Here is a 144,179-nt window from a genome sequence, read left to right as displayed (position 1 = left end):
AGTTATCTAATACAAAACCCATTGGAAGGGTGGCACGAACATTTGGCCCGTGCGGTGGGGGGAGGGGAGTTCACTAGGATAGTCCACTGAGTTTTGTGGTAAAGATCGGTGTGTACATATAGGACATATAGGACAAAAAGGATAAAAATTATATACACCATACAGAAGGTAGATTACCAGAAGCAACAACAAAAGTTATAAAATAGTATATATTAAGGTGATTTTGATGAACTAGAATGCTAATTGTCCAAATATCAAGTGTAATGTAAGGCTGTGATAGAATGGCTTCGGACTAAAAATCCCACAATCTGTCTACTATAGGGAAGCCACTTAATATGTGGCATAGAAAGTCAGTGGTGTAACGAAACTTGAGGATGCCCCCCTGCAAGGTACATGGAGGGGGCCTCTATAGTATTGGCCCCTTATGGGGAGACACCCTGTCATGACCCTGAGGGGGCGAGACACAGTGCTCCCCCCTTTGCTAGGCAAATGGTAGAGCTGACAGGCACATCAGCTAAAAGTGAATGGTCATGCGGGGGACTGGGTGGGGGTATTTTCTAAAGTACAGTGGCAGTAATCGGAATAACGTTTATTGGCAACTCACCAAGAGTCCAGTCATTATTTTAGGCCCACATGACAGCCCACACTCACTCAGGAGCTCGAAGGCCAGGGGCCCTTCTGCCCATGCACAGTGACAGCTAGTTTGTAAGTACATGACTGCGAGCTGCTGAGGGGGCCGCCTGAAGCTCGGCCCGCCTCACACCACGGGGGCTGCGGGGCTATTGTTATGCCACTGCAAAAAGTAAAGTAAAAGATGGTTGGCTAGAATATACTTTTTGTTTCCCTTTATCCACAGCAAGAGGGGATGCAGTTATGAATAAAAAGCAGACATTTATGTATTATGGGGCCTTCTATTTTTAAAAAAGCAGAGAGGTAGGTGGTTGTCCTATTACAAATTGAATTCCACAATATTAAGGTTATCTCTTATTATGGTCCAATCACATATGATTCCACCACAATGCAAGACTTAGCCCAGCAATTAAATAATCTGAACAGCTACCATTTAATTACTTAAAATTTTATTTTTTTCAAGTTCTAACACTTGTTTCAAAATACACCACATATACAAAAGTGCCCAAAATTATATTAATCAAGTTTTTTAGTAAGTTGATCCTTGGTGCTACTAAAAATCAATAGCCATGTATACTCATATATATTTGGCAGATTCAAAACTGCATCCAAAATAGATTGCTTCCTAGCTTCCTAATTTACAAAATGTATCTGTTAATTATTCCCCAGCCTTCTTTTCTGGCCATTCATTAGTTCGAAGGCCTTCACGACCTCTAGTCTCCCTCCTCAGATTAGATACATGGAAAAAAGATTGTACAGAAATTATGGATTTATTTCCTAACAATCAAGACACAGTATATTAGGCAAACATTTGGGAGGCCTTGAAAGTGATAATTTGAGGGACTTTTATTTCTATAGACTCTCATTAGAGCAAAACAGAAAAAAGTAAACTTCAGAGACTGCAAATTGACTATGCTTAGGCAAAGCATTGAGTTCCTACACCTGTGACTCCTATAGATTACTGGAAGCTGAACGATCTGCACTCAGATATTTTTTGAGAAAAGAGATTGTAAATGAAAAAACATATTTAAACAAAGTCTATGTAGAAGGTGGAAAAACTGGCAACTTACTGGCTTGGTCGGCTACAGAAATATCCAGTCGCAGCCACAAAGCTGGCATTTAACAGCCTTATTTGAACAAAATGCAAAACGACAGACATACACATTCATAGTTCTTTTTGAATGACGATAAGGCTATCTTTGAAATCCATTCAGTCATGGACACATCAGAGTTTTTGAACCATTTGATTTTGCCTAGTGATTACCTGTAGAGAACGAAAAACTGGTAGTCCCCTTTATAGAAAATTAAGTCATGGAAGCAGTTAGCCAGTGGAAGGCCAAAGCAGAGGGAGGTCTGGGCGCTGAGTTATATAAACTACTCAATAAAGACCTAGCAATCACTTTAATCGCCCTTCAAAATTCAGTCTTCAAACAGGGCATATTTCGGTTTCTTTTATGAAAGGTATAATTGTTAGTTTCCTAAAACCTTGAAAGAATTCCTCTGATTTGGGGCAAAGTAAATTACAACTAGGTTTTGGAAGTAGCCCCTCAACTAATCCATAGAGATACAAATGTAGTTTTGCAGGTAGGTATCTTGCATCTAACACGTACTAATCGACAGAAGTTTCCAAACTTTCAAGTGCTATTCCGATTCCTGTAGCAGTCAATTTGTTGCATGCTAAGAAGGCCTTTGACCTGCTCAACTGGAAATTCTGTTTTGCGTCCTAGCTAAATTTGATATATTATACTAATTGAAAGGTTGATAGCGTCCCTGTAACAGATTTCCATGGCTCAGATTATAGTCAATAATTCATCCGCTGGTATAGCAACTCCCATGATAGGCACTAGGCAGGCCTGTCTGATGCCACTAGTGCTTTTTGAACTCGTTATTGAGCCCATGGCAATTTTTTATTTGCTCACTTAAAAGGATAGAATCACCAGTTACAGGGTCACCTGTTATCAAATTATGCGTAGATTACATTGCTTTATATTTCAAAGTAGAGGCTCTTAATATTTCACATGCATTAGAGGCTGCTCTAAAATTTAGGCTACCATAGGGGGGTAGTGCATCAATGAATCAAAAATTAAGGTATTATTGTTATATTGTAAAGAAATAAATCCTACCACTCAGTCTTAGAAGACATTATATATAATAGGAGCCACAAACAATATCCAGGGATCAGAGTTTCGGAAGACCCCAATGTACACTATGAGACAAACTTCACACCCTTAATTGGCAGAGTCAAACGTTTGCGTCATAGTTGTGAAAACTTACCAGTATCCATTATAGGGTCATTTTCTTCAGTTAAAATGCTCATAGTTCCCATTCCTCTTTTTTTCTTTCGGACTTTTCCTATTTATTTTATCCAATGCCTTCTTTATGGAAATAGACAAAATCATATCAGAGGTTACTTGAGCACATAAACAACCATACAGCAAACTAAATATTTTCAAGATAGCAAAAGAACGTGGCAGCCTAGTGCTTTCAGATCTACATGCCTACTATTTTCCGGAGTTTGTGCTCGATTGCACAAACGGAATGTTTAATGATTAAAACGAGAAAATTGCATCTGTTCCAGTTTTTATTAAATGCTCAAAATTACAAAAAAAAAAGGTGAGGTATAAATCGCTGGCTACTCCTCTTAAGAATGAAATAGAATATAGAAATTAGTTCAGGCTGTTTCTCTTCAAGCAGATATACAACTCATCAGAATCCTTTAGAACATGGGTACTCATAAACATTTTCCCAGGGGCCACACAGTATGGTGTGTGATGTGACCAAGGGCCGCACTGATGCCAGTAGGATGGCAGTCTAGAGGTGGAGGGTAGTGGTAGTAAGATGGATGTTGGGGAAGTGAAGCATATACATCTAGAGCCTCATTTATGAGGACCTTGCGCTACAGAAGCGTCACTTTTAGCAATGCTCTGGTGGCGCTGTGCCCTGCTCCATATCTACAAGGTGGTGTTAAGCCACTTTAAATAGCTTAACATGGCCTTGTAAATATAGGCCACCCTAATGCAGTTTTCTGCGGCAAAGGGGCGTGCAATTGGTGTTGCTGTGGGAGTACCCACACATCACCCATTGCTTTTTGATGGTTCCCCAGATTTACAAGAAATAGTAAACCTGAGCCAGCGCCAAAAACTACCACCACCCAATGGGATGGCGGAAGAGTGTCACAACAAGGAGAAATACTTTTATTTCTCTTTGTTTTTTGCTCCTATGTGTGCCGCATTCTGCAGCACACATAGAAGGAGCAAATCACCATTAATGATTGTTTATGTGCAGGAAGGCATCCCTTCCTGCAATAACCCCCACCATGCAGGCATCCTTGTGCCATGGTGCAAGGGTGGCTGCGTTGGCACTAGGCAGCTGAAACACAAGGATGCACAGTATTCTTGTAAATACGGTGCATCCCTGCGTTTTGTAAATGACACAGCTTGGTGCAGCAGTATTACTTGCGGCACCTCGCTGTGCTGTTTCCTACTAAATAAGGACCCTAGGGTCTGAATTGCATATTGTGAAACAAGAAACTTCGGTATAAATCCTAGCTTCTCCATTTAACCAAATTGTGTGATCCTAGTTAATTGCTTTGTTTCACTTTACCTCCCTTTTTCCTTTTGTCTTCTTTACCACATATGATGACCTTGAATTACATGACTTCAGGATGTGCACTGTACAAAACCTTCTGTGTCTGATTTACTAAACTATAATGTTTTTCATGTATAATAGAAACCCAGGCCTCCCAAAGAGTTCACATAACAACCAACTTGCCTCTTAGTTCAAAACTCACGTTGTCAGGGCGTTGGATGAATGAAGGTTTCTAAATTAATGTTTGAAACAAATGAAAAAACATATACTTCAAAGTGCACTAGTATAATCTTGGGTACTAAGGTGAAACAGTTCTGCATGTTAATGAAATGCACTTTTTGAATTTCCAAACAGACTTTATCATACTTTTATACTTTTGCTGCAAGATGGCCATTAATGAAGGTGTTTTTAAACTAAGAGGTGCAGCATACCCTAGTTACTTTCTTCCTTCAAATTCTATTTGCCTTTAAATAAATAATTGCCCGTTTATTTAAAATGTTTAGTGTTAGTGCTGAGTCGAGCAGGACAGTGCTGCTGTTGACCTGGGGGCTGCATGTAAAGGTCAGGAGGGCCACATGTGGCCCCCGGGCTGTACTCTGAGTATCACTGTTTTAGAACATATTAGAAGTAGTTAGCACACATTGAGTAAATTGGTGGGCAGAAGTAGGTGTCTTTACAATAAGTGATGTAATCTCAGGAAAATGTATACAAATGTGGCATTCCAGCTGTCACATAGGCCAGCCTTTGGATTGTACAAACCTACCTATGTGCAGCTATTTCATATGTTGAATCACTCCCTGTCCATGATATCACTGTATCTGAATCCATTGCTTCACTGCTTCACTCTACCAGTACAGTAAGTCGTAAAAATCATCCTTTGCTTTGATCAAATATCCCATTCAGGAAGAAATAGTATTGAAGGAATGATGGTCTAATAAGAACGAGTTCAATATGGATGAGCTGGACTGGAACAGCATTAGTAGATTCACCTGTTTGGTAGTTAGCGTTTCCAATTTTCATAGAATGATGTTCTTCGATTATGGATCCTACATTATTCACCAGAGTCCATGAATAAAACATATACGCAAATATCTTACTACATTGTCGGAGATGCCCAAATTACCAGCAGGATGATCTGCAACATATGTTATGGAAGTGCCCTACACTGTTGAGGGTGCAGTACCCTGTAGTCACTTTTGATTCACGGTGGGAGGAGGGCTTCGTAGGTACGATGGTTGGTGCTTTATCCTAGACAAGTGTGTGACTACAGGGAAATGTACCCTAGCCACAGCAATGGCGCACTAACCCGGTCTACCAATGTTCTATTACTAGGAAGACTTTAAGGTATGAAAGCTTTTGCCTCACAAATAACATTATTTGAGTGTGCTTAGTCAGGAAACACTTAGGCCCATATTTATACTTTTTTAGCGTCGCATTTGCGCCACTTTTTGACGCAAAAGTGGCGCAAACTTACAAAATACCATTGTATTTTGTAAGTTTGCGCCGCTTTTGCGTCAAGAAATTATGCAAATGCGGCGCTAAAAAAGTATAAATATGAGCCTTAGTGTAGCCCTGATGAAGGCCGTTTGACCCATTAGGCAAGAAAAGACTGAAACAAGTTGACTATTATAGTAGTATTAGAATGAGTAGATAAAAGATACATCATATATCAATAGCTATCTACTTCATCAATTATTTTTTAACCGTATCTGGGTAACCCAATCAATAAAGGAAAATTCCAAGGGATTACCCAAGATACTTTTTAGAACTGGATCCTTGTCTTTATCCAGAACTACATTATCAAGTACTCCCTGTATGAGGTTGAGTCCACCATGGTGGCATCATTCCAATCATGGTGTGGTTAGGTCACTGACGATGAAGCATGCCACCATACTGTAGGTGAGGTGACCTATCCAATTATATTGGATACCTGTACGAATTTGGAGAGGGTCACACAAGAAGATTTGCCCCCATTCCCTACCATCTTATATGCCTATATTTTCCTGCTTTAGCCATTTAGTGCCTGTAGCCTGTCCCTGAGTCACATGACGATGTAGTTGACAGTTAGGGTTTTGTGTATTCCTCCTATACAGCCACACATAATAGGGAGCTTTGGTGTGCCTTGATGGACCATCACTGGCAAGACAGGATGGAGGAGCTGGGCACAGCTCCACTTACACCTGAATAGGCTGTGTCCTGCCTCCACACAAAGGGCTGAATATCCACTGTAGTTAGACTGGAGGCAGGGAAGGCAGGATGCCTACTTCAAACGAAAACTTCTAGGAGCTTCTCCCCCACATCAAAGTCACAACTGGCTATAAATAATGGACCTCAGGCACCAACTCCTCAGTACAGTTTTGGACCTGTAAATACTCTGCCAGGAAGGACTGATATGCTCCTGAAGGACTGTCACTTACTGCTGCCCTGCTAGACTACTTTCTTGCTGGACTGTAGCTTTGTTGTGCTGACCAGTTGCCTGCTGCTTTCTTGCTCTGGGTGAGAAGGACTTGGCCTGCATCCCTTGAACCCAGAACCCCAGAGTGACTCCAAGGGATAGTTGTCTGGCTTCCTGATCTGGAGCCTCAGGGACACACCCTGCTTCCACCCATCCTGCACCTGGACTCTGCCATCTGTGAGTCTACCCTGCCAAATGGTGCCACCCCAGTCATGGACCCTTGGAAGTGGACCTAAGTTGCTCTGCCAGCCTCTGTAGATCCTACGGAATCAACACATCTCTATTGCTGCTCGGCCCAACCCCAAGCAGAACTGACATATCACCACAACTGCGTGAGTCGGAACCATCACCAAGACCCACAATACATTGCAGTTCATTGTCATATAAGGATTACTGATGCCCGATGGATGCTCGCCACAGGCTCTCACATCTCTCCCTATTGACGGGATCTGTTATGTAAATGCAGGATCTTGCACCGGAGTCTCACTGCATTTCAGAACTGATGCACTGCTCCGGCTGCACTATGCATCTTCAGTGCGGATCCTCACAATGCTCTGCAAAGCAAGATTTAAGGTACTCGCTTCAGCAGGCCTAACTGGAACCCTGTATCCAGCCCGCACTCCACTGCGGTCAGCCTGAATGTGTGACTTTTTCCCAGCCCAGCGCCACAGTTGGAACTTTACACCTTTTGGCGCTAATTTTACTAAAACCTTTAAAATTGAATGTCTATGGTTTTACTCATTGAATTTTTGTTGTTTTGGTCTTGTTTTATTTATCAGAAATTACTCTATGTTTCTTTTCACTGTGTTACTGTTTGAAATGTGGTTCAAATACTTTACTCGTTGCTTGATGTAAGCCTGACTACTCTGTGCCAAGCTACCCGAGGGTTACGCACAGGTTAATTTTGGGTTGCTTGTGACTTTACCTTGAGAAGAACTGTGGTTGCTGCACGAGAAGGGTTTCACCTCCCTCAACCACTAAACCAATTTCTTACAAAAACCTGTAAAGCAAGCTGTATGGTCGCATAATAATTTGAAAAAGCATTGTTGTTAGTGACCGTTTCAAAAAAGCTAACTTCCTAATTGAACTTAGAGCAGCATTAATTTTACCAAGATCCTTTCAATAATACGTTTACTACATTTTTGGTGTTTTTATTGAACAAGATGTAGTGTAAAAACTCATTTTTTAAAGGTACATAACAGTTAAGTTATGTAGTATGTTGTATGTACCTATATTGCTATCTTGGGTTTCTGAATACATTTTCCGACCACTTAGGGCCTGATTAGGTTCTTGACGGATGGAACACTCCATCACAAATGTGATGGATATTCCGTCCACCATATTACGAGTTCCATAGGATGTAATAGAATCGTAATTTGGTAGACGGAATATCCATCACATTTGTGACGGAGTAACCCCATCCGCCAAGATCGTATTCAGGCCCTTGGTATTCAACCTTGTAGTTTATAATATGTCCAGAACCCTTTGATGGCAATATAGAGCTAAAAAAAACTGGAAGTAAAAATCTAAAAATGACTGAAATCCCCCGGTTATGGTTAGCTCCATAAGCCGTAACTCACATAACAGCCGTATAAAACATAACCTGCATAACAAATGCAATGCTCATGACCAGGCCCTTGATGTTACAAATGCAATTTCAAGTGTCTTAAATGATTTTACAGGTCAGGTTACATATTGCATAAACCATAACAATTATAGTAGGTGAGGATAATATTTCCTGATTATAACTCACAGTCAGCCACTCTATAGCTCACAGACTTAGTACAGGGTGGGAATAGTTACTCCTGGGTGTAGTTCACAGCCTAGACAGGGCAGGAATATTCTCTTCCCAGGAGAGTTGCTCCCTGTCATATCTTACATCCACTCTAAAAGGGAGGATAGTCATGTCTGAGCTGACCTTTACAAGTGGCGATAGCTGCTCTTGGTTTAGCCCAGAGCTACTCTGCAGATGAGGATAGTTGCATCGAGGTACAATTTTCAGCCTTTCTAGAGATGGGAGATGGCAATTACACTAGCATATTGCCCACAGCCACCCTAATAGGTGGCAATAGCTCATAGACACTAGGTATAGTTCACAACAACAGTGGAAGTTGTGGCCAATTGCTCCTGGACATAGCCTACATCCACCATACAGGGCAGGGTAATTGATCTTTGGGTTAGCCCACAGCCACTCTAGTAGGTGGGTCACTTGCTCCTGGACATAACCCACAGACACTTTAGTAGGTGAGGATAGTCACCCCAGGCTCAACTTTCAGCCAGTTAGCAGTGTCGGACAGAATAGCCACCTCAAGGTTATAGGTAGTTTAAGTCTGCAGGGTGAGCACTAGAATCTAAGACTTAGGGCCTCATTACGAGTTTGGCAGTCCCTCAACCAGGACCAGGCAGTGGCGGTTGGACCGACGTATTACGAGTCAAGTGGGCCATTTTACGTGTCAAGAGGGCAGCACAAACCGCCACAGTGACGGACCTGCAACAGAAAGCCGGCAGAGCCTGTGTTTCCGCCAGACTAATTACGAGGTTGTACACTGCCAATGTGACTGTGACGGTCCAAACACCATGTCTCAGAAGGCGGAAATGGACAGTATAAAGGGAAACACTCACCTGCATGCAGCCTTACTCATCTGATGTTGTCATGGAGCCCATCGCACATGTCCTGCCACTTTTGATGGTTCTCAAAGGTGCACAAAACCAACGCTGCCACCAACTGTAAGTACACACACCTACCCGTACCAGAACCCTCAATAACAGATCGTAGTGCCGTTATCTACATCATAGGGAGGGCACGCCACAGGCACCAAGTACACGTCACATCCTATACACAGTCCAACAAATACTTCAAGATGGACAAATTCACAATCATAATACACCCCCTTTGGGCAACTCACTCACACTGCACCCCAACACTACACAAAAACAGATGGCCACATATCTCTGCCACAGGGGCAGTGAAGGCTACACAACATTCACCGACACATTAACAACACACAAACATCGCATATACAAAAACAACTTACACACTCACATTCCACACAGATCAGGGACTGCCATCACATACAACACACATATGTATAAATGTGTCATGGAACACAAACAACATCACCATTAAACAGCCCTGAAATGGACACACACACATCACAGCACAATAGAAGCACAATGGCATGCACAATACACATAGAGACAAATAGACAAAGAGTACTATGCACACAAATACTTGCACAGTTGGGATGGGGGCACGAAGGCTGCATGGGTCACATATCACTTTGCAACTGCCCATTAAGAAACATTTACACAGGACATGGCCCGACATGTGTCTCTAGGGCAAACAATACTAGACACAAATCCCATGCCATTCTGCACAATGTGGAAGTGCTAATCAACAAGCACATACACCTCCAATTACATTGGATATACTTTTACAGGAACTAGCTGCAAGGGGCGCACACCTACATGGACATATGCACAGTCAAATGCAAACAAAGTTGGCACAATTGAACAGACCCCATGTCTGCACTAACAAAACTCAAGCTGACACACATCAAATTGATACATAAGCCATATCAGGAGAGAAGTCTAACACCATACATGCTCACATTGTACAACACAAGAAGAAATACTCACCAAAACAAACACCACATAATGCAATGACACCAGCATTGCATTTACACACACACACACATATATTCTCAACATATACCCTCATCTTGAGGGACACCAGCACTGCCCAAAAAGTCAAACACTGCAAACAACAGCAAATGGAGCTGCAAGCAGAGACAAACACACACAATTGTAGGCACAAAACACAAGTTAATCAGGAAGAACAGTAAAGTAGAAAGGGCATTGCAGGACAAATGTATACCCAAGGAAAGAAACTGGTTGGGTTTATTCAACAGGAAATATCAAAGGCCATTGGCCAGTCCACAGGGATGTGCCCCAAAGTAGCACAGAAGTGTGCCAAACTTGACAGGGGGAGGAGGCTTGAGGGATTCGATTTTGGAGGGAGGGGGTTGGGCTTTGGAGGGGTGGTCTTCCTCTTGGGAGGGGTGGACATCTTCTTGGGAGAAGGTGTGGGTGCTGTTAGAGGGGGCAGGGGAGACCTTAGAGGTGGAAGGGACAGCCTGGGAGGTGGGTGTGGGCCTTTTGGGTTTGGTGCATGGGTGGAAGGAACAGGTCAAAGGTCAAGGTCTAACAAAAAACATTTTTAGAGACACAGAGACTGTCAGCAGAAGGGGGTCAGGATTTGGAGGGTGAGGGTGTGTTTGTCTGCTGTGTAGGTGTGGCTGTTGTGGGAGCATGCTTATGGGAGGTATGCTTGTGTTTGGTGGGTGAGTTAGTATGGGCTTTTGTGTGTCTTGTGGGGCTGGGAGACAGAGGTGCTGGGGGATGCAGTGGTGAAATCAAGAGATCATGATCACAAATACCATAACAAATGGTCAGTCACATACATGTCAGTTAGATTAAGCTATAACTTTCCCATATTGTCAATACTCCCCAATTGTGACAAAACAAGCCAATAACTACAGGGACATGGCTCAAGACATACAATTTCCAATTTGCAGACCAAACCACCACCGTGCTCAGGCCCTAAAATAACTAGGCATGCTTACTGACATCTTCGACGTGCCCTAGCAACCTGAATGAGATGTGAGCCACTATGATACACATCACACCTCTGTGGCTTCTGCAAGGTAAACTCTTTAGGCATGAATGGACAAACACATTCATACTCTATGAGGATGACTCTCTGCATACAGTCCCTACAGGGTACTGCCAGAGTACAAACTCCAATATCACTCATGGGTTACAATGAAAGGACTGACATGGTGAGCACAGAAAGTGTCTACCCTGTCTATGTATGGGCATCTGCAATACTCAATGCAGACTCATGCCACTTCAGGGGGTGGGGTTCTGTGGTATCTGTCTGTACCTCAGAGCGCGCTTTTGGGCACTTGTGTCCATGCTACAAAGATGGCATCCAAAAATCAAAGGCATGCATTCACCGGTTTCTGCCACGTGACTAAGCTACTGAGTCACGCATCATGGTCTCCCAGGAATCAACATACTGCACTGAGGGACCGTCATTTATGCAATAAGCAGGCACAGGGCAAATGTGACCTGTATGAAGGTAACAACAGTGCTGTGGGAGTAAGGAAGCAGTTAGGAGTTGGAAACTCACATTGACAATGATGCGAAGTGCACATCTGTTACAGATCAGTAACCCACCCTGTACCCATTCCCAGTCTGATCAAAGGAATGAGGCATATTGGGCAGTATTTTACAACAAAGCCTCATATAGGCCACATGACAGAATCTGCTGGTGTATAGGGAGTGGGCATAGTGCCACAGTTGCAAAGCCATAGAGAGTCCAACCCACCCATACTGAGAGATACATGTGACAAGCCCTGATCTCTGCAGGCCTGACCTCGGCAGGACCTGGTCTATGCAGGCTTACCCTACGTGACCCTCCATTCCCATCATCTCCATGCATAGCAGTACATCATGTAGTCATCAGCAAATTGGCATGCGGTGTGTGTGGCAACATGGAGGGAAGAGAGAGTGATGATATGTCTTACAAACAATAGTCTAGCAAGGGCAGATCTGCAAAGAAATCTCTCTGACAACTTACATATAGCTCACATTACTCACACATACAAGATGCATGCTCAGCCTTTGTTGTCATGCACATACATGTAGTTTCACATATGCAACATTCATGAGGAAAGAGATGTCAGTGGATGGCTGTAATGTCACCTCACCTAGTTATGTGCATCCAACACAAGGTGGATCATGGAACACAATGAATACACACACCACAATATGAATGAACTCAACATGTGGCACTGGCCACCAATACGTGCACATTGCCTCTCCCATTGATGCCACACAGACCATACCTGCAAGCACATGAGTATTCGATCTGCCACACATGAGCGCATTCTAGCCTGTGAGGAGGGAAAGGATGATGAAGTACAGATAAAACTGTGCACATGAGGTGCTTACCTGCTCCTCTGGTGCACCATAGAGTTGTCCATACAGGGTTAGGGCTTCGGTAACCTGCCTCTCCAACTCCTCTGTTGAAAAGACAGGGGCTCTATCACCTGCTGAATGTGACATGATTGCTCCTAGAGGCGGTACACAGCAGCTCAGTAGTGGAGGTCTTGCTGGCAGCTGTGTCAGGAGTCAAGTGAGTGAATGTGCACAACATGGCTGTCACGTTCGTCACGTACGTGGTCATCACTGTCGGACAACCATAGGCTTGCGACTGCCACTGGCAACAACGTTAGCATATGACTGTGTCCGCCACGATTGCAACCGGCTACTGCCATGATGACTTCTGCCGGCACTCAGAATATCCAGTGGAATGAGTCAGGCAAATGCTATTTTAGTTGCATGAAATGCAGGATTTGGTTATTAACACTGCATCACAACTCGGAAAATGTTTTTTGCAGAAAGACCTAAGCATCTTGTTTTGTCATGTAGGTCCTACTACTCAAACACCATTGTCGCATGTTGCAGGCACAGATGGCAATTCACAGTGGGGCACAGTCTACCCCCGTCAAAGGTCATTTTTGTGCTCGGGACATCCAATCACATTCCAAGGGACATTTGTAATGCACATTTTGGATTTACATCCAGATACATGTTGTGTGCACACGTGTGGCAAACAAAGGGGGTAACATGAACCTTGTGTCATTAACAGCTGCAATATGTACTGTTTGCCATGTCCATCTCTTATAAATTGTCTTGTCACATGTTAACCTTGATATGCATCATGTATGTTGCTGTGGGCACATTGAATAATGTCAGAACTCATTTCCTGTCATATTTAGGTACCAAGGAAGAGAGAGGATGCAACATCCACCGGTCTACTGTCCACTGCGAGACCTTCAGGCCATGGAAGAAAGACATATTATACTCTTGTATCATCTGAATCGGCAAACAATAGTGGATTTATGTCATCAGTGGGTGCCAGATCTGATGCCAGTTATGAGTAATCCAAAGAGCAAACCATTCATTATACAAGTCATGTCAGTGTTGCACTTCCTAGCCACAGGGCCCTTCCAACACGTGGTTTGTCCCAACCTATGTTCATTCTAGTGTTGAAGGATTTCCTCTCAGCAATGTTCAAACACCTGGACAGCTACATCCAGTTTCCCCGACGTGGGGATTTAGCCCATGTGAAGGCTGACTTTTATGGTTTTGCACACACACCACACGTGGTGGGTCTATTGACGGCCCACGTGTTGGTTTGGTCGCACCACATGCCAATTAACAAGTATACTGCAACCAAAAGAACTTCCATTCGATCAACGTCCAAGTTAAATGTTTGGGGACCTCTGCATTTCACATGTCTGTGCCCATTTCCCAGGTTCAGTCCATGATGCCCACACAGGCTGATGTCACAACTGTACCCAGAGGGGGCCCGGCTGGTTTGTAAGTCACACCTGTCCTGTTTGTGTGTGGGCAGTGTCTGGTGAGGATTTACTGATAAGAGGTACGCATAGTTGCACATATGTTCCATTCCTGAACAGGAGACTCAGCATATCCAAACCTTCGTTGGTTATTGATGCCACTGAGAAATCCAACTACGTCAGGGGAAGTCCACTTCAATGAGGCCCAGGGCTTTTGGGCTCCTGAAGGCCATATTTAGGTGTCTAGACCAGACTGATGGAGCCCTCCTCTACTCACCCGCGAAAGTGTGTAAGATCACTGTGGCCTGATGCATTCTCCACAACATTGCCCTGAGGGGGAACATCCCATACATCCAAGAGGAGGAGCAGCCTGTAGTGCCACCAAATGAGCCTCCTGAAATGCCAAGTGAGGATGACAGTGGTGAACAGGAAGGAGCTGGCTTGCATGAAGATCTCCACATTAACTACACTTTTCTTGAGTGTAAGTATGTCATGTGATGTAATGACTGTGACTGTACAAAGGACTGTAGTTGTCAGAATGTGTGGAGTTGAGTGTCTTTCCATTTCACTGGGAAGCTAATGTTCAGCAATATTGAGCCAAAGGGTGCTTGAAGAGGTAGCCTCTGACATATCCCCACCTTGGTGCAGTTGCTTTGTTTGTGTCAGTCTCAATGCAATGACATTTCCAGATGCCTACTATGTGATTTGAGTATTAGGTATGTTTTCAAATCTATGCTCCTTTTATTTTATCTATTTCCCTGACATCCTCATGTGGACATTTCATATTTGTGACATTTGCAGGTATCTGATGCTGTTCTGACATAGGAAGTGGACATGGTCTGTTTCAGGTAATGTGGGTTACAGATGTGACCTGTGACAAGCCAGCTTGGACAGGGTATGGGTGGGAGGGCTGAAATGCACATTGTACTTGTCTAGTGTGCCGTGGTGGGTCCATTGCTTCATGTGTGTGATCATATGGCCATGAAATATGTTGTCAGCAAGTGCAAGCCGGGCATTCACCTTTCATATAGGCTAAACACTCTTCTTCTATGACCTGTATGTAGCTGTAGGTATGTTTTTTCATCATTGCTTGACACAGTGCCTGTGCCACAACACTGATATATGTTTGTATCGCACCACCAGATGCATGGTCATTGGATTATGATGGAGCTGTGATCAGGGAGTGTTGTACTGCCATCTGTCTGTATCTTGGATTATGTGATGTTGGATTACTTCGTTTTGGTATGTGATACTGCTCAAGCTGGTGACACCATTCACTTCTCTTTTTGCCTATTCTACAGGACAATGTCAGACAAGGCCCTTCCTGTCTGTGGTCTGGGGGACTGTACTTCTGTATATCTACCTTGACACAATGCGAGTCAGCCATTCTTAGCTTTGACAGTCCGTACATATGGACAGCCTATGTGCTGTATATTGAAATAAAATGTTTAGTGTGACCAGACACTTGTACCACCAATGTGTTTGTGTGCATTGGTTGTAATCCTTAGCAGGATACTGTACCTGTAACACATCCCTCCTTGCACTAGTATCTTGTGTTTTCATCATTTGATTCACATGGTCTTCCATCTCTGCATAACAACAATTGAGACAGAAGCAAGCAGACACAAACTTTGTGATAAGTGGATTTAGTGAACATTTCTGTATAAACTTATATTTGGGCATGATGGAAAAGAAAAGTAAAGGGTAACTCCAAAGTTCAGTGTACTTCTCCCATAGGAAATAGAAGGTGGTTAAAGAACAGTCAACAATGTGAATATGTTGCATACAAAGGAGTTCCTTCTGGAAGAGGTCAGTTGCTGGCAATGGTCGGAGTCTGGCCATATACACCTCCTAAATTCTTTGCTGCATGTCCTCGCTTGCATGGGGGGGTGCAGCTACATAGGCAGGGGTGTCCGGGCGGGTTTATCCCCTGACAGGGCCTCCATTCCAGTGGCTGGCACCGATGACAATGGCCCTGGGGTTGCTGCACCAAAGGAAGGGGTAGAGTGTTACTGACAATCCCTGATCAGGGTACTATTAATGTCCATCAACAACCCTGTTAGTGATGCCAGGTTGGTATTGGTGGCCTCCCAGTGCTCACACTTATCTCCATGAATGTCCCTCTGCAGCTGTTTTATCTCCCAGAGTTCAGTAAGTACCTGCTCTATCACACCTTGGGACACTTGATAGACCCCCAAGACTTGGCTCATGGAGTCCTGGCCAGAAGGATCCACAGCAGCCTCACTCAGGTGGCCCGCAACATCCCTCCCACACACCCCACGCCCACAGGCCCATGACCTTGCCACAGGGTCTCCCCCTCCCACTAGTTCCAGGACCATCATTGTCCAGGGTGTTGTGCTGTGATTCCGGATCCTGGACTGGGGGCACAAGATGGTAGGCACTGCTTACGGACACATGTTGGTGTGGTGAATGGCTGCCTGTGATTTTGAGGAAACTGGGCTGGGAGGTCTTGATGTGGGCACAGTAAAAATCACTGTAGGGGTCGGACCAGGTTGCCCAGATGGGCCAGAACCGTCCTCCAAGTCCAGATATTCAGGAGAGTCATGATCACTGAGGGCTTCATCCAGAGGAATGGTGGCAGTCTCGTCTGTGGCCTCTGTGTGCCCAGTCACAGCTCGACCTGTTGATGTGAAAGATACAATGTTACTGGTGATGTTGTGACATCTACCTCCAAACAGTGACATTTTGCACAGCCAGTGTACACAGTTGATTTGCAGGTGATTCTATTGTGAAAGGTACTCATGCTATTGGTTGTATTGAGCTGACAGTTGCGAAGCACGCCAATTCCATTAAAGTGCAGCTGCTGCTGAATTTAGCAGTTCATTAGCACTTGGGAGGATGGGCAGAGATTTACATCTTGCCAGGAGTACAGGCAAAACAGTGGCTGAGCAGGATGTGGCTTTGACCATTTTGAGGCCTAGTTGAATGTTATGCAGACCGAACATGGAGTTTGTTGTACGTGTGACTGGAGTCATCATGTGATGAGTGCATTCTGAATGTGTCTGCAGCCAATACCATTCTGATGATCCATCTTAAGGCCTTGTTGATAATTTATGTTGCACACTGTGTGAGCTGTCCTTCTTGTCCTCACAAGTTTCAACTTGGCTTAGCAGATCAAGATAGAGCTAGGTGGCCAGCCACTTCTCTGAGTTGGGCTTGATCGGTATCTTGGTCCCTCCCTGGTGAGTAAACATGACTTGAAAGTGATCAGGCTAAGATATTTGGACCAGTGACCACTGTTCTGCTATTTAGAGTCATTTGAACAGTGCCTCTTGGCAGTTGCATTGAGGTCACTCCCCTAATTCCCAACAATAGACAAATGGCATCCTCCCTGGTGAGTAAACTTCCTTTGAAAGTTCACTAACAGATGCGTTGGGGCAAGTGTACACTGGGCTGGTGATTGGAGTTACCAAAACAGGGCCCACTGTGCTTTATATTCAGGTCACTCCAACTAGTTTCAAACACTAGAGAAATGTGATCCCCCAGGAGAGTTAACAAACAGGCGCACTTGGGCAGGTGTACACAGGGCTTAGCAGAAATGTCGCTTGAAAAATGTCATCCCCCCAGGTGAGTACACTTCTTTTGTGTGTCCCCAAACAAGAGTCTTTGAAGAAGAGGACACTGGCCTGGTGTTTGAAGTGAGAGTACAAGACCCTCCTGTGAGTTGCAGTCATGTAACTCCCTGTATTACACACACTGTACAAATGGTATCCCCCCAAGTGAGTACACTTCAATTGAGAGTTGAAACACAGGGGTCCTTTGACAAGACAACACTGTGTTGGTGTTTGGTTTTGTATGAACAGGGCCTCCTGGCATTGGTGGTCATGTAACTCCCTGTACTACACACACTGTAGAAATGCTACCTTCCCAGGTGAGTACACTTTAACAGAGAGTTGAGACACATGGGTCCTTGGACAAGAGAACACGTGCCAGTGTTTAATTTTCTAGGAGCAGGGCCTCCTGGCATTGGCAATCATGTAACTCCCTGTACTACAATACTGTGCAAATGGTATCCTCCCAGGTGAGTACACTTCCATTGGGAGTTGATAAATAAGGGTCTTTGTTGCAGAGGACACTGGGCTGGCTGATTGGAGTAAGCGTAACAGTGCCTCCTGGCCTTAGCAGTCATGTCAGTCCCTGTACAACATACAGTATAGAAGGGTTATCCTACCAGGTGAGTACACTTCAATTGGAAGTTGACAAACTCAGGTCTTTGTTGCAGAGGGCACTGTGCTGGTGAGTGGAGTAACAGTGAAGTTGGCACATGGTTGTCAAGACTTACGTGCTGCTTTACCCTGGAGGCCGCAGAGCGAGTGGCGTGGATCCTGTTCTTGAATGTTCGGCCTTGGCCCAAGTAGGGGCGACTCTTTCTGGTAGCCACGGTGCTGCAGGCAATGGGTACACCAAGAGCAGGCCGTGTCCCTCAGAAGTAGCGCCAGAGGGAAAAAAAACCCAGATAAGGGGAAAAAACCTCCACAAAGATATGTTCCTAAAACAGGAACAAAAAGGAAGAGATATCAACAAGAGCAAATACAGGAAAAAGTATTCCGAACTGTCGAGAACCAGCACAAGAATACGAGGAAGCAGGAGCGAAGACACCATCCAAACAGAAAGTGTTGCAGCGCAAGGAGAGAAAGAATCACAGCCCTTAAATACCAAAAAACAGGAAACGACCAACAGGAAGTAAAAGGACACCATCTTAGATAGGGAAAAGTACATAGAACAGAGTGGATTAGGAACCATAGAGAACAGGGAACAAGGAATGCTGGGAAGAGAAAGGTAACATGGGAAGGGGGAAAAACATAAACGAAGGTACAACCAGATGTCCCAGAAAAGAAGAAGAGAAAAAAAGAAAAAAGAGAAGAAAAGAACAGGCGAGTGGGGTCAGAAATGCCTGAAAATGCGGTGCACAGAAAAAGAGCGAGGCCCCATGCCCAATTTGGGGCCTCGGACAGCACACAGCAGACTAGGGGTGCGCTGCGTCTGGGAAACGTATGTTGCAGCCCGAGCCGAATGCTCGGCTCGTGCCGCGTGCAGCGGCATGACAAAGGTAGGCAATGAGCATGCATGACATAACATTTTGGTGACATTTTTCTTGTTGTGACTTACTAGACTCCACTCCCCCAGGCACTCCTGTCAAGCCCTCAGGATGCAGGATGGCCAAGACCTTTTCCTCCCAGGGAAACAGTTTAAAGGTGCACTGGGAGGGCCACTGCCATTCTTCTTAGCCTGCAGATGGTGCTGGGAGACCAGGGAATGGGCCTTGCCCCTGAGGTTATTCCACCTCTTCCTGATGTCGCCCATTGTGTGCAGGGTGGACCCTACAGCATTCACTCTGTTGACGATCCTCTCCCACATTTCCATTTACCTGCTGAGAGGAGTGTGCTGGACTTGGGCTCTAAATAATTGTGGCTCTTCTCTTATGATGTTATCCACCATGACTGTTAGGTCTTCATTGGTGAAACTGGGATTTTTGATATGTGCCATGGTGGAATTAAAAAAATTATATTGCAGGTGACAGAGACTTACTGAAGGGGTTAGTGCAAAAGGATGTGACTGGACAAAATTGTGTGTAGGGTGTTGTATGGAATGGTGAAAAAAGTGGTGCCTAGTATCTGTTCTGTGTGGTAAATACATTGCTCTTGCTTCTGTGTTTTGCATTGTAAATGCAAAGGATTGTGGTGTGTGAAGGGGTGTGTTTTATAGTGTGATTGGCAGGTGTGTCAAGTATGGCAATGTGCGCCAGCTATGTTGTTTTCAAATCCATTCTATGTGCTGTTGTGTATTACTTTGGTGACCCCAGAATGCCTGGGTTCGGACCGCCTTCAGCTGATTGCCATGGGTGCCCGCCACTGCAACTTTGGACTTGTAATACAGTCAGCGGTTGGTCACGGGGCTGTGGGTGCTGGAGTTCAAACAACCTATTTCCAGGTATATGCGCCCTTGCCGGTCTGCCTTTTTTGGATGGCAGTTGGCAGTCCTGCCTGTATAAGTCGTAATAGAGGGGGCTTGGGAGACCGCCAACATGGCGGTATTTTCGGGACCGCCAACATGATGGTCTGGTGGTCCAACCGCCAAACTTGTAATGAGGCCCTAAGCTATGCTCACCATGACTCCTGTAGAAATATATTTGCCGCTCATCCAGAGATGAGACCAATTTCTCTTGGATTCCTACCCTGTTTTCTCTCAGATGTGTATTCCAGGTCTCAGCAGTGCTGCAGATGATGGCAACCCAGTACTGGTTGCATAAAAATACACCTTGACACAAGGCTCTCTTATACCATATAAACAGATCTTCTATAGGCCTTGTCTATAATGCAGTACCCTTATAGGGCCACAGAATGTAGCAACTCCACCTCCGGTCAAGACAGAACATGGAAGGACTTTCTGAAATATTTGCTGCTCAATGTCGTGCACCATAGGACTCTGTCATAGGTTACCCTTGACGTCCGCGGCTAGCCACATACTATGACTGCTTCTTAATTTGACCTAATGACAGTCACAGAAAGGATGACCGTAATGCATTTTATCCTGGCAGATCTCTGATCATCAAATCCACCCATGCCTGCAAGGGTCCTTTAGATCACAGAATTAAAGCCTTCTGCAGCAACCACCATGGTGAATGATCACATACGAGAACACAATACAGGGATTTCAAACTGTGCATCTAGCTCTCACACAGTTTCATCCATCACAACAAGAATCGCTGCATCCCTTAAAATAATAACCACACCTTGAAAATTATAAGGAACTACACTGATACACTTCTCACACAGGATCAAAACAAGGACCACACCATTCCAGCCACACACTCTATATGGTGTAGCTACCCATGCAAACAAATGCTTCAGCCCCACATATGAGTGGTAAGTGCTGTATGAATTTCACAATCTAGCACACTTACATTAGAATTATTATTGTTATTACTCTTAATATATTATTACTTAGTGGTGTTAGTGTGCATTGTTATTCTTTGATGCTGTGCTCTTAAGTGTTGTTACTTGTTGATATAAATATTGTGACATTATAAGCACTGCATTTGGTGTGCGAAGGCAAGGCCCTGTAGGCAACCACAGCTGCCTGCGTCCTTCAGTTGTGCACACAGTGGGCTGGCTGCTTACAGGGCTCAAATCCGTGCCACGCTATAAAGTTGGTGCAATAGGTCACTTGTCTTCAATCGAAAGTTGAATGCAGCAGATCCAATCTATTGAAAAAAACACACACAGTTACAGTGAAGTGGTGGTTACGATTGTTAATAAGATCTTAACATATGTTTAAAAATGCCGCCGAGATTTAGTTCATAAAACATACTTAAAGTATAGTTATGGATATGAATTGGAACCAAGGGACTGTAATCCACAGCTCGCACAATAACCATTACAAAATGTAATTTGCACACCAAATGTAAATATTATGATCTCACAATATTATTGCCACTCAGTAACAAGAGCAAACTAAAATCAAAATAAACATTGTTGGAAAATGGCCCTTTCTGAAGGGTCACCCCAAACTTTTTGCCTTCGTCCTCCTGTTTTTCTGACCTCATTTTTGTTGGCTTTAAGACTCTGGGCACTTTACCACTGTTAACCAGTGCTAAAGTACACGTGTTCTCTCCCTAAATCATGGCTCATTGTTGATACCCAATTGATATATTTAGTTGACCTATAAGTCCCTAGTACAATTCACTGGATGTGCCCAGGGTCTGTAAACTAAATGCTACTAGCGGGACTGCAGCACTGATTGTGGCTCCCACCTAAATAGCCCCCTAACCATTTCTCAGGCCTGCTATTACAAGGCATGTGTGTGCAGTTTCACTCCCACTTCGAATTGGCATTTAAAACTTCTTGCCAAGCCTTAAACTCTCCTTTTTCCACATATGTCACCGCTGAGGTAGGCCCTACGTAACCCATAGGGAGGGTGCTATGTAAGTAAAGGCAGGATGTGTACTTATGTGGTTGACATGTCCTGGTAGGAGAAAACTCACAAATTTGTTTTCCCCTACTGTGAGGTCTGCTTCTCTCATGGGCCAGCATTAGAACTGCTCTTATAAACTTTTAAGTGGTAGATTCTGATCTGAAAGGAGTAGCCTTGTCATGTTTAGTATGGCCAGAATGGTAATAGAAAATCCTGCTTACTGGTGAAGTTGGATTTAATATTACTATTTTAGAAATGCCACTTTTAGAAAGTGGGCATTTCTCTGCACTCACTGCCTCCAATCCACATCTGGCCTGTGCTGGTTGACAGCTCCCCTTGTACATTCCACCCAGACAGCCATCAACACAGGACACTCAGGCACATCTGTATTCATCGGCATACTGTATGGGTCTCCCTGGGCAGGAAGGGTGGACAGGATCTCTCTTACACTTCAAAAGCCAGTGACCAGCCCTCACAGAAAGGACTGATAACCCCACCCCCACCCCCAGGGATCCTGGCAGACAACACTGGGATGAAAGGAGAACTTGTGCACTTCAAAACCACTCTTTGAAGTTTCTCCCACTTCAAAGGCACTTTTGGGCATATATACTAGGTCTCATACCCCACCAAATCAGACACTTCTGGATCTACACCTGGACTCTGTCAGAGGGACTGCCTGGCTGGCTGAAGGACTCATCTAGACTGCTTTGCTGAGAAGGACTGCGGCCCTGCTTGTTGCCCTGCAGTCTGCTGGCCTCTGACTCTGCTGGAAGAACTCTGCATTCCCCAAAAGTGCTCTCCAAGGGCTTGGATTGAGCATGCCTCCTGTTCTGAAGTCTCAGGGCCACAAAGACATCACCAAAAAGAAAAAACTACTCGTGCATCATAAAATCGATGCAACGCTTGCAGAAATTGGCGCAGTGCCTGCCTCGGGCTGAAAATTCACTGCACCACCTACTGGACCAATGCAGCTCCTGCTCCTTTTACCAGCACATCAAGGATTTTAATTGCATTGTCCCCGGGCATCACAATATCCCCACACCACAGTGAGGAACCAAGGCTGCACTCCTGGAAATCAACACATCACCTTCTAGCGTGGAAAGAAATGACACATAGTCTGTGCTGCGCCGGAAAATCCGACACAGCTCCTTATTTTACAATGCATCCCCTCCTCTGCGACCCTGTGCCTCATTTCTTTTTATGCATCCCAGATACTGTGTGTTACAAGGATACAAACCTCTGATTATCAAGGATTGAGACTCATTTGAACCTTTACTAAGTGGTATCTTGACTTGTGCATATCGGATTTATGTTGTTTTCATCTTATTTTATTCAGATAAATATCATCTATTTTTCTACACTGGTGTGGAGTACTTCTTGAGGTGTTTTCGCTGCGTTACTATATGAGTTATTGCACAAATACTTTACACGCTGCCTTCTAAGTCAACCCTGCCTGCTCTGTGCCAAGCTACCAGAGGATGAGCCCAGGATAATTTGGATTGTGTTGTGACTTACCCTGACTAGGATTATGGTCCCTACTTGGACAAGGGTGTATACCTCTGCCAACTAGAGACCCAATTTCTTACAGAAATTAAGTAACACAATCTCATATCCAGAAATAATACTAAATTCATAGTTGCCTAATGCGTAGAGTTAACGGCAATGCCATGTGTTATCTGATCAAACAGATCCTTTATGTCATTTGTAACTATATCTATTACATCAAGGGCAAAATCATTAGCATTCATGATTTTTTTAATCTTAAATGGTAACCATATCTATTATTTAGCTATAGCTATAATTATATATTTATTTATAAAATTAAGGTGATGCTATAATTAGGTGATGAAATGAGATAAAAACTAAAACAGAAAATTCAAAAAAAGTACTAAAATTCTCCAGTTATAGTTTAGTGAATTGACTATAGCTTAGGCTAATGTCATGCACTATTTATAACCTGATATATTACATCACTTATGAGCGGGTAAATTACTTCATTGATGGCATCATTGATGATATCTCAAAATACCTAATTCCCTTCTATTCTTAAATAAATGAGTTTCAATCGATTCACAGATGGTAAAATTAGTGCTAACCATCTGGGCACATTGTCCATGGTATATTTGTCATGGAGGGGAATTTGCCTTGATAGTTTCTTATCTTTTCCCCATAGTCTTTTCATGATTGTCAGTGTTTCACCATGTTTAGAAAATTAGAAAAGTATATCAGACAAATAAAACACCCCAAAAACTGCTAGGAATGGTACCATCTTACAATGAGAGCCTTAACTATGGCAAAGCTCTCTATGCTGGAGTGTCCTCCCAGCTGCTTTAAAGACTCCTGACTTTACAGAACATAGCAGCCAGACTCATCCTCAACCTCCCCAAGTGCCCAAGCATCACCCCACACCTCAGGATTCTCCACTGGCTCCCCGTCCAATAGAGATGCTGTTTTGCTTCACTAATGACTGAGCTGAAACACTCATGCACTGACAAAAATCTCTGGAATGCGTTTCTTAGTCTAAAGAAGACTTTTATTAATTCACTTTGCAAGGTTCGCAAAGGAAGATTGAAAGTACATGTTTAAAAATGGTCACAGCAATGAAATGAAAACATGTACAAATGATTCTCCACTGCAATATACACAGCAAATATACGTATCTATATTACAATGCAAAGCAAATAATTAATTTAAAAAATCCTCACCATGAGACAAGGGCAAATCTGCTTCATCCCCCTCTTATTCAGCATCAGATTGCCAGATTCCAGAATTGATAGGGGAGAGAGAGAGATCAATTATCCTCACGGGAAGGATGACACACCTCAGCATCTTGAGCATGTCTGAGATCTAAGTCACTCCCCAGTCCATCTGGTTTCCGCCTCTTATATATTTTGAACAAAGAAGAGAGGAGAATAAGTTTATTGTTCCAAAAATTCTGGTTACTTTAGGTCAGCTTTGAAAAGAACACGTCAGGAGTTGGACAAAATCCCACGGTGCTCTCAATCCCAAGGTGCTCTCTATCAAAACAAAACCGTTCCCTGCCGTCCGAGTACATTCTTATCAGCCTAAGCCCTTGGTGAGAAAGAACACACAAACACGCAGAATAAAAAACATAAGCACATTGTATAATGTGGAAAAATACTTGCAGCTTTTAATGTGGTGGTGGCCAATGCTAAAATAAAGCCAATAGGAAAAATTAAGTTGGTTGGCACTAATGTGACGGTGTGCTGCTAGGCTAAGTGCAATGTGGAGTCAGTGGTCAAAACACAAATATCACTACAGAGGCCAATTTAAAATCCTCACACTGGCATACAAGGCTCTCCACAACCTAGGGCTCTCCTATTCCAACCAGCCTCCTTCTGGGTAGCTGGGGAAAGGGAAGCCCTGGGGACAGTTACACAAAGAGAGTGGTGGAGCACATTTTATCCTTCACTGCGTCGGCTTCCTGGGAGATGGAAGCCCGGCAACTAATGAACTCCTGAGGAGGAAAATCCACACACACCCCACCAAGCCTTCCTGTTTTGTGTCCTCCTTGTACCATCCCTCTGAGCCTTGGCTGATGTAGGGATTCAAGAAGCTTGACAGACTGGAGTACTACACATGCAGAGACTCTCTCATGGGACTAAGCTTCTGCCATCCTTTATGTACCCCTATTGCCCATATTGGATGCTTTTCTGGTCCTTTGATTTCTAGTAGCCCGATCTAGCCATCAGTATGGGCCTCCTGGCCTTCCAGATGGCCCTAGGGCTTAGTGTGTGCCCACTCTGCTCCCTTATGTGGCCTTTCATATATTAATGGCAGCCACAGTATATTCTCTATGTTGTGGCATGCCAAAGAGAATCTGTACATCCCCTTCAAATGGGCAAAGGGGACCCAATGGTCCAGATATTTTTATTCTTTTACAGTTTTTACCCCTTCATGCCCACCAAATACATTTTTAAATACTAATTCTGGAAATCAGAAGAACAGATTCATACCAACTCACAAAAAAAACACTTTCTGACTTCTTGCCAAATTTGGTGGAATTCTGTTTGGCTGTTTTTTTCTGTATCAGAGAGCAACCTTTCCTATGGGAATTATAATGGGAAATCACACTTTTGGGACCCTACTTGTATTGGCTCCTGTTTGACAGATCGAAGCTCAACTTTCCATGAAGGAGCTAAGGTGGATGGAAAGTTTCATAGAGATTTGACAAACTGCACGAAATCTATTACAGAAAACCTGGCTTTACCATAATTATACAGTGGTGGCAACATCACTGTATAATATATTTATGTATTCTTGAATAGGTGGGTGCTTTTATTTCACAAATGCAGTGGTATAAACACCCATAGTTCAAGGGGTACTATGAAATATAGAAAATACTTCACAAGTCCCTGTGAAATATAGGTTTCACCAGCACAATGACAACTCTCGGGCCACTCTTCAGAGTTTTGCCACTGTTAGAACTACTAGGATTATACCGGAGGAAAGATGCCTCATAAAATGGAACTTGCAAAACTTTCTCTGTCAGCAACATTTTAATCTATTTAGCTACAACCAGCTTTTTAGTAATATCTGTGAATTATGCAATTTATACTGCAAATGCGGTAAATTTATAATTATGCGATAAATACTGCGGCCCTAGGTTCACACGAGTCCTTTGCCCTCATCATTTTTCATTGTTGTATGAACAATTTCTTCATAAAAGATAGTCATCTAAACACTCTAACTCCAATCAGTGCCCATTGTTTGTGCACATTGAAGAAAACAGCTTTTTTCAAGTTAACAGCTGATGCATAAATAAACATGATATAAAATTATATAAGGTGCAATATGGTCCTATATTGCCAACTCTGGGCTCTAATAGCATTTGCAAAGCATTCTGCTTTTGACCTGGTAGGTTATGATGTAATCAGAATGCCTCAATGGCATCATTCTATTCAAGCATAAACCGAAACGTGTAAACATATCTGTAAAATATGCTCAGAGACTGGGGAAGATTGTTTGAAAGGGTGGCTCCGGCAATTTATAGGGACTGCGGTTTATTGGTTTTAAGGGCATGATAGAAATTTCTATTGCACGGTTACAGATTATTTCTACAGAATGCAGGTTTTTGATAATCTAATGAACAGCAATATAGAAATGGAAATACATTCCAGGTGTACATCAGATTTAGTTATTGTTATCTGTTGATTAGTTTTTATACCCTTGTTTTATAGTTATTTATTCACTAGAATGTATATTTTTTCCACTTGACCTAAACAGTCCAATAAAAAAAAAAAAAACATTTACCCCAACGATTGAGAGATAAACTATATGTAAATGGGCACATAATTTATTGTTGTATCCGTGATGGCCCCTTCGACACCAAGAAAAGAAAAGAATAACAATGAGAAAAAATTACTTTTTATAAAGCACTTCTGGATTATATGGAGTTAAGTAAAAAAACAGTGTAGATAGTTGACTTCAAATCAGAGTAAGGAGAAGGTAGTCTTGCACAAAAAGGCATGCTTCACCCCAAAAATGAAAGAAGCTTGCATTTTAAGGCATGTGTAGCTTCATTTAGTTTTAGTCAAAACATGCCACAATTAAAAAAAAAACTTAGTTGCAATGCAGGTCTGAGTTTTTTTCCACAAGGGAATTCTGGCCCAGTACTTCTGTCCAGGTAAAATACATTTGAAATACACATTTACAATGAGGTACTTGGATGATTTCCCTAGAATGTTTTCAGGCATCTGTGACCAAACATAATACAGTTAAACAAAGCTGTTTCTAGGGTGAGGACTGAATATTGTGCATAGGAGAATGTTCAAGAAAACAAAGACAAATCTCTGTTGTATTAGTTAATTTCGTGTAGTCTAGTAAAGACAACATGGTACAGTTAAGAAAAACAATTGAACATGTAGATTTTAGTTTTTTCCACGATAATATTTACAAAAAGAAAGGAAAATAGTGAACCGTATACATCGACTTTGGTTTAGTACATTTGTTACATCTGAATCTCCTTTTGACCCTAGAGATACCTGTTGATCAAACTCCTCTCAAAAGACAATTCAGCTCCAGCACCCAATCTACTGTAGAGTATTTTCCTCATCCATTAATTCAGTGCTCTACGTGAAACTCAAGTCTGAAATAAACTAAAACTTCTTGCCTAAATATAATAATGACAAATTGCCCCAAAACAGCAGGATTATTTACAACATGGACTTGAAAATCTTGCGACATAGATATTAAATTCACTGCCTACAGGAATGCAATTGTGTTGTACTATTCTTCGCCTCAACATGTATTGAGTATGTAAACAAGTTTAGGGTATTACATAACTTACTAATATCTAAAAAGCAACAGAGCACTCTACCAGGGTGTGATACTATGGGAGTGAAGACAAATGGATATAACAGGGCACTCAGGTAGGGTCCACAGGGGCAGCTCCTTTGCAACGGTGAATGAGCATCACCCTCCTGGCTATGCCAGGAGCAGAAAGATAAAACAATATTTAATTATAATTTTATCTTTCAGCTGCTGACTCAGCCAGCACTGGCCAAACACACATGCACACTTAGGATTCTCCAGCCCAGCTGTGTTGAACAGCTGGACTGGAGAAACTGCTCAGACCAAAGGGCAGTGTCTGAACAGCAGTGCAAGCCACTCAGACCAATCCTGGTACTGCTTTCATGCTAGGTTTAGAGGGAAAGAAGCAATACGGATGGGAAGAATGTAGAAAATAGTACCTCAATCACAGGGAGAAGTGGATGGACAGCAGAAAGACACTAATCAAAGAAAATCAATCGGTACTTGGGTCAATGCTCAGAGTGAAAGTACAAGAAGCTGCATCGGCAAGCACTGGCCAAATATGACGCAGCAAATAAGAGTGAAAATGAAGCCAATGAATGGTATGCAATGTGAGAGTTCCAAGTCCCTTAGAGTAAACACTACCCATCGCACAGTGACAGAGCTTGTTGAGAGTATTTTGTGGCTAGGAGTGGAGTGACACTGTGTGGCGTGGACTGGAGATGCATGGTGTGTAGTGTAGCGGCTTTGTGTGGTGTGGAGCAAAATGGCATTGTGTGGTGTGGAGCTGAGTGACACTGTGTGGATTGAAGTGGAGTGGCACTGTATGGCCACTGTATGGCATGGAGTATGGTGGAGTGGCGTTGTGTGGAGTGGAAAGGCAATTTGTGGAGTGAAGTGGAGTGGCATTGTATGGCGTGTAGTGGTGTGGCATTGAGTGAAGTGGAGTGGCACTTAATGAAGTGGCATTGAGTAGAGTAGGGTGGCATTGTGCAGCGTGAAATGAAGTGGAACTGTGCGGAGTGGAGTGGCATTGTGTGGTCTGGAGTTGAGAGGAATTGCATTGGGTGGTGTGGAGTGGAGTGTCATTGTGTGGAGTGGAGTGGCATAGGGTGTCATGGAGTGGCAAAGTGAGGAATGAAGTGTAGTGGCATTGCATGACATTGGAGTGGACTGGTGTTGAGTGGAGTCGCATTGTGTGGCATGATATTGAGTGGAATGGCATTGTGTGGTATTGAAAGTTGCCCAAGAAACCACTGCATTGCCCTACAGCATTATAAGGCCTCCTCAGCGCTAGTGAGTGCTATATAAATTAAATTATAATACAATACGATACGTTACCAATTATCTCGACCTACAATCTATATAAACATCTTATGTGGTTGGGAAAAAGAGAGGGGAGGCTATGTAAATGCACTTATAAGATGATACAGTATGTTACAAATATATAAATCTACAATCTATGTAAACATATGATGCAGGGAAGAAGCAAGGGGGCGTGGGAAAGGAAGAAGCAAAACATACATGAACAATAAAAATAATAGTACCTGAATCACAGCTTGCAGTGGATGGACAAAGAAAGATACTAATCAAACTCAACCAATTGAAATTTGGTCCATGGTCTGAATGAAAGAACACAAAGAAGCATTGGCAGGTGCTAGTCAATTAGGAGGCAGAAAATAAGAGAGACAATGAAGCTACTGAATGGTAAGCAATAGGCAGGCTCCAAACCTCTTATATTAAACAAGAACCCTCGTAAAGCAACAGCGCATGCACTGTCGGCAGGGGAGACCTAAAAAAAGGGACACTTGCTTATATGTCAGTTAGTGGACTGTGCATGGGGAATTTTAGCTGAAAGAACCTGACACCCTGGGAAGGAAATCTAAACTACGGTGATCAGGGTAAAAATTTGTAGGCACCTGTAATGCCTGAACGGAAACTGGGATAAAACCCCTGAAGCAATCTATGGCCTTGGCACCGATCCCAGAACCCTTTCAACTTTTGAGGCAGATAGAATGTTGAATGGCACAAATGAATATCAATGAATCAGGACACTGACATTGCTAACGTACAGCACATACTTCAGGTCTACTTTGATCAACCAATGCAAATGAAATCATTTTTGTAAATTATTCAGGTACTGACTGAAATACAAGACATCTCACCTTGTACAGCAACAACCATTTCCACTGTATTATTGACTAGAACATGAAGTGAAATTGGTGAACATTTGTCATGATATCCTCAGTCTGAAAATGAAACTGTACAGAAGATAGGATATATGACAGACTTATTAAGCTTTCTTTCATGATTACCAGTTTTGCCTCATAATTGTTCCTAAAGCACAGGTCACACTTAAAAAATATAAATGCCACAATTTAAAGGTGGTGTGCATATGTTTGCAAAGAAAAACAATAACAATTGACCCATTGCAACAATAAATAACATTTAAATGGCATCAGAAATTAAACCAGACATTCCCCTACCATCTCTGGCACTAAGTGGACTTCTTTTTAGGTTAGTGTGTACAAAATACTGCCACTTTCAGGGAACATAGCCTGTGGCTGAAGTTGGCTGCCACACTGTCACTGTCACATGCTGTGGTGGGTGGGTGGGTGGATGCAAAATGTAAATGGCATTTGAGCAGACCAACGGATAAAGATGGCTCACGAAAGCCTCTGTATATGACGGCGGTGAGTGAGAGAGAGAGGGCAAGAGAGAGAGGCCGAGAGAGAGAGTGTGTTGGCTTTTAAAGGGACATTATAGTTAGGTGAAAATGCAGTTAAAACATACTATTTGTATTTAACCAAACCACTAAAATGCACAAGTTATAGCTATCTCAAGTAACTATAACTCATCCCCAAAAGAAACTATCACTCAAACCCCCACCATCGCAGTCTTGTCATCAAGGATGTCATTTTAAATGCTGCAGTAATTTTATCAATGATGTAATTGAACACGTCAGGAGTGATGGAATATGTGAGGTCATAAGCAGTGCATGGGAGGGCAAAAGTTATACAAGTTATAATTACTTTAGGGCGGACTTGAGATCTGTTTTCATGTCTGCACTGATGTAGGCAGGGAAACAGATCAACAGATTGCTCCCACCAGAGGGAGCAGCATAAATGGGCAGGAGGAATGCACCCACAGCAGCATGACGGGAGACCGCTGGTGCCACTGGAGCTCTGCGGCTCTCCCACAGCCCCCAATGTTGTGCATAGTGGGTGCTTTGGGTGGACACCAGAGCACCCACCTTCCATTAATGCACCCACCACAATTAATGGGTGCCCTGGGGATGGGAACCTCAGGACCAAAACAGGCTAGGGGAGTGGCCCTGGGGGATAAGGATCCTAGGGCCTAAAGATACTCGGGCCAAACTGTCCCTCTCCCCTTCAAAGTACCTACGACCGTGGGTATGGGGTCCCCAGGACCTTACGAAGTTTGGGGAAGGGGGCTACATGGCCCCCTTCTCTTTAAAAAGAAAATGGCCCTGGGGAGGGAATCCCCAAGGCCTAATGGCGCTCATGGAGGGGGGCTATATGGCCCCCTCCCATTTAAAATACTTAAGGCCCTGGGGGATGGGGTCCCCAGAGCATAATGACGCATGGGGAGGGAGGGCCACATGGGCCCTTCCCTTTAAAGAAAAAAGGTCAAGGGGGATGGGGCAGTTTAAACAGTTCACATTAAAAAGGCTGCATATTGGGGTGGCAGAACTACAGGATGAGGGGACTGAGTCCATCTACACCATCAGAAACTACGGACCCAATTCCCAGCTAGCTCACAGTGCCTCATCTGAACCCTCAACCTTACCAGGGTAACAGATGATTACAGCAACCTCGAGCATGGCAATCTGACTCCTGAAAATGTTGTGGAAACAGATCGTATCCCTTTTGTTGTTCACTCATGCATGCCCAGGGAAAACACAAGAGATATACGAATGATAGGGCCTGGTTTAGAGTTTGGCAGCCGAGTTACTCTATCACAAACATGACGGATATCCCATCCACTGAATTACGGTTCCCATAAGACATAATGGGATCGTGATACGGCGGACAGGATATTGTCACGTTTGTGATGGAGTAACTCCATCTACCAAACTCTAAATCAGATTCATAGTTTTCAAGCATTTACTGAAATAATCATATTCTTGCATATAGAGAATCAGCTTCGATAGTTAGGCAGATGAAACAAAGCATTGTAACTAGCATCACTAACATGGTAAAAAAGAATAAACAGTCCAACCATGTTAATCTTAGGTGTATTTCCTCCTACCTAGCTGTATCCATAAAATGCAGGTATACCATCTGCCTGTGGCCGATCTAATGGGATAGCCTAAGACTTCATGCCTGGTAAGCTGGACCAGGGTGTCAGTCTAGAGATGCATTGGCAATCCTTCTCTGCAAGGTGAAAAATCAGCCTCAGCAGGGCTACAAGTTAAACACAGAAAGCGTTTCAGAACCGTTGCGGCTGGAGTGCTCCTCTGACCTTTCGAGGTCAGTGTGTGCTTATATAGCTCAAAGCTACACTGTGCTAGAGGCACAGCTCTGATGCAATAATATATCCAGATGCTAGCTGTCTCCAAGTCGACAACACAAGCACTAGGATATCTTTTACTGTGTTCTTAGCCTTGAACAGAGTGTACAGATTATATTTCGATAAAGGCTAAGTAAACAAACAGCATGTACAGTGTATTCTTGGAATAATATTGTACAAGCATAAAGTGTGTAAAATATAATTGCTAAAATGTGATGGCAGCTAAAAATGTGTAAAATGTACCATATGAAACTAAGCTAAGCTGAAGCTAAAATGGAGAACCAACTTGGGCCCAAGAAGACCTAACGAGAGGTTCCTCAGGGCTTAATGAGGCTCAGGGAGGTGGGCCACATGGCCCTCCTCCCATTTAAAAAAAAAAGGTCCTGAGCAATGGGGTCGCCAGATCCTGATGAGGCTCGGGGGCATGTGTCCCCCCTCCCCTTCAGAGTATTTTAGACCCTGGGGGATGAAACTCAGGAGGGGGGGTGGCCCCTATCCCCTTTAAGACATGTGGCCCTGGGTGATGGGGTCTCCTAGGCCTAATAAAGCTCAGGGAGGGGGAGCACATGATCTCTTCCCTTTGAAATACTTAAGGCACCGGAGTATGGGGTTCCCAGGGTCTAATGAGGTTCTGGGAGGGGGGGCCTATGTGGCCCCCTCCCCTTAAAAAAAATGTGGCCTAGGGGGATGGGTCCCCAGGCCTAATGAGGCTCAAGGAAGGGGTATTGTGGTCCCCCTCCCATTTAAAAAAAAGTATGGCCCTAGGGATGGAATCCCCAGGGCCCAATATCGCTCAGGGAGGGAGGCATAAATGGGGCTAGGGGAGGGGGTCATATTGCCCCCCTCCACTTTGAAGGATTTATGGCCCTAAGGATGAGGTCCCCAGGGTCTAATGAGGCTCGGGGAGGGGGGCCACAATTTAAATGTCCTGTGTGTGTATTAACACCACCTGCAAAAATGAAAAAAAATATATGTCTGTCAGAAACACCATTGTGCTCTGGCTGGGCTGCAGTTTACTGTAAATGCAGTGCAGTTACACATGGAAAGGAAACATGCTTTCGTCATGAAGGAAATCCTATATGTATATAATCATAGGTCACCCCTAAAGTGTGTCTTGTAAGCCTACAGGGCAGGGTGAAAAGTAGGGCACACTACATATTGGGATTATTATGCTCTCGGGGCAATAAAACCCTAATTTTATTTCACCCTGTAGGCCTTGCTATGCTGTTACCTGACCATGTCTCGGTAGGACTGAATTCTTTATTTCCTTTCTCCTTATGGGGAGATGCTAGAAAAATGGTTAAAAATAATTTGCTTCTTAGTTTTGAAAATATGATGTAATGATAAAATCAAACTTTTGATAACTTTAGTAAAAAAACATGTTTTTGAAATGGGAATGTACTTAGCCGTATAAACATTAATATAGTTATGGACAATTCAAACTGTCTGCTGTGTAGACAGTTAAAAAGTAGTAGTATTGAAAGTCATGAGTTCATGCACCTCTATGACATGAGACCTAACCACAATTAAATCAGTGTTGTGATGATAAAGAGCAAGACTCAGAGTAAGAACAATATTGGTGATCAACTAGGCATTTACACACACAAAGTGAGCACCGTAAATTCCACATGGATTTGGCATGTGGAACTAAGAAGGCGTCAGTCGAGTGGCAGGTCAAATGAAATGGAAACTGGGTGAAAACCAACAGAATTGCAACTTTTTGGGTAATCCACAAAATTCAGACATTTAGGGTAGGTTGGCTACATGCATAGCAGCTACCCAGGAAGCATTACAGGCATACTTTGGGATACCTAAGGGCTCTGTATTTTTTTCTATCATGGCAAGCCATTACATTTTTGTTCAATAAATAATGAATGGTGCTTGAGCACTTCTATGCTCTGTGTTCAGCACCAGTATCCTGAGTAGTGTAGCAGGCCAACAAATTATACTGCTGTTTATTAAAAAAAACTGTGTGACATCAGTTGCTGGTGTTTTCTTATTGGTGAATAGGTGGCCGCGCCCTGCTTGTTCAGTCCTCATGTGAAGACTAGTGAGAAGTGAGGATGTTGTGATAGTAGTCTCATAATTTGCTGTTAATGTTCCTTTCTAGGAAAGAGTCTTTTGCCTTTGGCCTACCCCGGTGCCCTACTGACTGCAGAACAAGAGAGGTACTGGTAATAAGCACGAAGCATAAAATCCGAGAAGAAATTGGGCTATGTGGGCAACTGGGTGAACATAGTATTTATTTTTAAAAAGCAATAATTTATACTCGGGCAGTAGTAGACTTAGACTGACCTATCTGAGAATGCTAGAAAGAGTGGCCTAAAAGGCGGGATGTTCTATAACCAAGAAGGTTGGTTTCTTAGTGGTTAACACAAACAACTGTAAGAGCTGAACTAAATGACCAGACCAGTTAACTTCCTGGAAGGTGTGTCATGCTGATGCTTCCAAACAGTGTGACTCAAAATGTCTTGAGTTTTTGTCACTGTCCGAGTGGTACATAATGCAATGTGTCAATTTCTGGGGAGCAGGTGGGTTACTGGGATCCTCATATGGGTAAAAACCGGGACAGGGAAGAAGGACAAGGTGGTAATGATGATGTGCACTCACAAGTGAGCGAATTCAAAGATTGTGTGTTGACTATCAAAAAGAAGCACACAATTAGCTCCTGTTTATCCGGGCAGTAAAGTGTAACCCACCCAACTTCGTGAACATCAACCAAATGAGTGAGGACCAATGAGTTTAATTTTTATCTTACATGGAAGAGGAGCTATTTCCCTCTTGAACAGGTTGCACTTATATGAGGTTATAAACAAAGCTTTTTATAGTTTGCACTTGTGTACTGCTACATTTTAACTCGGGACTTGCTGCAGCGCCGGGAAGGGTGTGAGGATTTGCAGCTCTTAAAAAAAACGCTATTTGGCTTCCGTGGCTCTCCCAATACCCAAAAAAGAAAAGCTATTTTTGCTGTTATTTGACTCCCCTGCTAGGAGGCACTTTAAGTGCACTGCCTCACCTCGCCGATGCAAGTGCTGGGTACGAGCAGGTTTTATAGGCAAAAGGTTTTTGTTTCTGTAAATAGCATACGTTTCATTTAGCTAGTCACTCTGTTTGCAGTACTTAAAGGAAATATATCTGAATTAGGAAAAAGTGAGTAAATTATGCCTAGATCGAGTTACTCAGATTCCCCTAAACCTTTCTGAATCAGGCCCCTAAGAGAATTTGGCAGCAGATGTTCTGCAAATAATTGCTTAGCTTTACACATTAATTTCTTCCCAATCTTACAAAGGAAGCAGCGTGCGCTTCCAGCTCTGTTCCTTCCTGGTTACTGTTAAACTCAGGGTGAAAGGAGCAGGCACGTGACTTGGTCCTCCCCTATCACAAAGGCAATCAAAGCACAGGAAGATGCAAGAGCATCTGTTTATCTTTGAATCTGAATTCTGGTGTCTCACCAGGAATTCCCCCAAAGAGAGAAAACACTGCCTCCAATTAGGACTGACTAACGCGTTAAATGTCAATCTGCAATCAGAATGCTTGCAATATATTTACATAAGCGAATCAATTGATTGCATTGCCAAAGTAGGGGCGGAGGGGTGGAGGGAGAATGTTCTTGGAGGCGGGGTGTGTGTGTGTGTGTTGGGGGGGGGGGGCATTTGGGGGTATGAAAGCTATAACCTGCGGATAACGTGTGACCTCAGCCCCCACTGTCTCAGGGGAAACCCCTGAGACCACTGGCTGTCAATCTCGTCGGCTGGTGGCCCACTGTGCGGGATGCCGTGACCCTCCATGATTTATGTGCCATTGGTGCAACGGGAGTGCCTCGTGCCTGGGGACGGCTAAACGGGATCCTGTCATTAGCTGAAGCAGAGGTTAAAGGTGATCAATAACAAGGGTTTCATGCCCAATTGATCATCCTTTCCTATTTATTTCCGGCTTTTCCTTCATGTCCCAGGGCGCTTTTTAGAAATAGTAATTAAAGACACACAACAAGTGTTCTGTTTAGCAGATAAATGCTCAAGTGCAGATTCAAAACCGGCCCTGCAAAGGATGTTAATCTCTATCAGTCTTTCTGTCGCTGCCTGCCATTGTAGCTATATAACCCTGCCTGCCTGATTGTCTGTCTATCTCTTTATCTGCACTCCCTTTCACTTTACCTATATGTCTATTACCCTTCCTCTGCATGGCTATTTTTCTGTATGTTCACCTAGAAACGTTTCTGCCTCTCTATGACACACTTATGGTATTTATTGGTCTGCATGCAAGTATTGCTGTCAGTCTTCACTTGTCAGTTATTGTAGTGATGAGGTCCACACCAGATGTATCTTTAATACCGAAGTACAGAGCCACAGCAGATACTTCGGCACAGCTCCAGCCCACTCCCAGCAATCGCATTAGAACCCCATTACCTCATTCCAATAGAAAATACCCCCCATTACCTCATTCCAATAGAAAATATCCACAAGCCCTTACAAGCCCACACCGGTTATACACATATGCAACACACACACACACATATCTATCTATCTATCTATCTATCTATCTATCTATCTATCTATCTATCTATCTATCTATCTATCTATCTATCTATCTATCTATCTATCTATCTATCTATCTATCTATCTATCTATCTATCCATCCGTTTGTCTATCTATCTATCTATCTATCTATCTATCTATCTATCTATCTATCTATCTATCTATCATCTATCTATCTGTCTATCCACACATACATATCTGCCATTAACCCCGTATTTACTTTTATCTGCCTTATCCCTATTTGCTTATACATACATCCCCTGCATCATCCTTTACACACTAGTGGAAGGCGTGGTTGAGCAGTCAAGCTTTAACTCATGGAGCTGGAGTGAACTTTGCTGTTGCCAGACTCCATAAATAACACTTGTCAAACCCAGGAAGGATCATTGCTCAGTCAGGGGGGTTATTTTGGAAAGATAACATATTGAATCAAAACTGAGATTAACAAAACAGTTTGAATGAGATCCCAACGTAAATGCTTCAGAGGTTACAAAACTCGTATTAGGCCGCTAGAGCCTGGGAGGTTCTTATCTAAGGATCTTGCCTGTCACCACCAGGTAGGTGTTCACAAAGTCTTGGGAAAGATCTGGTTATCTTGCCCTTATTCGTACACAAATCTCCTGGCCTCGGACCATCATGGACACCTCCAGCGATATCTATGAGCTGAAGTTCTTTAGAGCGGGAGACTAAGAAGTCCTGCGGAAGTGATGAGAATATTCCTCCAGTGGAGCAGCAGGGGTCACAGCCTCTCCAAACCAGTTATTTTTTTGAGGTCACACAGTTTTCTTGCTGCCACAGACTTTCAATTAAGCAAAAAAAAAAAAACTTTCACAGTTTCCTGCTGGGAGGCTGTTTCTTCAGTTGGACTAACCAGAGCCATGATTTACTGCCACCTAGGCGTCACTCTTGCCTCTGCGGCTTCTCCGTTGGGATTAGCGGTTGAAGATTGGTGGACGACCTCGATGGATTCTCCTCAAAGCAGTCAAGTATTTTCAACTAACCGACCCCATTCAAAGGGACCCTAAAGATAATCCTCACTAATGTTCAGCAGAGATCAAGTACAGAGGTAGTTAGTGTGTTTGAATACAGGCACAGCACAGAGGAGGGTGTAATAGGCCCTTGTTCAATGCCGACATAGGCAGAGAAGATGTGATATTGAAGGGGGACTGGAAGCCGCGCTGTTTGGAACGAGGGCTGTGTGAATAGACTCCCTCAGGGAATGCCAGTCCTAGTGGGATTTGTGAATTTTAGTTGGCGCAGGAAGAGGATGCCCACCTGGCTGGTCACCAATAAGGTAATTCTTCTGAGGATGCTCTTGTTGGTTATCAGATAAGTTATTTCCTAGTGTGTCCCTGGTTTGATTCATATCATTGGCACTGGCAGACTGGTTCTGTTCTGGATGCTGGTGTCTACGTAAACTGGGGTTAATTAGCAGATGGTGGGACCTTTTTACAGACCAGCAGGTGATTCAGAGCCAAGGAGGGAACATCAGACAGCTGGAAGTGGGACAGACACCACATAGGTCTATGCACAGAATGGCCTTTGAAACCTGAGTGACCTCCTGGGCTGCTGTGCAACGTGGCTTGAAGGGAAAAAAAGTGCAGTGGAATGGTCATAGCACTTTTTTTTTTTTACTTGAAGCCATGTCGCACAACAGCTCATGCTGTTGCGCAACATGTCTAAAAAACCACATTGACAAAGCCAATAGATCTTGCATGGAGAACCAGTTGGCTTTGGCAATACTTGTTTTTCTTAAGTGCTGAGCCAAGTGAAGAAGTACATGTTTTGTAAATGTGGCCATCCATCAGAACTGCTGATATTGGATTCCACAACAATGCAAATAGTTATCCAAGTTCTGGACACGTTGGGGTGTCATAGCACTCAATCTGCAGCGAGGTGTTGACGCACCAGTGGCGCTTGCATCTCTGTTCTCACACGAGTTCAGCACCAGAAAGAGGTTTAGTTTAAGGTGGCCATTTTTATAGTGTCTGCATACCTAAGGCTTAAGTGACACTACTGTTAGATCGCGGCCTTTCCCTTATGCAATTTTGCCACACACATACAATAGATCTTGCATAGGCGAAAGCTAAGATTTTCATATTACTCTCTTCTTGCAGTTTCATGGGCCACCCTCCCCCTTTTCCCTTCCCTCTCAATTTCAGTAATGATCTGCTTTAATGGCTGCATCTTGATTCCCAGTGGCTACTCTGTCTAAGTACTGCCCATTGACATACACATGACTACAGATTCAAGGCTCTGCAAACGTGGGAATGGTCTCGGTGTAATGACCGCAGGGGTAGTTTCCACTAGACTCAGGATGTGTGACCTGCAGGCTTTGCATGAGTTAGTCATTGTGCTTTGTAGAAACTCCCCTCGTTCCTGCTGTTGCAGTATATCTTGACACTTGCAGTCTGGCACATAATAGTGCTATAGAACTGCAACTGCCAGTGCAACTTGTAAAAAAAGAAAACAAAAAACAAACAGCTGGAGGATGGCGGTGGATGTGGGACAACGGATAGTGGGAGGAGGAGGGACAATGGACAACAAACAGCAGGAGGAGGGCAGGGGTGGGAAACTGCAGGAGCATGGAGGGGTGGGAAAACCACGGAAGGTGTGCAGGGTGTTTGGAAATCACAAGAGGTAGGTGGGGCATGGAAAGCCACCGGAGGAGGGCGTGGGGGTGGGAAAACCACAAAAGGATGAAATCTCAGGAGGAGGGTGGGTGAGAGAGACTGCAGACACATACACCCTATAAGAGTGCATGTGCAAAAGTAAAAAAAAAAGGACTACCTGCAGAAGCCTGCAGCCACCGGAAGGACACTGGCCACAGGCAAGAAGTTGTACTTGGTTGATGCTCCATGGTAGGGGCACACGGCAAAGACTCAGACGGAAGCTGAGGTGAGGAAGGGACCAATAAGAAGCAAGGAAACAAGGATTATGTCAGAGCAAAGTAATGGTGAGTAAGGGGTGGACTCAAAGCCCGCTTTAACCTTTATTTTTGTTTACTAGAGATTTTACAAGCTCTATGCAGGTGAAACCTAAAAATGGACATGCAAAAAAAAATAAAAAATCCTATCATCTACGCATCAGGAATCGCATTCATTCACTGTAAGGGTTTATAACACTTTTGAGTAGATTAGCAAAGTCTTTGTCATGGGCTACTGGGGGGTTATGCCAGAAGACGGCATGGGTTACCCAAGGAAAAGTTTAAAAAAAAAAGACTATACCTCCACATACATGATAAACTCCCATCAACCTGGAAGACGACCCATAACAATCAGGCCCGGACGGCTTTACCAGGCACTGGCCATTTTCCCGGTGGGCTGGCAGGATAGGTGCATGTTTTACTGCTGATCGAGGCAGGTTTTGTTGCTCGATGGGCGGGGGGTGGCCGAAGTTACAAATAATGCAAAACAAATGGTTTTAAAGCGTGCTACTGAGACTCACTTGAAAACCTTGGGTGGTTCCTATCTCCTGCAGGGTGGCCACAAGCAACGCTGACCTTCAGAGGGAAGGGGTGAGGGGCCTGTTGTTGCTCGCCTCAGAAAGTCGAGCACATATATGATGAAGACCCTCAATTCAAAAAAATATATTTCTTTATTATGTGACTGTTGCAACACATTTGCTTATAATGTTACATTTTACCACTGCTTTGAGAGACAGTTGTTAAGTGATTCTAATCATTAACTTAAAAAAATACATGCCGCCAGTGCTTAATTTGTATAAAAATGAGTGCCGGTGCCAGACGATCTGCTCAGATGCCCTTGGGTGGTGCACTTAAAAGTTGGCATGCCCAAAGCCAAAGCTGGTAGTCTAAAATCCACTTAATTCCTACTGAATCCACTACCAGACACTCCCTAACCTTTTATCTTGCGCGTGCACGTTCCTGCATTCTTCCTGTGTGATGTTTTGTCCGCCTTTCTTTTCCTCCATCTTTCTGTTCCCTATCTTACCCTGGTTAAATATTGGATGCAGGAAAATAAATGCCAGTCCCCAAAAATAAGTGCTGGCAACCACTGACTCAATTTAAGCACTGCATGCGTCTCTTCCACTGCTCTGATAAGGAGGCCATTAGTAAAACAAGGAAAAGACAGTTATCGTTTGATCCCATTTGTGGCTTAGGGTGTTACTATATACTATAGTTTGAGTAGCATTATAGTCTTTTTGTACAGCACACACCCTGAACTGATGTATTTCAAGATGTTCTTATTCTATAATGAAGGAAAAGGCGGCACTGTGAAAAAACTAATTGCCTAGGATCACACAATGTGGTCAAGGGGAAGCCAGAAATGATGAACGGTATCCTGATTTTAAGTTGTGCAATTTTGCCTCTGCATCTGTGTCTCTTTCTTTCTTTCTTCCACTTTAGACCAACACTTAATGCTTTGTATTTAATTCTTTGAGGCACTTAATCAACAAGTACATCCATGTTCTGCATGTTTCACATGCATGATGTTTAATGTTAAAGTTAAGTGAAAACAAGAGTAGCTAAAAGTCTTTATTCGTGATCATCCATCCTTGAGTTCACTCATCCACCCACTCCTTACCCATGTAACTATTTGTTCATTCTTTCTTTGAGCTATGCATCCATGTCTCCAATCTCCATCCCTCCACTGAATGATTGGACAAGCTTCAGTAATGCATAATGTGTTGAAAACTACACCATATTAGCATTTTGTTTTAAAAAATCTCAGAAGGTGACATGACCCACACTTTCTTCAGCGGTCATACTCATTTGCTGCGCTCCATCATTATATATGCGTGATGAGGGCTGATTTTGCAAAATTTGCCAGGGCTGCTTTTAGTTCCCATTCCGGTCTTGAAAACAATATGAAACAGATTATTTCTTTGAAGGGAAAAAAGAGGTTAATTTGTGAGGTGCTTCACTGCCAAAGTACAACCTAGGTCTTTGTTGGGAGCATCATAAATGGCATGATTTGGGACCATGAAATTCAGAAATAACTGGGTTAAGAGGAAAAGCAGTGTACCCTTCTGGGGAAAAATGAAGAGGTTGGAAGGTTCTTACAAACAAAGGCATTCACTCTTATAACCTTCATATAAATAAATTTTATTTGCTAATTATTAGTACTGCTCGTGGTCATGTTGTAGATTGTTCTGCCACTTTTCCTTACAAAAGTTCATACATAATGCTTATTTGATCTGCTCAGAAGGTGCTGGGGTTTATCGCCTCATGTTTTGAGCTAACCCTACTTTTAAGTTGAAGCATTCTGGATGTGTGGATGGACAAATACACATACTAAAACCAGGAGATATCCTAAAAAGTAGAAATTAGTATTCTGTGACAAAGAGTTTGACAGCAAACTAGACAATAGGGTGGAGCGGTCATGCCACTCTGACTGGCTGGGAGTGTCTGAGATTATTTCTGTTTACTAGCCATGTTCAGTCCATGGTCTTTGGAAGATCCACATCATTCACAGCTGTGGGATTCACATGTTGGCTGAAATCGTCTATGGATTGTATATGGTTGAAATCATCATGTGATCAATGGCTGTCTGCATACAAAAGATATATGAGCTGAGGGCATAGCTGTAAAAATCCTCATGTTTTTGAGGTGACATCAGCCTTTACAGCATTCAGAATGTGCCCTATGTTGTCCAATGTATCCTGTGTGTCTGGGGTTGGGCCATTGAATTCATAATCAATTTTATCCTGGTGGCATCCATGGTCCTCGTCTAAAGACCACAGATCATATGGCAGCATAGAGAAAAATAACACATTTGTTGCAGGCACTCAGAATTCGGTGGAACTAAGCAGGTGGGTCCACTGATTGCTAATTTGAGAAACCAATCTGGTTTGTTAAAATTCTGACTGTTGGGCTAGAGGACTGACAGTACAGATATACATTAGAATAGTAATCACATGTCTGGATATAAAACTTGTGTAAACACCCAAAATGAAAAACACATTTAGACCAAACCCAAAACTGAACATATTCTCGCAGGTTATCCGTCTTTGTCAAGTTTGGTGTAAATCTGACAAATTCCTATGTGATGTTCACTCGTGTGTTGCTGTGCTGCTGTTTTGCTGTGGAATTGTGTTAAAATAATATTCTGTTTAGTTAAGCCATTTTTTGTTTCATTAGCTATTTAAAAAAAAAACATTGTCGCAGCAGTGCTCTGTCATAGCGTTTTTAACCTTCCTTACATGTTGCACAGTGGCGGCTGTACAACATGGCTGAAAGTTAAAAAAAACACTATGACCGTGTCTTAGCTCTTTCATTTTTTTCAGTTCAAGCCATGTTGCAACATGTCTAAAAAAACCACTGACAACCTAATAGGTCTTGCACAGGCAAGATCTATTGGCTTTGCCTATGCTTGTTTTTTTTTTGTAATTATAGCGCACTCATTGGAAGGTTTGGTGGCATACACTTCAAGTAAAGGCCATTTTCAGAAAATAATATAATTGTACTGTCGCCACCACTGACTTCTATTTTTTTTACACTGTTATGAAACATTTGAGCAGCAGCCCCACAAAAGGAACTAGGGGTTGTACAGGTGAAGGATGCACAAAAAGAAAATACTGGGGACAGTATATTACAACAAGTAATGGAAGAATACAAGAAACCCTGGAAAGTGGAGTAGTTCACTAGAAAGTGCCATAAACCAAAAAAGCACAGAAAGAGCAAATGCAAATGGTGGGGTCGGTTCTGCACTGCAAAAACATGAACACACCTGTATGAATTAGCGATAAAATGCAGCATTTATTCATACATTTACTAAGGGGCAAGCTATACAGAAACAAACTAGCGAGGCTGTGAATTAATTTAGCTTCCAAGTCGAGGGAGGTGTGGCGGAAAAGGGAGGGAGCCCCAGATGGGGTTTGGAAGAATGGGAATGGGGAAGAAGAAATAGAACTTCAATCACAGCACAAGCAGCGGACAGGCACCTATTAAGCTGAATCAATCTGTGCTTGGTCCGTGCTCCACAGACAAGAACTTAAGTGACATTTGGCCTGCGCTGGCCAATTAATAGGCAACAAAGAAGAGTGACACCAAAGGCAACAAATGGTTAGTGTAAACAATAGTCTTGCAACCGACACACAGGCTCGACCTACAAATGTCCTTCCTATTGAATGTCATCCGGGACATATTCAGACAAGAACTAACTCTACTGTTAAATCTTAGTTTACATGTGCTTGACATTTTTACATTTGTTGTGTGATTATTATTTGTAACATACACATGTATTAACGCTGACAGTTTAATTGTCACATTATCGCAAACTGATAAAAAACCTTAAGGTATGTATAGTACTGTTCATTTTAGAAATTATTCATATTTTACAATGTGCTGTGTGTCTCTTGGAGTCTAATATTGCTACTGATTAAGGACTATAAGTGGTTGAAATTCCCTTCTTCCCATCTGCAGTTAGAAGAACAGAAACTGGGCAATTCTGACATTTCTGCATCTTCATGCCCCAGAATCGAAACAAGAATTCCTCATTGCTGGAATTGAGGAATGCAAGGAACAAAGAATTCTGTGCCACCTGACATTGTAAGGGGAGACCATAGTAATTAACTTGATGATAACTACATTAAGTTAATTTCAATAGCTGCTCACCGATAAAGCTCTTCATAGAAAATTTCAAAGCACATGGGTGTGGAGGACCCTGCATGCAGGACCTGCAAACAGACCTCCTTGCTTTGAAGAGCCATCAGTGACTAGCAGTGATCCAGGCAATATATTTACGTTAATGCAGTTACTAAGGTATAAACTATAGGTTGTTACTTCAAATAACTTTAAATGTGGATTTAAAAGGTACAAATACATCATAAGTATATAATTGAATGTCCATACATTACACTGGTGATGATGGCAGCAGTGTAATTATGGTTGAGTCAGAGTTTCTTTAGAGAGGTATTTTTTGTTTTCTTAATAACGTTGGCACTGTTCGACTAATCTGCATGAAACTTTAAGAAAAGGTTCATCCTGTCTTCGTCTTTCATGGCAAGTTTCATGTCTTTATGCACATCCATCAAGAAAAAAAGTGGTGGCCTGAAAAGTGTAAGTTCTCCTTTTAAGTCCCTCAGGAAGACTTGTTCCTCAATACAGAAAGAAATGACTAAAAAAATCATACTAAGTTTGCATGTAGTTAAAACTTCACTCAAGGAAGTGCCTTTTTTAGTTTGATGTAAATCCATTCAATAGTTCGTGAGAACTTAAAATTTAAAGAGATGATCATGTTGAGCACTAAAGGCTTACATTTTAGAATTAAATAGGGTACACAATGTCAGGTTAAAAGGATCCATGGATATCCACAGATCTCAGATTTCGTGTTCGGATCTTATTGGCTGTGACAACAACATTTTCAGTCACTGAGTCCTGAAAACAAATTTGCACACCCTGACCCCCAGGCACACCAGAGGGCTCCTGTGTCTAAAATAAAAAGACATGTAAATGTTCTCACTGCATCTACAGCTCTTTGAAGGATGCTCAAATGCCAGCTGGTATCTCCCATGTGGATTTGAGAATCCTGCATTGACTCAAGAATATGTAGGAGGATTTTCAAAGCTTTCACCGGATGGAGAAGCTTGCATGGGCCCACAGCACCATGGCAGGGAAGTGTGCCCTGGATCAGAGGATAAAAAAGGGGGGTGAAAGATCTGATCTTAGACCAGACCCTGTAGCCAACCACCACTGTGTAGCCCACGTGCAGCAGGGATGGCTGCCAGTGGAAGGTTGGGAGCAGAGTTTGAACAGAAATCAGGATCTGTCACTAATCCCTGCTGTGCATGGCAAAAGGCTGTGTGCAGCAGGGGATGGTCGCCTATTGAGTGTTGGACACAGGGTCTGCCCAGATCCAGCTCTGCTGATCCGGCATTGGCAATTGAAACTCATACAGGTCCACAAGACCCGGGCCAGGAAAGCTTACCTTAAGTCCGCAGATCCCAAACAATATAAAAAAAAAAAAAAAGAAAGAATGGTCGGGTCTCAGATCAGACCCATTGGCCAACCATCATTGTGCAGGCCATGCACAGTGTAGTTGGCTACTTGCAGAGGGTTGAGTGAAGTGCTTGGCTAGACGTCAGATCCTTTGGCAAAACCCCGCAGTGAACAGCCAAAAGCTTGCATATCAAGGATAAGTTAGCTGAAGACAGAGGAGTTCAGATCCAGGCCAATGGTGTGCATTTGGTATCCCAATTATGGTTTGTATCACTATTCTGTGAGTTATGGATTATGGCCTGACTATAACTTGCAACTTTCAGTATTTTTCCAGTTTTAATTTGTAACCATTGCTGGATTTTAACTTTTTTTAGTGAATATATGAATGTACGTGTGTATGTTTTCATTTTAATACTAATTTTAAAATTAATGCAATTTTTTCCCAGTATTAATTCTAAAAGGTAGAATATTACATTAAAATATTAGTTCTATATAATAATATTATGAATAAAGAATGGCAATGAAAATATTAAAAGGGCTAACCTGAATAACAGAATATTAAAAATAATGATAAAACTCTTTAACTATTTTTTCACGATTTTTAACTATTAGCTATCAATGAAACTTAAAAATTCAATTAATCCTAACCAAAACCTTATGCGAACACTTAAAAAAAACCTAGACCTCACCCTTAATCTTCAATCCATTCTCACCTGTGAACACTATAGCCCTGTTACCCCCCAAAACGACCTATCTCTGAATATATCCCCAAAATGCAATTTATTTCCTCTTAATCCTGAGCCAATTTCCATTCAAGCTCTAAAAAGGTAATTCAGACATACAGACATGGGCACTAAATCCTATATAATTTCCTTGCACAAAACCACAGAAATTCAGCAGTTATAGTTATGGTTAACTCAAGTAGCTATAACTCGCGCTCTAAGGTAACTATAATTTGTGCCCCTGACATGCACTCTTTTCTCATCAATAATTTTATTCCAAATGTTTCAGTAATAATAATGATGCCATAGAAGGTGTCATCAATGATGAAATATTTTCTTAGCATGCACAAATGTAAATATAACCAGTGCTGCACCATTGGCCGTGCACAGCATGAGGTTGGATGCAGTGGATGTTGTATTTTCCAATTTTTTTCTGGAACCGCAGAACCCCCAGTGTATTCACCGATCCATGGATCCACTTGTGGATCCACGGATCGGATTTAAAAAAAAAAATTGGGCAAATGTTTTCTCATGGGGGTCCTCCTCTATGTGTCCTGTGGGGTCAGGATACCTGTACCCTGACCACTTATGTGTTTTTGCACACTTTTTTTCCCACACCTGAGCTGATGTGACCAACAAAATGGTGGCCGCAACTTTTCTGTCAGGCTGTGACCAGCCAATCAGCCTTGCTTTCCCCTTGATTTGCGGATCCAAACCCAGATCCGCCAGCACGGATCTGCGGAGGATTAGTGTCCATATATATATATAGCTATATTTTCTGGCCTTAAATGACTCCAAAACTACTGAACAGAGTTAAACCAAACCACAAAGAGCATAATTTGCAGAACAGGATCTAGCTTCCTGACAAATTTGGTGTAATTCCGTTTAACAGTTTAGGCTGTTTTTGTGTCTAAAGACCCCATGGAAAAATGAATGGGGAAAACGCATTTTGGGACCACTCCCCTTTTCCTCAGCCCTCACTTGATGGATCACCCCGAAACTTTCAAGACAGCAGCTGAACTAACCAAAGTATAATTTTTGAACATTTTGTGAAGTTTCATTAAATCAAGCGGCACCAAAGTTATGGGAAAATGCTCTGTCTATAATATATATATATATATATATATGTTCCAAAATCCCTCCTCAAAGAAAGGCAAGATGCACTCACGAAGTTGCAGTAAGTCAATTTTATTTTCATGCCAGCAAGTTTCAGGTCCTAAATCTTTTCTTTTAAAACAGCAATCCTGACGCGTTTCGGTCCTCACGACCTTGTTCACAGGAATAAACTGCCAGAGCAGAGCCATACTGTCTGTTTTTAAATTGTTGTGGCCCCCTAGTTGACCCCCATGATGGTAATAAAATTCAACACGACCGTGACATCTGCCCTCAGTTCCTTGCCATAATGAAAATGCTTTTACACGTGGATACGTTTTTCTAAAACGAGATGAAATGTTCATTATTCAAACGAGGATCACATTAGCAGTTTCCATCATTTCACTATTGAAGCCTTCTATTGGATTCATTTTAATAAATTACACATGCACTGCATGCTGGAACTCGTGGTCCTCATCATCCATTTTCTAACCCTCCAGTGGGCAATATCATTATTAGAACATTGTCTCATTTGTAACAGTTACTTACTGCGCACTTTGTTTCTCTACAGTCCATTTTAGGGCTGTCCAGAACCCATTACCACAGTCAATCCGTGGTGGCAGCCTTCGCCTAAAATAGCGCTCCTCACGCAATCAAAAACAAAGCTGGTCCTCTTGTAGGCATATGGCGCTCTTTGTTGGTGGTGCAGTCTTTGCGGTAGAACCAAACCGCTAATATGTTCCAAAATCCCTCCTCAAAGAAAGGCAAGATGCACTCACGAAGTTGCAGTAAGTCAATTTTATTTTCATGCCAGCAAATTTCAGGTCCTAAATCTTTTCATTTAAAACAGCAATCCTGACGCGTTTCGGTCCTCACGACCTTGTTCACAGGAATAAACTGCCAGAGCAGAGCCATACTGTCTGTTTTTAAATTGTTGTGGCCCCCTAGTGGACCCCCATGATGGTAATAAAATTCAACACGACCGTGACATCTGCCCTCAGTTCCTTGCCATAATGAAAATGCTTTTACACGTGGATACGTTTTTCTAAAACGAGATGAAATGTTCATTATTCAAACGAGGATCACATTAGCAGTTTCCATCATTTCACTATTGAAGCCTTCTATTGGATTCATTTTAATAAATTACACATGCACTGCATGCTGGAACTCGTGGTCCTCATCATCCATTTTGTAACCCTCCAGTGGGCAATATCATTATTAGAACATTGTCTCATTTGTAACAGTTACTTACTGCCTGCGCACTTTGTTTCTCTACAGTCCATTTTAGGGCTGTCCAGAACCCATTACCACAGTCAATCCGTGGTGGCAGCCTTCGCCTAAAATAGCGCTCCTCACGCAATCATATATATATATATAGTTGGTCGCCACTAGGTAGTTATAGTTAGGACCTAGTTTCTATATAAAAAGTGTTTTTTTACTTACATATATCTTTGGCCCACTTGACCAACCTTCAGAAAACTTTCCCAAAAAATTTGCCAGTCACGTCAGCTGCTGTCTGGAAAGTTTGAAGGTGATCCGTCAGGGGGGGGCAAAAATAAGGAGAGTCCCAAAGCATGTTTTCCCCTTCATTTTTCCATAAGGATTATGAACAGTGATAGCCCCGAAACTACTGGACGGAATTACACCAAATTTGGCAAAAAGGTTTGTCATGTTGCAGGAGTAAATTTGTTCAGTAGTGTTGGAGAAATTAAGGGGAAAACAAATTTGTATATATAGGGAAGCAAAGGATTTGCAACCTCTCTCGATCTCGTGCTGAGATCTGATTGGCTGACAACACTTCAGCAAGGAAGTTGATGAACCATTGTCAGACATGTTAGGACTCGGCTTCAGCTGAGCCCCAGAAAAAGGGTGAAACGGTAAAAAAATAAAGAAAAGGGGTCAGGGTACGATCACCCTGACCCCCTAGATGTGGTGCCATTTTTAAAAAGAAATTTGCCACGCAGTCGCAACGGGACTGCAATTCCACAGCAAAAATAAAATTATAAAAAACAAAGTTCCGGCTCCCACACTTGGCCATTTGGGATGGGCCAAGTCCTGGGGGCATTTGCAGAATAATGCAGGGGGGCTCCTGGCACCCTCCTGCTGCCCTGGGGACTGCCTCCTCCCTGAGGCTTTTAAGTATTAAGTGGGGGGCGGCAAGCCCCCCACCCTGCTGCCCAGGGGAACACTTCCTCCCCGGGGCCATCAATAAATATAATGTGGGGTGGTGCACCATCTCTACTGCCCCAGGGATCACCACCTCCCCAGGGCTGTTAATAGTATTGTGGGGGGGGACCAGGCAACCCTTTGCTGCCCCGGAGACCACTACCTCCAAGGGGTCATTAATAAATATAATGTGAGCCCGCCCCACTGCCCCGGGGATCACTACCTCATTGGGACAAATGGTTAAAAAAAAGAAACCCCTGGAGATCACCATCTCCCCGCAGCCATCAATAAATATAAAGTGGGGGGCCACGCAACTCCTGCTGCATGTGGGATCACTACCTCCCCGGGGCTCTTAATAGTTATACGGGGTCACACACCTTCCCGCTGCCCTGGGGACCACCATCTTCCCAGGGCTATTAATGAATATAATGTGGGGATCACCACCCCCCTGGGGCAAATAGTTAAAATTAAAAAGGGGATCACTATGGGACCCCCAAGCCCTGCAGATCACCACCTCCCCAGGGCGTCTAACACATTGGAGGGGGGCCACGCGGCCCGGCTCATGGAGTCACTGATGGCCCTAGGGACCGCCACCACGCAGGGTCGGCTCCTGTAATGTCCCGGAGTACCCACTCCAGGGACATACCTGATTGCTGTGGCTTGGCTGCAGTTAAGTCACAGCAAACACTTTGGTTTTTGTCAGTGGGTCCTGTCAAACAGGGAACAGAGATGAAATGCTTCAGCAAGCAGGGGCCTGCAGTTACCAGCAGCTCCCTTCTTGAAGAAGCGAAGGTACCGAGCGGTAAACCTTGAGGCTTATCCCGTGGTGGCAGATATCCCATAAAGGGCATTTTAAATTATTTTATGTAGGGGCCATGAGGGAGACATTGAGGGCTCCCTCGCGGTCCCTGGAAGCTCATAAAGGGCTAAAAAAAAACAGAAAGCAAGCAATAGATCACTGTGAAGGTCGCAAACCTTCACACTGAGGCCTCAGGATTCAAGTCCAGCCGGACTTGCTTCCCTCTTCTATTTATTTATTTTTTTAAAGTACAAATTATTTACATTTTTTTAAATGACAGATACTTTTTTTTTTTAATTGTGCAGAAATATCTCATTCTAAGTATATTATACATCAAAGCCTAAAAAAAACTCTCTATCTTTTCCCCGCTCACTTTCTCTCTCTCTCTGTCTCTTTCAATCAATTTCTCCCACTCACACACCCTATCACAGACCTACTCAGACACTCATGCACCCATTCACAGCCCCACTCAGAGCCTTGTGCACCCACTCACAGTCCCACTGACAGCCTCATGCACCCACTCACAGACCCGTGCACACTGATGCACCCAGTAAAACACTGATATATGCACTCTCACACTCAGACAGACACTCTCACCCCCAGATACAACCTCTCACATCTATTCTGACTCCCAGAGAGACTAAGGCCAACTTCAGCCGCACATGGCCAAAGGGCTGTGCACAGCATGAGGTTGGATGTTTAGGGGGGTTGGCTGCAGGGTCTGGCTGCAGGCCAGGTCATGCCGGGAACCTCCGCAGCATACGGGTGCAGGCCATACATGGTGCAAGTTTTGGTGCTTATGGGGGTTAGGCCTCGGGGCCTGGCTGCAGGTGGTGGTTGGATTAACGTATAGTAATGAAAATTACTATACTAAAAAAAAACATAGGAACAAAGGTTATAGGGACATTATAGTTAGGAAATAGAAATAAAAAACATAGAAATTCACTTAAAAAAAACAAGGTTAAAAAGGCGTTATAGTTAGGTTCTGAATTTGGGTTCACCACCACCCGCATTCTTGCCAGGAAAAGCAATGCGTACTGGATGTTCAAGGATCTGAGGTGGTGCTTCACGGAGAGGTAGGTGGCTCTTAGTTGCTACACAATTTTTGTGAAGTCTGGGTATATTGTTACCGTACCACCCTCTACCTGCCAAGGACCCTGTGTTCTTGCTGCTCTCAATATCCCGTCTCTATCTCTGTAATTCAGTAGTCTTACTACTGTTATCCGAGGGGGGAGATCCAGGGTGTAGGTCCCTCGTGGGCACTCTGTGGGCTCTCTCCACCAAAAACCATTTGGAGGGCTTCCCTTCCAGCACTGTGTCTGTCAGCCACTTCTCCATTTATGCCACCATAGACTGTCCCTCTGTTTTTTCTAGTAGACCCACAACCCACACATTATTCCATTATTCTTGCGGGAGCAGCCTTAACTCTTGCTCTCACTATTTTGATCTCTTTTTCAAAGCCTGTTAGCTTCTCATCATGGGAGAGTATTGTGGGTCTGATTTGGGCTAGAGTGGATTCATTGTCTGCCACTCCCTCTGACAGTTTTTTATGGTCGTCACGTGGCTGCCAAAATTGTTGTTGCATATGCATCCCACGCCACGTCCCTCTGAGACCTATATTACATATACATATACCCCAGGCTGCTTACTGAAGTGCCCCTTTTTGTCAATATTTCCTACATGAAGATCCACCAGGGCTACCTCCTATGAACACATAGTACCCATCATCCGCCACCATGTGCACCTTGTCATACGTCTTGTTCTGGACTACAATCCGATGTGCCTTTTTAATAGACCACTTGCCGGTAGTCATCTGCATGAGCCCCATGCATACTTTCCTTATTCATTCAGTATAGGGCCTTGATAGCCTCATAGATAGCCCTACGTAGTGGTCAGCGACTCCTGACACAACGCTACCGGTGAGAAGCATTTCCGATTAAGTTCAAGCCTCCTCGCAAGTCTGCACATCCCCCTAAGCTATTTTGACAAAACGCGCTCCATGCGAACCAGAAAGGGACCTCTCCCCTTGCCTACTCTTTAAATGAACACATGCGTGGCACAACGCCACGGTTGAGAAGCGTTCCCAACTAAGATCAGGTCTCCCCGAATGTCTGCACATTCTCGTGAGCAATGTTGACGAATCGCGCTCTACAAGGACCAGAAAGGGACCTCTTCCCTTTCTTATACTTCAAATGAACACAGGCACGAATTCGTACGCGTATTTGCAGCGGACCAGAAGGGAACATTTCCCTTCCTGGCTCCAGCGCTGGCGGCTTTAGTTTAATGCCGCTATACCACATTGTTTTCTTATCCCTGATTGGTTCCTCCATGGACCAATCATAGAAGTGTTAGATCGCTCCAAAATGGTTGCAATTTCCCACTTAAGCCGGTAAGTCGCTCATATGTGCGGCTTACAGTAAACGGAAAGGAAGCTCGACGAGTAAACGTACGGCGCCGGATGTCTCGCCCTGGCCACAAGCATAGACTTCCCAGATGCATATTGAGCAGTAAGTGCAGACACATATAATTTGACTATGCTCCTTTACTCACAGACACCTATACTCAGGCTTGCTCGTACATTTATTGTTTCTTAGATATCGTGAGCCCCAGCCTAAATTTGTGAAGGGCTCTCAGTGTTCGAACAACCCTGAATACACAACTCTGAATATTATACCAATTGAATTGACCCCCCAGACCGGAGTAGACCACGTCCTCTGGGTACTTTGAACTACTCAACATGTAAGTAGTCACCGGCTATCTTATGATCACACTTCCTATTTTCTAATGTATAAACAGAGTACCATACTGTACGCCATTTTCCCACTGGATCTTAGGTGAGTTCCTAACCCCTACTTCAACCATAAATTTTGGACACCGATCAAATAGGCCTTTGGTAATTCAGATATTTATACTATCCGTAGGTGCTACCTACCTGAATTTTCCTAGTCCTGATGATGGCCCACCTTTGATTTGTTTCTGAAAGTGGGTCGAAACGTCGACATATCTTTAAGTGTGGAATATAAAACTGTAAAGAAATTTTATGGCCCATATTTATACTTTTTGGCACAACACTGCGCCGGCGCAGTTTTGCGTCAAAAATATTACCGCCGGCTAACGCCATTTTGGTGCGCCGTGCGGGCATCATATTTATACTTTGACGAACGGCGGCGCAAACAACAGGTGGGAGTCATTATTTTTGACGCACACCACGGTGTCAAGTCGTAAAGGAAAACAACGTTAACGCAGCGGAAATGACTGTGGGTCGATTTACGACACCGCAAACCGGATATGCGCCGTTTTTTTGGACGCAATAGCGTCAAAAAAACCAGCGAACACAGCCATTTCACCAGAGGAGAGCCAAAATGGATCCCAGATGCCACTACAGACCCAAGGAAGATGACAGCAGACCAGGAACCAGCCAGGAGGACCCACACAAGAACCAGGACACTTTTAAGAAGAAAAGAAAGTGCCGCTTTAGTGCAGAGGGGCAGGAAATTCTGGTTAAAGAGGTGATGGAACACAAGCACCAACTGTTTGTCACATCAAAGTTGCCAATCAGTAGAAGAGAGGCCATATGGCAACAAATTGTCGACAAGATTAACAGTGTGGCTGAACTACGCAGAACAGTCATCGAGTGCAAGAAACGCTGGCATGACTGCAAGCGCAGGACCAAGGAAAAGATGGCCAGGAACAGGAAGGCAGCACTGCAGACTGGAGGGGGGAGTCCAGCACACCAGTAGGCCCTGGCCCACAAGGAGGAGATGGTCGCCGCCGTCATCCCTGAGGAGATCGTCACAGGGATTCAAGGACAGGACAGCGCAGACTACCACGAGACAACGCACATGCAGGGTAAGTCACATGGGGAATTAAAATGCAATAATGTCATCTACAACCGGGGGGGATACCGACCACTAAATGCATGGAAGTCATCTAATACATGGAGTGGCATGGGTAAAGGGGCACGGCAGGGGGGCATGGCCCGTTCTGAGAAGACCTGAGGCACACCATTATACAACACCAACAACAGTCCCATAGGGGCATGTTGTCATGCCAACGATGGAGCAAAGGGAAAGCCACGCAAGGAGGGAAGGCCACTACGTCAAACTGACATCCTGGCACACGTCAGCCAACATACCCCCTACATTAACTAGGCCCCTATTAGCAATCCTCTAGCCATACCGACAACTGGAATATAACTGCGACAACAGTTGCCACTACCACCTCTGCTCTGTGTGGAGCTCAAGTAGCCAATGGCAGTAACCTCCCCATGGATCATACACACCTAAATTAGGGGGTGAGGATGACAACTGCAACAAACCCCAAAAACCAGACAAAGGCCCTAGTACTCTCAAATGTCAATGCCCATAGTTGTCGCAAACATCAGCCAATGTAAACAACAATAGGAGCGACATAGCACTAAGGACACACCCATGCTGCATATGTCAGGGTCCATCCTGTCCCTGGGTAACAAGGCAACATCCCAAATGTCATACTGCTCAGACAACAGCATTGAGGAGGGGACACATGTAACTGGTCACTGAAATACACCTGCACAGTCAGAGGATGAAATAGGACACTGATACGACTATCAGGGCAATCCAATGTAATACACATTCCCCAACATCAGCAGGACACATTAACAATGTCAACATCCATATCGGATCATAACATTGCCATGCCTAGGATATGCCACATGTCGATGACATTTAAGTGTATGTGAATGATCAGAGATTGGGGCAGGTCCAGATTGTTAAGTGTGCTGTCAGGGCCATCACTACACCCACAGCCAGTGAAAGGTGTCACCATGAGAATGGATGTACACGGAGGGTCGAGTAGGAAAAGAAGATGGCAATTCTCTATTTGGCATAAATCAACACCTAGAGGGGATGAGGCTGACAAGTCTGATAACTCAATAACATACATGTGACACGCAGGTGGGCCATAGGCCTGGAAGAATGCCCATCTGAAGGACTGGAGAAATTAACACAAAACAAGATCACAAAGTGAATTCATCAAAAGGCAGGTACGTCACATCAAAATTGCCACAACACAGACACACTAATTGTACCCTGTTTCATTGCAGAGGAAGATGGATCTCCTGCGGATATGCCTGTCCCAGATTTCCCTGATGACATGGATGACGAGCCGATAAACATTCCCCAGGAGACTATCCAAAAGGTCCTTGAAACCCTTCAGACACCACCTTCAGTCACAAGGAGGCGCACAGAACAAGCAGCCATCGCAGAGGATCCACCCACCACCCCAATTGTAAGACCTGCCAGCTCCAATACAGCTGAGGACTCAGACGACACTGGCACCAGCTTTGAGAGAACTGTAGTTGGAGTACATCGGGAGCTGGCCAAGGAGGTGCGGGTGGGGATGCAAACTATGGCAGCCAGCCTTGAGGGGGGGCGTTCGTGCATGATGTCATCTGAAGATCAGGCAGCAGCTATGCAAGCCCTAACATCCATATTGCAAGGACTACAAGAAACTGTCAAGGAATTCACCACTGCAGTAAGGGAGTTGCCACAACACCTTGCACCCCAAACCTTCCACTGCATGCACAAATGCAATCATGACTCCCTCAGGGCCGACTTGGCTGCCTACCGTCATGATGTGGCTGCTATTCTCAAGAACCAGCAGACCCTCCTTGCTGCAGTACTGCCCTTAAGACCTTCACAGGGAGCAGTGACCGGGATGTCTGACTCCACGTCTTCTAACACGGAGGTGTGTGTTGTCCCTTCACAACCAACAACAACAAGGACAAATCAGGCAACACACACATCAGAAGAAAAAGACATGGAACAGATCACATTCACAAGGAAAATGACCCGGAAGCACCAGTCCCTGCCACATGGCCCACATTTACCAAGGTCCTGCGCTTTGTAACTTGCCAGTCTTGCAACAACTTTACTCGAGCACTGTTCTGCAAACCACTGTATATCTTGTCACCCAGCCCAGTGATTGTCTCTCTCCTACTCATTGCCAAATCCTGTCCCTCTGCACTGTCTGAAACATCAACCCCAGCATGTCAAAAGCATTTCCGTAACCCCTTGTGTTGGATCCCAATTTAAAATGTTATTATAATGGACTCACAATCATGGACAATGTACAGATAGCACTACAGCACTTTTCAATAAATAGGACTTACACAACAAATCTGTCTCTGGGTAATGTGACATATCAACTGTGAAGTAGATTACTGAAATGTGCCTACTGTCAAATTACGTAGCTTGTCAATCCAACTGTCCTGATAATATGTAGTCAGAGAATTCTGCACAGTGCACATGATTGCATCATACTCTGCCCTTTCTGAGGAAGAAATCGAATGAAGTGAGAAACCTAATACCACCATGCTGTGTTGGACAGAAGAATGCTTCCTCGGGGGATAACTGAGTCATCAAATAGTGGTCGAAAAATGTTGTAAACATGCAAAAATAAGACAATAAACATGGCACACTAATCTAAGTCAACATTAAAAAAACTGCACAAATGAAGGTGTCTGAGTTAACATACAAATAGGTAATCATGCCGAACTGTGTCACAAATGATGTATGAGGGTCATGAAGACAAGAATACAAGATTGCCAATGAGAACTCATAAGGGTGTGCATGATCATCACACTGCAGTCAGACCTAAAACTGTTTCCCCAATATCAAGTCTGGAAGCACTGTTAGTGACTTTGAAAACACACTTATCAACAGAAACACATTGGGATCCATATTAACTGTGATTGGTGGTTGCAACAAAGGGTCGACACTTTGCAAGGTAGCTCTGGGCTAGCTGCCAATCGTACAGCTCTGTAGGGATTTGTTTGTAGCATAGGACACAGATGTTATAGTACCAAATTGATGTACACTGAATCCAAACCCACGATCAAGTACCATTCAACACATACTATTAAGGGGTAACCAAATATTTATTAAATGCTAACCACAGATGAGGAAACTGAGGGAAAAATCTTACCTACCCTAATCTACCCTGACTACTCATTACCCACAACTGTCCCTAACTAACCTAAGCTACACTTACTTATCACATGTAACGAAACGTTGTAAACATCTACCCCCCACCCCCCTTATGAGACGGGACACATGGAGGACAACACATACTAACCTTAACACATACTATACTATCCTAAACAAATATATATTGTTTTGGTATTTTTCTTTTTCATTTTTTTTTGTATTTTTTTTTAATACACATGAACCCCAACATAGCCCCTCACCCACCCACCCACACACTTAAGAAGTACAAATATAAAGAATGAGGACCCCCCACCCACTAACACTAACTAAACTAACAGCCTATACTAACCTAACACTAAGCCCCTTAAGCCCACTAACTTTAAGAAAAAGGAAAGAGGAGGGAGGGATTCATGTCCATCAAAAAAAGTGTCGAAGTTGGCCCTTCGGAGGGTCCTCTTAATGTCCTTGACCCGCAGCTTAATGTGCCGCACGTGCCGGCTCAGGTGGCTCAACTTGCGCAGCACTTTGTCCATCTTATGGTCCATTCTGTTGAAGGCTGCAGGGTCAACAGATGGAGCAGTGGCAGTCTGGGTACCGGTGGAGGAGGTCTGTGTGGGCTGTCCTGCACCGGTGGCAATGCTGGGGCCAGGAAGTCCAGCAGATGTTGGACCAACAGTGGCAGCTGGGGGTGGGGCCACCTGGCTCTGATTGGTGGTTGTGCTGGTGGTGGCTGTGGTGGGCAAAGTAGGCCCACCCTGTGGGAAGGCTCGCCATGCCCCAGAGGCCCGTTCATGGCGATATCACAGGGCCATCCTCCGGAACCCTCACTCCACCAGCAGGATGTGCTGATACCGCATGGCCCGGCGCTGAAATTCACGGACCTGGTCTGGAGTCAAGTTAGGAGCTGTGAAGACAAATGCAGATATTCTACATTAGTAACTGCATTGTGTGAAATGGCACAGCAAGTTAATCAGACATTACATCTACTGTACTTGTAACAGCTCATATCACAATACAGAGCATTGAATGTCCCTGAGGAAGTATATGGCAGGCCAGACTACAAAGGTCACATCACACAAAGCACATCCATAACCTACAAGATGGGTAATAACTGGCTTTGACTTGCAATCTGAGTTCTGACAGTTATCATCTAAGAATCATGCTCAATATCCTCCGCCAAGAGCTGGGCTACAAATGTCAGTGTACGTAAAGCAAAACTAAAGCCACATGGTCTGCAGCTGTAACTGGGCTTGCCAGTATAGTACCAAGTGCCAAACCTGAGTGTGTATACTAGTATGCAACCAAACCGTCACTTATTCACATGTATGTGTAACATACTGGTGGCATCAGTACTAGGTACCCCATTCACAAACCCATGGCCGTGTTTGAGGGGGGGCGGTGCATACACATCTATAATTTGCCAACAACATGTACACCGAGGAGCGTATAGGAAACTCCACACATGTTTGTCTCTACAGACACACCACAGGTAAGGTCTATCTACAATTAGGAGTCAGCAAACTCTAGAGCACTCATAGGGTCAGACATGTCAGGAAATGCAGAACTTAGTACACAACTTATACTTCCAGTGAGGCCTGACTTACATCAGACACAGAGTTGCTAGAACACCCATGATCATGAATTGCATGCACACCTAGGCCATTGCACTCAGGTTCCACAGACTTGTTGCACTACATGTGGAAGTAAATGCTGCTAGGAGGTTCTACCTACTGTTTCAAAATAACGTAGGTAAATAGGGAAGCAGATGTCTATTGGAAATCTATTTGCTGTACCAATCTTAGAGAATGTGGGTCTGACAGGCTGACTAAATTGGGGCTGACTTCCATTGCGACTCTTGGTGATACAAGTGTCATACACATGACTATCCCCTGTACTCACAGTGGGGCCTACAGGGATGTCCTACAATCCCTACATGATACCATTGGATACGCATTGGCAAACTCAAAACATGTGAGAACTGCATTCCCACTCATGGAACAAGAGAAAAGCTTGCCCAACGCATCACACCTTGCTATGCGTCCAACTCACACAAGTCCATAACCAGCAAACACAACACATAACAGACATATCAACACTTACTGGAGTGGTCGGGGTCTTCAAATGTCGCCACCTCTCCCACAGTGTAGGGTGCCGGTCCACCTGTAAGGTATGGAAGGAAGAAATGTGCTCAAAATCTGTGCACAGTGCAACAATTTCATAAACATTTACAATGTGTAGGCTTAATAATGAAATGGCAGCCATTCAGACATGATGGTACTGGATCTGATATATCACGGCCAACTTGTACATAGCATGGGTCTCCTGTGACAGTTACACACATATCTTCACACATACATTTGCCCTAACTATCATGTGGTTGCAAACATGCTCCATAATTGGTGAGCACCAAAAAATATGGAGTGTAATCGTCTCATTATGTGCATCCAAGAGAGACATCCAAAGCCTGGTTACTTGAGGACTGCATTACCAGTCAAACATGCCTTGTGGTCATGACACATTTATTGCACATAGGCCCAATGTACAGAGGGAGGGGCAGGGACTTTTGTAAGCAATCCTGTTGTTACAGTATAGTCAATTGATGTGGCCCAGCTATGGTGATTTGCACCAACCATGGAGATGTGAGGCCATGTGCATACACTTGGACTGCCATCCATATTTGGATTGTGGCTCAACTAATTTCAACAAACATCTTAAGATGTTAGCTGAGGGCACCTTACACCTTTTCACAATGTTTTCAAATCAAGAACTGACATGTATCCAAAAAGATCAAGGAACACAATAATCCCACACATTCATAGTACTTCTGTAAACGCTTTCCCTCCACACTCACCAGACTCACATGAGACATATGTCTGAGCCACTTTGCGATTATCAATTTATGTGAAGGCAGCACTCAGTTTCAGCATCATGTAGTGATTCTAAAGTCAGTCTAGCAATTGCGTAAACATAGTTGGCCTAAATGTTGGTACATCTGTACTTCTCTGTCAATAGACATGATTGGCTCATATTTTGTTAGCTGTTCTGACAAAAAGGCCGCACCAATTTCCTTCATGGAAAAGTAACCTGTAAGTTTGCTGAGCACGTGCTACCTGACAGCTAGCAATTGTGATCCTTGCCATAGTGCATCAATGATCCCCTTATATTACCCCAGCATAACACACAGTCAGCAAGTTAGATGGCAGACATTGCACTAATCCCCTGATGTCACAACAGAGCATTTAATCGTGCACATTAACATAATTCGTACTCACCAACAGTGCCACCAATCATGATTCCCAGGTGGTCCAAGAGATTCTGCTCCCTGGTGATGAGGTCAGGCCACCAGTGCTTCAGCTGGTGGTCACTCCTCTGGCTGGCATACACACGCTGCAGGTGATGCAGCACCTTTCCCCACCGGATTCTGCGCGCCTCTGTCGGATACCCCTGTATCACCCTGCCCCCTGCCTGGATCATGAGCGGCAAGAAATGCGTCACCAGCCAGATGAAGGCCCCCAACTCCTCTTCCCCCATCCTGCCAAGACGTGGCCTACCAGACATACTTATAAGTGATGATATGGAATAGGGGGAAAAGAAATAGAAAGGGGAAAAGGGGTAAAGTAGGGGTACAAAGACAGAAAAAAAGTAAACCTAAACACTAAAAGAGCCCAACTATCCCCAAACTAACACTACCCACAACAGACTCTCACAAACAAGAAAAACACAAAATAAATGGACAAATGTAGACAAAACACAGTACTACAGTATACACCAACAATAATTATTTCACAAATGGACTTTACAGATAGCACACAGGACAAAAACAGCACAGAATCTCAGGACAACACTCTCTACACAGCCACACAGTCTAGAAGGGTCATAGACTGCAAAGTGAAAGTGAAAGTACACCCACTGTACACGTTCTGTAAACAGGATATCCTATTACATCACTTCCTGTATGAAAAGTCCCACCTTTTTCGCGTTATGCGTCATTTTTTGTTTAACAAAACTATGGGGGTGATTCTAACCCTGGCGGTCGGTGATAAAGCGGCGGCCAACCCGCCAACAGGCCGGCGGTCCAAAAAATGGAATTCTGACCCTGGCGGCAACCGCCAACACAGCCCGCCAGATTAACACTCCGACCGCCACCGCGGTACAGACAAACAGCGCGGCGGTCACCGCCAACAGGCAGGCGGCAGACAATGTACCGCCCACAGTATTACAACTCACCAATCTGCCACCTTTTCCGGGGCGGGAGCCCCGCCGATAAAAACACGGCGGAAACAGACTACGGACGGGAAAACGCTCACCAAAACACACTCCACGAGTACGGAGGACAGCATGGAACCCGAATGAAACATCCTACCTGCACTCGTCTACCTGCTCATCTACCACGAGTACGAACTCCGGCGCAGACGACAACGGTGAGTACTGCACCTACGACACACGGGAGGGGGGAGGAGGAAAGGTTACAGGCACACACATATGCGACCCCCACCCCCCCAAACTATGTACACACCAATGCAGAGCAACAATGCACAGTGACACCACCCAAACCCCCCTGAATAATGCAAAGACATAATTAAATTGTGAACCAAAATTTTATATAAAAAATAGACTCTGAGATGTATCGGCAACTATGCAAAATATCCATAACAAAATAATACTATACACACTGCCATGGAGAACCAAGGCAATTAGTCCGCTACATCAAAGTCAAATGGAACAGTCCGTGGGCTACAGTGTAGCGACACAAGGGCAAAGCCCACACAGGAGACCTGAGTCCTTTGGAGAGAACACTGCAGGGGCATCTGATGAAAATACTACAGGCACCTCAGGGGGAAGGGAAGGGGGGGGCACCACAGCCACATGAGTCCACGACGCAAGATCCACGAAGGGGCCACCATGCCCACTGTGCCATCCTGGGGAGTGCAAAGCCACAGTCTCACAAGTCTCTACAGTGGGTGGGTTGCCCACTCTGCCATCCTGGGGAGTGCAAAGCCACAGTCTCTCAAGTCTCTACAGTGGGTGGGTTGCCCACTGTGCCATCCTGGGGAGTGCAAAGCCACAGTCTCTCCAGTCTCTACAGTGGGTGGGTTGCCCACTGTGCCATCCTGGGGAGTGCAAAGCCACAGTCTCTCAAGTCTCTACAGTGGGTGGGTTGCCCACTGTGCCATCCTGGGGAGTGCAAAGCCACAGTCTCTCAAGTCTCTACAGTGGGTGGGTTGCCCACTGTGCCATCCTGGGGAGTGCAAAGCCACAGTCTCTCAAGTCTCTACAGTGGGTGGGTTGCCCACTGTGCCATCCTGGGGAGTGCAAAGCCACAGTCTCTCAAGTGGATAACAGTCTCCACTGGTCAAGGAGGAGGCATGGTGGGCACAGTGAACCATAAACAGTGCTTGAGATGAAGGGGCCCAGCGGAGCGGTGCTTGAGATGAAGGGGCCCAGCTGAGCGGTGCTTGAGATGGCGGGGCCCAGCGGAGCGGTGCTTGAGACGGCGGGGCCCAGCGGAGCGGTGCTTGAGACGGCGGGGCCCAGCGGAGCGGTGCTTGAGATGAAGGGGCCCAGCGGAGCGGTGCTTGAGAAGAAGGGGCCCAGCGGAGCGGTGCTTGAGACGGCGGGGCCCAGCGGAGCGGTGCTTGAGACGGCGGGGCCCAGCGGAGCGGTGCTTGAGACGGCGGGGCCCAGCGGAGCGGTGCTTGAGACGGCGGGGCCCAGCGGAGCGGTGCTTGAGATGAAGGAGCCCAGCGGAGCGGTGCTTGAGATGAAGGGGCCCAGCGGAGCGGTGCTTGAGACGGTGGGGCCCAGCGGAGCGGTGCTTGAGACGGCGGGGCCCAGCGGAGCGGTGCTTGAGACGGCGGGGCCCAGCGGAGCGGTGCTTGAGATGAAGGGGCCCAGCGGAGCGGTGCTTGAGAAGAAGGGGCCCAGCGGAGCGGTGCTTGAGACGGCGGGGCCCAGCGGAGCGGTGCTTGAGAAGACGGGGCCCAGCGGAGCGGTGCTTGAGACGGCGGGGCACAGCGGAGCAGTGCTTGAGACGGCGGGGCCCAGCGGAGCGGTGCTTGAGATGAAGGGGCCCAGCGGAGCGGTGCTTGAGATGAAGGGGCCCAGTGGAGCGGTGCTTGAGATGAAGGGGCCCAGCGGAGCGGTGCTTGAGACGGCGGGGCCCAGCGGAGCGGTGCTTGAGATGAAGGGGCCCAGCGGAGCGGTGCTTGAGACGACGGGGCCCAGCGGAGCGGTGCTTGAGACGGCGGGGCCCAGCGGAGCGGTGCTTGAGATGAAGGGGCCCAGCGGAGCGGTGCTTGAGATGAAGGGGCCCAGCGGAGCGGTGCTTGAGACGGCGGAGCCCAGCGGAGCGGTGCTTGAGATGAAGGGGCCCAGCGGAGCGGTGCTTGAGAAGAAGGGGCCCAGCGGAGCGGTGCTTGAGACGGCGGAGCCCAGCGGAGCGGTGCTTGAGACGGCGGGGCCCAGCGGAGCGGTGCTTGAGATGAAGGGGCCCAGCGGAGCGGTGCTTGAGACGGCGGAGATGAAGGGGCTCTTCTGCACGGCGGGCCCTGTTCAGCGGTGCCTATCTTCACGGCGCGCCCTGTTCAGCGGTGCTCTTCTACACGGCGGACCCTGTTCAGCGGTGCTCCTCTGCACGGCGGGCCCTGTTCAGCGGTGCCTATCTTCACAGCGGGGCCCTGTTCAGCGGTGCTCTTCTGCACGGCGGGCCCTGTTCAGCGGTGCCTATCTTCACGGCGGGCCCTGTTCAGCGGTGCTCTTCTGCACGGCGGGCCCGGTTCAGCGGTGCTCTTCTGCACGGCGGGCCCTGTTCAGCGGTGCTCCTCTGCACGGCGGGCCCTGTTCAGCGGTGCCTATCTTCACGGCGGGCCCTGTTCAGCGGTGCTCTTCTGCACGGCGGGCCCTGTTCAGCGGTGCTCCTCTGCACGGCGGGCCCTGTTCAGCGGTGCCTATCTTCACGGCGGGGCCCTGTTCAGCGGTGCTCTTCTGCACGGCAGGCCCTGTTCAGCGGTGCCTATCTTCACGGCGGGCCCTGTTCAGCGGTGCTCTTCTGCACGGCGGGCCCTGTTCAGCGGTGCACATCCAGTAGGTTCAAGGGAGCCAGACCTGGCCTGGACTCCGTGCTCAGACGCCCTCCGGCCGTGATGTTCCTGGGCCCTTCGGTGACGGAGTCCTGGGCCCTTTGGTGTCCTCCTTTACAGCTGGGATGTGGCATGTGGGGCCCACCAGCTCCGCGCTCCTGCTGGCTGACGTCTCCGCCCTGCTGCCCTTACGCTCCTTAGATGGGGCACTCGGGCCCTTGCCTCCCCTAGACGATGTGGCTGGTGAAGTGGGCGAACTCTGCTCCTTGGGGGCAGCCGTGTCAGTCTTCGCACGGCGGCCCTTGTGTTTCCTGGTCCTCTTGCCGGGGGGGGCTGGATGTGTCCTTGCTGCTGATGGAGGTGTCACTGCTGGCAAAGGGTGGGCTCCAGAACCCATGCACAACAGTGACACCCGAATTTGGGCTGGTGGTGGCTGTGGTGCTCTTGGGACTCTTTGCAGATGGAGGGGGTAGGTCATCGGAGGGGAAGAGGTCAAGATTAGCCAGGAAAACTTTTTTAGGGCCAAGGTAAAAGGTAGGAGAAGTGGAGATGGAAGTGGAGGAAGAGGATGTGGTTGTAGGAGAGTCAGGTGTGCTGTCATTGGGTGAAGGTGCAGGTGCTGTAGGCTGTTGTGAGGTGGATGTCTGTTGGGTGGGTGTCTGCCTGCGTTTGTGTGTCTTGGAAGGGGTGGTGACAGACACAGTTGGAGAGGACACAGGGGACGTGTAAATGGCAGTGGGGGTGGTGACTGCACGCGTGCGGACTGTACAGGAGGGTGTGGTGGTGATGGAAGCACTGGCTGATGTTGGTGTGCATGCAGGTGTGAGTGGAGACGTCACAGGGAGGGAGGAGGGAGACGAGGAGGAGGGGGACACAGGGGTGGTAGTGACTGTTGTGATGTCTGCATCTGTGTGTTGCTTGGGTGAGTGTTTGTGGGATCTGTGGTGCTTGTGTCTGGATGAGCTGCCCTTGGGTGTTGAGGTGTGTGCAGGCTGGTCAGATGGTGTGGATGGGATAGGCTGAGGAACAGGAGACAGAGACAGGGTGGAGGCAGTCAGAAGAGGGAGGCTGAAAACAGGGACAATGGCTGCCGTCAGTGCTGAGGCCAGAGCATTGAACGATCGTTGATGGGCAGCCTGACCCGAATGAATGCCCTCCAGGTAGGCATTGCTCCGATGCACCTCCCTTTCTACCCCCTGGATGGCATTCAAAAGGGTAGTCTGCCCAACAATGAGTGTCCTGAGGAGATAAATGACCTCCTCACTGAGGGCAGCAGGGGTAACAGGGGCAGGGGCTGAGGTGCCTGGGGCGAAGGAGACGCCCGCCTTCCTGGGTGAGCGGGCACGGAGCGTAGGCTGAGGGGCTGCTGGGAGGGCGGGGCTGGTGCGCTGGGTGGCGGCTGTACCTGTAGAGGCGGGGGGCCCGGATGTTGCCGCCACCGCTAGGGAGCTCCCATCCGAGGACGTGTCGCTGTCGCTGTTCTCACCAGCGGTCCCCGTCGTGGTGCTCCCCTCGCCCTCCGGCTCACTTGGGCCCTCGGTGTCTGTTCCTGTGCCCACCGGGGCCTTGTGGCTTGCAGCTCCCTCGTGCTCCGATGCCAAATCTCCTCCGCATGATGATGCTAATGCACACATGCACAAGAAGATGAAGAAGAAGGGTGGGGGGAGAAAGAGAAGACCTGGTTGAGTGCATGCAATGTCAACACCGTTGGCGGAGAGGACAGACACAGGAGCCGCATGCACTAAGCCGCGCATTCGGGGCACACTACTCAGTACTTCTGACTCGGACAACAGGTCAGGAGACGACAAACGCGCACATGTGTGAGGCTGGACCATCAATAGCTGGACTTGTCACCCTACGGAGGTGGGGGCCGGGAGCACAGGGCCATGCCTAAGGGAGAGGACTACACTACAGAAAGCGCCCTGGCCTAATGTCACCCCCAACCCTCCTCCCCCACCCAGACGCCTCCACTGCGCAGAAAGATAGCTGAATGTGCTGATACTCACCCCCTTGTGTCTGCTGTGATGCTCTCAAGCGCCCATCCAAATCAGGGTAGGCCACCGCCAGGATCCGGGACATCAGGGGGGTCAGGGTACGACTGGCACCCCTCCTAGGTTGGGAGGCCATCCCCAGCAGTGACTCGGCGGTCTTCCTGGTTCCGCGGCGGATGTCCTCCCACCTCTTGCGGCAGTGGGTGCCCCGTCTGACGTGGACCCCCAGGGCCTGGACTTCCTTGGCGATGGCACGCCAAATCCCGACTTTCTGATGGGCGCTGACCTATGTGACATGTACAGGGTGGGAAGGAAACATTCATCAACTTACTGCATGTTAGATGTGATTGGCCCCCCCTCCCCAACCTTGCAATATAGCACATGCTCTCATCTGTCGTGCGTTGCACTCCTCATTCGCCCCCCCACCCCACCAACTTACATCCACCCCACTCCACACAGGCATCGCCCATTCCATGTGCACCCGGTGTACTCACCTATTGGTCTGGAGGACCGTAGAGTAACGCATACTGGGGGAGGACCCCATCCGCGAGCTTCTCCAACTCTTCAGACGTGAAGGCAGGGGCCCTTTCCCCAGTCGCAGCAGCCATTGTCACTTCCAGACCAAGTTCACAGCAGCACTTGCAGTATAGGTCCTCTCCTGTGGATGATCAGGTCTCGAGTGATTAAGCAGATAGAAAATGGCGGTCACGCCCGCGGCGGTGAGTACCGCGGCGGTGCGTACCGCGACCGCCGGCGCACATCGTCATTGGCTCCTGAAACCCATAGGCTTCAATGTTATCCAATGCGGCTCCGTATAGCGGTCTTCGACCGCCTACCGCCACGGTGTGCTCCGCCAGCGCAGTGACCTCACATCCCATTGTCCCACTTCACAGGTCAGGCAGCCGCCATTTCAAGGGTCCACATGGCATAATCTCTACTGCGACACACAGGCCTAGGCCTGGCATTGCCACACATACACGCCTTTCAATACCTAGATAACCGTGTGCCATGCAAGCAGTGGTGAACGTACCAGTGATTATCTTGACTCTGTGCTCCATGTTGTCCTTCCTAGGCACCGTCCGCTGGGATTTGCGAGGAGAAGGATGAATCCTCGCGTGTACCGACCGCTGGTGGACCTGTCGACAATGGAAGAACGCCACATCATACTACGATACCGACTTGACCGTGCCACTATCCATGAACTGTGTGCCCAGCTGGAGCCAGCCCTAATGTCCCCCATCCGCCAACCTACAGGAATTCCCCCTCTGGTGCAGGTGCTGTCAGTCCTCCATTTTCTTGCAAGTGGCTCATTCCAGACAACAGTGGCCATGTCATCTGGAATGTCTCAGCCAATGTTTTCTAAGGTTTTGTCTAGAGTGTTGTCTGCCCTGACGAAACACATGCGGAGTTACATTATTTTCCCTGAGGAGGTTGATTTGCCCACTGTGAAGGGTGATTTCTATGCCCTTGGACATATTCCCAACATAATTGGTGCCATTGATGGGACCCATGTAGCCTTAGTCCCCCCCAAAAGACGATGAGCAGGTGTACAGAAACAGGAAGAGTTACCATTCTATGAACGTCCAGGTGGTCTGTTTGGCTGACCAGTACATCTCCCATGTGAATGCAATGTTCCCTGGTTCAGTGCATGACGCGTATGTGATGCGTAATAGCAGCATCCCTTATGTGATGGAACAGCTACAGAGACAACGTGTGTGGCTAATAGGTGACTCTGGTTACCCCAACCTGCCTTGGCTATTGACCCCAGTGAGGAATCCCCGGACCAGGGCTGAGGAACGGTACAATGAGGCCCATGGGCGAACTAGGAGGATCATAGAAAGGACCTTTGCGGTTCTGAAGGCCAGGTTTAGGTGTCTGCATATGACAGGGGGATCCCTGATGTACTCACCAAAGAAGGTGTGCCAGATCATCGTGGCCTGCTGTATGCTTCACAATCTGGCATTGCGACGTCAGGTGCCTTTCCTGTAGGAGGATGGTCCAGATGGTGGTGTTGAAGCAGCTGTGGAGCCTGTGGAGAGTGAAGAGGAGGAAGACTCAGAGGACGACCCAGACAACAGGGACAGAGTTATCCAACAGTATTTTCAGTAGCACACAGGTAAGAATCACACACGCCATTTTAATTTTCCTGAATGCCTCGTGCTTCTTAACTTTGTCTATGACCCCCCAGTTATTTGAAACTGATGTTTGATTCTCCCTTCCCTTTTCAGTGCTGTATGACCCACTGCGTGACTTCTGCTTGGTTAGCCCATGGACTAATGCTTATTGATCTCGGTATGTGTTCAGCACAAAGTTTACAGAACATAATTGATCGGTAATGTGTTTTACATTTGTAAATAATACAGCCTGACTCCAGCATGATTTCAGTGCATTGCGTGATTTATTTTTGGTGCTAGATGATGGTACATGATATTCACACGGTGATGGGTGGGGGTGGAGTAATGTCCATGGCAGAGTCCAGTTCTCAGTCTCACAGGTGCATTGTCCATATGCCTGTGGAAGGATGGAGCAGGGGCAGTTCAAGGTTGGACAGGGTGGCAATGTGGGACAGTGGGATGACTTCAGGGTGTATCTCATGCTGGCGGGGGTCTTGACATCCTACTCTGTCTTTTTTTTGGATCTCAGGCTCCTCTTGCGGGGTGGTTGTTCTTCAGCAGGAGGTGGGGTTCTGGTGGCCTGTCGTTGTGGTGGGGCCTCCTGTCCACTAGCGCCGGCGGAGGTGGTAGGCTGTTCCTGGTCCGGGCTAGTGACAGGGGCCCTGTGTGGTGCCACATGGTCCCGCAACGTGTCTTCTATCCGGTGGAGGGCCTGGACTATGCTCCCCATGGCGGTAGAGATGTTGGTGAGATGATTGTTGAACCCCATGTAGCGTTCCTCCTGCTGTGCCTGGATCTCCTGGAACCTGGCCAGTACCGTCGCCATCGTCTCTTGTGAGCGGTGGTAGGCTGCCATGATGGTGGTGAGGGCCTCTTGGAGAGTCGGTTCCCTGGGCCTCTCCTCCCCCCCCTGTCACACAGCAGCCCTCCGAGTTGCCCTGTTTCCCCCGGACTCTGTCCCCTGGACGGTGTGCCCACTACCACTGCCCCCAGGTCCCTGTTGTTGTTGGGGTGGTGGGTTAGCCTGGGGGCCCTGTAGTGGCAGACACACCGCTGATTGACCTGTCCTAGAGACAGAGCCATGGGCCCGCTGGGTGGGAGCTGTGCTGTTGTTCCCAGAGGGGGTTGGGTCTGCTGTGGCCTGTGTGTGGGGAACCGACTGTCCAGAGGTCCCCGATGGTCCGGGCTGGTCGTCAGGTTCCAGGTCAACAGAGCTGCTGTCATCACTGGGTGCCTCTTCCGGGGGGGGATGGACGTTTCTGGACCCTCCTGGCCGGTGTGTTGGCGTTCGGGTCCTGCATGGGGTAAGAGAGTATGGTTATTGTTTCTGTGTGTGCTATTGTGTGCGATTTATGGGTGCCCTTGTCCCCCAGTGCTGTCATTCCCTTGGGGGAGGTGTTGTGGGGGTGTTGGGGGGGGGTATGTGCAGTGGTCATGCTTAGGTGATGGGTGTCCATAGTTTGTGGTGGCATGCAGGGGTTGGTGTTGGGTGGGTTGTGCTGGGGAGACATTCTCAGGGAGGATGTGTGATGGGGGATTGAGGGTGAGGGTGGTGGTGGGGGTTGGCATGCTGGGGGGGATGAAGTAGTTGAGATTGTACTTACCAGAGTCCATTCCTCTGTGTACTCCAGCGAGGCCATCAGGATGCAGGATGTTTAGTACCTCTTGCTCCCATGCTGTGAATTCGGGTGGAGTGGGTGGGGGTCCCCCGCCAGTCTTCTGCACTGCGATGTTGTGTCGCGAGACCATCGAGCACACCTTTCCCCGTTAGTCGTTCCAACGTTTGCGGATGTCCTCTCGATTTCTGGGATGCTGTCCCACCGTGTTTACCCTGTCCACGATCCGCTGCCATAGCTCCGCCTTCCTGGCTATAGTGGTGTGCTGCACCTGTGAGCCGAAGAGCTGGGGTTCGACTCTTATGATCTCCTCCACCATGACCCGGAGTTCTTGGTCCGAAAAGCGTGGGTGCCTTTGGGGTGCCATGGGGTGGTGTGGATGAGGTGTGGGGTGGTGTATATGGTGAAGAGTGTGTTGGTGTGTGGTGCTTTGTGCTTCTATGTGGTGTGTGTGATGGTGTAGTGTGCCTCTGTGTGATGTAGCTCTCTATTCTGTGATGTGTCTCTCTCTCCTTCGTCTATGATCTTCGGTTGTAGGGGTTTGTGGGTGATGTGGGTGTGTGTTTTATAGCTGGTTGGATGTGTGGGAGTGTTGTTTGTATGTGTGTCAGGTGTGTGTATTTCAAATTGTCCAATGTGGCTGTGTTTTGGAGCTGTGTGTGTATTTTGACCGCGGCGGTGTGTCCCGCCAATGGAATACCGCGGTTGAAAGACCGCCGCGTGGATTCGTGGGTCAGAATGGCATGGGCGTGTTTGTGTTGGCGTGACGGTGGAGGTTTGGTCATCTCCAGTTTTCCGCGGCCCGCTGATGAGGCGGCCTTCCTTGGATGTCGGGATTTTGGCGGTTTCGCCGTTGTGGGTCAGAATGACCGTGGCGGTTTACCGCGGCCGCAGCGGTAGAATGGCGGACTTCTGACCGGCGGTAAGAGCCTTTTACCGCCGAGGTCAGAATGACCCCCTATATTTGCGTCATTTGTTTTGACGCAGACGTGAATATTAACCCGCATCCACATAATGATACATGGACTGTACAAATATCTCGATGCGGGCTAAATTTCACTCCTGTGCATCAAAAAAAATGACACAAAATACAGTTTTGTTTGTCAAACAATGACGCACAACGCTAGGGACGTCAAAATTACAGTGCATTAACTGGTTTGGGGCATTTTTACTTGTTTTTTGGTTATTTTACATTTGGAACACATCAGAGATTGGCTAATTGAAGACAGTATGGTGTTGATGGTGTATGTTCACATGTGTGACATCATACTGCAGCGGAACATGATCCACTACACCCTTCACAGTATTTTTACAGTTGGCTGACGCAATAGATGTTGATACGTGTGGCCTACATATATGTGTTGCACAAATTGTGCATGTATGGCATAAGGAGAGGATAGCAATGTGACGCACATATGTACAATACCTAAATGCCTTTGGCTCAAAGTGAGTGCTTTGACAACTAATGTGTTGGTTGACCAAGTGTGTGTGTATCACATGAAGCATAATTGTACTTATGGTTGTATGAATGTGACATCCATGTGTCCAATCCTTAGATGCAAGTCAAATTGAAAATGAGCGAGGGCATGTGTTAGTCATACATGTAACAACACCCGTAAAGTGTACTTCCAGGTTTTAGGGTCACGTAGACACCACATGTGACATAGCATGCACCAGATGGATGGCAGACGCTTGTTCATGTCAATGGTCCACATTTTCTACATCCTATGTCCTAGAGTATTGGTAAGAGCTTCCTAGGCACAGTGAGTCATACACATGCATTGAGGAAGTGGGTACCATGTTGTTTGCACAGACAGACAAGGGTGAATCTCATATGTATGATGACACCACAGTTGAGGCCATAGAAGTGAGCCCCAACTATCAAGTGGCTGTGGTGGACCAGCATACAAGACAGCATGTGTCCACTTATTTCCAGTGATCAATTGCACATAGGTGTCTTGTTCATGTGTGTGGTCCAATGATGATCCTGTAGATTGTTAGGGGTGTAATTTGTCACAGTTCGGTCGAGGACTCATCATGAGTCAGTGGCAGCTATTCCTGTATCTACTGAGTATCCTTGGTTGATCAATGTGAGTAAAGTAGATGTGGACATGTGAACCAACATATGGATGGTCCCACCCTGTCCCTAAAGACGTGTATTGAGACAGTCAACGGGGAAACCTTGGTGTGCTGAGTGAGATAATGGCTCAGGTGTCATGTTCCGGCAGGTGTCATTACAACATTTGTACACAGGTTGGCCTCTGCACTTCCCATTGCATCTGGGAACATCATAGCCTCTGTGCTGATTATTCTTGCAGCTATTCACCACACACGGCCCATCACTATGTTGTGCGCACTGTGATTCTGTGTGTGAACTGTCATTGTCCTGACATTTGTGTATTATTCATGGACATTATCAGAGGTTGCTGGTTCTGCTGAAAGCCCCGTACCCAATCCCTGCCTATGACCCTGGGACACTGTCACACTTTGTCATTCATGCATAAATGCAACCTAGACAAGGGATGGGCCATGAATTTTGCTTTTCCATGAGGATGTAACTCAAATGGTACAGTTAAAAGGCAGATGATGCTATACAATGTCTTTGGGTATGCATGGAAGAAGCCCATGCCGAATGCCCCCTGATGAATGAGAGGTTTGCTAACGCAAGTGTGGTACATATGTAGACACAGGGATACTTTAGTGTGACGCACAGACAGTTGCCAGTCAGGCTGACAGAATGCAAGGTGATTCAGGATCCAGTTACTTGACAAGTTACGTAATCAGTGGTCTGACTGAGACTGTTTTGAGGACAAACTAGACAGTCGACATGTCAAACTGTGTACGTCCTGTGTTTTTGAAGGTGAAAAATGAACCCAAGGCCTGTGTTACACGGCTTAATTAGTATCAATGCTTGACAGTGTATTTGACATAATGGCAACTCCTATTCTGTTCAGGCATCATCAGGGGCAGTGCTTTTTGAAATGGGTGGTGTGCATGGAGGTGATCACAGGTGTGGGCTGCATCTGTTTCTCACCAGTCCTGTAGGTGAGACTTGCATTCTAAGGGCCAACAGACATTTTCACAAGGGGAAGCAATCTACAGGTGCTAACAGGGCTTTGAAACTAGAAGACAGTGTATAAATTGACCTGACATCCTTGCAGTCAGATGTTCCATGACAATGGCATACCATAGGAAAGGGTGTAGCACACTGGTTTGCTAATGTTGGTCTGTGTGTGTAGAGGAGGTAATATCAGGGTACACATCTTAGTATTCCAGGGACCTCTTCCGACAGGTGGGTTGTGACCAGGTGCATGGGTGTGTCATGAGTTAGGAAATGGGCTGACATGTACATGGAATGTCATGTGAGCAATGCATGTCATATGTGTGGCACTTGCGCTGTCTATGTTCTGCTTCTAGGGAACTCTAGTCACAGATAATCCTTGCAAATATTGGATGCAGTTGAACTTACTGCTGTCAAGGGTCTGGTCAGGCATTCCTGTTACTGATGCCAAAGCACATTGACTACCTCATGTATGAAGCTTGTTTTCCCCTTATTGAGTGATGGTGTCTTAGTTGTGTGCCATATGCTGCGTTGGACCTTGCTTTCAACATGTATGTGTAAAATAGTTGTGGTCCTCTGCTATTGGCCTTCAAAGGAGATATGTACACGATATATGTCATTAAGAGTGTGTGTGTATGAGACCATTGTATGTTAGGCATCACATTAGCTCTGGGATGTTCCGTATCCTACTCAGTATCTCAGCAATGCTCCATGAGGCAACACTCTTATTCTGATAAGTAAAGATGAAGGTGTGCAAAAAGGAATAGCCAGACCATGATATGGTGATTAGAATAGGTGTTTATTTCAATTCGTTAACTAAAGTGGTGAAGGTGATCATATTCAGAAGAAATTATTTACAATCTGTTGCCGCCTGCGTATACCAGCGGCTGTGTTCTGTAGTTCCCCCTCCTGTTGCAGGCCAGCATCCTCCTCTTCAGGCATGTGTGGCTCTGGTTCCAGGAGGGGGATGTTTCTTTTGATACAAATGTTGTGCAATATTCCACATGTGAGGATGATTCTACAGACCATCTCGGGGGAATATAGGAGGCTACCACCAGTGATGTCGAGGAAGCGGAACCTTGACTTGAGGATGCCGAAGCCCCGCTCAACAATGCTGCGTGTCCTCCTATGGGCGTCATTGTATGCACGCTCTGCAGCAGTACTCGGGTTGCCAAATGGTGTCATAATCCATGGCTGGATACCATAACCCTGATCAGCTGCAAGAGAAAATGAATGGAATCATGTTGATGTAGCTGGCACTATTTAAAAGACCTTTCATGGCAGTAGTTGTCTTGTGTTGTCTGTGACTCTTTTGTGTACTAATGTGGCATCCTATGCTTGTAGGCTGTACCATCTGCATTGTGTTGTTTCCTTGGGTGAACGAGTGTTTGTCTGCTAACCGTTTGTCAGCAGTATGTTTTGGGTTTTACAGTGTGCCCTCCCTAGCATTGTGACTTGTGATACAGGTGTCCGTGTGTCTTCACTGGGGGTGAGATGATAGTTCCATGCACAGCTAAAATTGAAAGTGTTGTTAACACATTCATACCAATGTACCCTGGACATCCCATACCTTGAAACTTATGCAATGGATTAATGTAAAGGTCATTGGGACACTTACAATTTGCAAGGTGACATTTAGGCAACCACACTCATTGACGTCTTAACATTAGGCTGTACAGTAATTTCCGATGTGTGACAGGTTCAATGGTGACTTAAGAAACATGGCTAGCGATGTCACGACCTCAGTGTGTTCCTGTTGACATGTTGGTGTTGTGGTGTATGTGTTGTGTGTCCTAGAGGGTTGCTATGGAGTGTGTATATAAGTAGGTTTTTGTACTTACCAACAAGTAGTCCATTGCCATACCGTCCATCCTGGAAGTGTTCATTGATGGTGCAGTGACGGAAGATGTATGAGTCATGGACACTCCCAGGATATTTGCCCACGATGTTGGTGATCAGTCCCTGGTGATCGACTATGGCCTGCACGTTGATGGAATGTGTGTGCTTCCTGTTGCGGTAAAGGTGTTCAGTTGTAGCAGGTGGCACAAGGCGTACATGTGTGCAGTCGATTGCACCAAGGACGTGTGGGAAGCCACTGATGAGGTAGAACCCCTGTTTTGTTTCCTGCTGCTTCTGCAGTGTGTTAGGGAAGCAGATGTGGCGGGTGTCAGTCGAATGATGGCATCCAGTACTTTGGGCAAAAAGGCGGAGAATGCTGCTTGTGATATTCCGCCAACCAGGGCACCAGTTGTTTGGAAAGAGCCACTTGCCAGCATATGAAGTACGGCAAGCAGCTTTTTTTCTGTTGGGATGGTGCGGGGTGTCACCAAAGTGGGGGCCAACTGCTGTTCAATGTTGCGCACCAGCTGCTGAATGGCCTGCCAGTTCAACCGGTACCTCTGTATGATGTCGTGTTCCCTGAGGCCCTGAAGGGTGGCTCTTGGGCGGAATATCCTCTCCTGCCTTCTGCGCTGCCTTTGGGGTCCCTGCTGGTGTTGTTGTAGCTGCTGTTGTTGCTGCTGGGATCTGCGTCTGCGTGCACGCTGGATTAGTATCACCTCCATGGCTCCCTGTTGCTGCTCTGCTGCTCTGTTGTTTGTTCTGTGTGTTCTGATTAAATACAGGTGTGTTTGCCCCATTTTAACGTCTGCCCTGACCCAGGCGTTAATTTTTGACACAAGTCGGGCTGTGTGTCATTTTCTGGCTCCGCCTCCCGGCCGTGCGTCATTTTTGCCTGAAAGCCTAAATACAACGCACGGCCCTTTAAGCCATTTTTGGGACGGGAACGCCTACCTTGCATATAATTAACGCAAGGTGGGTTGCCGCATCCAAAAAATTACGCACACTGTGGAATTTTGTCGTCCGCAGGCTTCAAAGTTTAAATAAGGGGCAACGTTTGCGCTGATTGTGCGTCAAAAGTTTTGCCGCACAATTGTCGCAGACTGAGTATAAATATGCCCCTATGTGACTACAGGGCTTCCCGGACTGATGGAGCTGCATGAAGTCCATATTATTCCTAAACCACCTATTGTACATATTGTATATATATATCACCCTCACTTGCCTGCACAATATTCACTTTCACTGTTTTTAATAGGAGCACCTATTCAGACAAGTATATCCTTGTGTCTACAATAATAGGTCAAAAAGATGCATAATGCAATAAATCACTATTGATGTTACATTGTTTGTACACTTAGATTTATTTAGTCATTGGATTACCATGGAAGTCTAGGTTACTTCCCCCTTGTATTGACCAATAATTGACTTTCATTTTCTACCCTGGTCAAAAGGGTTAGAGGGTACCTGCCTCATTGTTTTTACCCTGTCTCTAGGTCGTGGCAATGAAAACATTTTGAGCATAGGCAACAACAATTTTCAATTCTGTTAAGAACACAGAGGTGAGAATTATGCTTCTCCTTCTTCGCTGTTTATTATTCACAAAACACAGCAGTCAATAAAATAAAACTTTTATAAAAACTACAAATCCCATAAACATGATATCAAGCACCACCACCAATCGACGTCCATACTGTCACATATCTTCGATAACCTCCATACTCGTTCCTCTTTCTTTGCAGTGAGGAATAAAGTCATAAATGCAATAGACAAAACAGTCTTAACAAGAAACTGAGAACTGGATCCAGCGTCGAATCGGCAGATTCCTCAAAACAGCAGGCCAACATAGCCGAAGGAAGACGTATTCCACGTTAGGTGCATCACGAAGTCTTCTGATCGGATACTGGAATAAAACAAAACAAATGTTATGCAATATTCAGCTGGATATTTTGTGAATAAATGCATTGCACCCATGCAGTCTTAGAGAAATATGCATTGCAATGTATATAGTGATAATTAAAAGACAACATGATCAAAATTGCATCGAAATAAATGAACACACTATTCTGAGACAACATTTCTGGGTGGGTAAAAACTAGATATATTGGGCTGAATAATCCTCGCCTCCGTGTCCTTAATAGAATTGAAAATTCTTGTTGCGTATGCTCGAAAATTTGTCACTTTATGTCAGGACCAGAGGCTTCGGATTATGCTTGTTTAAAGCTGTTATAAGACAACCGAGGCTACATCCAAAACTGGTTTTTCATAATTGAATGTTGAGTCGGGTGACCAGTCTGCTGCCCTCATTATCTCTTGTAACTGAGAGCCAAGAGAAAAAGACTTCGATGCCATAGCACCTCTCGCAGAGTGGGCTCCAAAGACAGAAGTATCTATCCCTGCTTCAGTCAGAATCCATCCTACCCAGTGAGCTAAAGTCGCAGAAGGTAGTGGATGAAAAGGTTTCGGAAGTGCAATTAACAATTGGCCCCCAGGAGATTGATGTAATTCTCTCATATTCCTTTAAACAATGCACCACTCACAGTTTGGTATCTTCTGCATAACTAGGATAGGTTACTTGCCTTGAACAAGTCTTCGCTCTCCTGGGATTTAAAAAGGTAACTCCATTTGGGGAAAACACGCAAGTAGAAATGTCTAGAGCTCTCACATCAGACTCACGTCTACATGACATTAAACACAAGATTGTCATTTTAGCTGACAATTGTTTTCTAGAGAAGTCTGCGTTACAAGGCCATTATCGCAAGAAGTTTAAGATTATATTGACATACCAAAGATGTGTACTTCAGCTGAGGAGAATTAACCAATCAGATACCCCTCCTCACCCTAGACACAAGAGGGTGTTCCACTATTGGTTTACCGTCTAGGAAGACATGACCTGCTGAGATAGTGGATCTATAATTATTTGCAATGCAGAAACTTAGCCCCTGTGATGCTATCTCTGCCAAGAAATTGACTATAGCAGCAACTGGTGCCCCCAAGGGATTCAAATCCTGAGGGTTGCACCAACCCACCCATCTGCGCCATGCCGAGGCATATAGTACATGGGTGGAGTCTGATCAAGATGCTAGTATGAAGGAAAGCAATCTGCTCCGAAAGGCCTGGCAGGTGCCAACATTGCCCGAAATGCACCAAGCCATGAGGTGTCATTTGTCTTGGATCAGAAGAGGGTGAGTCTACCCAGCTGGGTCCAGCAATAGTTCCGGGACTGAGGGAATCTGAACTGGGAAATCCCTGGACATTTCCAGAAGAACTGGAAAATCAAGGCTGAGCTCTCCAGAGGGGAGTGTTCAGAATCAGCTCCGCTTTCTGATTGAGAGAGTGAGACGCGACCCTGGGTATCATTATAAAGGGGGGAAAGGCATACAGGAGTGGCCCTGTCCACTTTTGGAGAAAGGCATCTGTGGCGATTGACATGGGGTCTGGTCTCCAAGAGTAAAACTGTTGCAGCTGATGGGAGAGAAGGGACGCAAAGAGGTCTATGTGACACTGTCCCCACCTCCTTTGAAGGGCGTCAAAAACCAAGGGATGGAGTTTCCACTTGCTGGGATCTCTGAGGAATCTGGAATTCCAGTCTGCTACCGTATTGACTTGACCTGGAAGGTATTCTGCTGTTACTGAGATCTGATTCTGGAGGCAATAGTGCCAAAACGCTTTCACTATCTCTGCTAAAACACAGGACCTCATCCCGCCTAGCTTGTTGACGTAATGCACTGCAGAGATGCTGTCCATGCACAGGAGAACACAACAGTTGGAATGAGGGGCCAGGGTTTTTAAGGCAAGTGAGCCTGCTAACAGCTCCAAACAATTTATGTAAAGTCGAGACTCCTCGTGAGACCAACGCCCTCCTGTGGAGACGGAGTGGCATCTAGCTCCCCTGCCTCACTTGTTGGCGTCTGATTCCAGAATGACATCTAGGCAAGATCTGAAGATGACCTGCCGTTCCACGCTGCCATGTGGTCCAGCCACCATTGAAGTTCGCACCACGTCTCCTGAGTGAGAGCGATGAGTTCTGTGTAAGAAAGATAATTTTAAAGGTGATAGATTTTTAGACGTTGTAGCGCCCTGTAATGTAGGGGTGCTGGAAATATGGCTTGTATAGAGGACGCTAGAAGTCCCACTATCCTGGCCAGAACCCTTAGGGATATCTTGTCCTTCTGAAGAGTGGGATTGGTCTCCTTCCGGATTGATTGTAACTTCTGGGCTGGAAGGGACATGAGAGAGGAAACAGAGTCAATCTGGAACCCCAGAAACTCCATCTGCCGAGATGGCATCAAACCGGATTTCTTTACATTGATCAAGAATCCAAGGTCCCGTACGGTCCAATCTAAGGGATCCCAGGAACCGTATGGTCTACTCTAAATGTTGCATGAGGAAAGGGGCATCCTGTGCTATCAGCAGCATATCGTCCAAGTAGACAATCATCCGGACTCCTTTGGCCCGAACAGGGTGCATAACCTTGGTGAAGCACCAGGGTGCGGAGGAAAGGCCGACGGAAGAACCTTGATGTGGAACAATTGACTGTCCTACTGGAATTATAGGTATTTTCTGTGAGGGGGAAATATCGAAATTGTGAGATAAGCATCTTTCAGGTCCAAGTGTACCATCCAGTCGCCTTCCCTGAAAATGTCCCTGAGCAGATGGATCCCTTTCATCTTTAAGTGCCAGTACAGAATCCAGGTATTGTACTCCTTCAGATTGATCACAAGGCGTGAACCCTCCATATCTCTTGTTTACCGTAAAAATATTGCTGCAGTAGCCTGAAGGGTCTGGCTGACACTGAGCAATTGTGTCTTTGAGTAACAATTCTTGGACCTCTTGATGAATAAAAACTAGATCTAGTTGGGAAAAATGGATAGGAGCGGCAAGGACACCTTTTGAGGATTCCCAAAGAATTTGAGGCAGAAACCTGCAACTTTCTCTAGAACCCATTGGTATGATTTATTGCCGACCAATTGCTTAGGAAAAACCTGGTCCTTCACCCTAGGGCTACCTGAGAATATGAAATCAAGCTTACCTTGAGGGTTTGAGCCGAGTTGTAATTGGCCTTGAGACCACCTCGGTTGAAGAGGGCATGGACTGCTCGGGCTCTGGCCGGGTAAAAGGTGTCTCGGGGAGACGAGAGTCCTCTGCCAGCTGCGGTGTAGGGTCTCTGAGGGCTGCTGGAGGCAACACGGCTGTACAGGCACCCTCAAAGTCTGCCGGCCCTGGCAAAAATCCAATTTAGAAAGACCTTGTTCAGAGAGGTCTGGGATTTGTCCAGCGCAGTGAATATATGGATGAATTTGCCCACATCCTTTACAAATTTGTTGACGAACAAGAGTCCATCAGCAAGGGGCCTCGGTTCAGCATTTGCAAGGTCTGCCAGCTTTGGGTCTATCCGAAGTAGGATAGATTTCCTCCTCACCATGGAGATAGCGCCGCTAGCGTTCCCCAATAGACAGAGCGTGCACTGCGCCCATCCTGCCAGTGTGTCAGGGTCCACTTGCGAGCCGGACTCTTTCGCTGCCAGTGCCAAGTCTAAGATCTTACATAATTGACCAGAGGGGTCCAGGGCTTTGTCCTGGCAGGACTTTCAGGACCTATCCATGCCGTTCTTGGGGTCCTTTGTGGAGCATTTTAGGAAGGTTGCCAAATTCGGGTCCAGCTCAGGGGTCATAGCCAGCTTGTTGGGTATGTCTGGACGTGGACACTTGGACTGGAGGCGACTCCGGACCTCCTTGTCTAAGGCCTTTCTTATGCGTGCATGGGCATAGTTCGTCACTACCGGGAGTGGGACCCAGTCTGACGACCTGGGGTGGATAATTTTGTCTGGGTTAAAACTGAGAGCAGATGTAGGGCCTGAACCTTCAGAGAAGGGAGGGGGGGCGTGCTGTCCATCATAGGAGTGTCTGCGTCGTTTGCGAGGGATCGATTTGTCATCTGAATCTGTCTGGGATGAATAGGAGGCGTCAGAGGCATCGTCTGAGGAGGGGTAGGAAAGGGTGTGGGCGCTAGTGGACGGTTACGTTGAATACTGGTGGTCTGAGGGCGACTGAGACTGGGAGAGATGGGCCATGGGCTCTGCGTGGGGCCATTCAGGGCCTGGGGGTGCTTCTCCTGACTATTCGAGGAAAGGTGTATGGGATTGCCATAGGGAGGATGGTCAAGGAATAGAGCTTAAGCTGCCTGGTGATAGGTTGGAGCGCAACTGCCAGGGCTTGGTTGACAGATTGTGCGACAGAGGCATGCAGGGCATGGACAATGTCCTCAGCGAGGATGAAATCCTCCTGCTCATTAAAGAAGGCTGTATCCTCTGACCTCTTTTGCCCACTCATGGTGGTCAGAGTGTACAGATCTGAGCAAGAAAGCTCCCCTGCAAGGAGGAAATGGGGGGGTCCCCAAGCTTGTGTGGATGTATAGGGGGCAAAATTAAGGTAGAAGGAGTAGCTTCTAGAACCTCTCTCAAGGATGTGTGTGTATATATATGTATACATATATATATATATATATATATATATATATATATATATATATATATATATATATATATATATAAAAAAAACAGGTACATATAATAAGTATTACCCACTCAGGCAAAGACTGTGATAGCCAAATGTCAGACCTGGCGAGTAGGCGTGTGGGGAACGCTCTGCTCGACCGTGTATTGACGCGGGAGCTGACCTGATTACAGCCGGGTCTATCGGTGTAAGCTCAATGTCAGAATTTAAATCTGGCAGAAGCCCGAGGAGCGTGCACGGGGTGCGACCTAGAAAGAGGACTATGGTCCTCTCGCTGCAAGCGCTCGCTCCTCTTTGCCTCCTGGCACCCCGTTGGGTGCAATTATTTCAAAACCGGGCGATTGCGCTCCGCTTGCCAGCCCTGAGCAGTGTTTACACTGCACGCTGATGACTCCAGCAGCGGTGATCGGGCTGTAAATCAAAATGTTAATGCAATCGTAGGAAGGAAATAATGGTACTTATCTCATTGCGAAGCAGCAAAGAAAGAGGAACGAGTATGGAGGTTATCGAAGATATGTGATAGTATGGAGGTCGATTGGTGGTGAACCTTAACCTCTTGTTTATGGGATTTGTAGTTTTTATAAAAGTTTTATTTTATTGGCTGCTGTATTTTGTGAATAATAAATAGTGAAGAAGGAGAAGCATAATCAGAATTTTATGGCAAGACTGGAGGCGAGTATTATGCTTTAGTCTTTTCTTTATTTTCAATAGCAGCTGAAGTCAAGAACAGAACTACTGATCCCATAAGGCCAACAACAACGGCCAATGAGGATCAAAAGGTAGTTCTAAGAAAACGCACCAATCACTAACAATCTATCCTAATAATACCTATCTTGACTGGGAACAGCCCTCTTTTCTTGCTGCTCGCAGTCAAGATAAGTACATCTACTTCCTATGTCTACTGTATATTTAGGCTCATATGTATTCTTACGTGTATGTATACTTTAAATGTTTGTTACTTCTTTATTCTGTATTTAACGTGCGTTTATTTGCATTAGCTGGCTTGTAGCCGCAATTTTAGAACGTTGGCAGCGCGAGCGCGTCTCTTCTAAATAACCGTTCTTGCCTCAGCGCGCGCGGTTATCTCAGCGCCCGCTGAGGAGAAAACTATTCTCCTTTCACGCTTCGTCGAGCGCGTCTGCCCAAGCATTCTGTTGTTTACACAAGAACACTTGGAAGAACTTCGCTACGCTCCTGTCTTCAAAGGCAGCGTTCTTTACCCCGGTCACTCTCCAGGGATTTTCATTGCAGCGCAGTTTTTATTGCCTGCTGCTCTCCCGCTGTCAGGTGCTGGGGGAACATTCTTCAAGACTCAGTTATTGATTGACAGCGCCGGACTCCAAATTCTGTGGAGTTTCGGTTTCAGTTTCGATTTTTCAGTTTCGATTTTTCAATTTTTTTTTTCTCCAACTTGCAGGTTTCATTTGGAGCCGGGATTTTCTTTCAACTGTCTTGGGGTAGAAAATATTAACCCTTTCTTGGGCAGTTATTTTAGTTTTCTTTCCCTATTACCATGGACAGCTCTAACCTTCCAATGCTGTCTCAGGAGGAGGAGGAAGACGTCCTCAAAGACAATCTGAATGACTTCATTCAGTCCTCAGTTGAGCAGGCCATGGTAGTTTCATGGCAGAAATTATCAAAAAATTTAGAAAATTCTGTGGTGTCTCTGGTGTCAAAAACCATGCTGGCCCAATCTGCGGGGGAAGGCAGAAAGCGTCTAAATCCTTCAAAAAATATTAAACGGACGCTAATGGCAAGTGACAAGAGTTCACACCTGGCAGAGGATGTGGCTCCTCAAAGGCCTCCAGCAAAGGAGGATTTATTGAATAAAACACCAAAGAAATGCATGGTTAAAACTAAACATATTTCGCCAATCCATATATCAAAAATTTGGGACACCGATGAGGAAGTGCAAGACCCTGATTCGGATTTGGATACTTCTGATAGGGACGTGGGAGATGTCTTCTCCCCTCCTCCTCCCAAAAAAGCCAAAAGTGGGTCACAAGATTTTGCGGGCTCTTGCACGATTCTAGATGCCGAAGGGGTGCCAATGTTCGATCCTTCCAGCATCCAGCACCCTAACTCGACGGAATGGCTCCCTACGGACCATGTGGCAGAGTATGTTACGGCCAGACTGCGTACTCCCCTTGATAAACAGGTGCGGGCTAAACTCAGATCGGAATGTCCTCGTCCTGCCCTTTCATCAAAAGTTACTGCCACCCCATCTATTGATACTTCTCTCATAACCTTTTTTACTAAATATGGCAAGGACCCACACAAAGGGGTTGATAAAGCATGGTCTTCTTGTCAAGACAAACTATTAGACGTGGTAGGTCCCCTAACTCGGATTTTCGACCTGGCAGAATCGGCTCGATTGGAACAAGCTTCGGTCGACCCAGTGGAACTCTCCTTGTGGGCCCAACGGGCCATTTGCTTGCTGGGGAACGCCAACTCTTCCATTACGCACAAACGAGGGAAAGGCCTGCTCCTCAAACTTGACCCGAAGCTGGTCAACTTGGCTGGTTCGGACCCCGGGGTCAAAGCAGAAGGCATGCTTTTTGGTGACTCCTTTATCAAGGAGTTGAGTAAATATGTGGCGACTTTTTCGTCCCTTGATACAGCCCAACAATCTTTGAAGAAGATGTTTTCGGTACGTGTTTTTTCCAGGGCTGGCAGAGGCAGGAACCGCTTTGCTGGCCGTACCTATGCCAACCAAGGTTCCCGGGGTTACTACGGCAACACAACATCTCAAGATTACAGGCCACAATTCTAGCCCCAAAGGAACAGGGGCTTCAGGAACAGAGTTCTCCTCTCAAACCGGTAAGTCAAACGATTGTTTCTCATGCTCTGGGGGGGTCGTATTTCAACTTGCCTGTCAAAATGGAAAGAACTCACATCAGATCCTTGGGTGTTAAATACCGTTCAGGGATATATTATAGAGCTATTTGCAGAGCCTTTGCAAACTGTTTTTCTCCTCCACCTCAATTTTCTTTACAAATGACAGACCTAATTTCCTTAGAAATTCAAGCCTTACTTCAGAAACAGGTGATAATCCCTTGTCCCCTAGATCCTTCAGGGTTTCTCAGTTCAGTTTTCCTGGTCCAGAAAAAGAACAAAAAAATGAGACCAGTTATCAACCTTCGGCAATTCAATCAGTTTGTTCTTTATCGACACTTGAAGATGGAAACCATCATACATTTCAGGGATACCCTTCTACAAGGAGATTGGATGGTAAGGTTAGATCTAAAAGATGCTTATCTAACCGTGCCCATACACCCCGACTCTCAAAAATTCCTTCAATTCCAATGGGCCGGTCAGACTTTCCGGTTTACTTCTCTCCCTTTCGGTCTCTCTTCCGCTCCATGGTGTTTCACAAAGCTGATGAGACCAGTAGCAGCTTTTCTCAGGGCTCGGGCATCAGATTCATTATCTACCTGGATGATATTCTCATGATGAATCAAAATCGTTCCTCCCTTCTGGCTCAAGTGCGTCTTTCTTACACGCTACTTGCAGACCTAGGTTTTATCATAAACTATGAAAAATCTTCCTTAGAACAGACCCAAAAGATCGAATTTCTAGGTTTCCTCGTAGATTCCGTTTCGGCTTCTCTTCTTCTTCCCTCCTCAAAGATAAAATCTATCAAGTCAGAAATTCTGCTCATCCTTCGCAATTCTCTACTTTCTCTCTGATCCCTTGCAAGAGTCGTAGGTCTTCTCTCTTCCTCAATTCAAGCTATTTTCCCAGGTCCTCTACATTATCGAGTATTGCAAAGGTTGAAAATACGCCACCTCCAAAGAGGGTTGGCCTATTCAGATTCCATAGAGCTAGATCAGGACTCTCGGGAGGAACTCCAATGGTGGATAGATCATTTAGATGCCTGGAACTGCAGGACCATCTTTGCATCAGCCCCAGAGCTAGTATTAGAATCAGATGCAAGCCTTCAGGGCTGGGGGCCCCGTTGTGGTACAGTCTCGACTGGAGGCTTATGGTCACGAGAGGAGTCAAAACTGCACATAACTTGTTTAGAGATGCTTGCCGGCTCCTTTGCAATCAGAATTCTTGCAAGAGACAGGGTTTCCTGTTCTGTTCTACTCAGCATGGACAACATTTCCGTGGTCCGCTACATCAACCGCTTTGGGGGCACAAGGTCCAAGCCTTTAGTGGAATTGGCGAAAGGGTTCTGGGAATTTTGTCTTCTAAACAGAATCTCAGTACAAGCGGAATACCTTCCGGGCAACCTCAATGAGGTAGCAGATTGGTACTCTTGACATTTTCAGGATTCCAGCGACTGGATGCTCAATGTGCAGGTCTTCAACAGCATCCTTCACAAGTGGGGTCCTTTCGACGTAGATCTCTTTGCATCACGTCTCAATGCACAACTACCAAAGTTCTTCAGTTGGCATCCAGACCCACTAGCTCTAGCATTCAATGCTTTTTCTCAAGACTGGTCTTCTTCCCTCAATTACGCCTTTCCCCCCTTCATTTAGATTTCCAGGGTTATAGTGCATGTCAGACGCCAACAGGCTTCCATAGCACTCATAGTTCCCTTTTGGCATGCTCAGGTGTGGTTTCCATCTGTCCTAGAACTATCAATAGAACCTCCATTCTTGCTTCCTCCGATCCCGGACCTTCTAACCAATCCTCAAGGCCTATCTCACAACCTAATTCTCCAGAATGCTCTCATTCTCTCAGCTTGGAAAATTTCAGGGAATCCCAGCCTGGCACTTCTATTTCAACAGAAGCTTCAAATTTCCTGGACATGGCTAGAGCTCCAGGAACAAAGAAAGCAGATCGATCAGCTTGGGATCTCTGGCATTGCTGGTGTGTGGGAAAACAGGTTGATCCCTTTACAGCAGATGTAACAATGATTATCAATTTTTTGGCAGCAGAAGCTTCCAAAGGTAAATCTTTCCGTACCATTAATTTGTATAGGTCGGCTATTTCTTTGTCACATGTGTTTTTACAGGGAAAACCTGTTGGAGAACATCCCTTGGTATGTCGCCTTTTAAAGGGAGTAAAATTTTCCAATCCTCCAAAACCAAAATATAGTTCTGTATGGGATGTTAATACTGTACTAAGATTGTTTGTGTCATGGCCGGATAATGCCTCTTTAGCGTTGAAGCAGCTTTCAGCTAAATTGACTATGCTTTTATGTCTGGTGTCTTTCAAATGCTTGTCTGATGTTAAAGCTTTGGACATTACAGCTCGTCAGTTCACTCCTTCTGGGGTTATGTTTAATGTGGTCAGATGTACAAAAACTAACCTTTCTTCAGTTTTTTTACCCCTTTTTTCCAGATCAGCCTAAACTTTGTGTAGGTCAATGTTTAAAAGTTTATGAACAGAAGACAGCTGGTCTGAGGAATTCCTCCTCTACCCAGCTCCTGATATCCTTCAGGAAACCTTTCAAACCTGTGTCCTCCCCAACCTTAGCTCGTTGGGTCCGCTGGATTAGGTCCTTGGTTGGTATTGATGTCTCCGTCTTTGGGGCCCATTCGGCTAGGGGAGCCATGGCGTCCAAAGCTTTTTGGGCCGGTTCCCGCTTAGAGGATATTCTCAGGTCGACTGACTGGTCCAATGACAATGTTTTTAAAGTTTTCTATTGTAAACCGATTGAACATGCCTCTTTCAACGTGATTAATACGCTTTAAAATAGCATAATAGTAGCCTCTGGTCTTACCATAAAATGTAGATTTTCCTAGTAATTTATGAAGGAAAGTCTTAATTTTATTAAAGACACGGAGGCGAGTATTATCCCGCCGCTACAAAATTAACTCTACTATTTATCTCCCTCCCTTTCAGCTTCTACATCGGGACAACAGTCAACGACATAAGGCTCCTGCCTTCGTCTCTTCAGCTGCTTCGTTCTTGGCCGGTTCTGCCTCTACGATCTTCTCTCCGTCCTCTCAGAATACCCTTCCGGAGTTGGCTCAAAGACTGATTTACTCTTTACAAGAACTTTTAGCACTAGGCTTAGCGATTTGTATTTTTGGTTTAATTGTTCCTTTGTTTTCTGCGGTTTAAGCTTGCACAAGAAAGGAGGGCTGTTCCCAGTCAAGATAGGTATTATTAGGATAGATTGTTAGTGATTGGTGTGTTTTCTTAGAACTATCTTTTGATCCTCATTGGCCGTTGTTGTTGGCCTTATGGGATCAGTAGTTCTGTTCTTGACTGCAGCTGCTATTGAAAATAAAGAAGACTAAAGCATAATACTCGCCTCTGTGTCTTTAATAAAATGAAGACTTTCCTTCATAAATTACTAGGAAAATCTACAGTCTCTGGTCTTGATATAGAATTGCCCAGGCCTGTAGGCCCGCTTTCCTTCCTTTTCTCCAGATGGCCGCTCCGCTCTCTCTTAGTTGGGTCACCAGAACGGTCAGGAATTAGCACATGCGCCCCCACCGTAGCTTACTGGTCTTTGAGTCTGCAATGTCCTCCATTGTCTCCATCTCACACCTGTGTGTATATTAGGAGCCGAGCTCTTGCACAGTACTGGAGGAGGTTTTAGTTTTCGGATCGCAGTATCATGCCGTGCCCTAGTCAGTTTTTAAATGCTCGGATGGGGGGCTTCAAAGGGACATCCGCTTGAGGGGACATCCACTAGTTATCTCCTGCAGCTCGGGTCTACTTCTGTGTGATTCCTCTCAGGATTTCTATGTTCTCAGCTTTGACCTCCGCTGATCTTCACGGCTTTACGACCGCCGCCATGCTCCGCAGGCCACGCCACTACTTACAATACTTTTAATGAAAGAAAACTTAATAATAATTTAAAACAATTTGATAACCATTCCTCTATTTTTAATTGAAGCTTTTTTATACGCAAAACAGTATTTTTATTAACGTACAGTTAACTTATTTATCACTAAACGTATGTATAATAATTTAAATATATATCTATATGTATCCAAATAGACACATATATCGTTAAGGTTTGGTTCACTAAATCATTACTAAAGTACCTTATCTGCAAAGTAAAAGAATGTGAATCAAAGAGTACTAAAAGGTACCTGCGATGCAATGATTGCCGATGTAAGGCCTGCAAAGTAATGACATCTATCAGGGGACATTATAGTTCTGCACTTCTTGGGCCCCGTTTTCCAGTAGTGACTGAATGTTTCTCTTTCACATCTAGAATCCACATCAAGAGGACTTTATGCATCCAATTTAGGGCTTCCATTGAAAATATGTGCATTCTGGGACTTGTAGGCTTTATTGAATCAACTAGACTAACAAATCTGATAGCAATAGTTGGTATAATGAGAGTAAAAAAAAATAGAGAAGTTGTGTCCTTCTGACATGTAGCAGTGTGAAGCTGCACATACACAGGCAGGCATTTTCTGGGAACCCTATACCTCCCCCCTTAACTTGATTCACACAGATTAATACCATGTCATGCGTAACATCTTAAGCCAGACCTATTTTTGGCAGGATCACCTGCATTCTGGGACTTGCAGTGTCACTTTTGTAGCTCGGGGCCAAACAGATACACGCTTGAAACTATTTGATGGCTAAAATCCCAGTATTGACACAGAGTCACACGTGGCTTCGTCTGTTTGGTAGCTATGACCTTGTCTCCTTCTAATGCTTCTCAGTTCGTACTTTGTTTTTTTCCAAATCTCTCTGCACAAGTGTAACTATGCGTACGAACAAAAAGCATTTCAAATTAAAAATTGCAAATATATCAAGTTTAGCAATGATTGTTTAGACTCGAGGCAGATTTTATCTTCAATGCGTGCCCGACAGCTTTAAATACCTTTGAACAGAGAAGCGAAACACGCTCCAAGTCCGCGCGGCATCACTTTGATGTTGCGAGACATACCTTCCGCAGGGTGATTTTGGGCTCACCAAAGACGTTCCAAATAGACTGGTAGCAATAAAATCACCTGTGAAGTGAGTCAGTCCAATTGCAGAGTTTGGCACTCCCCGGGTCTTTGATGTGGGCGTTTAATTCCCCCCAGCCAAGCCCACAATCACCTGTGTTGTAACACACAAGCTGCTATAGGCATAGAAAGAGGCAGCAGAAATGACACATTGCGCGTGACCTACTTACCGTGAGAGGCATACAGGCCTTCATCAAAGATTTTATTCGCAGAATTACAGCTCCTGCCGAAGCTGGAGCAGTGCTAGGAAGGCTGCAAGAGGAATATTTCACCACTACTTCTAAATGTTTTGGCCAGTTTGCAACAGTCTATTTTTTTGTAGTCAGCACCAATCTGCCAGTTTTGTCAACAAACTCCATGCCACCATCAGCACGCTCAGCATTTCTGCCTTTTTATTCAGCGTTCATCTGGACTCTGGAAATTACAGTTTTACTGACTTTTTCCATGCGAGGTATGGCTTTTTAAGTCCTAGCATTGACCGCTGTCAGCTCGCTTTGAATGCTGGCACTTGTAAGCCCATAATTGAATAGAAAATATGAAACACGTCACAGAATGTAAAATTATTTCTGCTGTAAAACTGTAAATGGCAGAAAATATCATTGACGTGATTGACTATTAACTCTTTGGGCGCCAAAGAACCTGGTACTCTAGTGCTTATACAAGATATCGAAATTTAAATTACATTCTAATTACAGAACAATATTGTGATGGGGTTTGCTGTTTTTCACACACAAAAATGCAGCACTTGACAAATTTTGAACATTGGAACCATAATAAATTATAAGAAACATTTACTTTGCAAATGTCACAGGCACTTGTGGTGCCACATTTCCTTAACCTGTTAGTAAATTGAGTTTCTCCAATGTGTGTGTGCAATAATTAAGGCTCTTGATTAATTCTGCGACTAGGGGACCCACACTCTTTGTATGGTAGGAAATGTTCAAATTGTTAATGGTAATCTTGATTACTCTTAGCACAAATCGTCCTTGTGTAATATCCTGTGTTTCTCTGCTTTCTGGAATGCTAACAGTGAACAATATAATATAATGATGGTGGGAACCGTAAGTTAGGAGATACGGACAGTTGGAGGGAGGATGGAGCCCTGACAGGACGTACCTGCTGTTGCTGGAGCCTACTGGCCTAACATGTAATAAAGAACTCACATTCTGCCTCAATGGCTCCAGATTCTTGTATAGCATCTGCATGATGGAGGGCTACAGGTCGAGTGTGAGTGTGTGTGGCCAAAGTCAAAACAGGTAACCTAATGCAAAATGGAAAAATAATAACCCCCAACTGTTTTCCAAAACAAAATAAAAGAGGGCAATGCTCAGAATGGCTGACTGGTCAAGGAACTAGCAAACTAAGGAAACAGCAAGGGAAAACAGAAATCAGGAACATTTCTTTCAAAGGGGGGCACACAAGTCAAGAAAATATTTTCCCCCTACAAGATGAGAACAACCTGCACTCAAATGAACCAGTGAGCAGGAGGAAAAAATAGTGCTCTAATACACCTGAGAGAGCGTAGCTTATATAATCTATATTTACATGAAATGTTATGAAATAGTGTGCAATAATGCTGCATAGAAACTGTATTACTAGGGTTTGTTTAAACGTGCACCTGAAATGTGACCACGGGGAGTGGCCGTCACTGTATACGTGGATTAATAAAAATGACTAATGTTTATGAATTATTGTAAGAGAATAAGTTTCATACTAATTATTAATGATTACGTTATTGAAATTGTACTAATGAACTTTGTAGGCCTTAAGTTAGCATGAAGCTTAGCTGCCTAGCTCTCATATTAAATGTATTTTTCCTAACTTGCAGTGTGCTGCGTTGCAAAAGGACATGACCTCTTGTTTTCTTCAACTAGAAACTGAATGTAACCATAGTGGATCTGTTCTCATGAAATTCATATTGCTTGTAGGAAAGTGTTAGCTAATATGCAACAGTGTAGATTAGTATAATGTACAAGGTCGTTCAAACCGGTGAAGACAATGGAGCTACTGACCAAAAGATGTGCAAAGAATTACAGAAGGATGAAATCATACCGGACGTGCTACCTCTGAAGACGTCAATCATATGGACCAATAAAATGTCTGTAAACTAATATGGGGTGAAAAATTAATGACATAGGGGTTCATTCTGACCCTGGCGGCCGGTGACTGCCAGGGTCACCGACCACGGGAGCACCGCCAACAGGCTGGCGGTGCTCCCGAGGGCATTCTGACCGCGGCGGTTCAGCCGCGGTCAGAAAGGGTAAACCGGCGGTCTCCCGCCGGTTTACCACTGCCCTACAGAATCCTCCATGGCTGCGGAGCGTGCTCCGCAGCCATGGGGATTCTGACACCCCCTACCGCCATCCTGTTCCTGGCGGGTCTCCCGCCAGGAACAGGATGGCGGTAGGGGGTGCCGCGGGGCCCCTGGGGGCCCCTGCAGTGCTCATGCCCATGGCATGGGCACTGCAGGGGCCCCCGTAAGAGGGCCCCGCAAAGTATTTCAGTGTCTGCAAAGCAGACACTGAAATACACGACGGGTGCAACTGCACCCGTCGCACCCCTGCAACTACGCCGGCTCAATTCTGAGCCGGCGTCCTCGTTGCAGGGGCATTTCCTCTGGGCCGGCGGGCGCTCTTTTGGAGAGCGCCCGCCGGCCCAGAGGAAATGTCTGAATGGCCGCCGCGGTCTTCTGACCGCGGTGCGGTCATTTGGCGGCGGTACCTTGGCGGACGGCCTCCGCCGTCCGCCAAGGTCATAATCAGGGCCATAATCTGTTTTCTAACTGGGTAAAGATAGTGGGGTATAACCATGGACCAATGAAATTTTAGGGGAATGTACAGCGAAAAAGGGATAAAAACCCATGACACGGGGAGCCATTTAGGTGGGTTAGGGAACGCTATTGATTTTATCCAGAAACGTGACAGTGGGACCAGGTGATCCGTCACCACCAACAAAAGGGTGGAAGGAATAAGACAAAACACTAAAACACTGGAACTCAAGGTAAAAGCAACATAGCTCTCAGAATTAAACAATGTATGAACCGAGTGTCCTATGTACTCGAGGCTGAAGGGAATTAAAAAAAATGTGTGCTGTTCCGCTGTATGACCAAAGAATAATTTAAACATTTGTCAGCAATAATTCCACAGGTCTTGGGATGCAATAGCCCTCACCCACCTAGATGGCATGCTTCATCATCTGGCTTGCTCCTCGCTGGGTGGGCGCTGCAGTACAAACCGGGCTCCCAAAGGTCTTTGGCAGAGATCCTTTTGCTCTCCCCCGGCCCAGTGCTTGCCAGAGCTCAGGTAAATACCCTGGTAATGGAAAGGCTGTAATAGGTAGATTGGGTATATTGAAGTGGATTACAATTTAGTAAGGATGCCTCTTCCACACTTTTTTTGACTATTCAGGGTCTCAGGAAGCATGGAAGGATCCCCACCAGGCTTCCTCTAGAAACCAATTTAGTGAGGAACCTGTCCTGCCCTGGAAGGGTTTGTCCTACATGTTTATAATTCCCAATGTTCTTGTCTCCATTTATTCCACAGGTGAGGTTTTTTTTAAAATTGCACTTCTGATGATCTGACATTGAAACTTGAATCCATGACCCGACGATGAGTGTATATGCCAGAGATGAGCACCAAGACACTGAGCCACACTACTTCAAAAATATATGAAGGAGAAGAATGTGCAACCCCATTCTGGACCAACACTTGCATCCTTGATGCATAGAGGGAGAGGTGAATATGACAAAGATACAGGTACTGGTGCCCAGATAAGGCAATAGCTGACCAAGATTCCAAATAAAACTCCTGAGAATCCAACTCAAAATATAGGCAGGAGTCTCAGCAAAGCCACGCACAGAACTCTTCAATGAAAGAGCGACCAGCTGAATGAAGGCAAAGGAAGAACTGGAAGAACTCTGAAAACAAACAGGGATGGGCTTGTCAAGAATACCAAGACATACTAAAAGATATAAAAAGTGATGGATGAAATGCTTGAATGAATCTCAGCCACTGGTAATTACTCAGGCTGCAGGCATGGCTCTGAACCTTCAAAAATAAGGAAGTGGACAAAACTACCAGAATGTGTATGACTGTGCTGCCCAGGGCGTCCAAAGAAACATATAGCACAGATACTGACCTCTAATCATTCTATAACAAGAGCAGTAGAATAAGTAGCAAACCCAATGTCACCAAGACCATGGTAAAAAGGAACAGTTAGTAATTACTTTTTATATCATGCATACTATCATCATTTTGATGTTTTAATAACAATGATACAATAGACATTTGTATCACTGTATGCCAACAGCAGGTGATATGCAAATGTGAATGGCGGGGGCTTAACAACCTAGAGTGACTTTTGAGTTTGGGGCTCACTAATTTAAAATATGTCTTACTTCAACCAGCAAATAGGCAACGTCCTTCCTCTTGCACCCCACCGTCAGCCATGCTCCCAACAGGAACCATTATTTAACAACTCTTGCCAAAACGCAATATGCTCAGGAGAAAAGTTTGCAGTGGCGTACTGTTCAATAAGCCCGCCATACCCATCACTTGAAAAGCACGGAAAATGCACACAGTAACAATGTCCTCCTAGAGAATTGATACACTCAAAAAGAAAAGCACCATTAAGCAGAGAGTACATCTAGGGTTGCTTACATGTATCGAGAAGAAGAAATGAATGTCCCAGCATGTGTCCCAGTGCAGGTCTTAGGACATTTGGGGCCACTGCAGAAGGGGAATGTGTGAGGCCAACCTTAATTTGCATACAACGTGAAATCGCAGAAAATTATATCATAGAAAGTGCCACCAATTGACTATTGTTGAGTGACTCTGCAAGTGGCAACTTTCTTGTCATGGATATCAGTAAAACAACAGCATAAATATTAATGTTAATAAAATAAATACATACGTATTCAATTTCATTTAACTGGAAATACATGATTTTAGTCACACTGGATGAAAAGGTTTGACCTAAATTCAATTGGATGTTAACAGTGTGTTTCCAGATTAGTGTATTGGATACATATGTAAGTATTTACATATTGCAAACCAAACCGAAAGGCTGCTAAGCACTGTACAGTCACCATGTGGTAGGAGGAGTAGATGGTTTATGTATCACGACTGCATCATGGTTATGTTTTGATTAAAAAGCTGAGTATTTGCTATTTCCTAAATTGGAACTGACTTTGGGCTGCCAGGATGGGTAAGGGAATAACAATCCAGATCTTTTGGCATAGATGGAAAAGGCCTTTTTCTTGTTTTTTCTACTTTTATCACATCTTCTGCCTGAAGGTGTCCTTGCCATAGATGCGTGGAGAGCCACTGGAGATGGCAAGCTTGTCCCTGGGCAAGCTTGTCATCCAAGAAGGCAGGTGTGTCAGTCGTATAGTGCAAACATAGCCAAAAGTAGCAGACCACTATACAGGGTCAATGGCAAGCATAGAGTCAAGGAGTGATGGGAAAGGTAGCTGATTGTGGACTGTGAACGCGTTGTGATAGCTTTGTAGATAATGCAGATTAGCTTGAAGATGGTGTGGGCTGGCAACAAGGAACTGTGGAGTTCCTTCACAGTGTTATGATGTGGTCATATTTCTTCATGCCATAATGAGACGTGCTTCAGAATGTAAAATACCCGTAAGGTCCCAGTGTGGATTACAATTCCAAGATGGTTTCCAACATACCCATTACAAGAAAGGGTATGTGCAAAAAAGCTATGAAAGCAAATAGCACAATTGAAAATAGCTTGACTTCTATTAAAGGCATCACCTTAGTCACTGTAAAACACCGGAAACTTCCAAAATACAATCAGATGTAGGCTAAAAGGGTTTAATGTCATGTACCATGAGCCATGTCTACAACACTCTTTCAAACATCCTCTGAAGCCTTTAACTGTTCTGATACTAATAATTAATATATATTACATGGTTCCAGAGTGCATTTCATTTTGTAAATTAGCATAATGCAGATTCAGTTAACAGATTTGAGATACATCTCCTCTCAATTAATTCATCCTAAATTTGAACAAAACCTGGAAAGCACACATTTAAATGCAATTAAATAATGCTGTGAGCCAGGCCCACTAACCTGGCAATTTTCTTGGGACTCACACTGCTGCACTATGGCTGCAAGGTCCATGGGAGAGAGGGAAGGCCTCTAGAGTTGTGTCTGATCAGGATTTACCACCATGGATAGTATTTTCATGTCTAAAACAGAGGAAAAAAGCAAAAAAATCTCAATAGAACTTCTAGGGATATAACAGTATAAAACAATATATCAGTGCCTCATCAGCTAAGTGAAATCTCTCGAATTAGAAGTGCACAAAATATAAAGATAAATGGTGGAAGGAGAGGGCTTCAAATTAGGTTGAGTCTTCCATAGTGGACCTCAATTGATCATAGGGGGCATAAGCTTCAGCAGCGTCTGAGATAAATTTGAGCATTCCATCTTTCACATTTTTGTATACTTTAGTGAGTCCCCATATGTGGAATGGGTATGCCCAGATGTGGGTCCTGTGCACACTGTGTCATTGGAACCAAGCTATACCTGGATGATGATCCCTAACTAGGATGACACCTGTCCTGGGTTGCTTGTGTTCTGGGTCAGGGAAGACCTGGCCTGGTCATTCAGTCTGTACTGTTCCCATTGGAGCAGGGCCAGGACTGATTTGCATATGGCTGGGTCCAAACTGAGGTGTCATGGTGTGCAAAATAACAATGGAGTGGGATGCAGCCTGAGTAATTACTCGTTGCTGTGATTAATTCAAAGCATTCCACCCATCCCTTTATACATACTTTTCTGTGGACAGTAAAATACAGCCATAATTTGAGCGCATTGGACCCATAACTCCACTAGGCCACAGTCCCACTGCACTTGCTGCACTGTTGATAGCAGAGGGGCATATTTGCCTGGGTCTTGCATCCATAGACCAGTGCTGCAAGGCCCAAAACAGCAGGCTTCCCTCCTTGGGCCTATCTGCACTGGACCATGGCTGGTAGTCCTAAGGGAGTATTGACCTTTCCTGACCTCCGCTGCTCTGGATCATGGCTATGTGGTGCACAAGAGAAGGGACCAGTGGCTTAGTAATGTACCATCTGCCCTGATGCAAGACAATGATGAAAGACTGTAAAATGCAGCCATAATCTGTGTGCATTGGGCCCATAACATTCATGAGCCCTGGTGTCACTGCACCTGATGTACTACTGATAGCTACACCCTTTGAGGGGCCCCCAAATGAGCCTCACAGCCATACTCCTGCTTTGCTAAGTTCATGGACTGGAGCCTCCTCCCCTGAGTTTCCAACCACTGCTGGCTGCAATGCAAAAGGGGAGGGAGGGCATCTCCAAAGCCTCACAGCTCTGGAACATGGCTGCAATGCCCATGGAAGAGAGACAAGTAGCACAGCAATGGTGCAATGGATGCTGGTGCAAAGTAAAAGTGTTCCCTCACTCTTGTTCACTGGTTGCACAGTAAAATAAAGCCATCATTTGGGAACATTAGGCACTTAATACACCTGGGGCCAGTGCTACTGCACCTGCCACACCACTCATTGCTATGCCCTTGACCAATGGCTATGTCCAGGCAGAAAGGGAATGTGTTAGGGCCCTCTAATTTGCATGCAATGTGAAATCACAGGACATGGACCTTGACATCGACCTATGCACAGAACCATGGCACAGAGCTGTGAGACAGTTTCAATAAGGTCCAGGCGAGGGGCTCACATGAGGAGCCTCCCACCTCCTTGGCCTCTCAAATATGATGTAGCGCTGAAAGGATCAGGGGAGGGAGCCCACTAACCCGTGGGCCTCGCAGAACATAAGCATGGCTGCAAAGTCCAGGGAAGAAAGGCACTTCCCCATGACCTGGCAATGCTACACCAATGGCTATGAAGCATAGGGTAGGGACCTCCACTGCCCTAGACCTGGCAACCATGGTCTAGTGCTGCAAGGCCCAGGAGATGGGACCATGGATAGGGAAGTCCTCTATCATTGTCCTAACAATAATAGTGTAGCACTGCAACCCAGGGGAAGGGTGTTGTACCACCCCACCATGATCCACATCTATGAGGCCCATGGGAGTGTTGTCCCATCTTCTGGCCTCACAACTGTGATTTAGTGCTGCAAGGCCCATGGAATGTGTCTCCACTGCCCTGGGCTTCACATCCATAGTCTGGTGGTGCAAGACACAGGAAAGGGGAGTCCCCTTCCCTGGGCTTCATAGCCATGGACCCCAGACATCGCTGCAAGAGCCTAGTAGGGTGGCTAATTTTCCAATATCACTTCACAGGACAATTTATGCCCTTGAAGAAACACTGAACATGTACGGACATGTTTTGTGTGCATAGACTTTGAAGATGTTCATTGGGGAGCAGGGGAATTTAGAGTCATATTCCATATTTTTGGGATTTCATTCTAAACCTCCCCTTTAAAACAGGTCATGTTGAAAGATAATTCATCTGGAGATTGAGTTTACTGAATGTGATTACGCTTCATACTATATTTCAATTCTAATCCCTTTATCACCTCCTAGGGATCATAACAGAGTGTTGATTTCCTGGGAGGGGCAGCCCCTTTGCCTTTCCATCCGAATCACTGACACCCCAATTGTGGTCTAGTGGACTACTTGGAGATATGGAACCAGGAGATGTGTTGTTTAATCCCGGCTACCTATATGGCAAAATAATGTGCTCTTGGAAATCACTATTCTGAATTTATTGACAGGTCCACAGGAGTTATGCAGCTGTGCGACAGCTGCATTTTTCGCATTAATATAGATCTGTTAGCAATTTAGTTCTTAGTTATATTTCACATATTTTTTTTTATTTTAATTCCCTAAGAGTACTAGCTATTTCCAGGAAGTTGTGTTTCTTTATTTCTTTTGTGTATCATATTACCCTTATAGAGTGCATACTTCGAGCTGAGTCGCCTCCAGGTGATTATTAGGGGCCACAACTGAGAGGTCTACAGTAGATGCTGAAGGCAGTGAAAGTTTCTCACAGCGCCTGCTGGTGCGTAAAAAAGGTGTTCATAATACATAGTCCTCTAATCCTTGGCCTCTCTGCAGAGCCACAGAGCTTTAGTCATGCATTTATGTTGTACTTGTGATTCTGTGCCCATGTGTATGAATGAGATACACAGTTGTCAACATATTGACAAGAAGAAAGTAAAAGAAAATACCTTTGTTAGAGATGAGTGGGGGGTGGTGAAGTGAAAAAGAAATGAGGAAGTGTATTTAGAGTAAAAAGAGGGGGCTAAAAAGGACAGAGATGAGGTGTAAGATTATGGAGATGAGCGAGATGTGGAGAGAAAAGGGGTGTATGTGATTACCATGTAGTGAACCTAACACGAGTGACCGAGACACTCTGAAGACCACTACCCCCTGTACAGACCTCAGTACTGTTTAATCCACAGTCTCTCATTTTCAGAACGACTCAATTTTCAATATTAATTATTTACAACAAAATCATTTTTGTCAATTAATCATCCTTAACAGCCAAAGATGATTTGACAAGCCAATTAGACCTGGCTGGTTTTAGGAGTATGTAAGTTGTTGTGTTGTATGTTTAGAAGCAATGACAGAAAACTCATGGAGGCACCAAAATACTGGTCGGTTGGCACACTATGGGAAAAATAGAAATGTAGTTTAGAGTTAAGCAATGCATTTGATTAGATAGGCCACATGCCCTTTAGAGACTCCCTTTTTTTCCTCCCACATTAAGCCCAGCATCCGCAAACAATTTGTTTTTTACAAAAGACTAAAGGCCAGATGTACAAAGCTAGTTTGTCGTAACAAATGGACAAATTTGCCTTTTGCGACTGCAAAATGGCCTTGTAGTGTCTGCCATCCCTATTTTGTGAGTTGGTAACCTGTTACGATTGCGACTCGCTATTTGGAAGGGGCGTTTCAAGGGCACCCTTTCCTAATAGCGACTCACAGGCTCATGTATGATTGTTTTGTGACCTTGAATGCAGTCGCAAAACAATCATAGTTACCACCAATTTCAAATTGGTGGTAACCTTTTTGAAAATGAAAAGGGGTCCCCAAGGGACCTCGTCCCCTTTGTGAATGGGGGCACCAACATTTTTTCAGAGCAGGCAGTGGACTGCCACGTCCCTGGGGATATACCGAAATATACGGAGGGGGGACCACCACCCACTGGGGCATTTGAGATACTTGGTGCGGGGGGGGCGGTCGGGCTCCCCCCACAGCCCCGAGGTCCACGACTCCCTGGGGCATTTAACAAATTAGGGTGCAGAGGGACTCAATCGCCCTCCCCCCCCCCCACCGCTGCTACGGGTATCACCACTTCCCCGAGGCATACATAAAACAACAGTGAAGGGGGTCCGTTTTGGATCCCTTTTAGCCCCAGGGAACACCATCTCCCCAGGGCTATGATTGTTGGAGGGTGGCCACGCCACCCCCCGGTGGAGCCACTGATGGCCCTGGGGACCACTACCCCCCAGGGGCCGGCTCCTCAATAACAGATGTTGTTTTGCAACTTGAAAAACATTTTATTTTATTTTCATTTTGCTTGAACCCAGATATCCTAAGTTTGAGGAATCTTTTTTGCCTAATTTAATCTCTACTCTTTTTGTGTATCTGTGTGCTTATTTTTTCGATCTCCACTGAGGACTAAGGCTTATATATTTGCCTCTGGACATGTGTTACAATGTTAATTGATTACATTTTCACCTAAGTAAAGATCAAGTTGTACCAAAATTGTGACTTGGCACAGGCCATGCCTTTTTGCTTGCACTTGAGGATTTTTTTGTTGAATTAGAAATTCATATTAGAAAGTTAATCACTCTACCTGTACCTGAAAGTCAGAGTCAATCATTGTGCATCTTTTAAAGCTGGGTAGGAAATAAATGTTTGAATTCGCTTCTTTTTCATTAAATGTGTTTTCTGCCAGTACATGGTGCAAGTTGGGCCCACACGCGATTTTCTGATTTCACCTCTAAAAAGGAAAAAACGTTCCTTTCTTCAGAACGTTCTCAAGGCTGCCGTTATATATCACATTCACATCCTCCCGCAATTCATTCTTAAGGGAAAATAATTTTGAATGTTTGGGCTCACATGCAAACTAATGCTTGGATCTACATTCTGCCCCAACCATAGCAAGCAAGATTCAGGCAACTTGATCTTCCTTCACAAGGGTGAGGTTTACACGGGAAGGAAAGCAGCAGGAAGAATGTATATCTAAAATGTACATGCATATTATTGTCCAGTGTCATTAGGTAAGCCAATAGGTCTAGCCTTTATGGTGCAAATGATAGGTTAGTGGTTTTATGAATGGTTGTTCATAAATCCTTGTTAAAAATGGGGGGAAATCAAAATACTGTAGAAAGACAAACATATAAAATATAGATATTTTCATCATTTATGAACTGGATGGCTTATTTTCCAAACTTAATGCAAGAAAACGAGAACAAAACTTAAAACGCCTATTTATTGCACGCGATCCAGCTTAAAATGTGACCTGGAATACTTGCACATGGCGCTAAGGAATGATTAACGTGCAAAAAAAATGCTAACATGTGCAACATGCCATAAGGAAAAATTAGTTGAATGCTGCAAAAGTGGCACTAGACCGTTTTGTGGCACGCAAACATATCACAAAAGGGTTAGCACCATTTTTGCACCGAATTAGCCTAAAAATAAAACGCACAAGCAGGAAAGAGTGCAATTGCAAGAGATAATGAATCATCAGGCCAAGAGAGACCCCAGGGAGACCTCAGTCACTCAAGGACGAGCCAGAAGGGTCCAGAAAAGTCCTAGGAGACGGAGAAGAGAAAGCGCAAGTGGCGTTTTAGGCAGAGAGATGATGCAGCACCAACACCAGCTCTTTGTAACCTCCAAATTGCCAGTCGGTAGGACAGATGCAAAATGGCAGGCAATAGTAAACAAAATCAACAGCGTTGCAGAGGTGAAGAGGACTGTCACTGAGGTCAAGAAGCGCTGGCACAATTGCAAGCGTAGGACTAAGGAGAAACTCACCAGGAACCATAAGGCAGCACTGCAGACTGGAGGTTGAAGTCCTGCACCATAGGAGGACCTGGATGAGCTAGAGATGATGGTTGCTGCGGTCATCCCGGAGGAGCTGGTCACTGGAATTGCAGGAAAGGACACCACAGACTACCAGGAACCACCACAAATGCAGGGTAATTTTCAGGGGGGGATATCTGGAACTCCACTAATGGCAGAAGGGGGAGGCACATAGGACACACTCAATGCATGCTGAAGGGTTGCATCAGGACACATAGACCCTGAATCAACTTCATGGCAGGCACCCCGTCATCATGCTGCAACAATGCCTGTGTTGGTGCAGGGAGCACAAATCTGTACAGGAGCAGGGAGAATTGCAGGGCTGTACTGCATTCAAATAAATATGGCACATCACTGCGTGTTTAAACTGCTGCAGTGTACTGCAACACATCTTGCAGCTGCCCTGAGCCATGCCAAGTGAGAAAAAATCTGCCCTAAAGCTTGCAACCTGCGAAACACAATCCATAGAGGATGACCCCAAAACAACCAACACACAACCATATGCATCACATTCGGATGGCCACAAAATAAAATGCATACAACACATTGTGCATGTATGTGAACATCATGTGTGCAGCTGTACAAGTGGCTGCAATCTCACCATCTGACAAGATAGAGGGCTAGATCAAATAGGAAATGATGGTGAGTGCTGCTGTGCAAAATTAGGCAGCATCACACACCATCATTTGTAAAAGGCACAGATGTGCCACATACATAAGAATACATCGCAACCCTGTGTACCCCCCTGCGCAAGTGAAAATCAGATGTTGTGTGCCAATGCAGCCACCCTTGCACCATATTGCAAGGATGGCTGCATTGACGGGAAGAATGCTTTTGTGCAGGAAGTAACACCTTCCTGCACAACAACAAACTTAAAGTGCTCTTACTCTGTGTGCAGCAGAATGCAGCACACATAGTAAAAGCAAAAACTCCAGTAGAAATGTAAGTATTACTCCTAGATTGTGCCATGCTAAACCCACCTCTGGTCTGGCGTCAGATATTGGCCCAGCATCCGGTATCCAAACAGTCCAAAATCTGAGGCAGTGTCAAAACACAATGGGTGTTGTCGTGGTACGCCCACAGCAACACCCATTCCTCACACATTCCACGCAAAGTGCTTGATGTGAAGGGGCCATATATACAAGTTGGCGTCAAGGCACAAAAAGTGGCTTAATGCCACCTTGTACATACGGGACAGGGCATTGTGCCACCTGAGCCTCACCAAAAGTGACACTCAGGTGAAGTAGACACACGGCAAGTATGGCTCTGAACCAATTCAATGGTAATTTACCTAGATAGGAGTACAAGTACAACTTATTTGTGTGGTACAGGAAAAGCTAACCTTATCAGTGATGGCTGCCTCTCAGTGTTGCAGGATACAGATCCAAATTTGCCTGTTGGCAGATGCACCACACTTGCCAACAATGAAATTGCAGGACCCCACCAATGACAGGTGAAGTGCCATATTTACCTGTCCAAGATAAAGTACACATACACATTGTGAATGGCTGGAACACTGGATGGCAAATGTATTCACTAGAGGAATGTATGTAGCAGCCATTCTGACAGCTCCTTGGTCATAGGTAATGCACATGGTAAACCTGGTAATCAAGACAGTAAGCATATCCTAGGCCATTCCCCCAACTTGGCCAGTGGACTGATGAGAACTCCAGACACACAATCAACTTACACAATTATTAGGCTAAGATAAACAGGATTTATTGTAAAAACATGTACCAAAAATTACCTAAAACCTACCCTATGCTAAACTAACTTATACTAACTAAGCTTAACTAACAACTACACCTACCTAACCTATTCTAAATTTATCTTACACCTGTAACACCACACTCTAAACTTTGCCCCCACCCCCCTTAAGAGACAAAATACAAGTAGGACAACATAAGCTAAGACTACATGTACTAACCTAACCTATGGCCTAAACATATACACAAAGACTGTGACATGACCCTCCAGCCAACCCCCCAACAATAAAAAAAATGAGGACTCTCTTCCCCCCGCTATACTTAACCTAACCTATGTCTACCCTACACGAACCTAATACTACGTGTTAGACTTTTCATCCTTGGGTTGGCCTTCCTTAACTTTTTGCCTCTGTTTCCCAGGTTGTTGATGTGTGCTGGACTCTGATTTTGCTGTTTTTTTACTCTGGGCACTTTACCATTGCTAACCAATGCTAAAGTGCAAGTGCTCCTTTAGAAAATGTGTATGTAATTGGCTTATCCACGATTGGCATATTTGATTTATTAGTAAGTCCCTAGTACAGTGCACTAGAGGTACCCAGGGCCTGTAAATCAAATGCTACTAGTGGGCCTGCAGCACTGGTTGTGCCACCCACATAAGTAGCTCTGTAATCATGTCTCAGGCATGCCACTGCAGTGTCTGTGTGTGCAGTTTTAACTGTAAATTCGACTTGGCAAGTGTACCCACTTGCCAGGCCTAAACCCTCCCTTTTCTTACATGTAAGATACCCCTACGGTAGGCCCTAGGTAGCTCAAAGGGCAGGTTGCAGTGTATGGTTAAGGTAGGACATATACGTGGTCATTATGACCCTGGCGGTCTTTGACCACCAGGGCCAAAACGACAGGAGCACCGCCAACAGGCTGGCGGTGCCTCCCGGTGTATTTGGACCGCGGCGGTAGCGCCGCTGTCGCACCGCCTGGGCCGGCGGTCTACCGCCATTTTAGCCCCGGCAGTGATAATCCGCCAGGGCAGCGCTGCATGCAGCGCTGCCCTGGGGATTATGACTCCCCTACCGCCAGCCTGTTTCTGGCGGTTTGCACCGCCATGAAGAGGCTGGCGGTAAGGGGACTCAGGGGGCCCCTGGGGGCCCATGCACTTGGCATGGGCAGAGCAGGGGCCCCCAGGCAGAGCCCCGTCGCGCATTTCACTGCCAAATGCGCGACGGGTGATACTGCACCCACTGCACATCAGCATTGCCGCCGGCTCAATTACGAGCCGATGGCAATGTTGATCTGACTTTTCCGCTGGGCCAGCGGACGGTAACTCTGTTACCGTCTGCTGGCACAGCGGAAAAGTCAAAATAGGGAGCCAGCCATACCGCCAGCAATGGCGGTATTCTGGCTCCCGCCGCCGAGGTTGTAATGACCCCCTTAGTAATGTGTTTTATATGTCCTAACAGTGAAATATTACTAAATTCGTTTTTTACTGTTGCAAGGCCTGTCCCTCTCATAGGTTAACACGGGGGCTACCTTTAAATCTGATTAAAGTGTAGATTCCCTTTGGGAGTGGATGGACATGTGGAGTTTGGGCTCTCTGAGCTCACAATTTAAAAATACATATTTTAGTAAAGTTGATTTTGAGATTGTGTGTTTGAAAATGCCACTTTTAGAAAGTGAGTATTTTCTTGCCTATACCATTTCTGTGACTCTGCCTGTTTGTGGATTCCCTGTCTGGGTCAGTTTGACAGTTGGGCTGGTTGCACCTCACACTAGACAGTGACACAAAGGGTTTTCTGCATTTCCTGATGAGCCGTCTTTGCTAGGAGGGAGGGTAGGAGGGGTCACTCACACCTGAAAGGGCTGTGCATGTCCTCACACAATGCAGTCTCCAACCCCCTTCTGAGTGTCTGGGGCCTGGCATGGGCAAGGCAGGATTTCACATTCAAGAGAGACTTTGCTCTGAAGTAGGCCTACTTCAAAGGAGAAATTGGGTATAAGAAGGGCACCCGAAACCACAGAGTTTAGAACACTTCTGGAAACCAAGAAGAACCTCTGCCTGGAGAAGAGCTGAGGAAGAAGAGCTGCCCTGCCTGTGACTGTGCTTTGTGGAGCTATCCTGCATTTGCTGCTTCTACCAGAGTAAGAGGGCAAAGGCTGGACTTTGTGTGCCTTCCATCTTGTGAAGATCTCCAAGGGCTTGATTTAGAGCTTGCCTCCTGTTGTTTGAAGTCTCAGGTACAACAAAGACTTCTCTCTGCCAGCACCTGGAGTCTCTGGAGAGACTCCTACTCTGCCCTGTGGTGCCCATCCAGTTCCTGGGACCCTGAAAGGAGAATCTGGCAGCCTTAGTGTAAGAAATCCACGCACAGAACGCCGTGCGGGGAAAAGACCGCTGCAACTCCGATCTGCGGCTGAAAAATCGACGCTCCGCCGGCTTCGTGGCTGAAAATCGACGCTCGCCTGCAACACGACCAAAGAATCACTGCACGGAGGTGGGGAAACGACACGCAGCATCGCTGACGGAAGCTAGGAAATCACAACCCACGCTGCGTGGTTTTTTAATCATCGTGCGGCTGGATTTCCAACGCAAGTACCGCTGGGTGTGTTAAAACAACGCTTGGCCTGCCCGGACCCGAGAGTGCTGACCAGATCGACGCATCACTCTCTGTCCGACCCGATAAAAGGAGAAACTACGCAAGGTCTCGCTCGTGAGTGAAATCAACGCATCGCAAGCCCTTTTTGACGCACACTCGCCAGTGCGGGGTTATTTTTGATGCACCCAAGGTACATTTTCACGCTAACAGTGTTAGTGTGTGTTTAAAACTACATGAAAACTCTTTTTGCTTTTTAATTGATAACTTGACTTGTGCATTGTGGATTTTTGTCATTTTGGTCTTGTTTTGTTTAGATAAATATAATCTATTTTTCTAAACTTGTGTTGAGTCATTTTGTACTGTTCTCATTGAGTTATTGTGTATGTTGGTACACATATTTTACACCTTGCACTCTTAAGTTAAGCCTACTGCTTGTGCCAAGCTACCAAGGGGGTAAGCAGGGGTTAGCTGAGGGTGATTCTCTTTTACCCTGACTAGAGTGAGGGTCCTTGCTTGGACAGGGGGTGACCTGACTGCCAACCAAAGACCCCATTTCTAACACTACCCATCTAAAACCCAATCTAAAACTATGTAAAGCAGTAAAAGGGAGGGGAAAGAATTGGGAGGTTGTACAACACAATAAGTTCATTTCCTGGTTTTCTTTATTTTCTTTTTGATTTATCCCCACATCCTCCAGTTCTCAGCACTTTCCTCCTCCAATTTTGTAAGTCAGGCTAAAATCTTGGCCATGTACCATCTCATGTCTTGTTCAAACTGGCTAGCAACAACAGCAGCAGGTGGCTGAACTGGTGCCTGGGTCATGACTGGTGCAACTGACATGGAGAGCTTTGGCCCGGCTATGGCCCTCTGCACCCCTGATGTTTTTAATCAAGTTCATTGTGTGGCTGTGGCTGCTGTAGAGGTCCACCATGTGCAAACGCACCCCATTCCCCAGATGCCTTCTCACTGCGAAAACTCCTTCCCATTCGGTGGTATCCTGTCTCAACCTCCATTAGGGGCCGGTAACATTCGGTTCTCTAGTGGAAAGCTCACCTCTGGTCTTGTGTCATATTGGCAGCTGAAATATAAAGAGAAGCAAGCATCAGTATCAGCACTGGGTAGAGGTTGTACAGACATATTATATACACTGTAACTGCAGATAAAACATACAGTCCGCCACACATTCCTCAACAATGACTTACTCCTCATCTATGACTATTTCCTACCAGCCATCAGAAGTATCAAGTACATGTCAATGGGATGACAGCAATCCATTGTGAATCAACAGAGCCCAGAGCTGTTTGGACAAAATTGTCCATGACCAACATTTATGTCATTAAAAGTGTGAGGATAATGTGCCCCAACAAGTCTGGATTCGGGGGGCTGTGCATGCAATCCATCACCTCAGCACCCCTGGTGAAATATCAAGGCTTGCCCAGTCATCATGGATGCAAGGTGGGGGCCATATGATAGGGGGTCTGCTAACTTCCCCCAGGCTATTCTAAGGTTTGGTAAATCATCACTCATGTGTCCTGGTGTAAGACCTGGCCTAAGCATATGTTACAAAGGGGCACGTCATTGCCCATGATGTGCCCACATGTACAACTGATGCAATGTTCCCAGAAAGTTTAGTCAAAACCTGAGCTGCACATCAAAGTTGTCAACACATTACAGAACTGAAGCCCCATACCCCGTGCTATGTTGTACTATATTTGTTAAATGGCACACACACATGGTGGCTGTGTGGGTGCTCTTTGGCCCATGGTGAATTTGGCACTGCCCTGGGTGCTGCAACAGTATCCCGATACATTGTACATCATTTGTACATGCAAGTCAGATGTCATCAAAGTACCAGGTACGCACACAGCATTCACATCATGTGCATATGTGATGTGACCTACTTCATTCACAAACATCATGGTGGCAGGACCATGTTGTGAAAAACTGCTGAGATCTGGCATGGAAAGAATCACAGACCTTTCCCACAACCATCTGGAGCTGAGTTGTCTACTAACTGTGTACACTACTGACTGTTGTGCACCACAATATGGCTCCTTGCAGTACTACAGACTCATTATATCCAAAGGATACTAAGGCACCTGTGGTGCATGTGTCTCCTATGTAAGCCCCCTAGAGACCTCTACAGATATAACCCACATCTGTACAGCCTTCTCAGTAAGTGTAAGATATGTGTGGCACACAGTGCTGACAATAGTGCTGTGACAAAGTGGGTGTCAACAGGGATGCTATGTACATAAACAGAAGCCCTGAGACCTATCATGGTAGACTTCAGTGAATAAGTGGCCAGCTATTACAATTCCTATTACACACAATTCCATGCCGGCACACGCTGCCCCTTGAGTGACAAGCAAGCCATTCTCATTGCACAACATTCCAACAGACATGATGTCCCCATTCATTCTTCAATGATATCATCATTGGTCAGGCAAAACCATATTTTATAGCATTCCACACTTCAGACTGACTCACACCAAACCCTGGCTTAGCACACATGACGCACAAGATGACACTTACTGGCTGCATTGGGGTCTTCAAATCAGGCCACCTCACCAATGGTGTAGGGCTAAGGTCTACCTGCAAGACATGAATGGAAAACATTGCTTTGTGTTATTTGGACATCTCAGTTAATGAATGACATTGTTTACTGTCAACTTGTTAGGCTGAGTGAGCAAGTCATCCTAGTGGCAGATCATAGCAACTGACAAACATCTATGATCAGTCAATCACACATAGTCTCAGATAATGTAGACCCATGTACCTACAGACCATCACTGTCCCTGACACTCCTGTATTGCTTCTCACCGCACCATTCATACACGGCATTGTCGTGCAGGTGTCTGTTAGCTCTACACCTCCATGACCATATGGGACTGCTTGACACTGTATTCTGCATCTGAGGGGCATGCAATGGTTGTTGCAGTGACTATCCCATTGTGACACCCATAGACTTTAAGCCTGCCCCAGATTTTGTAGACATCTACCTCATTGTCACAGCAAACTGACAAACTACTTCCCAAGGGTTGTGTGGGTATTCCAAAGCGTTGAGGAATGGTGTGATACATCCTTCTGTGAAGTAAGTTATATGTGTGTGCCATCACAAGACACATACACAATCAATAATGCTATGGGAGTTTACTCACGTGAAAATAGTTGTACCTACCTTCACATTGACTGACTGAAATCACGGATGTATTGCCAATAGTGTGTGGCCAGCCATTGTTGGCATCGTATACCAGTAATTTTCCAGGGAGGGATAAGAACATGGGCATAGACATATGCCTCAACACAGCCACACTTGCTCTGTGGTCCTTTGCTCTGCCCTGTGCTCTGCATTTGTTGGTGCTGGTTACTGAGTAATGTGCCAGTGATGCAGCAGATGCAGGGCAACTCCATACTGCCAGTGTGAAGCGGCAGGTCTGTGGAACTGGCTCAGCATGTGTGTGTTGTAATAGGCATAGTATGTATAGGGTGTAGGTGATACACAATGTACAGGAAGAAGGAAGTGTTATTAGTCTGGACCCAGTGCATAGTCAAGCTCCCTTAAATGGCCTTGGCCAATGACACATAGGGGTCAATAGAACAACAGTGGTGCAGCACCAATTGCATCAATACAGTCCTTGTGGCCCTCAGTGCACCCCTTACCCCCGCCATGTGTGCGCTTAATGAGAATTAAGGCAAAGCATGATGCAGGTAAGGTCCAACTGCATCTATTTATGTGTAGGTAAATTATGTACTCAGCAGGAGTTGCAACAGATCATCACGACTTCTGCTGAGTACATGGTGGGCCATCACATATATTTATATGCCCTCATATCACACCTTCTTTCAGCAGCCGTTCAGAGTGCATGAAAAATGGAAGTTAGGTATTTCTCATTTTAACCAGTGGCTTATACATTTGCCTCCCAAACAGGTTTTGGGAACCCCTTCCATATATGATGCATTGTGCAGGCCTCATTTGGTGCTGCTCAATACCGAGTTTCTATTTGCATGCATCACAACACTTTGTAATGCTTGTGCAGGGAAAGGGTACATCTGTCCTGCATCGGCTTCATTATTATACATTTGAGTTGCAGGCCTAAGGTGGCACTGAGGCTCGTCATACAGGTAGCATACGATATGTCCAGATCCACAACCATTACATGCAGCACTCAACCGTATCTGCAACTGTCATGCACATGCAAAAAATGGACTTTGTATGGAAATGGGAGATTTACCAAATGCTCCACCAATCTTTATGCTAGTGGTGTCCAAACTTTTTAATTACGTGCCCCCGCAGTTGAAAAATAAAAATCATTGGGCCCCCCTCTCAGAATTTTTCACAAATATTTTTTAAAGATGGCAATGTTTAAATGTGTCTAGATGTATTTAAACATTGCAGTTAAGTACTGTTGCCATTTTAAAAATGCAATACCATGTTTCTGCTTAAAACAAAACACTGTTATCTGTGAAATGCTTCTTTTGGCCAGAGCCTGGCGCCCCCCATGGGACCACTTGAGGCCCCCCTGGGGGGGGCCTGCCGCCCCCCCAGTTTGAAGACCCCTACTCTATGCTTAAGTTGGTGGTTGTTCCTTCCTGTCCCAAAAACTCATGTTAGGTGGTGGAGCACATTGCTCCACCGCAGCCTCCTTGGCTCTGTGGGGTAGCCTAGAGTGACATGGCACCCAGTTCCAGCATCAGGGGGAGATAGTGCTGAACCAGGCATATAAAACCCTCCAGCTCATCGGCCGATATCCTTGCCATCCTCCCTTTCCCAGACATACTGGATTGCAAATGCAATTCACCCCAAAATAATGAAATTGCAAACAACTACCCCAACAACTATACTACCCCAGACAAAGACCGAATCTGTACACTTACAACACAAAAGACAGATTTAAAGACAAATAAGACACAACACCTACAGGACACAGCACAGTAAACACTCAAAACACTCCAAAACTCCTACAGCATCAGCTCTACTCACCCTCACACAGTTACAAACAATAAGACTGTGAAGTGAAAGTGAAGTCACAGTACCATGTTTGTGGACAGGGTGTCCTGTTTCATCTCTTCCTGGGCATGTGCGTCATGTTTCTAGTCATGCTAGTTTTTTTACGCATGACGGCCATGTGCCGATTTTCCCCAATTTGTGTGTGGACCTGTGGACGTGCGTGTGGACCTGTGGACGTGCGATAGACGTTCAGGGGCTACGGGTCTTTTAGCTTAGGAGAATTGTATGGAATATGCGCATGCATCAACGTTTTTGACGCATGACAGTCATGTGTTGATTTTTCACCAGGGTGCGTTAAAAGGCGTGTGAATGTGTGATTGGCGCTCAGCGCCCAGGCATCATTTTACTTACATTGCAGTGTGGATTTGATGCGTTTGTGTCATTTTCTTTGATGCATGACAGAATTGCATGAATTGTTGGCCTTGAGTGCACCCTGATTCACTTACCATTTCACATGGCCTGTGCTACAATGTTGTATATGTAGTATGGCTGCATGTGCATAACTATCCAGTAATGTCATAACGGTGACATTGGTATGTTGAATCCTTAAGTTTGTCTAAGAGTCTGCTACATACAATTACTCATATCTTGTGCTTATGTGCATGTGTAGCTACACTGTGTCCACGCACATATTGACACATATGTGCTATGTGCGTACATATGTGTTTGAATACTAATTTGTGGTTGGACTACATTGTTATGTCTGAGATACAAATGTACACATACCCACAACACAATATATCTGATGGCCTATGTCCAACACATAGTAAGGCATGTGACAACCCTGACAATTGTCCTCAGAGTATTCAGTGGACTAGGACTGCATTAACATCACGTTACCCCTGTCAATTTACGTGTACAAGTGTGCCCACTCTGTGGTGTGTTGTTGGATTTTAATTCATGTTGCTCTGCTACACGTGTGGCATTTGGCTCCCCATGCAACTTAGTTGCAGGAGATGTTATGTCCACATGTGTTAGTAAAGGTCAGCATATGCTGTGTAAAGACATGTGTAGTGTCATTTCTGTAACATATAACCACAGTGGTGTGTTCATGGGATGTGAAACCTCACATTACTATCTTCCTGCATGGACACATGTTGGCATTTTACAAATGCATTGTAGTAACATCAGTGCCACCTATGTTTCCGTATGTCGGGACACATGTGAATGTCATTTCTTTCAGTCACTGATCTTGTAATACCCGTGCCCTTAATTTTGTGCCAGGTTGCCTTTTGTTCAGAATCCATACACATTACCATGCCTGAGCCATTATAGTGGTACATGTGTGTTGAGATATGTGGTATATGTGTGCCTGCCTCCAACTGGGCACTCACGTTTGTCGACATCATGGTTGTTATGTCTGTCACATACAATGGCATACCACTCTGTAGCAGTGTTGCAGTCTGGCATGGATGAGTGCCTTCTCATCACCACAAGTGTGTGAGTTTGTATGGCAACACAAACCCATGGTTGCATGTGAAGGGGCAGGTTATTGGTGCTCCAGTTTACTCAGCTCCTTATGCACAAGCATCAGGCCCGTGACAATGTCATACATTAATGTAGCCAGAGCAGAGGTGTGTGGGTTTATTGAGCGGGGATCTTGACTCTTCATGATTGTTACTCAGCAGAACTATGCACACTCCCCAGCAGACAGACACATGCATAATTGTGATCGTACAGACCAGGATATCACATTTACCTCTGTGGTACAGAACTCTGGGTACTTGCACATGTAAGACATGTCTCATTATTTGATGTCCTTAGTTGTTTCCATGGGTAACTTGTTTAGGGGTTGTATATTTGTTGTGACTTCAATTTTGGGAATGTGCCAGGGTACAGATGGTGTTGTCTGTCGCTTCCTCCTGTCATGGTGGCATGCAATGGGCAAATACTAGGGTCTGCTAGTGACCAACATGACTGGTTATGTACTGAACTGGCCACCCTCTCTGTACATATGTTAAATGTTGACATGTAGACATTGATGTGTTGTACTGTCACTATTGGTATATGTGTGTCCCTACTCCATGTTTTCCTGCATTACTTGTAAGGTATGTAGTGTCTCCTACATTGCTCCCATTCTTTAGGCTGCTTGCACTTTGTATACATTTTCTACAGCAACATTGTCTGGTCATACATGGACAGCATACAACATATGACTTGTATAATTTGTAGATGTACACCTCTCCCACTACTGGCTACTTGATAGTTACCATTCCATTGATGGTATTTGTGAGATGTTACGAGTGCCACGCCCACATGATATCACACTTGCCATTGCACTTGTGTTGTTTCCAAGTGGCCTCTGGTGTTGTATTTGCAAGTATATGTGGGTGTCTCTAAGCTGTCCATCCATATCCTCCATTTAACATGGGTATGCTTTTCTTCCAGCATGCCACAACCTAGGCAACTCTTACCATGACTGAATGATGTTAAAATGTGAAAATATCTCAGTGCTGTACTTTTCATTAGCCAAATGAAACAAATATGTCTAGGTCTACTCCCTCTCAGTTTGATTTTATGTCTCTGACATAATTGAACAATGCTGGACATAGTAGCACATCCCACATCTGATAACAATGTTGGAGCACAAACCATGTATGGGATGAATTGTTACTGTTGCTACCATGCACTTGTTCTGCCATGTGAGTGACAATGAGTGGTGTGTATTGCTATGTGCTGTGTGATGTTGGTATACAGATCATACTAGGTAAACATGCTGACACATGTCAAGCATTGTTGATACTGGCAAACCAGTTGCTACCTAGGACATACACCCATGCATCAGTCTTCACATGTTTATCTGGATTTGCTCTAGGCATGTCTCAAGACTGCAGATTTGTGTGACAAGTGTGCAGCTCATTTACATAGGGAGTGTAACACACTCTGCCTAAATTCCACCCACACTATTATTTGGTGGTGCATTGCCCTACTAAATTCTTAGATCCTGACAAAGGGTCATGTGTTTGAATAGTGGCTCTGCACCCATAGCTGCTTAATTTGTCTGGCAACCCAATGCGCAATCCACAACCAACGTTTGTGTGCCATATGTGAGGTACAGTCCACCATGTGTCAGGGTTGTGCTCAATGGCAGTGCCAGGACGTGATCCCATGGATACACTGTGCATGGTCAGCATCTGACAGTGGTTACAATCCCTGGACAATTACTGAAGGTCCATAGTTACCTGTGATGGCCCACCCTTGTCACACATGTACTGTGCAAGGCAAAGCAGCAATCACCTTGAGTTGTGACAGTGTTCAGGTCCAATATTACTTAAAATCCATTGGTTGACAGCCCCTACCTTATGTTTGCCCCTTGCATACATCCCGTTAGGCATGGTGTTGTTGTGATGTATGGGCTAGAAATTAGCACTTTGATGGCACAAAATATGTAGTGGTGCATGGATCTAGGCCTTCAAGAGTCACATGCCCGTGAATTATGTGAGATGGCGGCAGTAGACCCTCTTACATCACAAATGATGTTGCTACCATATTTGTAACACTTGTGTTTCTTTCCTGCTTCCTGAGGTTTGAGTCACATTCCAATGGTATATGTTGTAGAGAATGAGTAGCCCAAGGAGAATCATGTGCTAAGTATTTTATTTGTGCTATTTACAATGTGATGTTGTTAGTCTAGTGACTATGTATAGAAGTTCTCTACAATGTGGAGTCTCCTATGTTCTGTTGTTCCCCCTCCAAATTATCTGCTCCATCATCATCATCCTCCTCATTGGGGACATCAACCTGGTCATCCCAGGAGACATTTGTTTTGACACAGATGTTGTGGAGGATTGTACATGCCAGTACAATTTTGCATACGAGTGGTGGAACATACAAGAGGCTTCCTCCTGTCAGGGTCAGGCACCTGAATCTTGATTTCAGGAGCCCAAATGTCCTCTCCACCACATTGTGTGTTCTTCTGTGTCCTTCGTTGTAGGCCCGCTCTTCCACCGTTGTGGGATTGGCAAATAGAGTCATAACCCATAGCTGTATGCCACACCCTTGATCAGCTGCAAAGGAAAGAGAGAAGATGTGTTGGTAAAGCTTGATAGTGGTTTGGAACATACCATGGAAGTTGTTAGTTTTAGTTGGAGTGGTGACTCAGACTTGCTTGTGGTATAGTGTATGTTCCTGTTCTTGTGAAATGGTTTCATTGGACTGTGTTGATGGGCATGACAGTCTTGGGTAGTTGCTCAAGGGCCTGGGAATTGTCCTATTCATCCCAAAATGAGGTTTATAATTTAGATAAATGTGTTGTGAGTCAATATTTAAAGCAGTGTTCTGTTGTTAGATGGAACCTACCACCTCCTTTCACCACAATGGTGTCAGATGTTGAGACACCATAGTTGCCCTACAATGCCAGACTGTGCCGTCCATGTTACCATGTGGCACTTCGCATGCAGTGTGAAACTTTGTGACCCTTTGTGGCAGATGATGGTTGTGCCAGCCATCAAGTGTACTAGGGTGTGCATCACACATTAGTAGGATGATGTAATTTGGTGCAGTAGTATCTCCTAGCTTCCAATACATGATTCTTCACAGACACTTTCTACACATGCACGTTGAAGGCTCTGGGAGTGGGCACAGCTATTTTTCACATGAGTCCCTTAGAATGGTGCATGTAAGGTAGGTATGTCCTCTATACTCCTATTGAGTCCTACTATGCCATTCATGATTATTACAATTATTTCACAAACTCTGCACCATGGTGGACCATTTCTGGTATACGGAACAGACATGGCAGTGGTGTTAGGGGGTTCCAGGGGCGCATGTGAGGTGGCACTGGAGTAGGTGCTGCCCCATTTCTCATGGTTCTGCCCCATGGTCTTTAATGGCAGGTAATTTTGTATTTGTATGTGTGCGACACAATGAAGCAGACAGGTGTAGGTGCACACTACAGGTATGTCAGGTATGTGTAGATGATATGTAGTTGGTTATGGCACCACTTGGGTGGCATTTGATTTAGGTTCTGCCAGATGCTTGCACACCATGATTTACATGGGACTGTGCCTATGTGTGACTTTCTTAAAATGGCCATGGTCCATGCCATTAACATGGCTGGGTCATTCTTTGTTTGGTGTAAGGTGTGTGTGATCTGTATTTAGTTGTCAACCTGTGGACACTTGTAGTGGTTTGTGAGCAGCTTTTATATGCAAAGAGTACTTGGCTCCACCTGTCCACACGTGGTGGGCCAGTCAGGGTGTGGCTGTGTATGTACATGTGGGTGTATGTGTTTGTAAAGTGCAATGAATGCAGTGGAGTGTGGCATGTTGCATATATGTTGTTGCCTGTACCTCTATGTACCCCTGCCCATGTGTATTTACTGTGATGTGTGTCTTATTTGTCCTAAATGGATGGTGTGCTGTGTGTGTTATAATTGGTATGGTGGCTTACCTATGAGTAGACCATTGCAATATTGGCCATCCTGGAGCCTCTCGTTGATAGTGCAATGGCAAAATATTATGCATCATGGACGCTCCTGGGATATTTTGCAAGGATGTTGGAGAAGAGCCCACGGTGGTCCACAGTTCCTATATAGGTGTTCTGTTGCTGCAGGTGGCACCAGTTGTACATGGGTGCAGTCCATTGAACCCAACAAATGTGAAAACCCAGCAATTTGATAGAAACCTTGCTTGGACCTTGCTTGGACTCCTGCTGCAGATGCTGGGTGTTTGGGAAGCAGATGTGGTGGGGTGTGAGGCTATGATAGCATCCAGGACCTCAGGTAGGAGGACTGAGAAGGATGGCTGGGACATACCAAATACTTATGCACCCGTTATCTGAAAAGATCCAGTTGCCAATATATGGAGGACAGTGAGGAGTTTGGTCGTGGGTGGAATGGTAGTGGGAGTTTGCACCCTTGCTATGATGTGTGGTGGAATAAGGTGCAGCAGGCATACAATGGACTCCCGATTCAATCAATACATCCTGAACACATCTTGTTCCCTGAGGCCAAGGATGGTTGTGCGCTGTCTGAAGATCCTCTCCCTCCTCCTGCGCTACGTTTGTGGCTGTTGTGATGGTGTTTGCGGTTGCTGCGGTGGTGATGGAGGGACCTGCTGTCTTCGCTGACGTCTGCGGCATGTGCCAAGCTGTAGCAGTACCACTTCCATGTTGTCCTGGATGTTTCAAATGCTCCTTCTGTGTGTTTTCCTTGAGTGGTGGTGTGTGGGCCTCTTTTTAACACCTGGTCTGACCAGGTGTAAAATGTGACACCAATCGGATTTAGCCCCATTTTTTAAGTCCGCATTCTTGGTTTGCATTGTTTTTGCGTTGGTATATAAATATGGTGCAAGAGGGCTAGCGTAATTTTTAGGAAGGGAACGCTTAACTTGCATCTCATTGTCGCAATGGAGCTAACTCCTATATTTTGATGCTAGAGGGGTCCAGCGTCAAAATATAAATATGGAGTTATGTTTGCGCCACTTTAGCACTTAAAAAAAAATGACGCTAAGGTGGCGCAAACATTTCAAAAATATGGGCCTTAGTGTGGGCACCAATAATATTAACTGGAAAATTCATTTTGAGTTAAGCTTTTATCCGAGCAGACTGTTTGGTAACGTTTGAACGTGAAAGGAAAGCAACACACTCCTTTGTCTGCAATCGGTGCTGCAATATCCACTCATGAAATCTTTACTTTTTTTGCTAAATCAAATTGGTTCAATGCAGTTTTTTTGCAAAATGTTTGTGTTGGCAGGCACAACTATTTTCGTTCCATTTATTTATTTATTTTCATTTTGTTTGGTTGTTGCTGATGATCTGGAGTTTGGACTAGGGGGTGTGCAGGCAGGCTCATGTGAGATTAAAGAATAATGGAAATTTTTTGATAGTGGAGGCATGGGGTTAATAATATTTCATCCTTTTGCTTGTATTTTTATTAACTTTTCCCAAATTTGCTATCATACTCTGGTGTTTTGCTTTTTGGGAAGTAGTCTGCTGTATTTTTCACATTCTCACTGCAGTCTTGCTAGAAATGTTTTTATTATTTTAGGGGCTTGTGGAGGACCTTGTATTCATGCACATTTAGGTGATGTTATCTGCATGTGTCTCTTGGTGAAAAGAGTTGGGTGGCTGCAGGTGTCCAGGGCCATTTAGCCAGACATTGTCCTTTTTTCTTCCCTACATGCTTGGCCGCTATTTTGTGTGTGTTTGTGTGATAGTTAATTGTTTTTTTCCGACATGTAAATGTATTTTGATGGAGTAATTCTTGCTTACTGCTGTTTATATCTGGGGAATTTTTAAAGTGTATTTTAATGTTTTCTCAGTTTTTCCATTTTTGCTGTGATATTTTTTTTATCATGTTTGTATTTTTTTTTTACATTACTGATGTTACTTTACTGTTATTGCACAAAAGGCAAAGGATGAACCTATTCACATTTGGGGGGTATATTTGTGCTATCCTTTCCCTGCCCTCCTACAAGTGTTTGTTGATTAAGGTGGAGGAAGAGCAGGGCAGCCATGTTCTCTTTGTTTTTAAGCCTCCTTTTTTTGCTTACATTGCATTGTGGACAAGTGCAATTTTCTGGAGCTAGTGTGTGTGTTATGGGGGGCTATTTCTCATTGCTCTTCATGCCTCCTTCTTTGCTGAATGGTAACCTTGTGGTGAATGACACCAATTTGTGGAACCAGTGTGTGTTTCTGATTGTTAAACATCTTAGTCCACTTCTAAAAGGCATTTTCTAGGAGCAACATGATTATGATGGTGATGATGATCTGTACTGCACTGACAAAAATTACCAAATCTCATACTCAGTTGCCTTCAGGTACACCAGAGGCTACTGACAGACACAGAGATCTCTGTGAAGTAGCTGACCCCAGGATCCTGAGACCTCTCTCCTAACTGCTTCTGCATGTGCTGCTGACCAACTGCTGCCCGACCATGGAGGAATACAGAAGACTCCTGCCAAGTAAGTGGGCAGTGAGGAGAAGAAGTATGTTGTCACTACTGGCTTCAGTCTTTTTTTGGAAATGCTGAATACCTGGTGAACCATATTCTGAGCAGGAAAATGCTGGGAGGAGGGCCACTCCCGAATCAGCAACAGTAACATCACCACCACCAAAACCGAAGCAGGTGCCTCTCACCACTGCAGAGAATGCAGTTATGGCTGAGAGCAGTGAATCTAAAACTGAATTGTTCCAGCAAACAGAATCTCCCCAGGAAACTCAACAACAACTTAAGTCCGCTACGCCTTATATTCCAGAGGAAAGAGCAGAGCAGGGAGCAGAGCAGGAAGGTGAGCTTGCTGCTGAAGAGTTGCTATAGAGCTGGATGTTGTGACAGCTCTTCCACTAGACGCATTGTCTTTACTATCTCACCGAAGAAGGAAAAGAATTATCAGTTCCCATCTTCTCCAAACTCCATCAGATGATTGTGGCAGGGACTGGACACCCAACCCTGCCATGTGGGACAAAGGAAAAGGAACATTTCATAAGGCCTTAGAACTGAGAGAGAAGAACTAGTTATTGTTTATGTGGAGAGTGGCAAAGGGAAGGTGCAGATGATTTCAATTCAACCTGCTCTGATTCATGCTGTACCACCAACAGCACCAGTTTCCATGTTTCCAGGAGCCCCAAGATCTGCAGAAACCAGTATCCCTACACATAACATAATCACAGCCCACCCTAGGAAAAGGCAAACACAACCATCAAGCTACACCACAATATGTTCTTCTGACTTTGACTCTATAAGCTGCTGATAAGAGAGAAGCATATATACTATATGTGCAGAGGGTAGGGCAGAACACGGATAGCAGTACTACTGCTGAATGAGGTGAAGGTGGGTGCTCTCAGGTGACATCATATCTGTTTGGAGAAATGTGGACTAGAGCCTGCATTGGGGTTATCCTGGTAAAGTAGTTCAGGTCAAGTGGAGAATTGACCTGAGAAAGGACGATGAGGGTGATAAGGCTGGACAATATGGCACTTTGTTTGTGATGGGTCAGGTTCGGGGCTCAGCGTCTACTCTGATGGGGCATCAAGGTTTATGGGTGTTACAATGAAAAGTTCAGCTAACAATATAATATTAACAAGAAATCTACCTACTCCACAAGCAAGAGACCAATCCTCTCCCTATGCCCTTAAAAATACACCTCAGTAAAGTATCCTAAACCTAACTTATTGACCCTTCACCAGCTGTTCCCAACAACACCACCCACAACAGGCTCACCCCTCTTCCTAAACCCTTAAAAATACACAAAACTAAGCTAAAGGCAAAGTTAAAACTACACCCATGAATTAGCTTGTGCATCACATATTACTTATTGAAATAAAAGAACTGACATGTTTCTAGTTTTTAGACAAGTGAGCCCAAAACTCAGAACATCTGTATATATCCCCTATTTGTGAAAAGGTCAGCACTTTACAAAATCAAGTTAAAGGTCACTACCCATAGTGCATTGCACTGCACAGTGTTGCAGAAACCCCTGTGCTCTTTATATTTATGTTTGAAAATCCTAGAAAGTCGATTGTTAGGAAATAATGTCATGTCATAGTACATTTGAAATGCCCTTGTCATAAAAAACATAACCCAAATATTTGGGATCACATAGATCATACAACCGAAAAAGACAAGGGGCCTAATTCACAAAAGTAATTTATACTTTTGAGTAACATACACTCTGGAATATGTCTTCTACTTTCAGTATTTACAAACTCGAATGTAAATGTACTACAAAAGTGTAAGTTACATATCCCTACCCCCGTATATAGAAATTGGCTTACTCTTGTGTGGGTTGGTGACATCTCTCCCTAAACCCCTCCCTGATTCTCCCTAAAGCCCTCCTACTCCTCCATAATTCCATCCCCTTTTATACTGTCTGCCCCTTTTCACACCCACACCGATCATTCCCTCCCACATTTACTAATAAAATGCATATTTAGGTGTGTGGAGACTCTGTAATCAGGGCTGAGAACTCCACACACACAGCTACAGGGTAACCTGAGACGTAACCTTTGCACTTAGTTTCTGAATAGCACTTTGTAGTACATTTGCAGTTTGTTAATCAAGCCACAACACCTCAGGCATGTTCAGTGCTTTTAAGGCACAACTTAACAGCCAGATTTTAAAAGTAATTAGTTGCCAGTTTCTGCACAAAGGCATCACAACCCTCAAAATAGGGCAGCATCATAAATGAAAGGTACACCTTCTTGTAAACACAGTAATGGTTAACATTACAGTGAAAGTGCAAAATGTTCTTATCCATAATGTTCTGCAGTGCATGGGAACACATCATTCTGCAGCCAAAGATCTGAAAGTAAAGAAAAAATCAACTAAAATCCCCATTAAGAAATGCCAAAACATCCTACAGTTGCACCTTCTCCACGGCGAACGAGTGCGGCATAAAATAGGCTAATTGATAGGGCAATGAACTAAAAACTGCTATGATTTGTTTTAAAAAAGGTACCGACATTGACTGGCTCCGTCGGCTGCCCCTAGCATTTTGGTCAACTGGCGTCCGTGAACAAATGTCTAAGCTAGTTTACAGCTGAGGCTTTATAAAGTATTTTTACACACAACCCCTTTTGAGGTTGTAATCTTCCCAGATTCAGTCTGCTGAGGATTTTCTTCTTAGGATTTTAAGATCCCACACTGGTTGTCAACTATGTAGACATTTAGGCCCATATTTATACTTTTTTAGCACCGCATTTGCGAAATTTTGACGCAAAAGTGGCGCAAACTTGCAAATACAATTGTATTTTGTAAGTTTGCGCCGTTTCTGCGTCATTAAGTTGTGCAAATGTGGCGCTAAAAAAGTATAAATATGGGCCTTGGTGTGATGTCACTCGCAGTGGCTTGTTCTGTGAGGACCGTGGTCATCTGGCTGAGCAATGTGACTGTCGGGGGTTCTCTGCAAATTAGGGGTCTATTGAGGCCTAAACAGCAATGGGCCGAGGATCACGCACTGTAGCATCCATACTGCACCTGAGGGTGCGCGCAGTCAGTCCATCGATCACTACCAAGGAAAAGGTGGTTTTATCATCCTTCGAGTTGAAGACAGCAAGGGCAGTCTGCAAAGACCCATTCAAATCAGGGAATGGTGTCTAATCCACTATTGTTGCCTACTACAGACTAACACTTCTGGTTCCAAACCCATCCTACATTTGGCCACACTGCTGTTTCTATGCACATTTATACTCTTCCTGGACTCGAAAGTCCTTATAATGAAGTCTGTCTAATTCCCGATTCGGCCAAAAACATTGCTTCCCATCAAATCCGGAATTACAAAGAATGAAGGAATAGTGTGCCCATACATTTCCATCACCCCAGCTCCGGAAAATGTTGGTGACATCTGCAGGTGAGTTTGGGCAGTCAATTGGGAGTGCTGCATTTATGATCATTTTGGAAGCAGGAATACTGGTGCGGTGTTCCTGAAAAACGTTTGATGGATCTCTAAGGGCCTCATTTACGAGGCCCTAATGCCACCGCAGCCTCACATTTTGTGACGCTCCGATGGAGCTGTGCAGTGCACCATATCTACAAGGCGGCATTAAGCCACTTTTCCTGGTTTAATGCGGCCTTGTAGATCTGGGCCGTTCCACCTCAGTTTTCTGCGGCTAGGGGGCGTGCAATGGATGTTGCTGTGGGAGTACCCACACAACACCCATTGCTTTTTGACACTACCTCAAATTTCCTAGAAATTGTAACCCTGAGGCAGCACCAAAAACACAGTTGCACAACAAGGAGAAATAATTTTGGGCCTAATTTACTAAGCCCTAGCACCACCAGAGCATCACTTTTTGCAACGCTCTGGTAGCGCTGTGCAGTGCACCATATCTACAAGGCGTTGTTAAGCCACTTTTCCTGGCTTAACATGGCCTTGAAGATATAGATGGCCCGATGCAGTTTCCTGCACTTAAGGGGCGTGCAATGGGTGTTGCTGTGGACATACCCACGCAACACCCATCGATTTTTGGCATTGCCTCAGATTTATGAGAAATCATAAACCTGAGGCAGCGCCATAAAATAATGCCTCCCCAAAGGAGAAATTAGAGTGGTGCAAAGTGGAAGAATATTTTTATTTCTCCTCATTTTTTGCTCTATGCATGCTGCATTCTGCAGCACACAAGAAGGAGCAAATTGCCATTAAAGATTGTTTTTTGTGCAGGTATCCTTTCCTGCACAAAAACAATCTCCCTTGCCACGCAGACATCCTTGCACCATAGCTCAAGGGTGACTGCATTAGCGCTAGGCAGCTTATTTAGCGCCTGCGCAGGAGGAAACACAGGGATGTGCCATATCCTTAAAGACAGTGCATCCCTGAGTTTTGGAAACGATGCAGCTCTGTGCGGCAAGATTGCTTGTGGCACCATGCTGCGCCATTTCCTTGTAGATGAGGGCCTTTTATTTCTCCTCATGTTTTGCTCTTTCTAAGGAGCAAATCGCCATTCAAAGATTGTTTTTGTGCAGGAAGGTGTCACTGTGCTCTTGTATCCTACTTTCTAGCATTTTCTCTTTCCCTCTTCCCTTTTTATTGCTTCACCTTCTCATGCCATTTGCGTTCTCTTTCTCTTTTCTGTTCCTGTTTCCTTTCTTTCATCATCTTTACATTTTCTCACACTCTCGTACATTTTTTCTTTCTCCGTTTCAATATTTCTTATGCTTTCTCCCGCCTGTCTCTTTTCAAGATGTCTTTTTTCATTCATCATAATTTTCTGCATCTCTCTAGCTGATATTTTCATCTCTTTTGTTTAATTTATGTCACTCTCTGCGCACACTACTATGCTTTCTATATCCCTCTCCCTTTGTTTCTTTTATTTTAAATTTCTTACACCTTCTTCGTCTCACTGTTTCTCACCTTCTCTTCTTCAGATGTTCACTCTTGTTTAAAATCTTTTTGATTGTTTCTTCTTTTGTACACATTTCTTTTCACATACCTTTTATTTATTTATTCATCTCTCTTTAGTTTTTTTTCCTCCCTCATCACATTCCCCTTTGTATTTCCATCTTTCTGTCCTTGACCTCTGTGTCTCGTTTTTTTCTTCCCTTCCCTGGTTATAACCCCCACTTGGAGCACCCGTGGCCATCATAGTCACAATTATGCAAGTGACAGGGTCTGGAATCATTGCCGGCATGAGCAATGCTTAATTTCTAAAGTGCAACGTTTTTATTAGGATCCTGCCATTGTGGCTACCAAATTTGAGGGGTGCCGAATAAGAAGGCCGCCTAGTTGATTCCACCACATGCAAGAAATGGGAGATTGGCAGGCTGGCAGCTTTCAGACACCTCGTCTAGCCAAATGCTGTTGCCCACCTGAATGCAAAGTATTAGGATAGGGGGCTCATGCAGGCCACCAGCTACCCAAACAAAAAGTCCACACAGCGCATTTATTTTCACCACGAACAAACATGCACTCAGACAATGTCACAGATCTGTAAAGCAACTACTACAGTATAGAACACAGTGGAAATCTACTTTACCCCTGTTAATTTCATCCTTTTTTTGGCTCCTTTTTTGCTCTGTTTAACGGGGGTTATCTAGTCAATTATGTCACAATCGGTTTTACAAACCAACTAGACACCATCTTCTGAAATCCTTAATGTTGGTGAGTGCTGATGGTGTGAAATTGGGACAAGTTTTTCTTTTTAAAGATTTTCTTTATTATTTCTTTCCCGTATGCCATGGAAATGCTTTGGGGGAAGACTTGCGTCTCTGAGTGATGGGAGCACACTGCATCATAACTCCTGAAAGAATCACATGGACTTCTGGGTACGAATTCTGTAGAGATCTAGCCTTATGGCATCTTCTGACAGGCTAGAAATGATGCGGATGGTCATGGAAACAGGCCACTTGACAAACATTCCTGCACATATGACCAAAGTCACATTACTTTTTGTAATCCTTCTCCCCTTAGTGTTTACCATGTGACAATATAAAAATACTGCCCATTCAGGTATGCAGTATTTTCCTAAAATGTGTTGTTAGAGTGGCTCCATCACAAAGGTGTCACCATTTCTCACACTGCCATTAACTCTCTTCTCTCCCCTGATTACTTTGATGTGAACTCATGGTAGCACACGGGCTATGTGAGCAAACAGCAATACGTGCAACAAATCTGACTTTAAGCTACATCCGAGTTTTTGTACAATAAGCGCCACTAGGCTGGTGTTACCGCACTACCTGGACAGCCTGAGTATGCTTAGACGCATAGGGCTGGGAGTTTTGTGAAGTAGTTACAGTCCAGTCTAGATTGGTTGCTGTATGTATGTCAAAACAACAGGATTTACATCATGCGTTGTTGCCATGTGATCATCAAATTAATGCCATATAATTGTGGGTAGATTGGCTGAGCTAGTAAACATGCCCCAGTGGCGCGTGTACGCCTGCAAATCCTGGATTTCCTGGCTCTGTGGTGGTTGTGTACATGGGGGGGGGGTGAGGGGCTTATCAAGTGGAGCACGGAACAGTCAGGACAATAGCTTGTAGGGTTGATGGAAGGAGGAGCTTGTGGTTGGGCGCGTTCTGTTGACAGCAGCATTTTCCAAGAGGGGAGGCCTTTGGGGGCGTGGCGCATGTAAAGATCAGGAGATGGTAAAAGGGAGAGGTGGCACTCCCGTGGCACGAGCATTTTTGTAGTCATGTGAGGTCTGGTGCAGGGTAACCCACACACAGTTTGTGAGGGCTGGATGATGGGGTGGCACACATGAGCTGTAGTTGAAAGTCTGCTCACATCGCGGATTGCTTTTGAACCCGAAATGCGCACGCGATAAGGGGAACGTTAAAAAACGAATTACGTCGGGTCCTGTGTACACCGTGCTCTGACTACTGGTGGGTAATGGAGATTGTTTACATCACTGCTAGTCCGTTGAAAATTCGTGTTGCGCTGTGCCCCAGGGCAAAAGAACAGGTTTTAGGAATTTCTGGATTGCCCTGTGTCTGGGGACGGTTCAGTGGCTTAATAACCTGTGCAGCAATGCAGCTCATTATTAGCTTTACGATGATGACGCAGTATGGAAGCATTAGGTTGATGACTGCAGAGCACCAAAGGGAGGCAACTGACCAGATAGAATTACCGGAATGTCACACCTTAATCATAACTACGCAGCGAGTGATGCAACGTGCACCGAGCTGATTGCGCTGACGATAATGTCTGACGTTTGCGTTCTATGGTGTTTTGAGTCTTTGACTCCTGATCTTGCTTATTAAAAGTAGGCGTGTTCATCTTCAAAATGTAGCTAGTAAGTACATAACCTCCCTTTACGCATGAGGAAGGGCAGAGGGATGGTCTATTGAATATTAATAATGGCTAAAAGCTAAAGTCGTATCTGGGGTGCAGAAACGTGCATACATGACAACGCGAAGGCAGCTAGATCGCATCTTTGGGGGCATGGGATGCAAACAGGCTGAAGTGGTACCCCATCGGAGATCCACATGATGGATTTTTGAGGACAGGAGAATGCCTGAGTACCAGGCCACGTGATGACGCTGGATCTGTAAGGGATCCTCACTCCATAACATGGGACACTGACAGTTGGAAAGGGGCTGAAACTATGAAAGGCATTCTGCCAAGGGGACTCTGGTATCACATGGGAGCAGTGAGACAGTGAGGGAAGGTCCTGATGCCTAGACAAAAACAGGGGAAGCATGCATGATACTGTCAGGAGGACACCTTCTGGCAATATACAGTGGCGCTTGTTGAGTGTGCAAAGAGAATGTGCAAAATGTAAAATGTTGAAATGGGTTGGTTCGTAGGTGTCGTGCAGTTTCAGGAATGACAGCTGGGGAAGAGGAAGAGAGGCTTATTGGTTTCCGGGAATTAACTGCTTCTGTCCCTCAAGTTGAAGAATAAACTTATTTCAAGAGTAATTCCTATGGAGCTGTACCACAGCAAACATGGTCAAGACATCTGGAGAGGAGAACATGAAGAGCAACCACATGTGTAGATGTGCTGCCGAGTGGCTGCTTGAATTTCCATGGGATTGTTGGAAGTCCATTGAGTGGAGGAGCTGAAGTCCAGGAGGTATTTGTATTCTGGCAAGCAAAGCCGGTTGTCATTGTCTGGCAACTTGCATTTTTACCTGCAGTGAGTCTGATCTCACACCTTTATGAGACAAACCATGCGTCTTCAGTTTGAACAAACCCAATCCTTCCCTGTGCAGATTGGGACATAAGCAGAAGCTTCCATTTGTAGCACTCTGCTGTTGCAACAACTTTCTATCAATCATCCCCAGCTTATGCAGGGTCATGCAATATAACATTGCAAGTCGAACACCTTAGCTGGCCTTGATTTCTAAAGAGTGTATATATACACTGTTGGAGCTGGCACTTGGCAACCATTTTGTGATTAGTGCGTTTTGGGAGTAAACATACTGAATATTGATTGCTGTAGCAAATGTTCTACTATGCTAACAATTCTGGACAAGGATTGTATACTTGTGCACAACAAGTAGCTAAACCTGGCAATATTGATGACATGCACCTTTGGGTTTATTTTTTACTTATCCTGGATTTCCTACACTGAGTCGTGAAGTTCCTTAAAAAAGGAGTTGGGGATAGTTCACTCCTTCTTTTATTCCCTACTACTGTGTGCTTGGTGGTGAAGGCACGATAGTGGATTAGTCCAGGTTCCTGGTGTAGCACAAACACTGGATAATTCCATCTACGCCCAAGTATGAGTCCCCAGAATCTTGCCATCAGTCCTCCTCGGCCATTTTATTCTAATGGGGATGAAGCATCAATGAAATATATAGAATGGAAAGAGTATTTCATCAACTATATATCTGCAGTAGTTGAACACAATACTATGCCTGCCATCCAAAAAAAGTCTTATGTTGCATTCATTGAGTCCCCAAAAGCTCAAGATGTTTAGTCAGATTCCAAATACTTCTGTTTCAGGATACACTGCTGTATTCAATGCTATTCTTGTAGATTTGGAAACCTATTTTGTCCCTAAAGTGTGCAGAGGAATTACCTGTTAAAAAATCCAAAGGAAACAAGGGAAGGAAGAGTTTGTTATTACATTAGTGCATTGAAAAACTTAGCTACAGATTGGAAATTTGGAGCCTTATGTGATGACTTATTAAGAGTTAATAAGAGTTCAAGTATTTATACATGTGAGAAACCCTTCTTTTTCCCGGAAATGTATGTGTTAATGGGGACACAACATTGAATGACATTTTAACAACTCTATGTACGACTGAGATGTCAAATTGGTGTGCTGATGTAGTTAAACCCAAATCTGAGGATTGTAGCACCGGTGTGGTTGAAAAGAGTGTGGGTTATTGCTAATTTTAAGACACAAGGTTGTTTTAAGATAGAGATGGACACAGAAAGGAACTTTCCCAGATGTTATCTTTGTGACATTAATGAACATCTACCATGCAGTAAATCGTGCCCTGCACTGAAACAGAAGTGAGGAGTGCATGTAATTATGGGACATTTTGAGATAGTGTGTAGCAGGACAGCTAACAGTATCATGCATTTTAGGGATGATTGTGAGGAGTTACAGTGGCTGGACAAAGAAGAGGGCAAATCATGAGAGAAGATGATGAACGGTTGGGGTACTCTTTTGTTGTACATTGGGAAGGTGGTGTGTACATAAATAAGCCAGTGTGATGATGATTATTGGTGGAACTGCACTTAAATTCTATGTGGATTCAGGCTCACCATGTATAATTAAAAATGATGTTGTATGAAGAGAGACATTTGAGAGTAGAATCAGTGAAAGACTCCACGAGACCGACAAACACCATGAGGAATTTAAAGGGGAGAAAAATGGTTCAAGTTTAAGAATTGACGCATCATGGGGAATCTCAATGTAGCATTTAAAGAGCCAACTCAACTTGGTTGGTATGACCAGCAAAACTTGCATATCGTTTTGGATTCAAATAGAAAGAACCAAGTTTTGGACACGGATGAAGGGGAGGCTAGGTGCAGGTATGTTTAGTAAGTTTTCCAAGTCTTTAGCAAGACTAATGGTAAACTATGTGGATTTGAGCATAAGATTTTACTGAAGAAGGATGACAAAACAAAAATCCAGAAAGTTAGACACATGCCTATGCTGTGGGAGGAAGTCTCAGGTGAACTGGAGAAATTGTTGGAGTCCATCATTACAGAGCCGACTGATGCATCTTTATAGCATATCCTCTTTGGTAATAGAACAGTGAGCAATGGCAGAATTACACTCTGCGTTGATTTACGCCATCATTGTGTATAGAATGTTTCAACAGCTGACTTACTGTCCGCATATTGCCTGAGTCTTCTCGATCCAGATTTCCAATAGTACACTGCTTTTATTACACCTGAGGAATTGCTTCAATTTAAACCACTGTTTTTCTCCTGGCCTAGGCTGTGTACATTTTCCAGAGTTTATTGTTCACACTTTTGGGGAAGGAAAGAGTCATAAAATGTTTTTAGAATAACATATCAAACTTTGGCAAAAAAAGAGTACCATAATTTAAGATTACATAAGGTTTTGATCACCTTAGATCAGAAGGGTCTCACAGTTAACTTTTCTGAATGCACATTTGCAAACAATAGTGCCATTAACTGTTAGAAATGGGGTCTTTGGTTGGTAGTCAGGTTGTACTCTGTCCAAGCATGAACCGTCACTCTAGTCAGGGTAAGAGAGATACAGAGCTCAGATAACCCCTGCTCACCCCCTTGGTAGCTTGGCACAAGCAGTCAGGCTTATCTCAGAGGCAATGTATAAAGTATTTGTACAATCACATACAGCAACACAGTGAAAACACCACAGAAGGACTCAACACAAGTTTATATAAATAGCCAATATCTATCTAAATCAAACAAGACCAAAATGACAAATACCCAACATACACAAGCAAAGTTATGAATTTTCAAAGATTAAACTTGAATATAGCGCTTAAAAACACAAATGCTTCAATTTAGAGTTATTGCTGTGTCATGACAGAGTCCTTCCCAACGATCTGACGTCAATGGTGCTGGTCACGGAGTCACATGGATCCCCCAGGTACAGTCCTTTGGTAACCAAGAAACAAGCCAGTGCACAGAGTCGGGAGGGAGAGGCGTCGCTGGATCTGGTGTGGCGTCAGTTCCTTACTGCGGATCAGGGGAGGTGAGGCGGTGTTGGTGCGTGGCATCGGTCCCTGACGATCCGACAAGGGCGATGAATCTGGCAGGTCAAGATGCGTTTGGCAAACTCATGGGGTAGCTGTTGACGCCATGGTAGAGTCGGGTGTCACGGACGTCAGTGCTACAGCACTTCGGGAGTCATGAAGTTGCAAAACTTCAGCAAAGCTTTGGCAGCGGACTTGCGGTATCGGTCGGGGTTGTTGCACTCCAGCGGGGACCACAGCTTAGGGTTGCAGGCAGTGGCGCAGAGTCATACAGAGGCACCGGTTCTGGAGTCGTCCGGAGTCGGTGTGCCTGAATCTTCTTGATTTCTCACTAGAACTCACTTCCAAGAGCCTACAAACTGGATTGGCACCACTTGGCAAGTCAGGGTCCTCAGCAGGAGTACCCAGGTCCTAGTAGGTGAAGTCTTTGATGCTTCTGAGACTTCTTAACAGGAGGCAAGCTCAGTCCAAGCCCTTGGAGAAACTTCACAAGCAGGATTGCAGAAAGCAAAGTCCAGTACTTTCCCTCTTACGGCAGAAGTAGCAGCAGCAGGCCAGCACAGCAAAGCAACAGGCAGAGTGGCAGGTCCTCCTCAAGCATCAAGCTCTTCTCCTTGGCAGAGGTTCCTCTTGATCCAGAAGTAATCTGAAAATTTGGGGTTTTGGGTCCACCACTTATACCCAGTTCTGCCTTTGAAGTAGGCAAACTTCAAAGGAGAGCCTCTGTTGTTCACACAATCTTTCCTTGCCCAGGCCTGGCCCCAGACACACACCAGGGTGTTGGAGGTTGCAGTGTGTGAGGACATGCGCAGTCCTTTCAGGTGCAAGCGTCAGCTCCTCCCTCCCTGCTCTAGCTCAGGAGACTCATAAAGATATGCAGGCTAACCCCAGGTCCCGTTGTGACACTGTCTAGAGGAAATTCACACAGCTCAACTGTCAGTCTGACCCAGATGTGGAATGCACAAGCAGACAGAGGCACAGAATGGTTAAGCAAGAAAATGACAACTTTCTAAAAGTGTCATTTTCAAACAGACAATCTAAAAACAACTCTACCAAAAGACGTATTTTTAAATTGTGAGTTCAGAGACCTCAAACTCCAAGTCTCTATCTGTTCCCAATGGGAAACTGCACTTAAAAGATATTTAAAGGCAGTCCCAATTTTAACCTATTGGAGAGATAGGCCTCGCAATGGTGAAAAACAAATTTGGCAGTATTTTACTATCAGGACATGTAAAACACATCAGTACACGTTCCACCTTTTAAACACACTGCACCCTGCCCATGAGGCTACCTAGGGCCTACCTTAAGGGTGATGAACATGTAGTAAAAGGGAGGGTTAGGTCAAATTGGCTGTGCAAGACTGCACACAGAAAAACTGTAGAGACACTGCAGCAGCAGGTCTGAGACATGTTTGCAGGGCTGCTCATGTGTGTGGCACAATCAGTACTGTAGGCCCAATGGTAGCATTTGATTTACAGGCCCTGGGCATAACCAATCACCAATGCAATTTAGACAGAGAAGACCTGCACTTTAGCACTGGTTAGAAATGGTAAAGTGCCCCGACTATCAAAACCAGCCAAAACGAATTACAGCACAGGGTCCAAAAACAGGAGGTCAGAAGCAAAAATTATATGGAAACCACGCCAAGAGCTGTCAGATCTGACACTAACCTTCAACATGTTATTAGTAAGGGTGAACTTTGTTTGGTGGATACAGTACTAAAGGTTCCTGCACCTAATTGTTCAATGATGTTTGATGATGCTTACGTGCCTAAGATATCTGCTAAAGAACAGGGTCCGAGTGATCTACTGACTGTCAAAGGGATTTATCAACCATTTAGGAGGCAACTGTACATCAAGTGTGCTTAAGGGTTTTGACCTGGTGCTGAAAGCATAATTGTACCACTGACATTAGCAATAAGGGAATAGGTTCAGTTCAAGTTTATCTCAAGTTGAGGAAAATGGAAATGAGTCTGTAATTGAAAATGCCTTCAGATCTCTGTCGCTTTCAGAAGAAATAAAATTGATTTTTGAGTGGGAAACACTTGCATGTGCATGGCCATTAGAGTATTTCAGGGTTTTTTTCATAGTGAGATGCAATCCTAAACCTGTAGTCAAGATTATAACCAGAGGGTATGAATAATGCCAGTGTTAGAATAGGTTGATTCTTGATGCATATGCAGGATTTTGACTACAAACTGGTTTATGTACTGAGCAAGGACAATGTAGTTGCCGACCTCCTTTCTTGCATGCCCAACAGTAGAAAGATTGTGAGGATGATGTGTGAGTTTTGTATCAGGTTACCTTGGCGCATGATGTGTTGTTACCTACCATGGGTATGGTAATGGGATCACAGATTGGAAGGTTATTAAACCTTACAGTTTGTTAAGGAGGTATTGAAGACGGCCTGGACATGGAAGGTTTTTTTAGAGGTCAATGCTAGCGAACTTGTGGAACAACAATGTCATGCATTTTGTATGACAATAGAGGAGAAACTAGAAGCGCGGCATAAAAATACTTCCCTGCATAAAAATGTGGAAACAGAATAATTGAGTGATTTACTTCTGAATTTTAGCTGGTGCTTGCAGGGGCTCAACGGTACACATTTTTGAAGACTGGCACTTATTTTTCCGCAAACAAATTTGATCCGCAGAAATATTGAGAATAATGCAAGAGGGAAAGAAGGAGGGAGGGAAGGATGGTAAAACAGTGACAAAGGGAGGAAACAGATGTAAAAGAAACTGTAAGAGTGAGATAAAGTGGCAGGTGGTGTGTGGTGATAAATTAAAAAGGACGAGGTGAAATCAAGACTACACAGCCATGGTATTCTTTCACAAATTAATTCAAATACTAGGTAGATTCAATCGAATTCTGAAGGGCTCTCTGCAACTTGCTATTAAAGGGAACCTGAATAAGGAAGAGCAATTAGTTAAAGGATGTGTGGGCGTCTAGAGAAACTCACAATTAAGTCATTGGGTGTTCATCATTCAGTGTTTTGAGAGGTCGAAATCACAGGACCAAATGCAATCCAATTTTGGGGTTGCAGAGTGATCTTTAGGAGCAGTAAGGAGTAAGAGTAGTCATGACAAATCCAAATCCTACCATGAATCTATACATAATGTCAAATCAGGACATATTCGAGTGGGGCAATGGGTAAGAGTGCAAAAACCTGGTAAGGTGTGCAAGGAAAGCAGAATGTTTACTAGCCATAGGATGTCATTGAAGCTTTGCAGAACACTGTTTGAGTGTTGGGAAAGCCTGGAACCTTAATTGTGTGCTGCAGGCCATGAAGACTTATAGAAGTTCTATGTTGCAGAGCAGAGAATATATCATTACAATGGAATGATGAAGATGATGGTAACTTGATTGAGGGAATGGATATTGGAGGAGGAATCATCGGTTATGAAGAGCAGAAAGAGTGTGAAAGGGGAGATGATCTTGCATCATGTGGTCCAAGCTCTTGTGTTCCGTCAGACCTTTCAGAGTCATCAACGTCCGATGGTAGCTTAGATGGATGCTTTTTTGAAGATCAAGTATTTTTTTCTTTCACATAGTGTTGTGCATTCAGACGAGTTGAAAATGCAGCCAGAATCTGGGTCTTCTGTATTCACTGACAACTGCTGGCCAGATACTAGAAAGAATACCAAGCACAATGCCTCAGAACTGCCACTTAACAGATGCAAGAATCCTACGGAACGGTCTTAGGACTTTGTAGGTGAAGGAGATAATCTACTATGATGTTTTTGTCAAAGTTCTTTCTCTCCTTTCTTAGGGGTTCCTTTATTTGCTCCTTCTTTTTTTCAGTTTGTTGATGTGTGCGTATGGAAGGGCAGTGTGTAGTGGTGCTGGTGAATGTGTAGAATATGTGTGATGTGTAGTATGTTGTGATGCAATGCGGTCACATTTCAGGGTTGATGGTTAGGAGAGCCAAAAGGAGGCTTACAAACTGCCTGTAGTTAATTGTTGATGCCACTTAGCTTTGAGATTTCAATTTTGTTGTGTAATTCCCCTGGAGTTGTAACACAAAACTGTATAAGGGTACCAGCAATGGCCTGCAGACTCTCACAACGCCTCTGGGAAACTGTTATTGAACCCGCTTGCGATTGTAGGACAGTACCAATATCTCACACAAGAACTCTGACACTCTAGCGGTCAGTGCATTTCCTCAACATAGCTACTTTTTTTTTTTATAGATCTGGGTTAGCCAAAAGCCTTTGATTTTAATTAAATTGTATAGTGTATAATCTACTTACTTATAGGGACTTTCAGCCAATCTGCTTCATCTACTGGTCTAATGTTGCATCTTTCACATTTTTCTTCAGCCCACTACAACATGAAACATAGGACTATAGATTAGCCCATTTCAGCCATTTGATAAATGCACTATGAGTGACAAAATTCTGCTCTTTTACAAAGAGAACATCCACTCAAAGTAGTTCCCTTAGTACCAGGATTACTATGACGAAATGTGCTTTATGAGGCCAAACGATATTTTTGCTTTTAGCCAATGTTGTTTTCATATTGCGCATTCCCAGTAGCTCCTCAAAAATAGTGGGAGAAAACACATAACAAAACAAAACAGGCTCTGACAAAGCCAAAAGGCAGGCATTCACCCTCCTTGCTTTGCGATGCAGTTGGCTCTTAACAGGGTTGTTGCATTTTATGTGATTGGTTCGGGGGCAACAATTTAGTTACACCTCAGATCCTCCGAAATGACCCCCCTGTTTTTGTCTTTTTATGATAAACATCACTAACCTCAATAGAGGTAAAACGAAAGGCTGACTGCCATTTGTTTATTAATAGGTATGTAATCAATGAGTAATCTTTGAATTCCACACAGCGGCGCGCACATTGAGCAGAGGCATGTGTAATCCATAGCCAGCAATAAATGGAGCTGTAAAATGCATTCACGAGCACTAATACTACTAATAAGGAACAGGAATAAAACATGTACATACATCTATTTAAAGGATTGCCGGTGTGAATCTGGAGTGAAACGCTCATTATGAGGGTAGGTTCTAACGAACAAAATTATTTATGGAAGGGTGGAAGGGGATAAACACCAATTTTGATGTCTGGCACGTGAAATAATGTGAAATCAGGAAGCCTGAATTATTCATGGGCCCTGATTTAACAGGAACGATTTGCGCGTGAAATGCCATATGCCTTGATGTTGCCTTTGCAACCTGATAACACGGGGCTGGGTGCCACGATTATTTAGTGTTGCCATAATCGAACTCAGAGGCCGTGGGCCTCTGTGGTAATTAATAAAACAATTATGGTCTGATTTAAGAAAAGTGGCGCTGCACCCAGTGCCCCTTAGCGCCCAACTACTGCCACCATGAGTGTGCCGTATTTAAAATACGGAGCACCATGGCGCAGGGTAGGGGACAGTAGCATCAGAAGTCTTGATGCTATTGATGTACTCTACAGGAGTAGCGCCAACATTTTGGTACTACTCCTGCAGAGTACATAGAGGCACATTGTATTCAATGGCTAGCCCACTTTTAATGCCTGCTCTGAGCAGGGGTTAAAAGTGCTGAAAAAATGGTGCAAGGAAAGCTCTTAGATTTCCTTGCACCATTTTTTCAGCCCCCCTTCCATACATTTTGACTGGTGCAGGCATAAGGTGGCGCAAGTGTTTACAAAGTGGCCCAATGTATGCATTGTGCCACTTTGTAAACATGGCACGTGTAAAAAGCCACTTTAGTGCTGCCTTAGTGTAAAAAAAATTATACTAAGGTGGCGCTAGGGCCTCTTAAATCAGGCCCTTAATTGAAGATGATTGTTGAGATACATATTTTTATTTTGTGTCAATCTGCATATATTTGTAATACATGAGATTATTTACTAATTATTTAAAGACACACATGCAAAGCCAATAAATAGTCCTAGTATTTACAAAGTGTAGGGGTGCCCAAAGTAGGTCCAATATAGATTTTCAGGATTTCCTCTTAATATGTGCTTATAAACAATGATTTTGAATGACTCTTTACATGAAGACACAGTGATTATCCTGAAAACCTGGCAAAAAATGGCGCTCTTGAACATCCTTTGGACACTAGTGAATAGTGAAATATTTTTGTTGCACTAGTGAAGCCCTAGGTTAGAAACTTTATGGTCAGTGTCAATGTGATCATTTTGCTGTCCACTTCAATGATGAGTCAATACTCAGATAATCAAAAGCTAGACCAGCTATGAGTTTGTATTAAAAAGTATTAGCCTGGCTGGATGAAAATTAAGTAAGATAGTGGTCATTTTTTATGAAGAAAAGTGAAGAAAATAAGGTTGAGCCATAAATCAGGGTCAAATGACAACTTTGATTGAAGGGGAGATTATTACTGTCGAATTCCCCCATCAAGGAGAATCTATGTTTTGTATTATTTATGTACGTTGCAGCCTATATATTGTTTGCACATCAATTTCTTTTTTTTAAAGTACACATTGAAAAAAATATCAGTTGTATTACTTCAACTCAATATACTCTCCACCTGAACCTTCTGCAAACGGTGACCAACTCTCAAAATCGATAAACATCATTATGAATGAAGTGAGGTCATGTTCTGATGATGTGGCTGAGCCTTTGCTATCTGTGTGCTTATCTGAGATTTTCATTAACGGGGACACTTTGCAGGTGGAAGTTTGAGCGCTTTACAGAAAAAAGAGATGAAGGCTGACAAAGGTTTTTAATCACAAAAACCTTATTTACTAAAGATCCTTCAATGCAAAAAGAAACATTAGTACAACAGTGTCTCAGAGAGCATAGACAATAATACATTTGACCAGCAGTAGAGGTTTAAAGTATATTGAGTTTGGTCAGGAGCTAATGGTATTTCAGTCTGGCTTTGAATAAGGCAAACGAGGAATTCCCCTTTAGCGCAAAGCATACCTGTTGCATTGCTTTGTGCCTGTGATGTCCTGAAAGGGTAGGTTTCTCACTTAGGTAGTGAGGGATTTTTAGTTTCATTGCTATAAAAATGATTCAGGCTGACCTGAAAGGTTGCAACAGGCTTGAAGCCATTTTAGTTTGATGAGGACTGAAGTGTTCATGTTGTGGTGTGTCACCAGTTCATCTTGCAGTAAAGTTGATGACAGCTTAAAAAGGGGTTGCCCTGGAGCAGGAAGGTCAGTGGGGGGGGGGGGGCTGCACCATATTCCAACCAAGATATAACCACGTGGTTGAAGTCATCCAGCGGAATAAAAGTCTTGATTGGCTTGCAAAGTTTTAATTGGTGAAATCCCCTTTAGCCATGTTCTTTATGTGCACATACTGGTTAGTGTTATGGTCCAATGTGACCATAAGTGATTTACCATTGTGAGCTTTTGTGGAGCATAAGCCTCCATAAAACTGATAATTTGTTCTTGTTTTACTTGAGTTTGACTTTTTGAAGAGACATTCAGTTTTGTATTTAAATTATGCAGCCTTTTATGAAGTCAGTAGATGGGTCATCATGGAATTTCCGAGAGGTCTGTGTTGTCTGTGTAATGGCGGTAAAATAGGTGAAGCGAGTATAGGAGTTCACCAATGGATGGGTGCCAAGGCAGAGACCTGTGGGATGGGTGCCAAGACTGAGACCTGTGGGACCACAAAAGGGGTTCTAGTAGGGAGCGAGGAAGTGATGTTTGTCTTCGTAACATGGTTATTTTCATTGAATTTTGATCTGACCCTTTTCAGTACTGCTACTCTGATCACAAAACAAGTGGACCTAGTATTGAGAGTAATTCGTAATTATTATTAGCAGATGCTGCATCTAGTGTGATGCAGGGTTACAAGACATACTTCATTTTGTCCACCCTCCTGTGGGCTTTGTCAATAAGATTGAGCATAGCAGTTCCAGAGCTATGTCCAGCACTGAAGCCTGACAGAATTGTTTAAGAGTCTGTTTCCATCAATACACTGTTAGTTGTTTTTTTAAACATGGTTCTAAAAAGAAGGTGTGCACAGCGGTGAGGTGATAATTCTCATTATGTGAGGGTTTTTGATGATAGACCTCATGATGCCTTTCTTCAAGGTAGAGTGTACAGTTTCTTGTCAAAGCAGTTGTTATTGATGTATATCCGGAGGGGCAGGAGGGATAATCTGATTGATCATGCAACATTGTGCTGAGTTGGCTGAGGCTGGTGGTTGTGATTGTTTGGTCTTTTACAATAGCATGTAGTTCATTATTGGTTGTAGTTATAGGATATCTGTTTGTTGAGTCTAACGACCTCTCTTATATTTTGTTGAATGGGATACTCCACATTATAAGTGCATTAAAACATATGTCAATTATAACACGTCTAATGGGATATCTGCCTCATTATAACGGACTATTCTGTCTGCTAGATTCGAAATAAACCCCTAAATTTCCCTAAATCATTATCAGGGGGCGCAACCAAATCATGTGTAAACTGTTTGTTTAGGTTCAATCATTTGTAAAGAGGAATGACTGTTCTCTTTATCATACTCTCAGACATCATCTCCTCTGATACCACCCACTTCTCATCATCCCAATTAGTCACATTCTTTCATGTCACATCGAAACCCCTGATGTCCTGCGCCATCTAAGGTCAGTGATTCCTAATCCCTGTCATATATATAATAAGCAGGGTCATCTAAGGAACTCCTATGGATTCTGAGTAGGAAAAAAAAACCAACCTTGTAGTACATTTGCACCTGTAAAAGTACAAGAACAAATGCCTATTCAAAACTTTTTAGAATTGTTTTCTGGGCGTCCTTCTAGGAATGCCTTGTGACATATTTACAAACCGCTCATTTCCCACATATAATTCTACATAAAATAGACTAAAGAACTTGGGAAATGGTGTCATACTTCCAAAAGCAACAACTATTTCTTTTCTTTTTTTCTCCATAGGTAAAACGGTTTCCACATGGAGAAACCCCATATCCTTCCTGTACTCAAAGTCTGAAGGAGATCAACATGGCCTTCTATCCTGCAAGGGTAGTTATTCTAGCCTTTTCAAAGATGGGGACGGGTCCACTCAGAGTTTATAAATCACCCACAATGTTAATAATATTGGACCATTCATAATAGTTATGAAATGTTGATCCTGTGTAACTCTTTATGAGACCTCTTGCTGTTCGTTAGGTCTCACTCTTCTTCTTTTCAGCTGTTCCTGACCTCCTGCCAGTCACTCTGTGCTTAATTTGTAAATAAAAACGTGCCGGTGCCCAAAGCTCTCCTGTGAAACACGTGGCTGCTGCAATTAAATATGAGAGCAGGGAATACTGAGACAGAGTAATCCTGGAGCCATCTCGGGCCTCTTTAATCCATTTACAGACACTCTCTGCCCTTCAGCTCACTCTTGCAGCTTTTTGCTTTCTCCCTTTGTGATGCGTTTTCGTTTTTCTCTTCCTCTGTCTTTCCCATACGTGTCTTTTGCTCTCAGTAATCTCTTGAGGCAGAAAAATAAGGGCTGGCCTTCAAAAATAAGTGCCAGTGCCGCACTGGAAACCACCGACTCAAATTAAGCACTGCTCCCTCTTCTTTCCTAATGGTAACTTTGAGGATCATGATGTATTTCTTTCTTATTGGTGCAGTTTCTTTTCAGTTGTCACTTTCTAGCCAACCTTCACTATTTTTGTATTAGTCCACACCCAGGTGGGAGATTGCCAGGCCTCTTCCCTTGCATGTCCACTTTTATTCAGGTCTGACTCAGTCATGTTAAAAATGATAGATGTATTTTTTTTTAAAGAATGGCAAAACGTGAAAGTCCTTGAAACTGTGAACCAGGCTTGCTACCTGGGTTGCAATTGCTGAGCACAGGATTGTGTTACAAAATCTGTTCTGGGGGAAATGTAAAGGAATAAAGGCATTCTTGCACTCCCATTCCATTCCAGAATATATAAAGCCACAGTTTAAGCAAAATATATCACTACTCACTGTCTGCCTTTGATACTTCCTGTCCATTGAGAGAACTACATAAAATTACTAATTGATTCCAGACCCCAAAATGCATAGAATCAAAACTGACTTTGGTCCAGGGCCTAAGTGACGTTAGCTGTGCACTTCATTACAAAATCAATAGTCCTGGAGCTATACTTTGGTAAAAAGTAGCACAACCCAGCTCCATCAAGCATACCTCTACAAAACATGTCAAGATCTAAAACTACTCCCGATCAATCCACTATCCCCTAGAGAAGTTGCAAGTCCTATAAAAGCATGTTTCTCAATCAGTCAGATCACCAGCTAACCCATGCCCAGCTCATAATACCAACCCATCCTCTTCAACACCTCTGGTGTCATCCCAACAAGAGCCATCATCAATCAATCCCTCATGATCAACCAGAGCTTATCCAAATGAACTCATAATTGCATACTTACAATCTACTAAAAACTATGCCTTGACCCTATGATCCTTATAGCCAAGAAATTATATCTAATGCCCCTTTATTAGATAAAAGAGTTGAAAAATATTCTTTCCATCAACTATCTGCATTAACTAAAGACAAAAACCAGCTCTCAAACTTACAGGCTGGTTAGTGCCCTAGCCATGCTACTCTACTAAAGCAGCATTGATAGCCATTTGGGAAACATCAAAACTACTGTACTGCAGCCTGAAATGGAGTAGTAGTACTCCTTCAAAATGATATTTCATCTGTTTCTATAAGGTTCACCGGTGTACACTCTCAAAGAAAATAATGAGCTATGAGTTCAAAGAATTGTCTTAAAAGTGATTATCTCCTAATTCCCTCCTAAGTGCAGTTCTTCTATTCCTATGTGTTCTATTTAAATTTACGACTGGTTCTAACATTGCTCCTCATTGTTTACCTCTGCACTCATCTTGGGCGTATCTTGCCCTATAATTACAACTGCTTCAATTATGCTGATGACATGTAATTCTCGAAAATCTATTGGATCTTTACTCCTGTAGCATTGGACAATGCCCACAATAAATTTACCGCTAGATGCCAGCCAACCACCTCAAAAGAATACTTCAAAAACTGATACACTAGCTTCTGGAGAATGGGTCAACCATCACCCTTCATCTGGCATCTTGAAATGAGGTTGCTTAGCTTCTGCTACCATCTCACTGAGCCTGGGGAGGAATCCAAAGGTGAATAGAGGCTCCTGTCTATTATTTATATTGCAGGTAAAATCTCTCAACAAAACTCTCAAGTGCTAAGATGATGGTAACTTGACCTCCTTCTGGAAAGCCTAGGTATGGAAAGAATCACCATATCGAGTCCGCCTACTCCCTTTAAGGAGCGAGACTGATTAGTTAATCCAGCTAGTCTTTTCAGGAGCAGGACAAATAGAGGTAATAATTTCCAGCGTTTCAGCCACCCCTAGATCCATATCAGTCACAGTCTCCCCTACCTCAGTTTGCACGCCTAAGTATGTCTCCAAGGGGGACCAAATATCCTTGGGGCAAAACTTCACAGGCATCAATTTCCAATAAGCAATCAAATGTTCCTGACAGTAGGCCGCGTCCCGAAGCTATATTTCTCCCCCAACTTTGGTTAATGTGATGCATTGCATAATTTGTTTAGTAAATGTACCCCTTTATGCTTATGCACAATGACGTAAGGTGTACAATTTTTAACCATGTCTTTGAGCTTCATGCATCTCCCCCAAAACCGTATTTATAGGGCTTAGTACTCCCAACATCCTTCCTACCATAAACTCAAAAATACATTAAGGAACGTGATGCAAATGGAAAGGCATTGTGGCCTGGTCCGGGGTAAGAAGCACAATAGAAATGCTGCAAAATAATACAGTTCAACACCACACCACCCATCCAACAGATCGCCAAAAGAGTGTGGCCCAACTCCAAGCCCTCCACACCAAGAAAGGAATCAGAGGTGCTCATAGATGCAAACTACCTGATTCCTCGAGTTAATCAAGTTATTTAGTTCAGAAGAAACAGAAAATCCAGAATGCCATTGCGAGACAACATTTTGCTCCTAATATCCGGATTTGCATTTCATCAGAAATTCAGGTTCCAATCTGGTAGCTGTGGATAGATGTTTCCCTTTGAAATCAATGTGCATAGTTCTGGATCTCACTACGTTCAGCATTAACTCAGTTCCTACCAGCAAACTCGAGCTCTTGTCTCTAGCTGACTCCACTCTTGGCCATGCCTTTTTCCAAACCATCTTGTAATGGTGTAAGCTCCTTTGTTAGTTCTAATGCCAAAAATATGAGACATGCTTCCTGCTCGGATAAGAATAAGTCACAACCGCCTCAACTTCCTGACAGGATTGTGAACCATTCCCATTCATTTAACTACTGTATACATGTAACCCATGAATAAAAGGTTTCCGCATTCAAAACTGCATCTGTTCTCACATTTTTCTTGAACACCTCATGCTATGCTCAGCAAAGCCACTGCACCCTGTTTAGAGGGTTTTTCCAAACATCACACTCCCAATACAACTCCTACCATATAAGTCTACCTACGGCCATGCACTCTGAAGGAACGACCAGGAATCAGATGCAAATCGGTGCATCTCACATCCACATCAAGGGTATGAAGCGCTACACAAATGCTACAATACAACACACTGCTGCTTCAACATTAGTGAGACTTCCAATGAAGCGCTTAACAATGCAAGGATGTGACTCAGTTTGCAATGCACAGCCACCAAAGATTGACAACCGGGACAAAGGAAAGCATAGGGAGGAGAAGAAGGGTCTCTCTAAGGCTCAGATGATGGGGCATAGGCATTATCGTTACAGAATCCAGACAAGAATTGGAGAACTGGATCAGATCCAGTGTGGATAACGTGGTTGCAGGACTAACAGGGACTGCATGCTTCTTCACATTCAGGAATGTCGTTTGCTATGAATACTCAAGTGCAGCTATTGTCATGCGAAGCAAAGGTTCAGTGCGCTGTCCCTGTACCATTATATACGCTACTGCACAATGCACAGCACATGATGCAGTATTTTGAAGCAGCAAAAAACGTGGAGTATTTTGTCAATTCCTTACACTTGTTCAGGCTAATGCAAGCATTTTTATACTTCTGATACTTAAGCACAACCGAGTCAGAACTGAAAGGTTCATCATTTTCTTGTTACAGTTCATTTTTAACACCACTGCTCATCTATGATAACATAATGACACGAGTGCTGCACTATAATATGTTAATACGCTCGATTGATGGCTGCTACAATGCCTGTTTCCAGGCTCAATACAGAGAGGGTTAATCATCTCCCACACAGCAGAGCAAATGCCACTTAAACACTTAATTCAACAGATTTTTTTTTTCAATTGAATTCTAATTAAACTACATTTGGCTTAAGCCTTTCAAGTCGCAAAGAATAGAAAAATGAATGAAAATGTCCTTTGTACAAAATCAGATAAACACACAAAGCATCCCTCATTTCCAGGCACCAGCTTGCACATGGTTGAAAGCTATAGGTCGATAACTGGACTCCATGTATTGATGGTAAAAGTTGTGGGCATTCAAGTCCTGAGCAGAGTTAAAGTGCGACATTCCCTACTAAAATGGGCACGCATTTATTTTCCCAGAATACCTCAAGTTGAGCTTTATTTCTGAACAGTTGACTGTCACTAGTTAATAAAAACACATATTCATGCAAGCTCCAATGCAGCACACGGATTCTTTTCAGTAACTTACACTGCTTAAAGTAATATTTGAGCAGAAGCTACAGATTGCGTTTTGGTTTAAGTTAATTTTTTTCAGATTTTCCCTACATATTTTCACACAG

The 144,179-nt window shown here is 44.7% G+C and overlaps 2 long non-coding RNA genes across 2 annotated transcripts; both read right to left on the bottom strand.

Annotated features, from left to right (window-relative positions):
* Nucleotides 1-77,304: 77,304 nt before the first annotated feature.
* On the bottom strand, nucleotides 77,305-134,826 carry LOC138283292 (uncharacterized). Its single transcript, XR_011201171.1, has 3 exons — nucleotides 134,754-134,826; nucleotides 96,207-96,325; nucleotides 77,305-77,631 (listed from the first exon to the last, which is right to left on the bottom strand). It is a non-coding gene; the product is annotated as an uncharacterized lncRNA (long non-coding RNA).
* LOC138283291 (uncharacterized) lies at nucleotides 107,106-109,059 on the bottom strand. The gene is made up of 2 exons (XR_011201170.1): nucleotides 108,997-109,059; nucleotides 107,106-107,539 (listed from the first exon to the last, which is right to left on the bottom strand). It is a non-coding gene; the product is annotated as an uncharacterized lncRNA (long non-coding RNA).
* Nucleotides 134,827-144,179: the final 9,353 nt, after the last annotated feature.

This window comes from Pleurodeles waltl, chromosome 3_1 (genome assembly GCF_031143425.1).
Source record: "Pleurodeles waltl isolate 20211129_DDA chromosome 3_1, aPleWal1.hap1.20221129, whole genome shotgun sequence".
Taxonomy (NCBI): Eukaryota; Metazoa; Chordata; class Amphibia; order Caudata; family Salamandridae; genus Pleurodeles; species Pleurodeles waltl.
This window is presented reverse-complemented; position numbering and strand designations above follow the sequence as displayed.